The sequence below is a fragment of the Dicentrarchus labrax genome, unplaced genomic scaffold (genome assembly GCF_905237075.1).
Source record: "Dicentrarchus labrax unplaced genomic scaffold, dlabrax2021, whole genome shotgun sequence".
NCBI lineage: Eukaryota > Metazoa > Chordata > Actinopteri > Moronidae > Dicentrarchus > Dicentrarchus labrax.
Genome location: NW_026136702.1, coordinates 21797580 through 21941758, shown reverse-complemented (window position 1 = coordinate 21941758; position 144179 = coordinate 21797580). Strand labels below are relative to the sequence as shown.

General features: G+C 39.6%; 3 protein-coding genes across 5 annotated transcripts; 2 read left to right on the top strand and 1 right to left on the bottom strand.

The window, feature by feature from the left end:
- The first annotated feature begins 30951 nt into the window (after positions 1 to 30951).
- si:ch1073-126c3.2 (uncharacterized protein LOC555816 homolog) lies at positions 30952 to 36027 on the top strand. The gene is made up of 8 exons (XM_051380820.1): positions 30952 to 31237; positions 31366 to 31406; positions 31578 to 31680; positions 33431 to 33453; positions 33602 to 33710; positions 35220 to 35332; positions 35458 to 35572; positions 35733 to 36027. The coding sequence occupies exons 1-8, from the start codon at positions 31195 to 31197 to the stop codon at positions 35900 to 35902; spliced, it is 717 nt and encodes a 238-aa protein (XP_051236780.1). The 5' UTR covers positions 30952 to 31194; the 3' UTR covers positions 35903 to 36027.
- A 2697-nt stretch (positions 36028 to 38724) lies between these two features.
- On the bottom strand, positions 38725 to 49421 carry ccdc172 (coiled-coil domain containing 172). Its single transcript, XM_051380809.1, has 8 exons — positions 49248 to 49421; positions 48882 to 48967; positions 47114 to 47230; positions 46340 to 46505; positions 44977 to 45078; positions 44063 to 44165; positions 39148 to 39235; positions 38725 to 38863 (listed from the first exon to the last, which is right to left on the bottom strand). The coding sequence occupies exons 1-8, from the start codon at positions 49324 to 49326 to the stop codon at positions 38828 to 38830; spliced, it is 777 nt and encodes a 258-aa protein (XP_051236769.1). The 5' UTR covers positions 49327 to 49421; the 3' UTR covers positions 38725 to 38827.
- Positions 49422 to 51849: 2428 nt separating this feature from the next.
- On the top strand, positions 51850 to 143609 carry gfra1a (gdnf family receptor alpha 1a). 3 transcript variants are annotated; one of them, XM_051380420.1, is made up of 11 exons: positions 51850 to 52390; positions 52977 to 53282; positions 54273 to 54353; positions 65741 to 65911; positions 117416 to 117594; positions 118652 to 118824; positions 121318 to 121427; positions 123447 to 123581; positions 130657 to 130838; positions 138143 to 138190; positions 140033 to 143609. In XM_051380420.1, the coding sequence occupies exons 1-11, from the start codon at positions 52327 to 52329 to the stop codon at positions 140183 to 140185; spliced, it is 1602 nt and encodes a 533-aa protein (XP_051236380.1). In that variant the 5' UTR covers positions 51850 to 52326; the 3' UTR covers positions 140186 to 143609. The 3 variants fall into 3 exon arrangements, with proteins under 3 accessions (XP_051236380.1, XP_051236400.1, XP_051236390.1); XM_051380430.1 differs by lacking the exon at positions 51850 to 52390 and adding an exon at positions 52688 to 52814; XM_051380440.1 differs by lacking the exon at positions 65741 to 65911 and having other exon boundaries at positions 51871 to 52390.
- The last annotated feature ends 570 nt before the right edge of the window (positions 143610 to 144179 follow it).

Here is a 144179-nt window from a genome sequence, read left to right as displayed (position 1 = left end):
ACTGTAATAACACAATATATCACACCAATGAAAATGGTAGAACATTTGGGTGTCAAAGCATCCAGCTTTGGCACTGTAGACAGAAGTTCACATCTTCCCCCTACCCCTACCAACATACAATGATTGTTTCTTTTAACCTTGAAGGCCATCTTTGTCTAGCCTGAACCATGTAATATTTGTTTCCTGAACCCACCCTATGCCATACATTAACCACAGAGGTGGCATATCAGATAATGTTCATTTTAAAAGGCATGAACATAAGAACTATTTTTTCATTTAGGTATGAGCAGTAGAAAGCTGCATTGATTGTTTTTTTTACTTAATTGTACCTGTACTTGTGTAAAAGACCCAACCATCCATTCTGACTTTCCCCATCAGAGGTTTGCACCAGTAAAAGAACATCATGCCTCTCCCTTTTTTGCCATGCAAGCAGTAGGGCTGAAGGTGTAGCAATGTCAGTCTGTATACCACTTTAGTCCAGACTGAAATATCTCCACATCATGCGATGAATTTCAACAAACATTTGTACAGACATTAATGGTCCCCCGGACAATGAATCCCCTTGCACCACCCGCAGGTCAACATTTAATTTTAAATTTTAATTTTAAATTTTAATTTGTTCAATACTTTGGTTTTTGAATAAATACCTGCAAAACTAATAACATTCCCATCAGCCTCAGGTGTGCTTTGTGTTTTGTGTTAATTAGCAAATTTAACACGCTACAATTCTCAACGAAGATGGTAAACGTTATACCTGCTAACATCATCGTTAGTGCTGTCACTGTGAGCATGTTAGCAAAACTGATTGTAGGATTTTGTTTAAAGTACCACTGTGTCTCACAGAGCTGCTAGCATGTCTGATTCCTGGTTTTGTTTAAACCGCTGCTGATATTTAAAATGTAGAACAACTTATTTTTAAACAGTGTGTAATTAACAATTTTTGCTCTTGCATATCCCTCCAAGAGGTCCCATGAGGTCGGTCAGGCAGGGACAAGAGAGTTCAGCACTGTACTCAAGGACACGCCAACACAAATTAATACCTACTGTGACCTGACAGTTCACGTCAGCAGTCTAATGCTGCCAGTACTGTATGTTTGCTCTTCTGTTTTGTTGTACAACATCTCCCCATCGCCATCCCATAGGCACAACCCTTAGTGAGCGTCTGTTCCAGCTGGGCACATCAAGGACGCGCACACACACTGGACAATGACTTGTGTTTACATCAAACCTAAAATTATTCCAAAAGCGGGAATATCATTTGAATAAATGAATAAAGTTACTCACTTCTGTTCAGCATGTCAGTACAGGCACGTAAAACTAAATATTATATTCATATTTCATGTGTTTGTGCATGTGCTTAGCTACCATATTGCAGATTTTAGGGCTTTTAGCAAATCAAAATTGTAAGAGTGCAAACCGAAAAAATATCTTGACCTACTGAGGTAATCCGTCCGCACATAATGCAGTGCAACTGTTAAAATAGTAGACACCACAAAAATTGTGGGTTTACAGAATATGTGTGCAGGGGTGTGGCACAAGTGGGGCACTGACCTATGCAGGGGTGGCATAAGCCAGTCATTCCCAAACTGTGGTCCGCGGACCACTAGTGGTCCGTGAGGGTACTGCAGGTGGTCCGTGGAAAAGCAAAATAAAATATAAAATAATAGTTTTTTTAACCTTAATTTTAATAAATGTGATAATAGCTTTCCCCTTGAACTAAGCCTACTAGGCTTATAGGCCCACTGGGCCTACTTTGAACTTATTCTCTTTCTCTGTCTCTCTCTCTCGCTCTCAGGCAGACAGACAGAGAATGTTATAACGTTATAGATTTAATAATACTACATTGTTACGGAAATAAGTTGTTCAAATTAACCTGATTATGTCATCGGGCGCTTGAGCCCTATTTTCGCCTTTTTACGAGTATGCGTCACTTAATATTCATTTCTATACAAACCAAGACGGTGGATTCCTAAGGAAATGCAAGCACCCACCCCATAAATGTCTAAATTAGCTTCGTACAGTGACTCGAAGAGCTGTATACAGTGTTGTAAGGCTGCGTGTACAAAACCGCTTGGAGTTCCAGTGGAATTTTTATTTCACGGCGAGAATTCTCGGTCTAACCGGAGTGATTGGGCGGAAATAGGGCACCCACCAGCCCAGCACCAAATTCCGAGCACGGTAAACAAAATCCGTTTTTTCAGGCAGTAAAAGCTCCCGTTAAGAACCAACCCAGATTTTGTTCAAATAAAAATGAAAAATGTAAGGTTCATTTATCAAATGTTATTTTGAAGTATTAAAAAACATTTTTGTTTTAGAATTTTCGAACGAAAGGGGCGGATATTGGTGTTTTTACGATACTGATGTGATGACCAGTTATAGTTTTAGTGCTAGTAGGCCTATTAAGCGGATTAATTCAGGTAGGACTGTGTGTAGACATTTTATTATGTGTATTATGAGGTGGTCCACGAAAATTCTTGATTACAAATAGTGGTCCACACAGACAAAAAGTTTGAAAACGTCTCAAATGTCTCAGCTTTCCAGTCATTCTTAATTTATGCAATTCCAATACTAAAAAAACAGGAATATTTAAATACACTAGGTGAAAATAATACATTTATACTTCTAGCAAAAATTATCATGGATTTTGCACAAAGTTTAAGGGATTAGCATAACCTTTGTATTGCTGCAAAGTGGAGACTCATGGGTACCCATAGAACCCATTTTCATTCAGATGTCTTGAGGTCAGAGGTCAACGGACCACTTTGAAAATGGCCATAAACATTTAGCCCCCTTCCTGAGATGCTAGCATGGAAGGCCTCCCTTCTAAACACGTCCCTGTGTGTGTGAAGCAAGGGATGCAAGCCAGATGTGTTATGTTTCACTGTTCATTTATTGCACACAAAAAAGTATCTGAAAAGGTGTCATGGGTCACTTGAGATCCCAATATGTGTCCTGAATTTTTTTTCCTAATTGAGCCATCATTTAGTTTTCCTTGTGATGTAGTTTTGAATAAAGGCAGCAAAGGAACCCATCTGTCGTGCACCTGTGTGATTGTTGATGTTATGCATTATGAAGTGAATTAATATTGCATATAAGCTTGTTCCACAGCTCCTCGTTGTCTAATAAATTGCCAGACCTGTTGTGCATTCACAATTGTGGTTTGTTTGATGAATAATCAGGATAGGATTGGCAGGACAGGAGACAGCTGAAGAGTGGCTGCAAAAAGAGAAAAAGAAGTATGGGTTGCATGTGAGTGTGTCTTTGTCACTTGTTGGTGCTGTACATTTAAATTCAAAGTGATTGAAGTGTTCCTTTCAAGATCTAATGTGTAAAATTTAGGAGGATCTAATGGCAGAAATTAAATCTAATATTCATAGGTATGTTTTCATTAGTGTATAATTACCTTAAAATAAGAATTGCTGTGTTTCCTTTACCTTTTTATTCACTGTGTTGAACCGCCATTTTAGTCCACCAAACACTGGCTTTAGATCGGGCCTTTTGCGTTTTTCGGGAGTTTTGGACCTCCCTCTTGGAATGGAAGGGTGATGTAAGCAAACTGAACAACTTTTCCATGTCAGAAAACTATAGACAAAATATTCTAAACAACTGAGGAGCAGTCAGAACTTTTATGATTTCATTAGATGTACAGTGCATTTCTAGAAAAATGTCAGCTTTTTGTATAGTGAATTTAATGCATGGACCTACAGTACATACATTACAAAATTCTCAAGATTTAAAAAAAAAGAGATTACAGCTAACATGTTACCAATTTTCCCTTCAACAGTCTTTCAGTTTCACACCCTAATAACAAGAGTCTACGGTTTACCATGTTCATCATTATGTGTCAGCATGCAAACATTTTCTGATTGGCACAAATCTTAATCTGATGGGAACGTCATTCCTTTTGCAAGTATTTTTATTAAGTTAGTACAATTCATCTTGATGGGGCCATGTTCATGTTGAACCAAAAATCTAGGCAATCCATCTAATGGTTGCTGAGACATTTCTCAAAAAAAAAACATGAAAAAGAAATGTGAACCTCATGTTAGCACTAGAGAAAAAGTCAGGCGATTTGCAGTATGAGTCTTCCTCTGGGTACCATTAATCAGTGTATGTAATTTCATGGCCGTCCATCAAGTTGTCAAGATATCTGAGTTTGGACCATCCCTAGAGCCATGCCGCTAGCATGGCTAAATTTAGTTTTCCATGTTTAAAAAAAAAGAAATCAATTTAACTCAGTCTTGTCATATTTCCTTCACTTCTGGGGGCCTGATAGTTTCTGTATGTTTACTCAGTTGGTGGCTATTTGTATGTATTTGTGTTTTCCCTCCATGTATTATCTTGCTATTGCTAGGTGCATGGAAAACGACATGAAAAATATTATTAATCAAATTTCAATTTAATGTTGTGACATACACAGTCATTGGGTACAAACATGTAGTTAATTGCTTAAAAACGTAACTTTTTTACTGAAGACAAGGCTTCAGAGTTAGGTAGACCTCAGTGAGTTTTAATCTTGCAATAACTGGAGTTTATGTTCTACAAATTAGATGTAGATAACCCTATAACCCAATAGATGGCTGCAGACAAGGCTGTGAATGACAGGCAAACGTGTGAACAGCACAGAATTGGATTCCTGCTAAATTAAAATGGCTATTGACAAAGACACCTGTAAGTGCAAGTAGGATGGAAAGCTGGATTACAAAAATAGTCTTTAAGTACTCTCACTTTGCCGATACTGTCTTCCAGCACCTCTCTCTCCTTCATCCACCTTCCTTTCACCTCCACTTGTGACTGTCTTTCCATGTGCCCTCATATCTTTTAGCAGAAATTACTCATCCAGAGCAGCCACCTACATTGAGAAAGGAAAGCATTATGAAATTATTGTCCTCTTTGAATAGCACCGTTTCTCGTCACAGTAAAGAATCCTGGTGTTTTCATTGATTTAGCCAGGTTTCAGGTGGTTCATTTGACAGTGTATTTGATTGCCGTTTTCCATCCTCATTCAACTATCGGCAATTTCCCTTTAATTATGATATACCAACTGCTAACTTTGACTGCCCTGAGAGGAGAGTGAGGTGTAAAAATTACACAAGATTGCTGCCGAAAATCGAACTGACTCACTTTCCTGTCTTGTGTAAGATGGCGCCATCAATAAAATTAGCTGTGAGACAGGCAGGGGACAGGAAAGCCAGTTGGTGGGAAGATGTGATGAGCTGAAGTTACTGGTAGGCTGCCAATCAGTGGGGGAACTGGGTCGTCCTCTCCATTACGGAGACTTGAGTTATGTTTAACATTATAATTTAGCAGCTCAAATAAAGATAAATGGCTGGCACCATACTGAAGACAGGAAAAAACAGGAAAAGGAGAGAGAGACAGTGAAATAAATTTATGCTATATACCCTTCAAAAAAAACGTGAGGGCAAAGCAGATAGTGTTTGCAGTCAGTCAGTTTAACCTGCTTGTGACAGTAGGTATGATGTCATCCTAAGAAAAGAAGAATTTTAAAGGAGTAGTTCAAGATTTTGGAAAACAGAATAATTCTAACTTGTTTGGTCAACCTACACACACAGAAATGTAAAAATGATAGTTTTAGGGAAGCTGTGTGCTGCTAATTTTCAGGTGAACAACAGATGGAGGGAGAGAAGGAGCAGTGACTTGCAGATTCCCGGGGTCTTGTCTTCATGGTGAGGATGCATGTTTGGTACTATGGTGCCTATACAGAGACCAAAATCAAAACATATCTTTGCTGACCATATATCTGGTAACCTGCACTGTAGACGAAGATGCTGCTCAGAAGTGGAAAGTGTGGAAAGACAAAAGTGTTGTATCTCCAACTCCCTCTACAAATCACAAACAGATCTTACATTTCTGTTTCTGTGTGGGTAAAACAAACAAGACACATTGTGTGAGCTTTAGATGTGTTGGTAGATGCATTTTTTGACTTTGGACAAAGACATGCTCGCTGTTACCCATCCGGCCTCCGGTGTTTATGCTACATTAGGCTAGCCACATCCTGACTCCAACTCTGATGTGTACACATTTTTCTTTTATCTCATTCTGTGAAAGAAAGCAAAATGTTGCTTGTGCAAAATGTTGAACTATTCTTACTTACTTACTTTACTTTAAAGCCCATACAACTTGGTTCCACATTTTAGACATTTATCTTTAAAATTAAATATTAATGACCTTAAGCAATCCAATTTGAGGATAAAAAAAACCAAAACATCCACGGTTATTATTTATGACGATCTTAAAGATCAAAAACTCAGCTAAGCTGCTTAATCAGGCCTGTGTGGTTTGATTAGATTTGATTGACAGTGACCCTTATAACAGGTAAGACATGCAAACAACCCCACAACTGTCATTATATTTTGATTAAAATATTGCAAAATCCTGATTGTACGCAGAGGTACTGTACATGACATCACCTTTTTCCAACTGAGCCCCACCTACTTCAAAACAGTAACAAGGAAGAAAATGCTCAACCACAAACCCAAAAAAACTGTGTGTTCATATAGGACCCCATCGCTAATAATAGGGGCTGACAGTGGAAAAAATGTTTCAGGATCTTTAAGCACAAACAAGATTTACATTACAGACCCTGCCATTCCTCACCTGTCCACTAGTTGTCCTCAGTGTGTTTCCCATCTCCTGACCAGTCTCCTCCCAGTACACCTGCTCCTCATTAGTCACCAGCCCCTAGTATATATACTCACAGGCGATAACAAACTGTGGGTGGTAATAATTAATTTGTCATGTGGGTTGTCTGTGTACCAATCATATGGTACTGTTATCAAAACTGCTTTTTTTTTTACTTTTTGCCAAAGTTTGCCTTTGAGCCTGGGCAACACATAGACAAAACAAATCACATTTATCTGATTTACCTGAGCACAAAGCCTAATTTAAGAGATTATATTTAATAGGTCATCATCCAACATCTTTATTGCACCTTTAAATTTGCTCATTTGCAGTGTTTTGTTTCTAAAGTGGCTTATTTGATACATTACATTTTCTCCTGCCTAAGATGTGTGAAATTTGATATAATATTTCTGTGTTAGGAAGACGGGAGAGATTCACTCTGTAATACAGTGGGAAATTGACTTTTACTCATCATTAGTAACATTTACACTTATCTGCTGTTCATTATATAGGTACCAGATGTGTGACATCCAGATATGGACTCTGCTTAAACTACTACAATGTATGCAAGTGTCATTGAACCAAAATAGGTAGATGGTTGGTGATGGTGGGAGATCTAAGCAGAATGTTCATTGTCAACAGCAGCGTGAAGCACTTTTTATCAGCATCTGATTAATTTGTGTGTAAAAGTACTGAATTGAACTTTGCTGACAAAGAAAAAGCCTCTTTTAGTCACATTTTTTTCCCCCACTAGTCCCAATCTACTGGCCAAATTTCATGTATTTTTAATGGTCATTCAGGACTCCCAGGTGTCTATTCTTGATAATCTTCATTTTGTGTAGAAACGGAGGTTAGTAGAACTTACTTAAATCGTATTAGTTAAGGTGATTTTGTGGTTTGTGATGCAGGAAGAAAATCTAAATTGCCAACTGAAAATAGAAATTGGGAAATGTCATCTCAGAAGCACATTGTTCTTTCAGTGGTTTCAAGCAGGCCTAGCTTACCTGCAGAGTCACATTAAATCCCCAGTGGATCGTGGAGTCAAGGTTACATGCACGTAAATACCTTTTATCAACCTCTCCAAATCTGAAATAGGGTTTGCACAGATTCACAGGGGCATTCATGCAGACTCTCTCTGACTTTTTCTCATGTAGAATGTGGGATTGTTCTCCACAACGATCATGCAATAAGTCCTCACACCTGAAAGATGCAATAGGTTGGTTGTTCGTGCCTTCCAAAACAACCCATTTGGCCATTACAGTGGTCATCTCGGATCCTTTTTGATCCACCACCTTTAAGATAAGATGTGCATAGCAGTCTCCAGTGTTAGTCGAACAATTTGTATCCTGAGTAGTATCCCTCTGAGATTTAGCAGCACTTCCCTAATCAGACAAGTTCCCTAAACAGAAAATAATCTGCTCAAAATTCATCCAAATCACTCCTTTTACACAAACTTCTTGCAGATACTGAGTTCACTATGTGGGTTCATTGTACAGTTTTGAATACAATATGAAAGGGGTCAGGGGTTGTCAGTTTACTAAATGATAGAAAAGGGGTCCCTTAAGCCAATGGTTGGGAACCACTGCACTCAAGCATATGAATAAACAAACAGCACTTTTGTTCAGGTGAGGACTGTCTTGCATCATGGTGTCTTCATGTGAGCACAGAGCAGTCATTAAGCCACCACCCAGAGGCGGATTTAGAGAAATTTTCATGGAGTGGCATGGAGACTTTAAGGGGTGACAGAAATATATGCTGATTTAATTGCAAACAATGCTTGGAAAAGCCCCCAAGATATTTGAAATGAAAAACATATCTAAAGGTAGCATTAGAAATCAATAAATTCCAAACCCATCACTTCATCTAAAATGTAGCTATAGCCTGGGATAAGACAATATTATTGCTTATTTGCAATAAAAAACACAAAAAATGCATTGTTGTGATTTTCCATTATTGTGATAATCATGAATATCCTCACATGGCTTGACTTGAAAAAGCTGTCTAGCTTGCCAGCATACAGTCCTATATTGATTTTCTGATTTATTTGAACAATGGGACAAGGAGGACCCCGCATCTTTCCAGTCATTCCAAAATTCTAATCCTGTCACCACGGCTGAAGGCTTGGCTTGCCCATTGTATCCTACTCAAAAGAAAAGTTAAACCCAATGTGTAGAAATAGTATAGATTCCAAAATAAAGAACAGGGAGATGATGTGTCTATCTCTTATGCAATATATATGTGTTTACCATGCCTAGCCTAACTTAGACCCTAGAACATTAAAATCATTTTCATTTTTTAAAACTTCACTATTTTTAAAATCATTCTAATTTTATTTGAAAAATCAAAATTTGACAACATTCGACACTGAACTGGGCTACCAGCTTGGGTGGTAAGGCATTTTTATGCCTCCCCTCCAGACCCGCCCCTGCCACCACCCACTTAAGCTGAGCAGAGATAAAAACAAATACATGACAGAATGCAAAAGCATTAACTGGTGGACGGACTTAATTCATTAGAGGTAAACATTACAGTTGTTTTATCCTCCACCAGGATTTGAGGGTGCTTTTTAAAACTCAAAGCCCCTTTAATGTCTGTGGTGTTATTTCTCCATGGGTTGTACCTTGACCTGAACCTGCCTCTTTTCCATCTGAAGCAGCAGACCGGACAATGATGACCAACACTTTCAGCTCAAACTGGCTATCCCACACTGCCATCTGTGGGTCAGTGAGTGAACACCAGGCAGGGGGGCGGGGGGACACAAGACTGCCCTTACATAAGTGATCTATAAACCAACAGTGTGACTGGCTGCCTTACAATAAGCAAGCTGAGAAGATGCTCAGCTGGGGGATCCCACCGGGGAGGCAATGCCAGCTCGACCCGCCACACTGATTTACATGTGACCCACATTGATGCACTAGTTTTGTGCTTCTGACAGATCGAGAGGGAGTGAAGGAGATAGAAAGAAAAGAGAGACAGAGAGGCTGCCATTTTATGCAGCCTCCAATCCCTTTTCTGCCTCAAAACAAGCACACACGCATACACATACACACACACACACACACACACACACACACACACACACACACACACACACACACACACATACAGTAATGCTGCCTCTCTCTGATGCAGTGAACCCAATCCCATCTGTTCAAGGAGGATAAATTCTGGCAGAGGGAATTTATCTGCAGCCAAGATTTATTTACTGGAAACAACTTTGGGTTTTCTTTCTCTAGCAGTCTGTCTCTTTCTTCTCTTTTTCACTCCTCCCTCCCGCTGTTTCTGCCTCCCGCTGTGTGTGTTGTCCTGCAGGTTCTCTGCTAGCTCGGCCAGGTCGATAGCCGCTAATGAAAGGCGCCTTTATGAAGGTGTCAGCTGCTTTCCCTCACAGGAGCAAGCAGCTCTAATTTGAAGTAATGGTTATTGGCTGGGCCATTGATTTATTGAGCTGGTGATTAGTGCACTGTATCAGCACCCGCAGAGGAGGGGTGGGAGGGAGAGAAAGTGCAAAAGATGGAAGGCAGCAGTAGAGGCGGGTGGCCGTAGGTGTGTGTCTGCGTGTCTGTGTGTTTGATGTGGGTGGTAAGGAGGGAGATAGAGGGAGGAGTATGTGCAGTTGCAGACAGAGAAAGATGAAGACCACATGCTGTTTCAGTGTCAACTTTTATCATCATTGTCCCGGTTCTTCTCTTGTGATCCTGCTTTTGTGCTCTGAAGTGAACCTAACCTAAGGAAGTAAATAAATGTATTCCTGCTAACTACAATGGTTCTCAATCAAAAGCCTCTATATGTAATGGTTTATATATATTATATTTATTTGCTGTATTCTCTTGACAGTGAACCCAAGAGCAAAATGGCCGACTGATGTGTTTGATTGATGAGCATCGTTAGTTTTTCTTCGCTGTCAAAAATCTCTCCATCTTGTACTTTACATGTTGTTTTACTGCCTGAATAAATCCTGCTAACCTGAGTCTTCATAGTCTCGACAGAGCAGTCTTGTTTATTATTCCCCTATGAATCAAGTCAGTTTTATTTATACAGCCCAAAATCACCCAAAACATTCAAATTTGCTTAGCTTTACAATCTGTCCAACATTTGATAAGACCTTAAATTTTGATGAATAAAAGTGCCAGAGCTCTCTCTTCCTGGATGGACAGGCATGCAGCATAGGCATGACTTACCCCTAGGAATTACATGCCTATTGGATGATTATACACCTCATAAATGACATCTGATACCTTCATTTAGTGTCCGTGCAGGACATTACAAGGACGTGGATGTCAGGGTGGTGGATGGGCCTGCAAAATGTCTGGCTTTCAAACAGGAGACAGGAGTTTGTGTCCTCTATACGGATCCCCACAGGCCTATAATTAATGTTCTTTTTACTAACAGTAACAGCCTAACCTTACATTAACTGCAGTTATAGCCATTGCTACAGCATTTCCTTGACCTTATCATAGTTCTTTGTTTGGAATTTAATTCAGGGTAAAGGTATACAAGGGTTGCATATATAAATGGAAAGTACACAATTTGGAAATTAGAAAACCTCCAGGTGCCATTAAGCACAGATAGGTCCTAAACCACAAAACCTCTACTGTGCCACAAAGACCTGGAAGGAGAATGGAGGACTACACATCCACAACATGGAAGACGAGACAAGAGATGTTAAAAGGGGATGAAGCAATAAATTACAGTCAACACATCATGTAAGAACAGTGTATGAACAAAGACAAAGCAAACACTGGTTGAGACAGACCAAGATCAGAGACGTCTGGATGAAGCTCCAACAGGAGCCAACTGACACAAACCCTTGGTACAGGAAGGGGAGACAGGAGGAGAGGAAAACTGAGGGAGAGAGAGAGTAGAAGTGGAACCCCAGTACTGACAAAGAAATTCATTCAACTTTAACCACTATTCTCTCCTGTGAGATGCCCTTCATCGGCTCTAGAGACGCACCCAAGCTGTCCACCCCAAAGTTTAAGAACCACTGGTTTAGTTTGTGTCCACAGTAATGCAGTTATATTTTTTCTCCTTCAGTCCACATTATGTTAGCACTTTCCAACTACACAAAAAGGTTCTTTTGATACTTCTGTCCACAGTGGCATTCTCATATTATCATGGATGGAGACCCGGAATTAGAGCCTTTGTGCAAAGTGACTGTTTCAGATTTCCCACTGCAGAGTATTGGGGTAAAAGTTTCTTCTGAAAAACTAAAGGATTAGCATAAACTTCAGGAGATAACCACTTTCCCATAAGCAATTCCCAAAAGTGCCTTTGACTTAAATCGAAACATTTGTTAGAATAACTGCTGTTCCTTTAAATGGTGGTTTGGACACGTTTGTAATAAAGTTGTGTGGTTGAAACCTCAGCTCCAGAGCAGCACTTAGAAGAATAGTTTGTCATTAATTATTGAAGTCCTCACGATTATAGCTCCAAAGGAACAAGGAAGTAATGATACAGCTGGGGGGACAGGTTTCAAGCAAATAAATGATTTTACAGACTTCATAAGACTAGAGCCCATACTGAATAGGAATTTGGAAAATGAAAACAACCATGACTGCATATTTGATACATTTTTAATAAAGATACACACTTGAATTCCAGTAATAAGGTTATTCATATCCAAATGTCAATGATACTTTCATCCTGATGTTTGATTTACTGTCTAATGTCTCTGCATGGATTAAAATATTCATAGGCATGTTTTCATTAATGTATAATCACCTGAAAATATGAATGGTGTGTTTTGTTACCTTAGAATGTGAGTCCGCCATGTTGCTACCAGAATCCTGCACAGGTTCAGTTTTGCAAACCCGCACCCGCATCTGCTCAGCTCAGAACTGGAGCCAACCTGTTACCTGCAATTATCTTCAAGTCAAATCCGGACCCAACTAAACCTGTTAATATGAGACCCACGATCCAACCCATGACCCATGCTGCACACAGAGTCGTATTTTTACTTTAATTAACCGTTTGCCTGAATCAATCACTGTTGCTACTCACTACGCTGCTGCTGCGTCCACACGACCAGCTGGGCGCCAATGTCAATTAAGCCCTGTGTCAGTTTGCTAGATCCATCTCCACACACAGGTTTAAAGGATCTGATGTCCCAGCATACTTACTCTAAGGCTAACTGGGTGATAGCATCCTTGTCCTCCTGTTCAGGTTTGAGAGTTGTGTTACTGGAAAAGTTTCTGTTAACTTGTGCAGCACCTGTGCTCTGCAGCAGCTGTATGTTTCCTCAGAGAGGATGTGCGAGCTTGAGGCTTTCAAAATAAAAGAAAATCCTAGCTAGCAATTAGGCTGGATGATATTTAACTGATTTAAATGTTAAAAAGTCTGCGCAGTCATTTTCATTAATGATTTCTCCCAAAAAAAAGTTTTAAAAAATGTGTATTCTGCTGCCCACTCGCACTTAATTTATTTTTACCCGTACCTCTGAATTTATATATATATTTTTTACCTGTTCCTCTAAATTTATATATATATTTTTTACCTGTTCCTCTAAATTTATATATATATATTTTTTACCTGTTACACAATGTTTTTGCAGGTTACCAGCAAGTACCCATGTGTACCCAACCAAGTGCAGGACTATAATTGCTACAGTAGCCCAGAACGGACAAACCAAACTTTTTTATGGCCACCATAAATTCTGTAGAGGCCACCATAAATTCTCCTACTTGTTGAAAGACTGAGCTGTATTCAAGTGCTTGCAATCTGCAACTTCACCACTAGATGCCACTAAATCCTACACACTGGTACTTTCATTAGTTGTGAAAGAACAACATGTGTATGACAGTTGGCACTGCTGGGCTTTTACACTGTCATCTGTTTTTTTAATGTTATCACCAGTAATGAAATCAATAACAGAACCAACAGGCATCAGACTACCCCTGAAGCCAAAATCATATTATTACTGTGTATATAGCAGGCAGTTTGCACTAGTGCCGCTTCTGCCCAGAGGAGTTCCCAAAACATGTTTTTGTTTCTCAAAGATCCTCTAACCAGGATATGATGTTGACATGTGCTAACATGCGGAAACTGGGTTATATGTAAGTGTACTTTCCTTACCACATTTCAATTTCATGGAAAAACTTTATGTGTGTACAGAGTTTGACTTTGATAACACTTAAACTTTCGAGAGCTGCAGTATGTGCAAAATAGCTAAACGGTGCACACTATAATGGTGCTGGCAGGGAGCGGTTGTGAATTGGCAGTAAAACTGGCTTTGCAAAGATACTAGATAATTCTTATAAAGCAACAACCTATAATAATTCATTTGCCATTTGGAGTGTAACTACAGACCTCTGCTTCTGGAGAATCATACTCTAATGTTGGCAACAAATTTAACCAACAAATCTTTTCTACAAATGCTTCTTTGAAATCAGTATGAATTTGGTCTGCACTGCTTCCAGGAAGTAATCATAGGCCTGCCCTGTTCAATATGACAGCCCTTACATAGCTTTTATTCACCAAACTAGCTGCCAGAGATCAAAATTGAAGCTTTGCAACATTCAATAATTTTACAGATTAACTTGGAACTGTGTGACAAAATAGAACTTTAAAGAATAAATTGCTTTTCTTCCATTTAAATACCAACATATCCTGTAAGCGTGTAATGTAGTCTTGTGGCATTAAAGAAGACACTCTAAATTTAAAAAAATCTCAAAAGTTAGCTATATCAGGGGTCTCCATTCAGTAACTGTACCACTACTGGAGCTTTGCAGCATTATCTCACCCTGACCAAACCCATTTCTGAAAGTTTAAATGTCTTTTTAATGGGTCAAATACTTTTTTAAGAAAGTGAGAATGCTTGCATTTGCAATACATATTCCCTAACTATCCATCTACTCATACATCCACTTCACCAGTGGAGTAACAGCTGTTCAGATCAAACTCTGCAGGCCTCCTCTGCATGTTGTGTTGAGCCCGTACTACAACCCCACCATGTGGAAGAAACTCCAAGAAAATATCACAAATGCAAGCTCAAAGAAACAAAGCAGCAAAACAACCTAATGGTTCATGCTTCAGTCACTATTTCCAGCATTGGTTCTGTGTGAGCCTCCGAGGACCCATAACAGCTAATATCAAATTGAATAAGGACAAGAAGTGACATTTTCCATCACCTTGCCATTGTGATGTCTAGAGCTTTGGATGGGCCGAGAGGGAGACAGAGGAAGGGCTGCAGATAGGGGTCATGCTTTCGTTAAAAAGGCTAATGGCGTCCAGAGTAAAGGAGCCGATATTAGCCACGGGGAAACCTATTAAGACTGGGCTAGAGAAAGTCGTGATGAAGAGCTGATTACAAAATCACTGAAAGGAAAATTACTTGGGAGATAAGTAGAACTGGACTCAGAAGCTGTAAAAGACACTGCAGTAGGCTGAGCACAGGTCAGACAACTGAGAGAAGGCCAGTTTGCACAGAGAGTTGTGAGGCTCACTAATGTACATAAAATTGTTCTTCTTGCTGTTCAGGCTGTTGAAACGTTGTTTTTTTCATTACGACAATATTCAGGCATTCTATTTTTGTGTCACACATTTCAGTGTTATTTAAAAAAGTAAAGATTCTTTTATTCACGGCAGGTAAAGCGGAAGATTGACAATCTACTTCAGAGATAACATTTGGATTATACATGCAGTACAGTACACACATTCTTTGACTGGAAAATATACGTAACAACTAATAATAGGTTTAGGCTGTGTACTTCAAATTAAATATGTATACTTAACATAACCCAAACAGTTTCCCTTAGCCTTCTTGGACATCACTGGTCCCCACTGGTTGGATATAATTGTAACTGTAAAGCAAGTGCAGACTTAAAGAAATCTCAAATCTTTGAATTGCTCCTCACAATATTTTCCTTTGTCCAGAATCATTGTCATGTTGACATGGCAGAGCACAAACTATACAATCAGTGTATTGATTCCAAGATTATTCAGTTGAAGGGATCTGTGATTGGGATGAATGATCGCAGTCCTCAACGAAAAACAGATGAGAAGTCAATATGTGTTGGGCGAATGTTAGCAGCCTCTATAATACTTGCCTTGTTGGATAGTGGCAATGCAGCAACATGGTCCTGCTTTAGAGAATAGTTTTGAGGAGATGCACCAGGTGACCTGTCAAACCATGACAAGGGCCAGTGGTTACGTTTTCATCATGGTCAGTGACAACTTCGGTCCTACTCCGGTTAGCTGAGTAGGACCTAATGCTGCTAAGCTTGTTTTCACAACCTGTTTGGTTTGGTTTAAAGGAAATCTTTAGTGTGTTTGCCTGTTCGGTTCATTTTGGCTAATGTGAAAACTGTCAATCAAACTGTGGCATTAACAACCAGACCCAATCCTGCCTGAAAAGATGGGACTTGGTCTACCTAAGGGGCATCAATGTGTTATTTTTGTCCCTGTTTGTCACCTACACTAACAATAAACAAATCATTTACATGTATTTCCTCTAAAAAAAAAAAAAGTGCAATATAATTCAGTCTACAAACAGCCATGCACGTTTGTATAACATAGAGCACACACACAGTTCCAGCTGTGGTTTTTGTAAGATATTCTCTTTGCTGCTGTCTCGTTTCAACCATTTATTTCAGATGATATTAATTTCTGTGTGGTCAGAGAATCACATTTCATTCTGTGTGTGTTTATTTTGTGTGCACATCTGTGACAGAGAGAGTCTGTTTATGTGTGTTTATTTTGCAGGAGGCTGATGTGGAAAGCCTCCAGTTTTCCTCTCGGTCTGTCTGTCGGTGGGGCCCCGGGGCCAGTAAATATGTTAGACCATCTGGCCATCTTCCTGTCTGTCTGGACAGATGGTCCACCTGAGGGCCAAATCGCAGACTAACCGCTGGATCTACAACATGATTCAATCATAGGACTCCATGCTATTTATTTCCAATTAAATAGAAATTCCTCCATTCTGTCCTCAACTAAGAATATAAGTTATTAAAAGTGACAGTTTGAAACCCTCCCACGACTACAATGAAAACAAAATCCCAAGAATCTACTTCAAATGTGTGTATATAACCCCACTGTTAGTTCCAACCAAAATCCAACCTTGACTCTACCACATAGAATACTAGAATACATAGAATACTTGACTACGTGTTTTCGTTTTAGCGAGGTATTTAGTTGTACTGATGACATGGTGCCTCTTGTACACTTATGTAGAACAACCACAGTAAAGTGTAACTTTGTTGTTACTGAGATTGTAACAGTGGTTGAAGAAACCAATAAACACATTTCAGAACTGCAATTATATACTCTCCTTTCCACAAGATGGAACATTTGTACCTTCTGAAAAAAGAAGTAACACATCCTCCTCTTACAAATGAATACATAAGCAATAAAATGCACCCCTGTGCTGAATCTAATTTGGTCTGGTAGACCAGTAGATCATGGTGGCTAATGTTAGTTAACTTTGGCTACATCTTGCTTTGTAAATGGCATTGCCAAGTCCTCTCTACTTGTGCTAATGTCACACTATATTTTAGCACTTAGAATTATCATTTAAGTTTCCACTGACAAAGTCAAATCCTTTTAAGTGTTTTTTTATTTTTTGTTTCTATTCTGTCTTCCCTGATTGTGCTGCCCAAAAAGACATTTTGCATTAATCCAAACATGCAGTTTTTACCTCAGTTGCTTTTCTGACATTTTGCCAGCCTTAAAGTAAATGGACAAACACAAACTACAGTCTAAGGAAAAGTTGCAAATCTCGGCCAAACTTCAGTTTCTGATCTCTACGAGTAACTTTTACACTTTTTCACTTAAACGTTTTAAATGGCTGACAGCCCACTGATATTAAGCTGAGTATCAGCTATCCACACAGATGACAAGTAAAGGGCTGAACCTGTCCGAGTAAATGAGCTCTGCTGCCATAGAAGGAGTCGTCAGTGAGAACTGTGCAGAACTAAATGGTGCATAAAACAAGCAGCTCTGGTGTGAAATAATACCTTTAAAAACAGGGAAGTGGCTATTTACCAGCAACCATCACAACTTGCTGCATCATTTCACTGCAATAACCTTAAAGCTGTTAACTGTTCACTCTTAATTGTGAACAATTTGAAGAGAGACTCATCAGACCATTAGAGCTGCATATAATTGAGGACGAATAAGTGCACCTTGAAGCACAAGGTGTGGCAAATCCAAAGTGAAACTGATACTTTGAGTTGAGATAATCCAAAAAGAGGATGGAAAGCTGCACACACATAACTTCTTTGCATTAATTCAACTTCTGTTATTATAACAATTTTAAACCATTTGTCAGTTTTTGGAATAAATGTACAATTTAAACACCTCCCAAATGTATTACTACATATTACTACTACTGCCTTTGAATAAAATCCAAATTGCTCCACCTCATTTCAGTCTGAAGAGGAAAAATAATAATTTGAAACTCAGTTTTGTAAATGCACTGGGAAAGACTCCTTCACAGACCTTTCCCATGAAGTAATAAAATTGCCCCACATGGCATAGTAGCCTAAGAAGCATGTAGACACCAGCGTATGATTTATGTTTCATGTCATCAAGCCTCTCATGCTCATCTCACCGGTTCTCTATGAAGTCGAATAATGCAGGGAAGCCATAGAAATGATCCAAAAACGGTCCCAAAAACTTCTGTTTTCCTGGAAACATTAATTTAAAAATCCAAGTCAATGTATAGAGTCCATGTTTGAGGTTGCTTCCGCATTGGATTCTCTTAATTTTCCTTATCCAAATCGAGGGTCTAAGGAAAACCCTTTTGAGGAAAATGATATTTCATATATATATAACAAAGTATTAGGCAAATTTAAAATTAAATAACAAAATTAACAAAACATATTGCAATTCATCTGGGGGAGGACATCAGTGAAAAGTCAGGGGATCACCAAAGTCATGAGGATTCAGTCTCTGGAGACCAACAATGACAAATGTACATGTTATGGCAATTCATCCACAGTTGTTGGGATATTTAACAATACTGTATATCCATGTATTCTTTAAGTAGATTAACAGTGTGAGTGAAACATGGGAATCATATTGGTTAAGTGTTATGTTATTTATTCATGTTCTGTGCTAAAATGTGCAAATTTACTGTTACGCTGACCTCGGTGTAAACACTCATGTCCTCGTTTTTGTATGGGAGGTCTAATGACCCTATTATAATTTCTCTCATGCAATTGAAATGTTATGATTGTTCTCAGCAGGAATGTTGCTGATCCCTGCAGTCATATCTAATGGAGAAACTTATTCCAAACCCTGATAGGGCAACACAACACAGATTTAAATTTGCATTTGCAGTAAACCTGATGCTTTTTGGTGTCTACATTAAAATTTGAGCATTTACAATCTGAAATGAGGCTATATGAATAAATCAGCATTTAATTGTTACACTATAAGTGCTCAGCGGACTTAATGTTGAGTCGTTTTAAGGCATTTCCTTACAAAAAGGTTCAATTTCTGGTTTTATAATCACCTGTGCTTGAGAAAAAATGTGTCTATAATTGTCAAGCAGCGGGGGTCTTTCCAAAATGGATATATCATTTTAGAATGAGCCCCTGGTATTTCTCCACCCCCCACAATAGCCAATAGCTTTTTGGTTGATAGATCATTTAAAACACAACATCAAATGTAGGCATTTTGTAACAGGCAATTGCTTAAACATGAACTTTTTAAATGCAGAAACAGAACACTTAAAATAAAGTTTGGGATTCAGTCTAAACGTTAATCATTACCTGATTGGCAGAGGTTATATTTTTGGTCTTTTTTGTTTTATTGTTATATAAAATGTGCTTCCTGGCATTTTTAAAACAACTAGTTTCTAACCAGAATGAGGGGCACATATATCCATGACAGGATTTTGATTGCACCTTGGACTCGATAGCAGCTGCTCTTGCTTGCAGACAAACAATCAATCAGTCACAAAGCTTCAGGTGGTGCAATCATCTGTGCGTGAGGTGAGCTCACATGATCCAGATTTACTCATTGGACACATTTACCCTGAAGAGGTTATAATAACTGCTACACAACATGCTCTTATATAAACAGACTGCTGTGCATGGTACACACACACATACACTCCAGTGACTGGCAAGAGACACAAAGGGCTACTGTCTGTCAAAAACATCCGGTGTATGGGAACCAAAGAAAAACAACTTAAAGTGCAAAAAGTTTACAAGCACAAAGTTCAATTTGTCAAGTTTAATGACATTACTTTTTAATTGGCTATGATTTATTCATAACTTACCTTTTTATACAGAGGAGTTTGATTGAGGATGAATGCTTGCTTTAGCAACAGCACACATCACATTCACATGGTTAAACAGCTGTGAGCGGCTCAGTTCATTCGCAGGCTTCTGTCGGCTTACTGGCTTAGTGGCTTGAGTTCCTCACCTTAACAGTACCTGCTGAGCCTGGATTGTGTAGGTATTGATTTGTGTGTTAAAATCAAATACAATGAAAGGAATAACAGGAAACAGACACTAAGGCTGTGGCATTTGCGGTGGACAGGGTTGAGTATGGAGAAATACGACGACAACAGTGACATTTAAAAATAATGAAGGAATGAGCAGCTCTCTGATGTGTTTAGTGAAGCATCTGCTTGGGTCCTGTGGTGTTAAAACTCAGACACACATACTTCACCCAGCACCCACATATCCACCCGCACACTCACACAGACCGGGTTTTGAGGTAGATAACACCTGACGAGTAAGTCAGCCGTCTTTTGCTGCTCTGCACATTGTGCATGGAGACTAAACGTCGAATCATGCGTCGCCCTCTGGTGCTATGACTCATATGCTAATGCTGCTGTGCTGGTAGAGGAAAGTTAGAGGGCGAGAAGGTAAAAATAGCAGATAACCAAGAGACACTTGATGAAATCACTGAGATGGGGAAAAAGCAAAGGATCTGGGCTTGTAAACTAGTTATCATTTTAATCACATCTTGACATTATGTTTTAAAAATGTCATAAACACAAGGAATCCTGTATTGGATTGGTCAGTTTAGCGCAGAGGAATACAGTTCAATACTGCATTGATTGTTCATGGTTAACATTTTAACAGGTGGTGTTTCAACTTTCAGCTGGTGTTAACTTATTCTTTAAAGATTTCTGGCCAGTAGGGGTTTTTTTTTTTTTAATAATTTCTTTTTGATGCTGCTTTCCTGTTGAACTTCAAAACAGTCCAAACTTCTACCTGATAAAGTCCTTTTTTTTTTAAAGATTTCTCTAGATATTGGGCAGTAAGATGTTTTAGTTTCTAACGGGCTTTAGAACGCTTAGAGATTTTAGGAAATATTTTTATATCTGTCTTTTACCACATTTCTTAGGCAAAAAAACCCCTACCCATAATAATCCAGTTCATCCAAACTTTTCTTATATTAGTGGAGACGCTAAAGAAGTTACTCATTCTGAGATATTCCAACCGACCCCACTGTTGTGCTTCGCCTCAAAGAATCTAACAACTACTGTATGTTTGGAGATAACAGTCCCAAATCCTCAGACTGGCTCTGTAACTCCCACAAATCATCATCGTTACAACTGAGTTTATATTTGATTGGGGAGGAATATGCTCAGACAATTATTACAAGCAGTTATAATTACTGTGAATCTTTAGTAATTTCATATGACAAACGCCAAATACAGAAAACTTGTTTTGTATTAAGAAAAATGGTTCATAGCTCTTTAGCATGGTAGGAGTATGGTGTGGATCAACAGTGTGGCTGAAACATGGAAATCAGGTAGGTGAAGTGAAGTGCACAGCAAACACTTTCATGTTATTTATTCAAGCTCTGTGCTAAACTGTGTGAATTTACTGTTACACTGATCTCAAAGTAAACACTTATTTCTGTATGGGAGGTCTCATGACCCTATTATCATTTCTCTCATGCAATTAAAATGTTATGACTGTTTTAAGCATACATGTTGCTGATCCCTGCAGACTGCAGTCCTATCTGATGGAGAATTTTGTGTGTTTAACACAACACGGGTTTAAATATACCGGACACGTGCTGCTTTGTCTTGTCTACCCTGAAAATTTACGACACATTTATGATCCAAAATGAGGCTATATGAATAAATCAACACTTAACTCCTACATGAAAGGTGCACAAAAGACGTAATGAGTCATTTTAAAAGATTTCCTTAGAAATTGGTTCAATTTCTGGTTTTATAATCACCTGTGTTTGAGGAAAAATTGGCTTATGAATGTCAAGCAGCAAGTCTTTCCAAAATAGATATATCGTTTTGGAATGAGTCTCTATTATATCTTTTTTTTCCCCACAATAGTCTGAAAAAGAAATCAAATGAGTAATAGGAATAAATTTGCAGCAGGGCTGGCTGCAGTGGAAATGCGGATGAGTGTGGTTGACTGGGCCTCCACCCACGTTATGCTTTGACTTCATGTTCCTCTTTCCAATCTTTCAGGTCAGTTTTAAGTGTGATGTCACAAAAAAAGCCCAGAAGGTATATAATCGACAGTGTGAATCAGACTTTAAAGATATCACAAATGATGGAGAGGAGTGGAAGAACTTTCTTTGCAGTCCCTGTCTCTGTTGGTGCCCATCAGCTCGCTGCACTTCCTATGTTAGACGGAACTTAACTAGACCCACTATCTCAACACAGGCACTTTTATGAGCCTCAGTAGCTTTATTCAAATAGCATTCATTTACAGTCACATAAAGGGGAAAATTAAACCAGTTACTCACTCACAGACATACTTGCACACTGTCTAATATGGAAATCAACACACATAAATATATACACTACAACACATTAACCACACACTTCCTATACTGGCACACACGTCATGGCAAACATGACGTAATTCAACTTTCCAAAGTTGTCTTCATACAAACTTGAGTTTGAACTTGAACCAAATGTTTTGTAGAACCAAACTCCCCAACAAGGGAGGGTCCCACAGCTGGGACTGGAAAGAATCCTAAAGCTGCTTTTGGAGCGCTAATCTGAAAAGCCTTTTACCATCCTAGGGCCCATTAGCAGAATCAGTGTCTCTGGGAAACAGCAAATGATTGAGTGAGAGAGAGAAAAAACACAGCTGAAGAAAAATGTTACCAGTTGTCTTTTTTTCCGTTTCTTTGACATGTTTTTACACAGATGTTTGGTAGAACTCCTATAGGAGTCTATAGACTGGCTGGGAAATCTATTTGATGTCTTTGGCACTCACAAGTTTTACTTACCTGAAAGAACACAGTGTGTTTCCTATAATAACATGACATCAAAAATTTCAGGTGTGAAATATGGAGTACCTCTGGGGTCTGTTCTTGGCCCTCCCATCAGCCCCCATGGGACCGCTCTTTCTCCCCGCCAGCTGTCATACCTCCTTCCAGATGTTCGGGATCTGGAGCTTTGTCCTCCAGGAGATTCTGCCTCTCCTCTTGTCTCTCACCGTCCCCCAATGTGCTCGTTTCCTATCTCGAATGTGTGTGAATGTTGTGCTTTAGCTTTGCCTCTTGCATGTGTGTGTGTAGTCTGTCCTCTTACCAGGTCTCCATGGTGGAGAGGAGGTTTGAAGGAAGTTTCTTGACACCCTCCCGGATCCATATTCTTCACATTGGTTTAAAAACTCTAATTTTATCATCCTGTCCATACAGGGATTTTACATTGGTCGATTCTGCACACACAGCCTCTACTATCTGTCCACCCTGGGAGAGGGATTCCTTCTTCCTGAGGTTTCTTCCATTTTTGTCCATGTTTTTTTGGGGGGGGAGTTTTTCCTCATCAGAACTGCGGGTCTAAGCATAAAGAGTGTTGTATGCGTTACATGTTGTAAAGCCCCTTGAGGAAAATTTGTGATTCGTAATTTTGGGCTATATAAATAAAATCAACTTGATTTGTGGGTCATTTCTCTGTTCTTGCAGTTGAGATCCAGATCGGAAAGTGCCAAACATCCCCAGCAGGAGACAGCCTGGACATTCTCTATTTGTTATCAACGTCCATAAGAAGTCATGTGAAATCCAGTCGGCAAGAGCCTCAGTAGGATAAAAGCTGAATTTTTTTTTTCCAGGAGCTGAAAACCGAAAAGTCCTCTTGGCTGTCCAGTTTAAAAAGGCTCTAAGCTCTTCCATCAAACATGACTATTTTGGCTGTGGCTTTTTCTTAAATCATTATATGTATCCTGTCTCTATGTGTATTTTTAGATAATCATTTCATTTGTGATCAACAGTATGCGTTGTTCTCTATCTTTTTGCAAAGCAATTTGTAAATTGTTTCTGAACACATGCTATACAAATGTATTATTTGTAGCCTAATGAATTATTTCCAATGAGAACAGTAAAGAAAGAGATTAATATCATGAATACACGATTCTTACAGCCTTTGATGATGTTAGGATATGTAAGAATATGAATGTGTCAAGGCTCTCACTGCATCAAAGGTTTCTAATCTCTAAACGTTAGCCTGTATATCCAACATAGAATAAAACGATCCCCATGCACAAGTATTAGTCAGGAACATTTTGAAAAAGTTCTGGGATCTTTAGTAAACACTATCGATTGCTAACAAAGCCTCCTCTCGCACCAGCTTTCATGCTGCTGCTTTTTGTTCTTGAAACAAAGGAAAAAAGAAACTGGCACCAGGTTTTTGGCCTCCTGTCAGCTTTTGGCAGCAGTGCTAACCTTTTAAAGACATGAACAATGAACTCTTGCTCTTTCTATGTGCCCCTCTGTCATGAAGCTACAGAGCGTATCCTCACTACACAGATCCCCTCTGGATGATACAGCAGACTGTCTTTTATGTTGTATCGGTTCCTGCTTTGAATTGTTCACATTCAGTAAGAATGGACAACCATTTATAGATGTTCACATGCACTCATTTTGAGCATTTTTTTTGTTTGTTGTTGTTTTACTTGTTGGTATCAGACTGAGCTCTCATTATGTTTCTATAAAACCATGTGTTCACTGGCAAGTTTTTCAGTTGGTTTTTCCTACATTATCTACACATTGATGTCCCCCTCCACTCAAACATGCTTTTCTTCTTGTTCCTACAATGTTTGAGCTTCACTGTGTAGAAAGATGAAGATTGATGCTTTCACATTCATCTTCTCAAAGGGATTCAGGATTTTTAAAAAAGCGAGAAGGGGTAGATGCCTTTTCAGGGATTTGAAAATGTTTTTGCAAAAAACAACAACATATCAGACACATTATTGTTGTTCTAAGCAGACTATTTCTATATATGTTTTATGGGGATCGTTAAGAAACATTAACATATGTCTATGGAGTTTATCAGAAAACCAAATAATAGGACATCTAGAGTTACTAGGTCAAATGCAACTGGATTAAATTCTTGATTCCTTAAAGAATAAAATAAGAGGTAATAGAACGTGGGTAGAGATAGGAAAACTATGATCAGGTTTAAATATCAGCGTCAAGCCATATGGACAAGGCGTCATAATACCAGAACGACATATTACCATGCACATGTGCAGTGCACGCATTTTATGGCACTTCATGAGTCTCACACCACCACTCTGGTCTTGAGTGAAACATAGCTAATCTTACTGTTGGCAATTCATTAAAATGGTCTCTAGTGAAAAAAATGCTTTCACTGGATGGAAATTCCACCATTATTTTGACTGTAAAGCAGAAAAGGCGAACAACAGCACAGTACAGTGCAAGTTCTGCCTTCCAGCTGCCTGAATGTGGTTAATGAGAGGCAAGTATTTCTTTAAATATACACCGAGCAGAGGACACATTTTTGATGCCAAAAGTCTCGATTTACATTTTCTTTTCTACGGTTACATTGTTCTGTTGTTATAGAATATCCTAAAAAGTCCTCTTATTGATATTTCTGTTCTCTTTTCTTTGTTTTACATATTTGGTGTTTTTCATTTTTGGTGGTTTAGGTAATCCAAAAGTAACGGACAGTAACTAACTTACGCTACTTTAATACAGTGATACTTGGATTAGGTCACAGGACTACATTTTTACACAGGTAATTAGTAATTATATGAAATTACATATTCAAAGTAACCCACACAGCCCTGTTTGTGAGTTCCTTCCAACGATGAGCATTTCCAAAACAACTTTTCAGTCTGTAGCCTCCATGTATCTAAAGGAACAATACCTATTCCTGGTTAAATATTACAAAAAACAAAGTTGACAGATTGTATGAGTAAGGATGTGGTCTGTCTCCTCCAAACTTATTTTATGATTCAGAAAGTTGTTGATTCTAATTTATGTTGGAGGCTGTAGTTTGTGGTGCTGTTGAATTCAACTCTAATACTCAATATAAATGGGGCACTGCAACAAACAATATAAGGCAGCACAATATGATAATATCAGTACCACAACTTCAGTGTAGGTATATGTCGGTATATGAACATGACACTACTTCCTGCATTGGTCCAGAAAGTAGCGATAATGACCTTAAATCACTCATGCAGAAAAGTTTGAACATTGTAGAAAACTGGACTGGAATAGAAGGAAAATCAAATGGTGAGCAGTTCCTCATTCTGGCATTAAGATCAGGTGACATCCAGGCATGCAACAGTAAACAAGTAGCTTTTGTGCACAGGCATTCATTAGCATACTAACAGCCAATTAGGTCATAACATTTGATATTAGCAGAATCCAGGTAAGAAATCAGGAGGTAAACAAAGAGGCAGCAAGGAGCAGGGAGGTAAATACAGTGGCCTCAGTGACTGGCAGAAAGGAATGCAGACAGAAAGGCAAAGAATAAACAGGTGTGTTTACAGGAAAATAAGTGTGTAGTGCATAAGAAAGCTAGCCAACAAGCTGTAGAAGCAGTTAGCAGTGAGACACGGGGTAAACATACAGACCTGCTGGTGTTCAGGACGGGGGAAAGTGTGTGAGAAGACAGGTGGTAAACAAGAGCTCGGTAAGCCGGCAGGGAAACAGGTGTTTGGGGACAGCACCATCATTTTTTATTCACATTTGCATCTTATAAATATTTGATAAATTAATAGTTTCCTCCATCTGGTGTGTGTTCTGTGCCGTTGCTGCGGTACGTGGATGTTCTCTTCGTTCCTGTAGGTGTTGAGCAATCTGCATGCTCATTTGACTGATCGGCGTACTGAGTGACTAAGTGACTGTGTGAACCAGTCGCACAGGCTCACTCAGTGGGATCTACTGAAAGAGCAAGGAGAGCGAACACGGTCTTTAATTTAAAATGTTCTTTCCTCCTGCACTTTCCCCGTAAGTGGCGCCTCTCTGACATTCGGCTAATCTGTGTACACTAAACAATAGAGGGAGAGAGAGAGAAGAGTAGGAGATGAAGGATGAGTGGAGCTGTCAACTATTATATTCACCCTTTTCATAGAATGTTCTCATCCCACCAGCAGACATTTCTGTCGCTACGGTTTGTCAATTACTGTACGAGGTTAGACGAGACAGGGAGAAGAAAGCTTCGTTTTGGAGCTTCCTGCTGTGCTTCAAATGTTTGATAGTGCACAGCTGGAGTTATCGGGCCTACTTCCACTGTCCTGCTTGTCTCTCCATTCCCTTCACAAGCCTTTTTCAACTGACAAGATCAGTCTGGCTTTATTTTTAAGAGCTCAAGAGTTGAATATCAGTGTTAAACCCTTGTTTCCAAATCACTTGCACATCAGTCATATACTTAAAATACTTGGCTGTGTGCTGTATCTTTAAAATGATCTGCAACTGCTGCAGCCTCTGTGTGTTAAGAAAATAAGTCAGCCTCATGGTAAAAGCAAAGGGGTAATTAAAATGAGCTAATAGACGTTATTAGCTATTCATCAGCTGCGATTGCATTCAAACTTTCCCTGGAGGCGCAGTGATCCTCCCAAACAGGAAAAGTGTTTGAAACAGGTAGCGCGGTGTCTTCCTGAATACCAATTAGCTCTGACTGCTCGGCTTTCTGCGGCTCAACCATGTGAATCATTTGACAACAGAGTAGCCGTTTTCCACGGCTGGCTAATTCAGCACAAAGCCTGTGAGGGAGGTACTAGACAAGGAGCGCCGCGGGGAGAATGTCACGAATATTTGAGAAAGGTTAGACAGAGAGGAGAGTGTGTTGCTATCATACATGCCATTCATCACTTTTATACCACACAGTTACAAAGGGCCTCTGTAGGTGTGTCTGGCTCTGTAGTAATGTGCACTGTGTGTAAGGATGTGTGCAGGTATTATTGTAGATTGGCCCACTGTTCAAATGTATTTATGTGTGACTAGTGAGTGTGTGCCTTTGTACTGTACACTGTCCTCTTCAGAAAACCACAGCATTGGGCACTGGTTCTAACAAACAGCTTATGCATAGTTTTTGCAGCACAGACTGTGGTATGTGTGCTGTCTCCTAGCAGGGGCAGTTTGTTGTTTAAAGCTGCAGTAGGTAACTTTTATAAAAAATAACTTTTTGTTATTATTGCTGAAATGTTCAATTCAACTTCAATTCAATTCAATTCAATTTTATTTGTATAGCCCAATTTATAAAGAAGTTATCTCAGGACACTTTTCAAATAGAACATGTTACACTGATGTTAAAAAAAACGAAAGGAGAGCCTGTTAAAACGAACACATTATCCCCCCCCTGGTTTTTGGTGGTTTTTTTCTCCCACAGGAGGGGGGAGAGAGAGAGAGAGAGCGACAGACAGACACACAGATGAAATGTTCATCTGTGTTCTGACATTATACACAAGATAAATCATCTGTGGAAATAATAAAAAAGCCTCTAGCTTACTCTAGCACTCCTAAAGACATTTGCAAGAATCCACTGGGCCTGGATGAAAAACACCAATCAGAGCCAAGAAAGATATAAAGATGCTTTGGGTTGGAAGCTTGATTGTTGAGTCTCATTCCCAGGGTCCCAAAGTGTCTGTATTTGACACCCTAGAAATTAGATTCAACAGACAACTATCTTTCTTGGCTCTGATTGGTTGTTTTTATTCAGGCCCTGTGGATTCTTCCAAATGCCATAAGGAGCACAAGGACGAGCCAGGGGAACCTGATTTTTTTTTCATAGATTATGTGTCTCATGTACTGCTGTCAGGATAAAGGGAAAGTTTGGCAAATATGACAAAAAAATATTTTCTTTATAAAAATGACTTACTGCAGCTTTAACTGTGACTATGACCATGACCATCATTCCTTAACCTTAGCCAACCAACCCTCCTGGGAAGGGTCAAAGTCATCAAACAGGAGTCAGTGGGCGGTTGGAGAAAGATGGGAGGCCGCCAAGTCAGACGTTCCAGACCATCTGCATCATGGTCTGCAAATCTGCATGTCACAAATTTAATTTAAATCTGTAATGAAGCGCAGGCACAGCAGTGTTTGTTGTTATTGGGGCAGGTCCATTTGTTATTGTTTTTCCTTTTGAGAATATTTTGGACAAGTATGATATTTGGATGCTGTTAAAGTCAGACTAAATCTAATCCTTTTGTCTCTCTATACAAAGTAGTTTTAGTTCCCAAAAACTGAATTAAGGCCCTTCTGCTCTAATGGAAGTGCAAAATCAACTTAAGCTTAACTCATATGTTGTTTAGGAATGTAATGTAGCCTACTATTTAGGTAAGGGAACTTTTGTATATAATATTTTATAATATTTTAAACCGAACCAAACCTTCAGGGGCTGATCTAAAGAAATATTCATAGGTTGGCATAAAGACTTTAAGGCGTGGCAGGAATATATGCTGATTTAATCGCTAACAATCACATATAGCAATATTTGTTTAGAAAAGACCCAAATGAAGATATCTTAACTCAAAAACATTACATGAGACACTGAATAGAAATTTCTAAATGAAATCAGATTTTTCAAAATACATGTCTTAATCTGACTTGAAGTGGCCATAACAGATCAATAAATTATACGTGTTCATTTCCATTTAACACATAATGTTTACTATAAATGAATGTGTTATATTTGACAACATTTGGCACAAAACTGTCACCCCTCAAGAGCCGCTTCTACAAACCTTAAAAACTCTACTTCACCAACTCAGCATTGCACTCCTATAACACTGTAAGACTTATAATCAACATTGATGCACCAGAACCAGAGACAAATCCTGTTCCTTCCAATCACTCTTCTTCCTTGTCAAAACCTGAAACCCGTATTACATAGAATGCCTCAAGTGATGTTACTTGAGGCATTCACACAGCTTGCTCTGGAGCCACAACAAAGTTATACAACTTTAGTATGTTCAGACTGTGTAAAATTGATGGAGTTCTACTTTAAAGGACCAGTGTGTAGTGTAGTGTGTATAGAGTGGCCATCTGAATACAGCTCAGCCTTCCAAGCTCGTTCAGTTACATTCAACATGGCAACCTCCGTGGAAGAGGACCCACTCCTACTGTTTTAATGATAAAAACAATTCTTATTTTCAGGTGATTAAACACTAATGAAAACAAACCTATAATATTAGATGCCATTCCTGCAAAATTTTATAAAGGCTGATGCAAATAAACAGTAGGCTTCTACACAAGCTTCCACAACAACTCTGCCATCTATTCATTTTTTATTTTTTTTTAATTCATTGAATAAATGTAATCATCAACTGAATTTTGTATGCTGCATGGATCTGTGGATAACATATCATCACCACATTAAAGAAAACGCCACTTATAATTATTTCTTTGATCACAAGGGGAAAATTCTACACAGAAAGGCAAAGAAAGGCATGTGAGAGGAAATGTTGGTAAGATGATAATGACAGCTCTCGAGGTCGATTTCTAGGACTAATCTTTGTTCCTCAAATCAAACATAAAAAGGCAATTCTCTGTGTTAATGAGCTCAATCAGTCTTCCTAAAAGCTTCAATAATTCATTTTCTCCCAGATTGTCAGACATCCATAATGAATAACATCCACAGTGAATTATTTACGCAGTCATCCTTCGTAGCACAACTTACTGACTGACACTGAGTCATCCAGTGTGTCTGAAGGACTGTTGTGTGTGTGTGTGTGTGTGTGTGTGTGTGTGTGTGTAGATTTCATACTGACATTTGGCTCCATAATGGGCTCACAACTAAGAAATAGTGGTGGCATCCTGTGTGAAGGCGAACAGTACAATGGGTAATACAATTGGTTAGCATGTACTACCAGCTCCCCCATCAGTACAAAGCAGGGACATACAGTATAGAGCACAATGAAAAAATATTAATTATTAGAAAACCATTATAAGAAACCAGAACAACAACTCCTGGAAATATTGTAATTTGTATGTCAGTTGCAGAAAAACTTCACAAATATAAAATGAAATTGTACTCAAAACCTAAAGACATCTACTTCTGCACAGCCAAAGTTCATATTACATCATAGTTTGCATGCACTACCAGCTCCCCCATAGGCACACATTATGAGATGAAACCAGAAACTGAAAGACAACAACTCCGGGAAATGTTGTCATTTGTATGTCCGTTGAGAAACTGCACAAACAAATGTAAAAAGGAACAGTACTCAAAACGTATCTACCTCTGCACAGGCAAGTTCATGTTCCATCATTGGATAGAAGTGGGAGTTTTTAACTGGAAGTTTGTAAAATGTTGAACCGGTGACTCCAATATTGGCTGCAGACCACAATAAATTCTCCTGTCACAGCTTTCTGCCTCCAGTTCTGGGTCAGAAAAATTCAAATTCAGTGGCCATGGCTTTAAAGGGAGCACTTATTTGGCTTTGCTCACTTGCAGGTAAACTCACAGTTTTATATGTTTTGCTTGATCATGAGTTACACAGTACATGTATACTGCATATGGCTAAAAAGTCATGGAAAGATAAAAAGTTGGAGATAATAGGCTGTGTGTTTGTTTGCTTGCAGTCTTGTCCGCCGCAGATGAAACTTTGATTCATAATCTCAAGGTAAACTGTTACTGTTGGTCCTACCAGAAAAGCTGTTGTGACATGCCCATAAATGTAGCACACGTTGTGTTTGTTCGAAGGTGTGTGTGATTTTTTTTTTATTTTAGTTCTCATATCATACCACATTGTCAGGGGAACAAAACAGCTTTACTGTCTGATACTAACCAACAGGCGGCGGTAGAGTGTGGTGAAAACGTGTCATGGAGTGCAGAGCAGACAGATGCACTACTGCTCTCTGTGAGGAATCTGACGGATTCTCTGCACAAACTGAAAGGTCAGAGACATGTGTGTTTGTGTATGTTGTTTTATCTGTATGAAGTTTTAGACTTTGAGTGTGAAGACATTTTGTCCAGTTATGCCTTCTTCCTCTTGTTCACTCTTGATTTTGGGGTTAAGGTGGGGTTAGGTTGGGAAGTTGAAATGTTTAAGGCTGATGAGGTGGTACAGAGAAGAGTTTCAGAGTAGGGAATACATTTGACATACTTTAATTAATCTCAACAGACTATATTTCTGTATTTGTGTTTGACACGATCTGTTCATTTCTGCATATTTTTGATTGCCAGACATTAGGACCAACCGACCAAATGCTACATTGAGAACAACAAATTTGTGTTGGAAATAGCTGTTAGTAGCCTGAGTGCAGCAGAATGAATGTATAAATGTAAATAAGGAGGTGTATCATGTGACCCCCACCCAGAATGTAATGCACCATAATGTGGTAATGCTGATAGTAGCATTGTCAATGTGTGTGTAGGTTCACAGGAAATAATAATAAATGGCTAAATTTGAGTATTTAATTATTTTGGGATAACATTTTTATTTTTTAGTGTTACTCTGTTTATTAAAAAGACGTAAATGCTTTTAGAAATGGGTTTGCCTAAGTGAATCAAAATCACATTTTTTAACTCTAACTCTTTAACTTTATACCCTGGCATGTGGCCTTTGGGCCCTCTAACAAAATGCTCCACTGAAGGCCAAGTGGCCTTTCCCACTAAAATTACGAAATTCTAGGCCCTGCTACCAAGGCTCCTATATCTGCCATATTCAGTCTGGTTCGGATGAGCCAGGGTTAGGATTGCTGTTGTGCCTGAATTGTACATGCACTGAGAAGTTGGGCGGACAGCTGATACTGTTTACTATTGAATTAAATATGAGACTGTATTGTACTTTAATTATTATTATTTTTTAAAGTCAGTAGGGCTTAGGCCTTTAGGATAAATAGCAAGACTGTGCTAGATTTCATACCAACATTTAGCTCTATAATGGGCTAAAGTTGCAGTGTCATCCAGTGTGATGACGAACAGTACAAATCCAATCCAATCCAATCCAACTTTATTTGTTAAGCACTTTAAAACAACCAAAGTTGACCAAAGTGCTGTACAGGAGAATAAATAAGACATCATAAATAAAAGACATAACGGCTCACATGAGGTGCAAAATTACATATAAAATACAACAATAAAATGAAAAGACATAAAACATGAGTAAAAATAATAACCACGCAATAAAAAGCAATCAAAATAAGAAATTAAATCAAGTAAATAAAGTCGACATCTTACTAGGTGTCAAAGGCCACAGAGGCTAATAACATCAGTTTGCATGTACTACATAGGTACACATTATGAGACGAAACCAGAAACTGAACGACAACAACTCCCGGAAATGTTCTCATTTGTATGTCAGTTGAAAGACTGCACAAACAAATATAAAATGGAACAGCACTCAAAACGTATCTACCTCTGCACAGCCAAAGTTCATGTTTCATCATTGGATAGAAGTGGGAGTTTGTGAAATGTTGGAAATCCAGTAACTCCAATCTTGGCCAATTCAGTAAACTTTGCCCCCAGAGACTGAGTCAATAAATTCCCCTGTTACAGTTTATGACAAAGATTCACAGTTCGACATGTTTGTAAGAAGTGGAGATGAGAGAGGCAGAGTACATATACACAGAGTAAAAAATATAAAAAAGACTGATAAAAAGTTGGATATAACAGGCATGGTATTTGTGTGTTTTTCCTCTGCAGTTCGAAATGAAACTCATCTCCAGGTAACATACACACAAATGCACATTGTGTTTATTGTAAACAACGAACTAAGAGTTATTAATCCAGCATGTGATATTTTTCATTCATTTTCATATCATACCACATTGTCAGGGGAACAAAACAGCTGTACTGTCTGATACTAACCAACAGGTGGCAGTAGAGTGTGGTGAAAACCTGCAATTGAGTGCAGAGCAGACAGCTGTACTTTTGCTCTCTGTGAGGAATCTGGCTGATTCTCTGCACAAACACCATCTGAAAGGTAGGAGGATGAGCCAGAGACGTGTGTTTGTGTGTGTTCTTGTTGTTTAATCTGTGTGAAGTTTTATACCCCGAGTGTGAAGACATTTTGTCCAGTTCTCTCTCCTTCAAAAGCTGATTTTAGGCTTAAAGGTCAGGTGTGTAACATTCCGGATCTATTGGCAGAAATGGAATATAATATCCATTACTATGTTTTCATAAGTGTATAATCACTTGAATATAAGGAATTATGTTTTTGTTACCTTACAATGAGCTCCTGTATCTACAGACGTAGAATGGAGGGTGAAGCAAGGGAGTTGAGAACTGCAGCTACACTGCTAGATGCCACTAAATCCAAAGTCACAAAATGGTAACATAAGTATTTTTCAACCTTACTTTCCCACGTTTTTGTGTCAGTGACTGTTGGGGACAACAAGTTTTGAATTTGGTCTAGTAGTGAGTGAGAGGGCTGCCGCCTGCAGCTGCAAAACAGGCTACAACGCAGTCCTTAGGTGCGACTGCGTACCACCAAAATACGTTTATTAAAAGTGCTTGTTTTTGCTACTGACCGGCTCAGATCGTTATTTTAAGTGTGTGACAACACAACTGAGAAATGAAATGTTTCACTGTGTGTGTCTAAGCAACTTTTACTGAGGGAGAGGTTACTGAAGTCCCACAACAGGTACCTGCCAAAAAGTCTGCCATATTCAGTCTGTTTCCAATAAATCATACAAGCCATGATGACTTGAGAGACAGCTGATACTTTTTACTTAGTCAATTAAAGATGAGACTGCACTCAGTGCTCATGGAGAGTAGTGCGGTTTACCAAATTTATCACATTGGTCAAAGAACTTAAAGTCTAACACTGAATTAAGTGAACTCTACCTAGCAGGTAGAGTATTACTATACTCTCTGTAGATGCTCTGATCACTGATTAAATTAAATGTTGAGAGGTCATTTCTGCTGATGAAAGTGTTCATCAGTAATTGCAGAGGTGTCTTTTGTGCTCCTTGTGCAAGCAGTTCCAGATTTCCTCAAATTTAAATCACTAGTGTGTAGAATTTAGTGGCATCTAGCGAGGTAGTTTCCGACCCCCTCGCTTCACCCCACCCCACAACCTTACAGGTGTGAAGGACAAATTACGGTGGCTGTGAAATGCACAAAACATATTGACAGCCCTATCTAGAACCAATGTTTGGTTTCATTCATTCTGGATTACTGTAGAACCATGGCAGTTCAGCATGGTGGACTCCATGGAAGGTGTAGATATAAAAGGCTCATTCTAAGGTAACAGAAACATGACCACCTTATTTTTAGGTGATTATACACTAATAAAAACATAGTTATATAGCTATATCCAGTTACACACTGGACCCTGAATGTGGAATTCTTTGGACCTTAATAAAAGAGCCGGTGCAGTGTAGGTCTTAGGTCTGAAGGATAAACAGAAGGGCTGCAGATGACAATAGAAATGATATATAGACTCAAAATGTTTTATATTTTTCATAAATTAAATAAAATTGATTTGTAGAATGCCAAGGTGCTGAGCCAAAGGAATGCCCTGAACCCGAAGTTCCCGAAAATGGAGCGCTGGCATGCGTCACGGTTTCCAATAAGCGCTACTGCAAACCTCTGTGCAACAATGTAAGTGGTACATACAATTTTAAATTTGTTGATAAAAACCTGTAATAACTAGAAGCTAACTTTCTGAATAGATCTGTGCAAAAAGGAAAAAAGGACGAGTAATATATTAGAATTTTCTGTCACAGGGTTACGATTTTGCTTGGTTGAGGACGGGTCGTTTGTATGAGGAATGCGGTAATCATACAGGAAATAAATGGATCAGCCAGTACATAGGAGGGAACAAGCTGGCTGAGTGCAAAGGTAAGGCTAACCAACTTTAAGCTGATTCCATTTCCAGTGTACTTTTCATTTCTTCTGTTCAGTTTGATTACTTTTCTTTGTGTTAAACTTCTTATATATTTATACAGTGGCACTTTATGTGGGACGTTAAGTTGTGAACTTTCCTACTCTCCATTTCCAGAAGCATCTATTCAAGTTTCAGGAGCAAAGACAGCGTATTTTCCTCAAGACTGCTTAACAACCAAGAGCAGCAGCCAACTGCAGGGCACAATCATTGAGGTTTTTACCACTGAGCTGAAGAATCAAGGCGTACAGGGAGAGCCACAGTATGCCTGTCTTGTATGTGGATGAATGTTGTGGTGAGAAAGTCCTAATTTTCACTGAAAAATGAAGCTTGACAAGTACCGCTAATAGTAGTAAACTGTATGTTAAACTTGACTTCAAGTTTAAAGAATAAAAGTGTTCCTTAACCTGAATGTTTTCCTTTGTTGACATTTGTGTTAGTACATGCAATTTAAAAATGTTCCAGCCCTTATCAGATAAGGTAAGCAGTGCCTTTTCAGCAGTGTCTACCTTTGACTGTTACCTACTGATACAGATATTGTAGTCCCACTTTTTACGTCATGCAATAGCCAATAGCAGCTCTGTGAGGTACACTGAACCACTACTGTGGAAAAGAAATATAAAGTTTGGCCTGACGGTGGTGCCAGAGGAAAGGTCATTCTGTTATCTATAGCAAGTATTGAGTTGCGTCCCCTGAGGACAGTTTAGGACACTGATAACAGGAAGTGTTTTAAGATTTTGATCTCTCCTGTAATGACAGGAGCAAGTATTTTAAAGTAAAGTTAAAGGAACACAGTTCTTAGGTTTCATGAATGAGCTCTTTAGCTAACAAAGAAAAACACTTTTATAAGAAACTCTCAAGAGTAGCTTTTTTAGTATCCTGGGGAATTCCCTATGGTCCTCTCTTTGATTGGAAATAAGGAAATTAGAAACACAACTGTATCACTTCAGCAGCCACTGAAGTTTATATACAGGTGGCAATGGTACTCTGCATCGCTGCATTGACATTAACAAGAGGATGGATGCATCTGCAAGTGTCTGTCTGCTGTCTTCACTGCTTTCTGTTTGACTTCATTTCACTAATAGTCACTCACTATTTATGTGCTTGGTGGCCTGGACTGGACCAGAGCAGCAGTTAATATGAGGTTAACCACTCTGCCAAATGGACTGCTTTGTCTGCTGTTCTGTCTGCTCTCCGTTTTTGCTACAGTAACACATCCAGACGTAGCTCACTGAGGTCAAGGTTAAAAAGTCACAATGAGATTGCAGGATCTCATTAGGTAGCCACTGACATTCCACATCATTCTATTAGGAATCACTCTAATCAGAGAGAGAACGACCTGCACAATGACCCTCTGGTGTAGGCCGACAGACTGTCTAATCATCAATTACAGAATATCTGTGGGCTGAGGGATAAACAGTGGTTGACTGTAATGTCACACCTATCCCATTGGGTGGCAACAGACAAAAAAAATGTATTTTCTGTATGTTTCTTGTGGGTATCTGACTCACATTTCACCAGAACAAGTGTGAGTACTGTATGTGCTGAACCTTCCCTTGCACATGTATCTTTTTAGCATCTGAATCATCTCTGACAACCCTATCCACAAATGTTTGGTCGTTTGCTGTCTCTCATCAATCGAGCTCCGTAGCTCTTTGGAAGAATAAGCATATTATATTTTTTAAATTAGAGTGATTCTTTGTTTGTGGCAGCAGTTTGCGGAAACCCCCTTTCCTGTTTAAACAGGACTATGCCGGGATCATAAAGAAATGTCCAGTCTGGTGTGGTAGAACTTGACTGGCCTGCACAGAGCCCTGACCTCAACCCCCATCCAACACCTGAATCCCTGCAGCCAGGTTCCAATATGTAGTGGTAAGCTTTCCCAGAACACACTGTTACATGCTGCTCATGAGGTGCATAAACTCTGGACTAATGTTTCATCTAGAGGGGGAACCAATAAGGAGGGGGGCAGGGATTCTGGCTCAGTCTCTGTTCCACTTTCCAGCCCTGAGCATGCAGCATTTGTCCTTGTGAAGTAGACTTTTGTTTGATTTGTTTGTTATGATGTTTCTTGATCTTCTGACAGGACCCGTAGTTCAGTTTTTGTTTCTCTTAGTTAGTTTTGGTTCCTTTAAGGTTTTTAGGTTTAAGGTAGAAGGAAAAACCCAGATACTACGGCCCTGTCCGGGCTGGTCTGGGTGTTTTCTCTCTTTTGATTTTGGCCGGCCCATCAGACCTTATTTATCACTTGTTTTGATATTTTGTATTTTGGTCTCTTCATTGTTTATTACAAAATGCATTGATTGATTGTTTGGTAACTCTTGACTGTTGACTATGTCAGACCTCACTTTGAGCCATTCTGGGGGAAGGTTGAAACAATCATACACAACAGCATATTAAAAACCATGCTTTTGGAATGACATATGTGAATCACATATGGGTGCCCACATACTTTTGGCCGTTGTGTTAATTTTTCTGGCAAAAATATATGCCACTTCACCAGTGACAATGAGTTTTTGCTTTTAGTCTAAAACATCATTTCCAGTCCAATGTCAGTGATTGAACTATTATACAATATTGAAGAAAAACATGACATTACATGCTGTTTAATGCTAATTCAGTGTGTAACATTCAGTTTTGACTCAACACTCCTATTATAGCCATGCTACTCTTTGTACACTAGAGGGCAGTATTAAATCACTTATTTGAAGGCCTCCTTTCTTTGTCAGCAATGAAACACTGTGTATGAGCATGTGTTTAGGTTTTAGTCTTGTGCTAATACATTAAATGTAAAAAGCAATCTGTCTCATTAAAAACAACTGGTTGAAGGTAGAAACAGAACAAAATTGTCAGTATAGTCTGGGCTTTAGAATGAAAGAGGAAAAAAGAAAACAAATGTGTCACTTTAAACATTTATCAGTTTAATAAGTATCTCTTGTTTTGTTTCAGCTCCTCCACTAACAGTGTGTAAGTGTCATCACTTACATCTTTTAAAGACAGGCTGTGTACTGACTAAAGGTTATATGCAAAGAGCAAATTCCATACTGACTAACCTCAAAGTAAATATTAAAGAACAGTTTATAATCTCACTCCATTTGTTCTTTCTTCTCTTTCTCTCTCTATTCTATTCTATTCACCAGCATGCACGTTTTATAACAGAAGAGACAATCAGTGAACCAATGAAACCTTCCTGTATTATCATTGTGCCAAACCTAATGCTGCTCACTTCCCTGGCTGCTGTCCAGCTTCTGCAAATAGAAAAAGAAAGAAAAATTGAATGAAAGCCTACAAAGAACCCACTAAAGAATGAGCATGAATATGAATGAGTTTTGAACTTCCTTTTCCCATGATAACATTTAGAAAATAAATGACAATGTACTCCACATTAGTTGTATTTAAAATAGATTATTTTTCTGCCCTGGTTTGACATGCAAATAGTCCTGTCTTATTCTCGTAGGATATGAATAACTTTGTCCATAACTCTGTTTTTATAAGCTCAAATAAAAGCCTTGTTCATAACACAGAAACTTACTGACTTCAGGAGCTGTATCTCCGAGCTGAGCGCCTCTCTCAGAAGCTCCAGCTCTCCTTCTTTATGCATCTCCAGCTCCTTCCTCAGCCTGGTAAACAAATGAAACCCATGTCAGTAACTAAATGAGTGGTGGAATAAAAGGAAGAAAGAAAGAAACATGTAAAGAAAAGCTTCAGCATTTTTGGTTTGATAAATTGAGTTTAAACCTATTGATGTTTTTTCTTTTCATCACTATACTTGATGTTGCCTTGTTTTTGGGGAAAATAGACCAAACCAAATGAACTACCTGAAACTAAAACATTAGTATTCATTCTGATAGTGACACAGAATATAGCCAAACTCTTAGAAACAACTAGATTAAGAAAATTGTTGGTTTCTATTTAAACCGGTTTGATATGTTCAGACATGTTCCTGACGTCAGTATGTTTACATGCACAAAAACAACTTGATTCCTAGCAATACTCTGGATGAGGCTTTTACAGTTTAACTAAGACGTTTACAGTTTTAACAGGCAATATTTAGGAGTGGTTTGACAGTTGAGTTAATATCTAGGATGATTTGTTGTAAGCTACTGCAAGCTAACAGGAAATAGGGACTTCTTGATGTTTAGTGAAAACTTGAAATGTGGACCTTTTTTCAAACATGCTGCATCATTATGTGGTGCACCTGATGACTCCAAACAGCAAAAGAAACCAGACTCAGGCAACTACAGTAATCCTGCTCGGTTAAAGCTGCAGTAGGTAACTTTTATAAAAATAACTTTTTGTCATATTTGCTGAAACTTTTCACTATGACCGTAGTCTGTAAGAAAAAACTGGGCCCCTTTGGCTCCTCCTAGTGATTCTAATGGCATTTGCAAGAATCCACCAAGTAAGAACGAAAACAACCAATCAGAGCCAAGAAAGATGGAAAGATGCTTTGGGCTGCTGGCTTGAATATAGTTGATTGCTGAGTCTGTATTTGATTACATGGGAATGAGATTTCTTTCTTTCTTGGCTCTGGTTGTTTTTGTGCAAATGCCACTAGGAGCACTAGAACAAGCCTGATTTTTTTTTTTTTTTACAGATTATCTGTCTCGTGTACTACTGTCAGGATATAGTGAAAGTTTAAATAATTATGAGTTATTTTTATAAAAGTTACCTACTTTAATGATGTAAAAAGTTTTAAAATGTTGTTTCTGAAACAACAATTGAAACGATGTTCAGTAGACTGGTGGACCTGCAGTCCTGCTCTAACAAGCTGCAGTGAGTATTGTCAGGTCCTATGTTATTGTATGTTGTCCCTAAGGGGCTTTTTGTACAGGGGTGAAGGAATACGGAAGGACCCAAGGGACAAATTACTAAGCACAGAGTGAACTGACAGCAATAAATCAAGTTTATAAATTTCCCTCACATTGAAATCCCCCAATTTGAGCAAATCTCAAGGCTGGTTGGAAGCTTCCAGGTATGTGGCTTCAGTTTCAGGATTATCCTTAGTCCAATGTCTGTTTGAATATGACCATGATTACCATACTCCAGTGTTTACACTACTGTTACAACTATAATAATCTGAAATGATAGAATACTGTATACGCAGACTGTGACTTCTGTTACCTTGGTAAAGCTACTTGAGACAACATTATCATTATTATATGCTGCAGTAAAATTGCAAGAAAGCAAGAAAGAATTAAAGATATCGCCTCTGCCAAGAAGGTGATGTTTTTATGTGTTGTGTGTTTGTCTCTCAGTAGGTTTACAGAAAAACTACTGGCTTGATTTTCATGAAACTTGGTCGAAGGGTGTAGCATGGGCCAAGGAAGAATCCATTACATTATAGAGCGGATCCAAATCCCCGGGTGGTTACACACATTTTCACTTTCGTTAACATTTTGAGGTCAATTCTACCAGCGGTGTCTGTATCTAAGGAACTGAATAGAAATGCACAGACGCCACCTCAAACATCACTGTACAATGAAAACACCTTGGTCTCTGATCTCTGAGTGCCGTTCTTGTTATCTTTAAGTACAGTCTTAACATTCTGTCAGCACTTCTGTAACAATCTCTCTTCAGAAAATTTAATAATTATAATGTATTTCAACAAGGAAATTACATACATTACATCAGACATTGCCATAAAAAGAAAACAGGATGGTTCCAAAGTACACAGAGGTAAGCAGATACATAAACTTTATGGCAACACCACAGGAATGCATCAATTGCTTCTGTTTTTTTTTAAAAAAGTCTACTTCTATGGTAGCAAAGTAAATATTTCACACTATAATGTCATAGACATACATAAAATTGTATTACTCAGTTCAGCTTGCATCTGGTAAAAGCATTAGACTTGGGTCCATGGTAGTTGATGCCTTGGCTGTGATTTAACTATTATGGCAGGTGTTTGGAGGTTCTCTTCTGAACTACACATGAATCTGAGACAAGCCTCTATCTTTCTTTTATTGGAAGTTAATGAAACAATAAAACAACTGAGGTAAAATTGGATTTTCGCAGTCTCAAAACCAACAGCGGTGTTTTACCCTTTACACTTCTATATGGAACTTACAAATCAGATTTTTAAGGCGAGCATACTGTTTTTCAAACAGTAGAACAACAGCAAGACGCTCGAGATGGCAGTTTGGATATCGGTGGTTTCTGCAGTCTAATATGAGATTTCTGCAGTGCGATGACATCTTCAAATGAGCCTTCACAAATAATGTAGCAGTAATATATCAATGAAGAAAATTCTACACATCAAAAAATACATACAACTCCTAAATCATCAATCCTAAGCACAGACTGAATATATCAGGTATCTTTCCATTGCGTGACAGTGAACAATCTACACCAGCAGCCACCCTGTTTTGCACACTGAACACTTTTTAAATGACTGTAGCTCTCATTCAAATTGACATGCATTCAATTTCCAACAATCAATGAGCTGAGAGTTAAATATGCGTTTTAAAGAGACGGTGCAGTGGATGAAGACAGGATTGATGGTTTCAGTTCAGGATGGATGATCATAAGAATGACTAAGAGGAGGCCTCCCCCTTCCGAAGCCACATCCTCAGCACTTCCTGAGGCTAATAAGCCTGGGGGTAATGAAGGCCCTAGTATGTTTAATGAGGCTGATGGATGAACAGGACATGCAACCCACACGCATGATTTAAGGCAACTCTGGGAGAGGGAGTGTGGCTCAGAAAAAGGCAAAAGCAGAACACGAAGAATAAGTAATGGACAGAGAAAAATAAGGATGGGCAAAACAAACAGATGGAAGGGAAGGAAAGGATTATTACGTGTACCTATTTTGTACCTCAGCCTAATAACAGGCACTTTAAGAACACTTCTGGAAAAGATGTGATTTGAAAGTAGTTACAATAAATAAATACATATTAAAAATTGGATTTCAAAATTTGAGATCATCATCTAGATAGGTTTGGCGGATTTGTTAATCACTTCACATCCATAGTATTGCAAAGCAGACATTATCTAAAGTAGTGGCATCAGCAATAACAATGACCCTTCTTTCCTGGAACACTATTGATCTCCAGTCTTTAATTAAATAAAGGAAGTCTCTTTGTGCGGAAACAAGGTGGACCGGTGCTCTCCTACCAGCCATGTTTCAATAGAGGAGGTCCTCAATTCATATTCTGCAACTAGTTCATATTGCATTTTGATGAGCAAACGCTTGCCTGAGATTCCCATTTGTGTCCATTGTTCTATGTTTAGATGCCTCAATCTAAGATACCGATGTGTGACAATTCAGAAAAGTGGAATAAATTAGTGGACAAACATTAATGCAGATGCTTTTCTATAGGGCACAAGGGGTCACTGAATGGTTTGACGAGACACTACGGTTAAACAGTAAAATGAACAATACCAGTAATTGTAAGAACTAAAGAAAAAAAACATTGAGGCAGGTATCTAATGTGTATAGACACAGCTGAAGCATATAGTTCATTCTACGGTTTAAATATGGAAGAGGCACCTGAATAAAACTTCCCCACATACAGTATATTTAATTCAATACAGTACAACTGTATTGTAATGTATGTATCATATCAAATATTCAACTCAGTTAAAAGTGTGGATGTTTACATATAAAAGTTAGATTTTTCCAGTTAAAACATGACGTATGATGCCAATAAACCAAACTGTATTTATTTGTTGGTAAGACGCTGGATAAGCATTCAGTGTAAATGCTTAACTCTCAACTCCTATTCATTTTCCCTTACAAACCTCCCCGCATCAATCACATTAGCCTCCTTTTCTTTTTTTCCCACTTGTTGACTGAATGAAATACACTGCAGATCAAAGCCTTAATTAAGCCAAATGGTCTTAATGCTCTGTTATTTACACTTCTAGATTTGGACTCCAGCCAGCAGGATAGAGAGGGAGAAACACAGACGGGAGCTGGGCTTACTGGTCTATTCAGCACTTCTCACAGTATGATTCAGTTCTGCTCTTTGTAAATAACACCTATCTAATGGGCCTGCAGAATCCTGTTTTGTATCGTGCTGTTAACAGTGTGATTCTCTTCTTGTCCATTTCTAAATGCATTTAGCATCACAAGAGTGACCGCAGCTATTAGTGCTACTACTGAGATGAATTTTTATCAGTTATAGTGTAGAAAACCACAGAGCACTTTTGTACCCCAAGCCCTCTGACAGTTCTCAAAAGACAGAGAATGCTCAACTAATCACAGCTGCTCAGCAAGGAATATTTAACATATCTGGAAGCTTCTTAAAGGAACATTGTTTTTTTTCTTCTTCTCCTCCTGTTTTATTTCGCTGCAGCATTTGTTGTTTACTCTTGTCTCATAAGAATTATACTCTGTGCGATGTTATTGCAAGTACTGTAAATCAGGTACTGTTTACTGAGTCTGTGTGTCCAAATATATATATATACCCTCCCTCAACATCCAGACAGTTGATGAAACTCACCTCAGACAGGTGCTGTCAGTGAAAGGTTTCTGACTGACAAACCGGCTCTCCACTCTCAGAGATTCTGTCATTGCCTCAGCCTCATTCAGCTGCCGATCCAGGTCTGTAGTCAAGAGTAATAAATCAAACACAAAAGTCTTTCCTCAAACAAAACAGACACATGCTGTTGGTGCAATGTTTATACATTTGCTGAGGTGGCTGAGGCAATGGCACAAAGTTTGGATTTTACAGGTCCCCCAACACCACCATAACCTTGAGATTTTCTCACTGTTAGGCACTTGAACTCGCCAAGTCTACAGGGGATGCTCTGTGACTGACAGTTAGAGCTGGCTTCAGACCAACGTTAGCACCGAGTTGTCAAATCTTGTCTCATAGTATTATAAATTGCTGTGCAGTGTTTTGGTCTCTGATAAGACTTTAAACTCATGGATCTATTATTCAAACTGGACTTCCTGGAGAGTATTTCATCTTCAAACGAGTACTTGTAGCAACACATCCACAGCAATGCTGTGTTTTCCGTTTTTTAATGCAGTGCTATTTTTATTCTGAACACGCCTAAACCTGTATTTTTACTGGGTAGCTTCCAGGTGAGAATGCATATTGTATACTGTATGTGTGAGTAAAGCCCCTTTAACACAGATCAAAAACACATTTTTCACGTCAGGAAACCAGAAACTAAGCTAAACTCAAGCTTGTCAAACTACTCATGATACAACCACCTACCGAAATTTTGCCGACTTTGCCACAGTTAAAGAATTTAGTTGACTTTCAAACAGCAGATGTTAAAAATGCTGTTGCCAGTGTGAATGAAACAACAAAGGGGCCTGCAAAGTGTGTTGAGAGTGCTGCATATGGGGTGTGAAAAGTGTACCGATAACACATCATCTAACATAAAATGAACTTTTGGTATTAACCTTTCTGGATAGTATCCAGGCCCTGTAGTTGGAGCTGGAGCTCTCTCTTCTCATCCTGCATGGAGCTCATGTGATTGTTCGCGCGGCTCATCAGCTCCATCTCTGATTGTAGAGGAAGAAAAGACGTATCCTACTTAGTCCTCCAGAATGACAGCGTAAAACCCACCAGGAGGGCTGAGCTTAATATTGAATTTGTACTGCTCAACGAAAGAAAACCTTTTATTTTCAAAAGACTGCAATGTGGGCATTTTTATAAATTCACTTTAACTGTACAAACAATCAGAAAATACTGTTCCCTTGAGCCCAGAAAATGGTTCAAACCACATCAAAGTATAATTTGTCATTAAAAGTTTAAGGCTTTAAAAAATACAATATACTGGGCTTCCATAAACCATTGCCACTGCAATTTCTGTACAAGTAATCAATACACTAAGCAAGTGTAAATTCACTCTATGCATTGCTTTCCTACCTTTCTTCAGTCTTCAAAAAACTACATTCACCCAACTAACTCAACTTTGCTTTGGTGAGACACGTGTCTCCAACTTTTATACTTCCAATACATACTTTTATTGCGAATTAATTTACCACACACATGAATGGTAGTATGTTCACAACTAGAGTTTTATTAGTGCTTCAGAGGCCAAGTGCGAACTGCAAAGAATTTAAATATCATCATGAAATGAGGGTTAGTTGCTGGTTAGTTTGTGAAGACATAAAGCAAACCAGGTCGTGGAAAAATGTAACCCTATTCATTTTAATCCAGGACTGAGTTTAAGTTTTTTTCTGTGTTTAATCAAGTAGTTCTTTCATTCTTTCTTTCTCTTTGTATATTTCTGTAGATACTATGATACAGAGATAGAGTTTAGATACTGTCGTTTCCATGACAGTATACCAGGTACCTACTAAATCTTAGCACATACAATACACATGCATTCAACCGTAGAGACCATATGGACACATTTCCAAAACATAATATTTTTAAAAAATTCTTTTTTTTTAAACATTTCCTTTATGATAAACTGTTCCAAACTCTTCCCAAAACATTCCAGCTTCTCTTAAGATTGTTTGATTAATGCAAGGATGTTGTTTAGATCACAGAATAATGAATAATATTCATTTTCACTCCATTTAGTTATGAATCTAATTACTGATTTCTGATATCAGTTTCATTCTCTCTCCTCCATCTATAAATTTAAACCAGACTCTTCCTGAAATCACACTGACATATTATTATTATTATTATTATTATGACTTATCTACTTATAGTAAATAACCAAGAAAGAAATTATTTTAAAATGAGCAGCTGCATCTGGAATGTATAACCTGTGTCTACTGTGTAACAGAATAATTAAAAGTTTATGACCTCTGTACAATGATTCCACTTCCCTCTGCAGATCCAAGGTCTCAGTGTGTGTTTGACCCTGGTACAGTATCTCTCTGTTCACTCGAAGACTGAAGTCACTGTTGAACCTTGAGATCTCCTGAAGGAAGTTTTCCTCTTCTTCTTTAGACTGCCTCTTTATCTTGGCCTGGTATGAAAAGAAATCTTTATTTGAAGGTCTTACCGTAGCCAATACTTTTTCACTTTTGTGAAATATTTTTTACTTTTTTTACTCTCTTTTACACTTGTGCTCCCTTCCACTTCCCTTTCTATGTGCCCATTGTGCTTTTCCATGTAGTTGTGCTTCAAAACATAAAAAAAAACCCACAGATTTACAACAGTGTGTACCTGGGACCAGCTAAAAACAGTTTTTGACAACTATAACAGCCCTTTGAAGAATTGTGGTAAATATTCACACTCCATTGGGTCAGGAGCTGAAACAATTGGCTTATTATTAGTTGGTTGCCAGAAAAATTATTTTACACATGGTTTGTTTACAGTGGACACTACATAATTAATCTGAATCATTTTTAAAAAACTCTGTAATAGAGTAAATAAGGCACAGCTGGAGTGAAAACCACTCCAAAAAGCTGCTGTTTTGAGATACGATGGTTAACTGATTAGAGAGCTTACATTCCAAATAGGGGTGCAAGTCAATTTGTATGTCTACATAGTTTAGACTATAAGCTGACCAGGTATTCATGCACATAACCACTATGATTTGAGATGTAAATATTGATTCAGGCTTCAACCCACTAGACGTTCCCTGAGGCAGCTCTTCTGGCACAGCAGCTCCTCAATTTGCTTCAACATCTGGTCTTCACATTTCTTTATCAGATCACACTGCAGCCGTATAGCAGACAATTGCTGAGCCTAGAGCACAAATAGTTGAGTGGGCAGTTAAGACACACAATATGACAGACAGATGTACAGAGAAGGACATACCTCACTTTAAATATGAGGGATATGTTAGCGATCCCACAGGAGGAGAGATTTGATTAAATGAAAGTTCTAGGATGGGCAACTGGCACAATTATTATGTGCTCTATACTGACATGTTAGTCACCCTTACTGGGGGTTTCTTTGATTACTTGATGTGGGTGTCTAGGTTTCTGCCATTCACTTTCAAACTTTTCTTGTTTAATCCCTCTTTTGTCACCATTCTATGTAATTATACAGTGCGGCAAAAAAAGAAAATTGCCAAATTATGTAGGAAGGTAAATTCATGGGGGGGGGGGTGCTTTTTAAAAGATGCCTCAGGCATGACTTTCAGTACAGTTTTCAGTGTGTTATTTGAGCTGTCAAGGAGGAAGTGAGTTTATTGTTTCTTATATGGTAGTGGAGGAGCACAGTACATTTTCAGTGAGCACAATCAGCTTCCAAGTTTTCTAAACACTGTAATTATCTTAAGACAGCTCTCATAAACTGTAAGAAGTTACATCATGAGGGCTGTAAACACACTATGCTGTAAACACACCCTGCATATCTCTATGATGTAAACAGTTTCAATATTCTGTTCTAAAGGGCCAGAAAAGGTATCTGTGTTGTGTATTCTCGGGCAGATAATACTCAGACAATGGTGTTAATTTGCTCTTTTGATCGGATGCCCACTTTGACAAGCACAGGAAGAAGTTAGCAATATTTCTGAGAGGTCAACGAGCTGCCTTTGACATCATATCTCACACATGCTAAAAGGTTTCACTAATGTTATCCGGTGGAAATTAGCCATTGATTTTACAGTGGCACTTGCAATTTGCACAGCTGATGAAATGAATGGGAGAGATTAAGTGTTTTCAATCATAAAGCAGATCAGCTGATCAATATGCCAATACACACTTCTTCACCACATGTGTCAATACCATGAATACCATATGCTGCCTTAAGGTAAAGCAAATATTGCTATTATTCTTATTTTACAACAAAGTATACTTAATACATTTACAATACAAAAAACAATAACAATTTATCTGCTTTATAAAGGTATTCTATTGTATGCACAGCAAAAATATTTATTTCCCTCCTGACACCACAGACAAAAATAAAATATAAAACAATATTTCATACAGTATATGATATTAGTGTTCCTTGTGCAAGATCCCCAGACGAACACTTACTGTATCTAAAGGCACAAAGTCAAACAACATATATGCCACCATGCAAATGAGTATCAGGATGTTCCCATATCAGACTGTACTACCATAAATCACCAGTACCATCAAACATCTGACACTCACATTCACCACTTAAGTAAACTGGCTCACTCTGACCTGGATTGAAATTGGTGAAACCCTACCAGAACCCTCCAACGTCAATAACAATGGGCCTGTTAATATTTGGTAAAAACCTGTTCAAACCAAGTAAATAATAAACCTGTTAAAATGACACTATTGAACTGTATTAAGTACTCAGACAACCAATTAATTTACACTTTTTTCAGGGTTTTCTCCTCTAGACACAAAATGTATTAATAATTCATACAATAGCAACATATAAAGAAGAAACACACACTGTAATGCAGCCTCACCTTTTCATCAAGTTCCTCTTTGGTCTTTTCGTAGTTTTCAGTGGTGCTCTTGATCTTCTCTTTGCTTTTGAGGATGGCTATTTTAACTGAGATAAAGATCAGTGATTAACTAATAAGCTGCAAAAGAAGACTGCCACACTGAGCAACTTGTCACAAATTAGTACATTAATAAAAGAAATACATCTAATAAAATATATCATGAAATGTGAGTGGATAAAGATGGAAGGGTCCCTTCAGTTTTTATATGACTGAGCAGGCTAGGTAGCATTGTACTGTAACTAACTTAGTATGTTAGCTGATAGCTGTGATAGCTTTAGCTTATTTTGCCAGCTGAAATGTCAGTAGCATTAAGCAAGCATAACTCACCTTCTTTTAATTTGTGTGTCTGTTCGGTTAACTGTTGCTCAGATAGAAGGATTTCTTTAAAGAGTGTGTCTAAACTCATTTTAAGTCAATAGCTGGCTTAATAACCAAAACTGAATTGAATTAGATCCTTCTATAAACGGTTCACTAACGTTAGCTTTAGCTAACTTAGCCAGGTGCGTTAGCTAGCTAAGGTAATGCCAATGACGCAGATTTAAAGATGAAGCCCCTCGCCCACCTGGCAGCCAGCTGACACCGGTTAGTCTGGTCTTTGTGGAAAACAAGACTATTACTGTTACTAACCTCGGTATTTTATTTTATATAACGTTAGATATAACTGTGAAAGAGTCGAAATGTTAACATGTACAGTTTTATAAAACGGGTAACTAAAATAAAAAATAAAAACGTAACGTGAAACATCAAAAAGGAGGCACGTAGCATTAACTTAGCTAAAACCCTGGATGTTTCTAACGTTAGTACTGGCGGTGTTAGTTTCAGGCTCGTTAGATGCAGTTGCCTACAGGGACACGGTGTGAATTGTGATGTGCGTTATCAGATAAACATTAGCCTGTTTGGAGTCACCATTCCTGTCCTGTGTCTGCTGTTGACAACGCACAGCCTTGGTCGCTAACTGTGGTCACTAGCAGTCACGTTACACTCTGAATGATCAGTCCCCAGTCACTTGAGTGCTGAGCATTATCAAGCGCTGTCTCAGTCAGCCTTCTCCACCGTAATCCACTGAGACCCGCCGCCGTACTTACATTTGTCACACAATTCCTCACTTTGACCAATTTCCTTGTTTCACCAGTGGGACAGAAAGCGCTTCTGATCCGGTGCCATGAACCACATTATAGTGTGAAACGTTAAACGGTCCGAGGACTACATCATTCTGGCATTCATTTGCAAAATGAATATCACATATTGATTGAGGCTTTTCATAAATCACCAGACTGAGCCGTCCCCTGACTGGCAAGGCTCCCTTTGGAGACTTTAGAACAGCAGAGTCATCAAATTGTAAGCAGACAATTAGCCCAGATAGTAGCCTGAGCCTGTCATTCATTTGTTCCCATTTTCTGTCTCTTTCCAGTCATGCCCTGCGAGTAGCCGCGGACACTGGCCTGTGGCATATCTATTTAACCAAATTGAAAGTCGTTTTGAAAAGTGACTGTTCCGGATTGCGGGATTCACTCATCCTACCTACCTAATGGCTTCCTTTTCAAGAAAGGATTATTCACTGACGTTCAAATAAGATATTTCATCCCATCTCTGAATGAACCCACTCGCTCTCTCTCTCTCTCTCTCTTTCTCTGCATATGTGTGTGTGTGTGTGTGTGTGTGTGTGTGTGTGTGTGTGTGTGTGTGTGGTTGATTTACTGCCGTGGATGATCAGCCTCCTTGATTGATTGGGCCCAGTCTTTAATGCGGAAGAGAGGGACATTGACATAGTCTGGTCCCATGTATTTAGCCAAGTGGATTAGCCTCTGAATAGACCTTATAGGCAATCAATGAGCTATAGGAAGAGTTACACGTCGCATGATGCATCAACCCTGTTATTATAATCGTGCTCTGCTGGTTAGGTTTCTACTCATTTGATTGTAAATTGATCAAACATGTTTAAAATGCTCCTATTTTCTTTGAATCCCAGCATAAACATATCGATCTTCAAACATGTAGCATTGTTTGAAAGTATCATAAATGGTTTCATATGAGTTTGAACAGTAATCTTTATTTGAAACCACCAACAGATGGCGACAGTCGCACAGTGTCCAGTCTGGTCTGTGTGGGCTGAGGGCAGGTTTCCCTCAGCGCAGCGCTGTCAGCCTGCTGTAGTTGACAAGTATCAGAAACATATTTTGTAGAAGCTATATTTTACATCGGAACCCCTGATGAGTGAGTGCCATCCTCAAATACAAAGCATACTGTCCTCACAGTTATCAGCTACTGTTACATAACAATTTTCGTCGTTTGCAAATGGGATTAACATTATAGCAGACTGGGAGGAGCCATACACATGCTGGATATATCATACACAGGCTATATGTGCACTGAGTGGTGTGCAGCTGAAAGTCATCCATTCATTTCGTCACTCAAGTGGCACTGCGGGGGGATTCAGATCCAACACACTGTGCCTTATAAGATCCTCCACATGTTGCTATATTAATCATGTCATAAAAATGCACTTGTGAGTTACTTGAGTCATGCTCTTTGCCCTCTCCCTGTCGGCACAGTTACACTGAAACGTAAAACCAGCCCACACACATTAGGGGTTGATAGTGCAGGCTTCATATTATTACATCTTTAATGCATTTTTCTTTTTTTTTTTTTACTTTTGTGGGTATGTGAGCTGAAAAGTTTATTAAAAGTAAACACCATTAAAAGACTATAATAACCCTGAAGAGATTTGTTGTGAGTGTGCAACTAAGCAGTGACGGTAACCATTCAAAATGACCACGCTATTGTGCACCCATTGGGACTTATGTCTCCGGTGCTCATTAGTGAGTTAAGTGAGTTTAAAGCTTATTTTTTCTGTGCTTCCATTGTAATATCGCCATAATAAGGGAGTGTGTTTGCTGTGATAGGAAGGCCTATCTTTGTAAATGTATGATAAGATTACTGTACTTTAGTGCGAGGGAGAAGCTGGCACTCTCCTCCTGCTGAATGCGCCAGACAGCAGTGGGGCTCCAGTTGGCTGTGTGCGCTCAGACGCACAGACGCAAGCATCCCACTGGCTGGAGTTGGAGGACACTCGCCCGTTTCGCTTCCACCGCTGCTCTGATCCCTTGTCTTTGTCTCCCTGCGGTGAGAAGACCACCCGCACGGGAGGGAAAGAAAGAGAGAAAGAAAGAAGCACTTCTTTTTTGTTGTGTAGACTATTAAGAGTCAGAGAAACTGTGCAGAATCGGGACTGGACACTTTTTGGAGGGGGAATTATTTCTCGCATGAGGCGAGCTGGATCTGTTCTGTACAGCGGAGCGCGCACTGCTACGTCTTTTCAATGGATTTCAATACAGTGGAAGTACCCTGGGAATTAAACTACTGTTAAGTCGCTTTTAGTTCGCAAATTTCGTTCCAACAAGGGTTTATGTTTTACATGGAGAGGAAGACGATGATCCTCACAGTATTATATGTCCTTCTGCCTCTTTTAGGTAAGTTTAACTTGAGTTATAACCACCAACAGCTGTCGCTTAGACACTAATTCATCCCATAGGTGCGTATGATATATGTCGAGGCTGTGTGTTTATAATATTTAGTGAGCGTTATCAGTGAGAGGCAGCCTGGCAGTGGCAGCGGCTGCTGGCTGAGCGGCAGGGTAACGTGGTGGGGCTACTGTAGTCCAAACTGCTCCAAAAAGGCAAAGTCCACGGTGAACTGTCGCTGCCTCATCAAACAATAGTGTCTGTGAAAGCAAACTGCGTTTTCGTCGGCACTGGATGAAACTGTCGGGAAACTAGCTGCGTGGATCACGAAGTTGTCAAGTAGTGTGGAACTGATTTCCATCAGTGGTGATATGCAGTGTGACCTATAGATCCTTTAGTGGCGACACCAATGTGTTTTTCATGTCACTGAAGAGTAAACGCTCATCTTTAATATTTTAATCCCTGAAAGCAGCTTGCAAAGTGCTTAAGCTGTGAATGTACTGTGAAAAAATACGCAAACAACTGCCAGAGGGCTATTATTGTGCTTTACTTTTATTATTATTATTATTATTATTAATGCCGCTTCTGTTTCCAGATGTGTTGTCTTATGCCGAGGAGAACCTGCGTGCTGGGGCCACCCGGCTGGACTGTGTGAGGGCCAGTGAGCAGTGCCTGAGGGAGCAGGCGTGCAGCACCAAGTACCGCACCATGAGGCAGTGCGTGGCCGGCGGCAAGGAGAGCAACTTCAGTATGGTGGCCGGCCAGGAGGCCAAGGACGAGTGCCGGAGCGCCATGGACGCACTCAAACAGAGCCCGCTCTACAACTGCCGGTGTAAAAGGGGCATGAAGAAAGAGAAGAACTGCCTGCGCATTTATTGGGGCATCTATCAGACGCTACAAGGTTGGTTTGGAGGAACTTTTTGGGAAATTTCTTGTCCAGAACCCCTTAAGAAGATACTGATTTAGAATTGTGTAATGCTGCTTCTTCTGATCAGAGTATAGGCTTCGATGTGTTGTTTCTGTGTAGAAGTCTAGTCTAGAGAATGAAACAATACCACAATATTAGTTTTTTTTCCCGGGGATGCAATAAAATCTCTACAAAGTCCCTGAGGGGTCTTTGTTTGGGCAGGACTGCTACAGTTAGAAAACAGCCTGCAGCTACAGTTAATGTGAAATGGACATTCCCCATAGGTTTTCTAATCTGGTTGGTAAAGGGGTGAGAAGATTAGTTGCCCCAGCTCCTCCCACTGCTGTCTAGAGGGTGCACCATCATCCTCACCCACCCTCCCTCCCCTTTCAGCTATATGACCCTCCCTATCCCTGTTACCACAAACACAAAAACTCAAAGAGTAGCACACAGCGATGTATCTGATAACAGTCCAACGTGATCATGCACAATCACTCAATTTTCATTCAAATCTGGCCTCTGACTCAGTTCACAGCCACAGTCCAGCAGAGCCGAGATACTTTTGACCTCCTAAATCATTTCCTTAAAGGTAATGGAGCGTGAAGCCCCTCAGCGCTCGCAGTGCCATCTTAAAGTGTTGATCATAGCAGGGGGGGCTTTTAGTCCCTAAACTCCATCCAGCCCATTGCCAGTGAGGCGACTTCCAGTTGTGGAATACAGCTGACCAAACTACCTAATCAAGCGTGTGGCTGTGTGCCAGCTTTGATATTGACTGACCCAAATAACCCATGTCACATGCAGGCCAATGTGAGGGGTGAACAATGATAAACAAAACAGGAAGGGGTTCAAAACAAAACGATCTATCTATCTATCTATCTATCTATCTATCTATCTATCTATCTATCTATCTATCTATCCATCCATCCATCTATCTATCTATCTATCTATCTATCTATCTATAACATCTGGTAATCTTCCTCACAGGTAATGATTTCTTGGAGGATTCTCCGTATGAACCCGTGAACAGCCGTCTATCTGACATTTTCCGCCTGGCTCCCATCATAGGTAAGAATTAAAAAAATCTGCTCTGCGGAGCCTTTCACTCCATCCCTTAGTATTTATGTTTTTCATTGTTTCACTGGTCACCCGTCTCAGTTGAGATACGGTTAAGCTCCAAGCTGTGCATGCTCTCACCGAAGGTTATCTGTGTGTCAAGTATTTATCCTCCCTCATCCTCTCCACTATCTGTCTTTCTCTCCGCTCGTTCTCGCCCCAGCAATATTGCATGCTGGCTGGAAGTGACCTTGCATGGGGAGCTATAGTTCTGAGTCTCATCAAGCAGTGGATAAATGCTTCAGATGTGCGGTAGGAGGAGGGCTCTGTTGTTGCTGGTGTATTTCACTGTGGCTGTGGACAGCTTCCTCTTGTGGCTGTTTGAATCCACTTGTTGAAGAGACTGAGTGAGTAGCTCTGTGAGTAACGTGGGAGAGCATGACAGGCATTTTTCTGTTCAGTTCTGTGTGTGTGAGCAATGCTGACTCAAGCCTCTAGATGGCGATGTTATTCCCTTCTTCACAGCCACTCAGTTACTTTGTGGTCCCACAGTTGAGTCTGTTGTTTGGTATTTGAGAGCCTAATCTATGAATGTGGCGCAATCATGTAGCTGCTTACATTTTCATTATTCCACTGCAGGTGATGAGCTCCATGTCAAATCAAACAGACACGCTCTGCCTCCACATCTTCAAAGAACTAGGCTGATATTTTGACCCCTTTTGATATAAAGAAGCCCTTTCTTTCTGTTTCCTCTGTCATTTTATCTCACAATAGGCTGATTTGCCCTAAACCAATGCTTCTCCTACAGTGGGGTGAGATCATAATGTGGGCGGTAAGATAGAGATACACAAAATCTTGGACTGGGTGCCATCTTTATGACCAATTTGCTTATGAGAATCACAGTCTGAGAAGCCAGCTTGCTTTTGTAAAGCGTATTCTCTACATTCTCCTGCTACTTTCTATAGAAAAAGAGGAGAATTTACAATGGGGAAACCTACCATGTTATACTATGTATGTCTCTGGCCCTTAATACGCCAGGCAGCCCACGGAGACAAGGACAAGACACCCACAGGCCAGCAGTGCTGAAGCACGTGTAGCACAGGATCATAGTTTACATCACAGGCTGGTGACATCTCTCGACAGTCTGATCTGTAGGTTCCAGGAGTGGGGACAGACAGATTTATAGTGTCATTCTTATAGAGAAGGCACGCACTCCTTATTTGATGTCCAAATGCGTCTGTTGATTGATGGCTTTGCAGTATACATCTCTTTGTAAGCGGCAGAGCTCAGACATCATATCAGCCTGAATCTGTCAGTATGGTTGCAACTAGTGATTAACCTCATTAATGACTAATCTGTTGGTCATTTTTTCTATAACTCGATTAATTCTTTAGCACATGAATGCATCTCACAATTCCCCAGAGCCCAAGATTAAGTCTTTAGAATGCTTGTTTGGTCCAAATAACAAAAAACCCAAAGGAGGAGTTCCCAATCATGGCTTGTGACCCCTTAAAATGGAACACATATTTTCTCATCACAAGCTCTTTTATAGGCTGAAGTGGTAAAAGTGTTCAGTATTTAACAAGAAAAAAACATTAAGAAAAGGCAGGAAAAAATATTTTGTGTAACCTATTTATTTATTTATTTTTTTCTCTTTTCTTAATCATCTGGTGACGCCTCAGATTAATCTAAGGAGATCCTGACTCCAGGTTGGGAATCACTGGAGAAATTGTCTAGACGTTTAAGTGCTATTTAAAATGCTTCTTTATGTTGATTTACAGCTTTGCAAATAATCCTTCTTTTGACGTAACATCAGATCAGCCTGGATCTGTCATCAAAGTGCCGTTGTGGAGAGCGTGACTTCTTATGGGTCTGTCTGTAGTTTCCCTTTGTGGATGAAGAGCGATATGTTATAAACGGACAAGTGAAATGGTGATGCATGTAAGACTGAGCAGAGAAGTAGAAGAATTGCTTCTGATTATTAAGAGTCGTAGAGCAAGAGCAGGGGATGGAGGGGTGAGAGGAGAAGGTTGCAGGGGTGAGGGTTAATCAGTGAATAGCAGGGTAAGGAGAGAGGAGGAGAGCACAGAAACAAAGCATGAGATCACTCTGCTTCAGCTGCTCTTTCTGTGGAAATTAAAGGGCAAGGTGACAGGAGAAGGATCGAGGCAGAAATGATTAGAGCTTACAGCTTGTTTTTCATCAGACAGCCTTGTACGTTTCAGTTCTACGTGTAGCGCAACAAATTGAGCAAAGAAAGACTTGATACACAAAAGCCATAAAAACATACATAGTTTGAAAGGGGACCAATATGAAAAGTACACTCTGGGGATTCTCGTTTTTAAATTATGCAGATTTGGGTCTGGTTTTGCACAGAACTTTATATTGCAGGAGGTAGGAGTGAGATTAGAGTACAGTACAATACCCAGTTTGATTGTTTTTCTGATTGTCTTTCTATAGGAAGTCTCAGTTAATGTTCTATTATCTTACATCTGCTACATCACCAGCACACTCTGTTTTCAGTCTTTTACACATGTTAAATTACAAACTGAAATATAAAATATTAATGATAACTCCAGTCCATTGTGCAAATTAGTAAAGGAAAATTTTACTTTATCAAAGTATTTCAGGTCTTCAGACACCAGTCTGTGAACGATGTATGATCCAAGTCCGCGGTCTGTGGTCAGCCCCCTATTTCAGAAGGGCTCTCTCGAACGTGTCCCATGTTTGTCTCAGTAAGGCAGTAGGACTCAGTGATCCCAGGCTATAGGAACAATAGGCAGCCACAATGATCCTGTAATTCCATAATCGACCCCATGTCTCCGACTGAAGCGACTAATCTCCTGTGACACCCATACATACAGTGCACAGATGCGCAGACACTCAAGCACACACATGCACACACACACACACACACACAAAACACACTGCTGTACTCTGAACACCTGTTCCCAATGAAACGCCCTTAAGCGTCAGTCTGATTTCATTAGAGAGACACATAGGGTGTCATCTTGGCCACAAAAATGTACTGTTTGTACAACTGAAGTGGATATATACATTATCTTTGCTATTTTACATAAAATCATTACAGAATAGTTAACAGGGATTCATATTTAAACTGCCAGATATTACATGTTTAAGTTTGTGAACAGAATTTGTATAAATAATAAAACATGTATTGAATACAAGATGTATAAAACATAAACACTGACATAATATAAACCTTAAATAATTATAAACTGTGTGTGTGTGTGTAAAATATATAACATTCTAGTTGATAGATGTGCACACAAGCAGACAACACACAGCAGTGGGTTACATTTGCTAATTATTTTCAGATCTTTTTACCGGGGGCAGAGTGCCTTTACCTCTGGTCCTCTGAGTCAGAGGCAAGTTTGAGCAACTCACTTCTCTGCACCAAAAAATAAGCATCTACTGCAGTAGTTGCGGTTAATTAGTCAGTAGTGTTTTTAGAGAAAATATGCACAAGTTCTAGAGTTTCATCACTGAAACTAAAAATCTGCCTCTGCAAATGTGTTATTTTTATGGTCATGAATGTCTAGAAAGAATAATGTTGGTGTCTGAGGCCTACTTCTGGACATGTCGTCAGCACTTTTAAGGACTTGAGATTGCCGTAGGTTTTCAATGGACTTCAGAAGCAATACAGATTGAATGCCATCTTGTCGGTTTTTGTAGTCCACCATGTCTGTCCTGATCAGCACTTCTTTACGACCCTATTTTAACAGTGTTAGTTTTCGTTATACAGACACAGTGTAACTCTGTTTGAAAGTTGCCATCTCCATCATTCATGTGATGAAGTGATGATAGCTGTAAATCTGGAACCTGTGAATGTGAAGTGCTCATATTCAGAACTCCTTTAACACATCAGTCTCTGGATGTAAACAATTCTCACTGCCTGTGAGGATGTAACGAAGCATGTGCGCCTGTGTTTTTTCGTGATTTCTACTTTTAATTCAAGCTGTTGTTTGCTCTCCTCCTTTCCCAACAAAATATCCCTGTGTTAAGTCCCTTTATCTTTTCTCTCTGTCTCTCCATAGCAGCTCTACCTGTTTTGATGTCTCTGTTTCAGTTCATTAAAGGGCTCAGTGAGTTTTTCTGCTGCCCTGAGGAACCTTTGAGACCACCGCTTTCCAATTTGTAGAAAATTGTGTTGTTTTCACTTTATATTGAGCACATACAATACACATGACATACATACAGCACATAAAAGTATGCCTGTGTAAAAAAGCTAAATCTGCACGTTTTAACTGCGTACATATACTTCAATACATTTTGGTGTGTGACCTTTCTTTGCACTTAGAGAGATGCTAGCTTTGTAAATCAGTAAAGAAAAAGGTAGCCATCACGCTGTATAAGTTAATACAAGCTTAGAGGAAGGAAAGAGCAGAGTTTAGATGAAATGGCTGCCCTTCTCTTCACCGGTTGCCCATGTTTATGAGTCACTGATCCATGCAGGAGGGAGCAACACAGAAACAGAGAGCATTATTCTGAGATTAAAGTGGACTTGGAATTACTACCACACCATTTGGCCCAGGCCACTGGAAAATCAAAGCGGCATAGGAAATGGATGAATACCCAGCCTGGGTAGTTTCGTATTACTGTATTCATGAACACTCGCTGTTCCAGGTACTTTTTGTATCCCTTTCAAAACATTTCCTCTCTTCATCTGTGGTTTCTTCTTCTTGTCCGTATGGTGCATCATCTTGTTTTTTGAGACTCTGAGTCTAAAAGGATATTGAATGCCTAGCTCTTGCCATCATCATGACTCATCACTCATCATTTTTTATTCCTATAGAGTGCCAAAGCACAACTAAGGTATACTTGACTTAAAACACATTTCTACATCTGGGAAATGGGTGATTTGAACTACTTTCAAAACATTTTGGCATATGGCCACAAAGATTACGGTGCATGATGATGCACTGTTTACAGATAAGAGACCATTTTATTGTGTGAGCCAAACGTCATTTCGCAAAAGTACGATGAGAGAGGTGAGAGAAATGTAACACGGGGCAAAAAGTGACACGGACCATAATCGACAGTCTGGGCAGCAGCCAAAAGTGACTTAACGTAAATACAGCAGCTGTGGTTAAATGATGGGGTGGCAGTGGGTGAAAACGGATAAGAACATCACAGATTCCAGGAGGTGCGACCTATGAATAAAGATGAGTTTATACAACTATCATTTTCACTCTGGCCTGCGGACTGACCTTTTACGGTTGTTTGGCAGTTTTGAAGTGATAATATAGCATTTAGGTTGGCAGCACTTATCTTAAACCACTGTTTGTACTTCGAAACTTTATAGTAAACAGGGAAGTGTTTGAGATTTATAGCATAGTGCAATGTAGTTCACAGGATTTTTAAATTTGTCTAAACCCTTTCTCCTCCAAGTCTTTCCCTGTCCTTACATGTGAAGGGCATCAGGAATTGTTTCCTAATTCAACTAAATCTTGACAGATTTTAGAGTGTAGGAGCTATTTATCTCCAACCTGTAGAAATGTTCTACCAGCGGCTATGCAGTAATCAGAAACTGTGTTCTCTGGCTTGTAATTAATTTTTTCCCCCCTTCGTTGTGTATTGATGTCTGTTTGGCATAAACTCTCTCCTTAAGCTCCGTCCTCTTCCCAGTTGGCTGGTAAAGCAGATCTCAGTATATCACCCACTCACCACTCATAAGCCCCAATACACCAAAGCTCAATATTGTGTCTCTTCCATGTGTCAAGACTTCAAACACATCTTGTCCTCCTCCCTCCTACTACTGAAGACAACCTTGAAGCGCAGTTGCAGCGATGTGTGCATATATACGTATGTGTGTGTGTGTGTGTTGTGAGTGTGAAAACATCTGTAAGTGCGTGGCCCGGCTGTCAAGACCAAGGCAGCGCTTCAAATCCCCCTGTGCTGACACGCAGGGCTGAGAGGCTGTCAGCACCACTCAACTACTGGCTGCAGAGGAAGTCACTCTCATTATGAGCTGCCAATGTTTAGAGATAAGAGTGTCTACTGCTATCTCTTTCCCTGCTCGTGTTTGTGTGTATGCCTGCATCTGTGTATGTGTGTTTATGTGGGTGCGAGATAGAGTCAGGAAGGGAACGCAGAGGAGTTACAGAGGTAGAAACATCATTTATTGTGCTGTATCTTTTGGAGAGAGAGAGAGTATCTGGCCTGTTCTCTTAACTTTATTTTCTGCCTTTATTTATCCGGAGTTGGTTGACTGAGCACACTTGCTCTTTTTTTCTGCCATTCCCTGCTTCACGCTTATTCAGTCAAACATATTTGTAGCTGGGAGTTGCTCTGGATATAAACAGTCCCACACTGTTTGCCACCAAGCAGATTTAGTGTTTACTTTATAGAAGTTGTCGCAGGAGTGGGTGTTTCCTCACTTTTTTTTGCCTTCAGCCTAGTGATACACCAACTGGATCAGGACTGGGGCCGATCCTGACCTTATTAAACGGATCAGGTGTTGGCCAGACATGATCGGTCTTTCCAGACCTTAAGACTGTTAAAACATCGTAAGACACCCTGCACAGCTGATGGTTAAACACAGATGTTTTGAGCTTTACAGTCAGAAAACAGCATAAATTGAAAGGCTGAGTAAAATGCAGCGGACTACAATTATTTAAGACGTTTTCAGACAAGAACACAAAATGTTAATCTCAATTAGAAAATAACTCTTCACAGCACAGCAGACAATTTTCCCATTTGCTTCGATGAAGTCACGAGTTCCCTGGTTTGGTTTGGGGGTCATACATAGCCGTGCACTTCTGACCTCATCAACGTACTTATAAACTCTTTTGCATCATTTACCAAAAAGCTACTCCTTCAGCTTTGTAAACTAAATGACTCAGTTCCCTGAAGCAGATTTAATTTAATCTTCATCATCAAAAGAGATGCTTTCTTTTTCTGCATGTCAGTCACTGACCATGTGCAGCTCTCAGTCTGGTCTGACTCATCACTTTAATTTTGAATTTAAATTGGAGGCCTTTCCAGACAGTTTTATCCAGGGTACTTTCCTCCTCTTAAGCTGGCGAATAGTCAAACCGGTTTACGGCTTAACTTAATTCAACTGCACCCACATTCTGTTTTTTTTCTCAATCCTCACACCTGGAGCTGGCAGAGATGCAGTGTCCATGGAATATCTGCAGCACATGTACTTGGTGCCATGCATGTTTATTCCTCACTTGGTGTTCTTCCTTTCAGCCCAGCTTGAGCTAGTTTCAACAACCATCTTACTTGAAGTATGGTCCTCTTGTTGTGATTTTTGCATGCATTGTCTATTTAAAGGGCCAGTGTGTAGGATTTAGTGGCTTATAACAGTGTATTTATGTGACATGTGCCAACAAGTTTTAGTAATACTGAGGCTGATAAAGTACAACTAATGTGATTTTGATCTGGCACCACCGTAAGGATAAACATGTAACATGTATTTAATTCGGGGAGCTATATGGGGTTCAACTGGTGTGTAATGTTAACCTTGCAAGATCACGTGGTCCAGACCAATCTGCGTCTTACTGGCAGCTACGGCACAAGCTACAGGCATAGTTTAATGTCACAGATTAGTGCCTGCCCTTTTCCAAATTGTTACCAACAACATCTTCCCAGATGGTTCTGTGTAACAAACTATCTGGTGCAGACAGGTTAATGTAATGCTCGTGTGGCTGTAGACTTTTTACCCTTTAAAGTCTCTGTAGTACACTGTCATGACATATTTCTGGTACGCATCCTACAATGCATCCATTCATCTACCATGCAAGTCCTAATCTATAGGATGTCATCTGTTTGCAATGCATTTGAAAAAAGAACTGCCCCTATAGGTCTCTTCATCCTGTCCCCTGCATGGGAGTTTGTTTTGTTAAAGACTCCCAAATCCACTGCCGACATTACTGTCCCTGTGCCTTGTCTCATATGAAACCTAATCAATACAGCGCTGTGTTAGATTGGAAACTTGAGGCTGTGTCTACAAGAATCTATTGATTTCTTTCTTTTTCCCTGTTCCCTCCTTCTTTTCTGCCCAAACTCTTCCGCACAGACCGGGATCAAAGGCTTTATCCTTCAGCAAGGTTTGTGGTGTACAATTCCACACTGAGCTCCGCTCTTGTGTTCTGAGAGAAGGACACAGTCTGTTGGGGATTTGTGTTTTCACTGACCTTGTCTCCTCTCTGTACACTGGATTTTTAGCATAAAGTGTACAGTAATGTAACCTATTCATAGATTCTTAGAGATGCATGAGTGTATTTTTAGTTAAATATAGATGGATTGAAGTTGTTGGTGGTTGGGGAGAAAAGGCAAGGCTTAAGGAAAATTCCTCTGTTTATTGGAAGAAAGATTATTCTGATTCAGTGGTACCTGTCAGCTTGCATTGTAAAATGTACTATATTATGCAGCAGGGATTGAACGTATTTCAGATTTAATCCAAAGGCAAGGTCAAGAGGACACCTTTATATTCCATGTCTCATGTAGAACTCTATTTTTATATTTCCTCATTCCAACCAGGCCTTTTAAAATTCTCTCTCCCCACGCAGCTACATGTCAGCTGGCCACTTATTTCGCCGCACTGTTTCAAAAATGACCGATCCAGCTGTGGGCCATTGGCAGAATAATTCTAACAGCAGCCACATCACCAGGTTGCCAGTTCAATCGCTGGCTGGCACACCATGGGCCAAGAAAATCATTTAGTTAAAGGTGACCAGATTTGAGTCCCTCTGAGAGGCCTTTGATTGGATGTGAAGTGGAGGGGTGATTCATCATAGTTAATAAATTCGGTTGACAGCTCAAATCAGCATGAGGGAGCATGTGCCAGGTCTGCACCCCCCCTCGCGTCTTTATACTGCATGCAAATACAGACAATTAACTTTTCACATACACAGTTGCAGACACCTACACTGATTTATACATGATTATGTGTGCGCGTGTAATCAGGCATGACTCAAGGATTGATTGCACAAATGTATACAACTTCGTGTTGAAGAAATAACAGTCAAATTCTTAAGTGAAATATTTGATTTAGATATAACTATGTTGTTATAAAAAAAAATGCAGTGTGAAAATGCTGCATTAGAAACTTCAAGAGGCCTAGGGGCCTATGTAGTTTTACATCATGCCTCAGTTTGTTTACTCCTAGGAAGGTTTTGACCTGAAAATCACCAAATTAATTATTACATGCTTGCCTGCGCCTACATAAATGTAAATCATGGCTCATTCTGTTTTGTACACTTTACAGACTTATCTCTTTCAAATGCATTTAAACGTTGCAAATAACTACATTTTAATCAGCAACGATGAGAAGATTGTTTTAGTACAGAGTAGTTAATTACAGTGTCTTATAATCATGTTGTGTTTTGCTTGGCTGGCTGAGGCATGACTGACCACTGGCAGGTGTGCCAAAGCCACGGCCTTCCGTTAAGCTGGTGCTCTAAGCCCTCAGCTGCACCCAGTCAACTTGTAGGATTAACTTGCCTCGGCTCCGGCCGTTAGGGCTTTCACTTGTGTCGCTGTGTCTTAATAGAATTTCATACTCCACCAACGTAAACTGGACTGCACTGAGCTATACTGTTTCCTTCTTTTATAGAAGTGGATTTGTAAAGTTATGCCTCTTCCACTGCTTGAAATTTCACTGACCTCTTTTTGCCGCCTTCGTGTTGTACCATCGATATTACATGACCGTTGAGACGTCAACGAGAACAATACTAGCATAGTAGTAATAGTAATCATAGTCCGTAGTGAGATTTATTGTTTCTTCTTTGTTTATCTGTAAGAAGGGAGTGTAACATCACACTCTACTGTACAAGCCAATACTTTTAATCAGTACATATCGTAAACTTATGCATTCTGTTCAAAAACTGTCCAATAATGCAGTGTCATAGTTGTTAAGCCAATATAGTATATTGTTTTTGTCACCACCTGTGGTTGTTTCTGTCATATTGTAAAACACTGCCTTTGCAGCTAAGGCTGAGAGCCTTTTGCTTTTACAAAATATTTTTATCTTGATGCTATTTTATATACTATACTCCGTTTTATATATATATATATATATATATATATATATATATATATGATAACATACCTTTGCACTGCTTGCAGCAGTATAAATGATCTGTTCCTGCTTAACACACTTTGAAGGTCCCTACTAGTTGATTGGAATTTATACTCCCTGTCCCCTGTGATCATGATTGTCAACAGCCATAGTGAGTCTGATTAAAGCAGTGTCTCTATCGAACAAACGCCTCTCTTTGGAGAATAATAGCTTCACCCCTTTTCTCGCCCTTCTCCCTTTGTGCCGCTTCTTTTGATCACGGAACAGCAGCATCCCTGAAAAGCAAACATGGCTTTAAACAGACGCACAGACACACACAACCAAAAAGTCAAGAGTGTACACGCACCCATACACACGCAATGCAAGAATGCATGCACCCGCTGGCACACACAAACACGCACACACAGCATCCAGCTGAGCTCTTGTTCTGTGCCATCCTTTGCTCTCAGAGATGTTAAATGAGGGCATTGATACATAAATTTGCATTTGTTTCATCCACAACCATCCTCCTAACTAAAAATCTATAACTGCATGCCCCCAATTTGCCATGCAGCTTCAGATGCTTCTATTCTGGGCTTGTTTCATGTGAGGGTAGCGTGACTGTTCAATCGATTCCGTTGTGTGTACACTCTCTTCACACATAAGTGGGCTAAACAGCGATCTTTCACTGCACCGACTGTGCTGTTTGTCAATGGGTAATCTAGATAAACACCACCCAAATTGTTGTTTTTTGTTGCAGTTGGGCTCTTTATTTGTACTTAAAGCACTTGCAGCTTTGATTCTCATGTTGGAGTTTGTAAGAAAAATAAGGAAAAGATAAGTGACCGCTGATGTGAAAAGATGTTAGTTGTAGGGGTTGCGCAGTCTCATCCAGCAGGTATAGAAGCTAGATATAAAGATCTGGACCAGATGTGATTTGCCTGATTCACACTAACAATAAATTAAAGAGCTCAGAGCTTCTTCTCACTGTATCTGCTGCAGATAAGAACTATACTCCCTCAGCGATGTTGCAGGCAACAATTCCTTTTTCATCATTCTCTTCCGTAGCATACTTAACTTGTGTTTCAATTCTTCCTTTTATTAAACTCAGGAATCATTCAAATCTTGCTCCTGTGTGCCCCTTCTGCCTTTACCTTTGCCTACCTGGAAAGCACCCAAAATGTGACTTTTGCCCGTCAGCTGAATGATCTGAATGCTCTCTTTCCGGTTCTTGTTTGACCTTTCCCCTTTGACCTGTGAGTATCCCCTTTTATCATTTGGAGTCTTGACCTCCCTGTGACCTTTGTGAACCCTGATGACCCCCGATGGCTGTTGGTTGGTGGTCCTGAATGAAGCGCATCTCTTACAGAGGGTGGGGAACCTTGGAGCAGCTTCGTCACTTCGGCTCCAGGCAGGGGGGGCGCCCAGGGCAGGGTATCTCAGGGCAGAGAGCCCGCTCTGGGCAGAGGGAGCCCCTCTTCCACGGAACTGCAGGATCCCAGTAGAAACAGGAGAGCTCATCCCAATTGGGCCATACTGGGTAACATAATAATAACATAATAATAGAGTTGTGTTTGTGTGTGTTTTTGATTGTGCATGATTGTTTTCTTGAGATAAAGTCAGACACAGAATACATATTCCATATCAGATTGTGAACAGTGTCAGCAGTTGAACTTGTACTGTGCCATTCAGTTGTTTTCTTTGCTGTGGACAAGGGTAGATAGATAGTTTTGTCATTTTGTACAAAAGCACAATTATTGTACCCATTTCTCAAAAAGCTGGTTGCTGATTTGTCATTTTTTAAGGTTACATAACAGTTGATCCTAGTTCTTGTTGCCTCAGAGAGGCATAACAAATGTACTGTCTGTGTGCTCTTTTTCAGAATTAATGTTATTTGGCTGACTAGTATACAACACATGTAGAAATAACTGAATTTGAGTGCACATTGCTGTTTGCTCTAGGTTCATTTTGTTAATGCAGGACTTTCCAAGCATGAAGAACTGCTGGTTATCAGATATCATCTGTTTTTTTATACCCAGAAAACTACATTTTCAGGTTGACTCATGCAGTTGGTGTAGATGAAGCAGACCACATCTGAACTAGACCAACACCAAATTATTCAGGTGGTCTGGTAGTTTATAAAAATAAAAGTGTAATAGATCAGGAGTTTAACATGTCTGCTCCAAAGATGCGTGGGGTTGAGATATGAGACATGTAATGTCAGTTTGCCTTGGATCTGTTGATCTGTTCACACTGATTTTGGCTTCCTTGGTATCAGATTAAGCCAGTTATAGATTGTGGTTCCTTTGGGACCATCTGAGGGAGGTGTCAGACCACTGGCCTGTCTGTCTGTCCGTCTGTCTGCTTAGTCAGCTGTGTCAGGGAGGGTTGACATGTCCTTCAGAAGAATTTCTACAGCAGATGTGCTCTCTGTTGAAAAACCCGGGAGAAGCGAGGGAGGGATGGAATGGGGAGGCAGCAAGAGACAGTGAGAAATGTGTGTGTGTCGGGGGGGGAATAGAAGAAGTAGAGGATACAGTATGTCATATTTTGATATTCCCACTGTGCCATTTTGGCTTATGAATTTCCATTTTAGAGGGCAGTCAATGTCTGTGACTGCTACATTAGTTTTATAGCCAAAAACAGCTTATTGCAGGCTGTGATAGTGCAAGGGAAATATTTCATTTTGCATGCCGCCCTGCTAAAAAGTTAACTTGCTATGTCTTTGTGAATGAATTTGGTCATTATTTTGCAATACACTGCATTATTTAAATTTTAGTGTACATATGCGCCTAGAGTGTGCACACATACTGACACAGACACTGCCATAATAATAGATTATTTTGCCAGACTGCACAGGCATGAGCATTCCTCACTGACAAATAAATATGTACACATACATACAAAGATATACATCACTGCATATATGTGTGCACATCTTTTTGCATGCACAGCTGACCAAAGAAGCAAACACAGATCTGCACCCTCACTGGAAAACACACATTTTCTGCTGCGAGTCTTGCTCAAGGGAGGATTACATCAATAGGGTTGTGAGGTTGAATCATGCTGAATTGTGTGTTCTGACTAAAACCTGAGGGGCACCACACTCTCCCTGCCTTTTTCTCTCTCGATTTCACTAGGAGCATTTCCATCCACCTGTTTTAATGTATATTTTCAGTTTAAGCATTAAACATTTGAGTGGAAATATGAAAAAATAGTTAAAAGTGCAAAACGGTTTAACATTTGTCTGAGGTGAAAAAGTTATTGATTAAAAGAAGACACGATAAAGGCTAATGGGATATTTGAATTAACAATGATGTACCTATTATTACCTCTTTTACAGTAGACAAAGCTTCCCATATCATACTGCAAGGAAGTCCCCAAGAAAATGGGTTGTAATTTAATTTCACTATTATTGTATCGACTAAAAGTTAGTCCAATGAGAGAATGCATAAAAATGACCATTGTGTTCTGGTTTCACAGTCTTCGCTGTTAATCTACAATATAAACAGTTGGAATAACTGAATCTTATCAGACGGGGATCCCTGAGACCACATCTTATCAAAAATGGGTCTGCAGCCTGATGTTCATAAATCTGGGCGTCTTTGATATCAAAATGGTTGAGAACCAATGCTCTAGCACACTAATACATGAAATCAATATCCCTATGTAGTGCCTGGCAGGTAACCCTTTTTACATTAAAGCATGCAAATGATGTCATGAGAGGCAGCAATGAAATACCACAATGGACCAGAGTGTAATCTTGTTAAGACATGTTGAGTATATTCACATCATGGCAGTTGATGGAAACACACTGATTTGCATTTTATTTGACTTTTTTTTAAATGTTTAAATAGAAAAATATTTTTTTCATTCAGCTCTCAATTTCTGTCTCTGTCTAACTGTTTAACTCTTTCTGTTTCGTCTTACAAAACATCACCGGGATTAGAATCCAAATCAACTTCATTGGTCAAGTTTCATGACACTAGAAGGAAGTTTACTCTGGTAGTAAATAGCTGTCGGTATACTTGTATACAATATCAAGAACACATTTACAGGGAGACCCACACCTACAGTATAAATGAAGAAACAAAGCTAAACAAAGATGTGAAAGAAGAGAAGTTGAGTAAATCTGCAGTTACAATAACCATGCTCTGCTGAGACAGATGCACGCTGAAGCAATCTGTAGCAGCACTGACATGAAGACATGCTCAAAAGCTGCAGTATTATGTGTACAGATAATCTCGTGCTTTTTATCAAGTCACTGGTGCATGAGAAGGGCAGCTGGTGTTTAGGATGATGTAGATCTATGGTCCTTCACTGTGTAGTACTTTGTGATGGGCACAGAAACTCCATCCCCCTCTTCAGATACTTTTAGTTTGACGAAGTGTCTCAGAGAGACGTTTATGCAAAGGTTGATATGTCGCTCTGCCACTTTCCGCCTGTCATGCCTAAATGCTCCTGCTACTGTCTGCATTGTGTGGGTTAGTGCCTGGGTGGGGGTGTCGGTGTGTAGAAGAGAGTGTGCGTGTTTCCTCGGGGATGCTAGCGGATTAATTAAAAACTTCAATCCCTCTGTTCTCTGACAGGAATATGGATGTCGCCGAGGGCTTAACTGTAAATACTTTTTCTCCAAAATTGTCATTTAAAAAGATTCTTCGTCTCAGGTAATAATTGTTGTATAAGGTGCTGCAGTGAAGATTTGAAAAAGAGTAAATAATTGGACTTGATTTGCCTTTTCCATATTTTGGAGTATCACTAGTTTCAAGTTAACATTGAAACATATCTCTAAGATCAAATTTCACCTCATTCTTCTTATTGTTCTTATACTGCCCAAACATTCTCCATTTACTTAAACAGGAAAAAAAACTGCTATGGCCTGCCTGCCAAACTGTGTAAATTGACCTTCCATAAACAAACACATTATCAAAGTCTTAACTTTTTGATAGATGCTTCTTTTAGTACTTCACTCAAAACCATAGATCGATGGGTAAAAAATGCATCTCCAAAAAGGAAAATGAAACATCAGAGTAGTTAATTTTCGTAGACATAAACATTGCCACAGAAAACCAGCTGGGAATGTTACCCAAGGGAGAGCAACAGCTCTGCCATAAAACATCAAATATTATGATAGAAGAGGATGGTGCATACAGCATGACACTGTTGTCTTTAGTATCATGATGAAGCCTGTGTTGTCTGATGGCTCAGAAGTGTCTGTCATCTCAGTGAAGACCCTCTAACAAAGAGCCCAGATGGCCTTTTAAAATGTAACAGAAAAGATGGTTAAATGGTGCCATCCTTAAACTGAATATTAACAGTCTTGATATTATATTGATTATATTGAATTGGCCACCAAAATTCCTTTTTTTTACAAAGACATTGCATTACCAAAGTCTATCATGTGGAGGACGGCTCCATGTCAGATTAAGCAGCTTCACCCTGCTTTTGCTTTTCATGTAAATCGAAATGCTTCCTTAAAGGACCAGTGTGTTGGATTCAGTCGCATCTTGCAGTGTAGTCGCAAATAACAACTATTTAAATACTTCAAAGCGTGTAGGGGAAAGCACAGTGGTGTGCAAAAAAATGCAAAAGGCCGTATCGGCAGCAGGTGTTTGGTTTGTCCGTTACGGGCTGCTGTAGAAACATGGCCGTTCAAGACAACAACCAGAACGAAAAGAAAGAGAGGAAGAAAAGTTGGTTTCATGCTACTCATAAAGAATCAGTATAGAGCATGATGTCTCTGATTTTTTATGATCTTTTAATCAGTGGTGGGAACTAACATTTACTTAGTACTAAACACAATTTGCACTTTAATTTAAGATATGTATATATATATGTCAATTTTGGAAAAGTATGTCATTTGACTGGAACACCCCATGTGACTAGGAATACGTGTCATATGTCTATCTTTTTCAAATTTTGAACTTGAAGAGTGTAAGGACACTTTTGACTGTGGTTGCTGTTTCAGGGATCAAACCTGTGGTATTCCTCATGATTCTCTCTGCCACCCTGAACACACTGTCATCATCTTGTAGCCTTGTCATCTCAGGAGATTTGGCCACCGGCCCGCTGTCTTTTGGATGAAGCATTATCATTAAATGAGGAAGACGAAAATCTCCTCCCGAACCAAATGAGTCATGACTGTCTGAAAGAGAGAGCTTATTTTAAATCAGCATTCTTAGTCAAAGGAGCTTATTAAGGGCCACGCCCAGGGCGTTTATCCTCTCATTCCATTCTTGGAAACTTTGCACAATTCTCACAGCCTTAATATAAAATACTGATGATTAATTAGAAACAGAGCTGTAAGGTGAATCTATTATTTAGCTCTGTAACAGTGTTAAATGCTTGAAATTTGCATTTTAAGAGGAAACTTAATGCACCTCATGAGGCAGATATAACAAATCTGCATAAAATAAGCAAGAAATACAGGGATGGGAAAGGTGGGAAGAAATGAGAGATGTGGTGGTGAAATAGCAGAGAGATATAAGAAATATTTCAGTTTGTTAAACATCTGCTGTACGCAAATGCCATTGAGCATCAATCAAGCAGTGACAGTCACACAGGAATATTTATTTTCCTGGTATAAATCATCCAAAACTGGTCACTGGTTGTGAGTCATGAAGTACAGAATCATTTGACTATAGTGATCTACATAATTCATGACAGTGTCATATGTCCTTCCACTGAGGAGGTACTGCAAGTTTACCTGAAGCTGCTAACAAATAGTTTATTTTACAGTTATGTAATTTAGAAATTTTATTCTGGTGTGATTGCTAAAAATGTAATTAGTTCATTAAAAATAGTTATTAGTGAAATAGAGACACAGTTCTGGGACAGACGTCCCTTAAGAGTGCTAATTAAAGAATTATAACCATCATATGTACTGGGCTGGACAGTTCTCACTATGGACAAACTATGTATGGTGAGTTTTTATAAAAAACATATCTTTGGCATTTCACTAGGATTTCTTGTTACTCTTGTTAGCCAACATATACACATATCATATGTGCCAAACGAAAGCATTCATAGTTTTCTTGAAATTATTAATTGGGAAAACAAAATTTTGTAAAACGCAACACATACTATCATTATAATCAAAATATGATTCTCTGAATTATAGTAATATAGCACAAAATCACAAGTCACAAATTTGTCTCAAAGGACTTTCAAATCTATAAACATAAACATATCTGTACAACATAATTATTATCATATTCCGATCTTGTCCTGCAACATGAGCACTTTGCTTATATTGTTTTAAATGTGCTATAGAAATAAACTTGACGTGATTAGTACCCGAGTGTCGGCCTATTTTGAGTAAAGCAAAGAAAGCCATTTCATTTAATTGCTGCAAAGTGTAGTTGATGTGAAAATTAATAAAAAACAATAAAGAGCAATTCATCAGGCAGGATCCAGAGCCACAGGAAGTTAAATAACACTAATGAACTATTGCAAGAATACATATTTAAAGAGGTTAAGAAAACCAACAAACCCAGAAACTTAATTAGGGAAATTTACAGGACAGGGTGAATAACATGACATTATAATTTTTATTTACTCAAGACTCTCCTCAGCTCCTCCGCTCGCTCACCTCTTCCTGTTTTATTTGTTCGAGCAGTGCGGCACAGGTCCCTGAGCGTGGAGGGAGCCCTGAAGGAAACCTGTGGCAGTCAACTAACCAGGCGGGGGCACAGTTTCCATTGCTACCCCCACAGGTTACTGGCACTGGGCCGCAGACACCTCGCAAAATATCACATCGGCTGTTCGCCCGTTTGCATTCACACTGACGTACGCACGTGTACTTTGTGCACATTCTTGCTAAAACAAATGATAATGACAGACCATTCCAGAGCATTCCAAGAGAGCTTGAAATAACACATAGAAAGAGTATTATGAGAATCGGAACTGGCATGATGCGTGCCACCTTAAGGGGATGGAGAGCGATGTGTGTGTGTGTGTGCTGGGGCTGCTATTATTCATAGATTGAGACAGATATGGTGTGAGTGGTTTTAAGGTCAAAGAAGACAATAAACAGTGAAGTTGGCCGACCCAGGGTCAAATCACTTGAGGCTGTAAGACAGGACAACTTGCTGAGTGAAATTAGTTTTTCAGAAGTTTGAATCATGTTATTTTGAAATAAAAAGATGAGTATTATCCTGCTGATTTGTTATGATAGAGAAGGAGATAGAGAAAGAGCCAAACAGTAACAGAGATGCCTGCTGTCCCTGCCATGTCTCTCTTTGTGTCTGTGTCCATCATGTGCGTGCTCTGCCGTGGTCGCTCACAACTTGTACTTCATCCATTATTCACAGCTTCGCATTGACTGAGAGCAGGGGACTTATCACCGTCCAGCCAGAGGGAGGGAGAGGTGAAAGGGACGTAATGTGCAATTGGACCAGCGAGAGGGCTGCATGGCCAAACGCACTAATGTGCATCATGGGCGTGTGTGTGTGCGTGTGTGTGTGTGTGTGTGTGTGTGTGTGTGTGTGTGCGTGCGTGTGTGTGTGCTGCGTGCGTGCGTGCGTGCGTGCGTGTGTGTGTGTGCAGGCAGGTGTTTATGTGTGCGAACATGAAGTTGGCCTTGTTGTGCTTGCTGCTGCAGAGAGCCAGGTGTCCTGATGTGTGATTCACAATGCTCTGCTGTCGTGCCTGTGGAGCCATATCCGTTTAAATCACTGATGTTGACACACACACACACACACACACACCCTCCTGCCAGAGTGCTGCCTCTGCTCCATTCTGTAGAAAAATGAGCAGGGGCATTTCCTTCCCACTGCTCCCAGTGTGCAGGGATAGTGGAAAGCCTGTGGTCGCTCAGACCCTGGCGGGCAGTTTGACGTGGCACCGCAGAGCTGTTTTGACTCGGCGCATTACACTCCTGAGGACAAGCTGGAGGACTTGGCAAAGAACTGAGTACTTTTGGCGGGAAGTAACAATTAGGAGTGTTTAAGGGTTTAAGACATCAAATATACAGTTACAGTGGTGGGTCCATATTCTTCATACATGTTTACAATGTATGTATAATTGTGTCATCCTGATTGTTCATGCTTTCATTTAACTATGTTGGTCTATTCTGCACACATGACGTATTGCATTGTCTGTCCAACCTGAGAGAGGGAACCCTCCTCTTTTGCTCTTCCTGGGTTTTCTGCCTTTTGTTTCCAAGTCAAAGGGTTTTCTCCTGATCCGAATTGATGCTCTAAGGATAATGGGCATTGTATGCTATAAATTTGTAAAGCCTTTTGAGGCAAATTTGTGATTCATGATATTGGGCTATATAGATAAAATTGACTTGACTCGACTACTTCCAGTCAGAAGTCAGCTGAGATGTCATTTTACTCATTTCACTATAATTCATATCCCTTAAATCATCATATAATGTGCAATAAAACATAAAATAGATATAGTTTCATTTATAAAACATTACAAACAAAACCTTTCCTCCTCAGGGAGACTATTAAAGCTACCCATTCCTAATGGTAGCATACCTGAACATAACTACGCATGGTGATCATCGACTTTTGGTTAAATACTGCTTCACACAGGTTTCTCGACTGTAATTGGTTTTAATGAGATAATATGTTCCCAATTTAAGCGTGGCCCATACATCAACTGAAATTCCTTCTTTATATATAAGAAGGGCTGAGTGTTATTAATATTACGCTGTAGCCTGGTTTGAAAAGTAATAAAAAATGATTTAATCTCAGATGTCCCAGTCATAAACCTCACTAGTCCACACTATATACTATATGGTAATTGGAATAGTACACTGTGCATTTCATTGTAGGACGATAGTGTCCATCAAAACCAAGTATTTAAACTGAAAGTACTTTTCTTGTACACCACATACACAAACCTGCTTTGAATGTAGTATGGAATTGGTACATATCTAAAGTCAAGTCATAATTTGAGACACCTTCAAGTCAAGTCATGGCCATGTCAACGTAAAAGTTGTAAAGACAAATCAAAGGCTGTGTAAAAAAAATAGAAATGGAATATAATATTCATAGAATTGCTGTATTATTGTTTCCTTAGAAGGAGCCATTTTTATCTATCTATTTATCTTAGCCGGTCCTCTTTTGGATACCGCCATGTTGAACTGCCATGTTTCTACAGTAGCCCAGAACGGACAAACCAATGGCCCTAGATAGGGCCTTTCGCATTTTTCGCGAGTTTCACCGTAGATTTTCTTTCAGGCTTGTGAGGCGAACAGTAATCAGTTCTGCAACTTCACCACTATGTGCCACTAAATTTAAAGCATATATTTCAGATTTGAGTGCTGAACATTGCAATGACACAGCATTTTTACATTTTTCTTTTAAAATGTTGTTTTTTATCAAATCATGTCAGTGTGCAGGCCCAATCATTAAATATGGAAGGACTCCCTGTCACTGTCCTTCCAGGATTTTACCAAGTCCAAATGTAATTCTTGTTGTGTCTCAATACTACCCCTCAAGTCTCAAGCTCTGCTACTTTAGAAAGCGGTTGGCATATGCGTCGAAGCCGTAGCAGTAGCTGAATGCAAATGTTTTCATTAACAGCTTTCCTTCATGTCAGTCAAATCACCAGTGAAGTTTGTATGTTAGCAACAAACACACAGTGAGTTGTTTGGTGCAGCTTTGTTTCAGCCGTTCTGAAAACAATGGAAGGTTTTAGGACTTAAGAGCACTTACGAGTTTCAAAAACAGCAAAAATATAACCATAAAATGACTAATCAAGAGTTTTTACTTATCAAGAAACACACAGCGGCGGCAGGACTCTGGTGCCAGATTGCTATAGGGCAGATTAAGCTTTGTGAGCGGGGAAAATGGAGGAGATAATGGTGTAAATAGTGGACATTTGGACCCACAGTGTGGTTGTTCGGCTGCAGAACACTTGAAATATGCTGCGTATGGTGTTTGGAGTAATTTTCTGGTTTGGTTTGGAACTCAAGATCTGACTGTGTATTGACAGTATATGCTTTCATTGGCTGCATGTGGTGTGTGTGGTCCTGTAATGCAAATCAAATCCAGGTATTTATGTTGTCAGACCTGACAACCGGGGCATTTACAAAAGAGTAGTTGATTTGCATCGGTCAAAATCACAGGCCAAGATAGTAATTTGTGGCTTTTATGCAGTGGTGAGGTTTCACTAGTGAGATTCCAACAGAACCACATTAAAACAAAAAAGTCACTTTGGAGCAGACGGTTCCTTCATCGATCAGAAATACGTGTGGGGGAGGACTTAGACTTTTCAGTTTCAAATTAGTCTTCACTCGAGCATGTCAAGATTTATTTATTTATTTTTCATTTTTGGACTTCATGATTAACCCACAATCCAAAGTGCTTACTGTACCGTAATATGTTATCTGGAAAAGTAAGTAAACACTTCTCTGTTTCTCCCTGCTTTTGCATGACAGACATGATGTTTAGTCAGAAGAGGAAAAGAAAAGAAAAGAAAAGATGCCACATTTTCTGATTTAGATGACGAGAGAAAACTGATTTGTGCGTGTAGGTGTGTGTGTGTGTGTGTGTGTGTGTACTTGCCAGATCTTAGGCTTGCAGTTGTGTTAATGATTGCATGTGCAAGCTGTGTGTGTCTGGCTGTGCGTACACTTGAGTTTGCATCTTTGCCAGTCACACGTTTTGGAATTGCCCTACAGTGTATTTCACAGGAAATACAAGTTATAGAGTTTTAGAGAGTTAAAGTCAGACTTGGATTTGCTGTGCAGCTTTGTGTGTGGGGGTGAGAGAGAGAGACAGTGTGTGTATGTGTGTTACAGAAAGAAAGAAACAGACAGAGCAAGCCAGAGAGCGTAGGCTGTGTGCTTAAACTTGAGAGATTTACATGCAAAGCGCTGGTGCTCCTGCATCTTAACTTGGGGAAGTGAAGGTTGAAATGTACTCAGTGCAAATGCGCTTACGACTGGCGAGGAAACCAATTTCATTTACAAGTGGGAACTCAAAGTAATGTATTCCTACACTCAACCACACTCCATCGTAAGATGTTTGACTTGTTTTCCTGACTAGAGATTTACACCCCAGAATAACAAGGCCACGATATGATAAGTTAATTCATCCGCAGCTGTTTGGCTGATGCACTTTCAGACAGAATTAGCTGCCTGCGTGCCTACTTGCCAATGAATTAAACAGTGAAGTCAATCTGTGATGATTTAGCTGACAAAACGATGTATTTCGAATATTTCCATTAAGGTTAATCACTTTAGTTTGACGTGTATCAGAGGTCTTCAGGGTACGAAGTATTCTTGTCCTTAGGGTTGCAATGGAGTTATGGAGATAAGAGGAGTGCTCCTGAAGTGAGTAAATGAATGTGAAAGTATATATTAATGCACCAGTTAATTTGTTGGACAAGAGCAAATTTGATCCCAATAGAGTCTGAGGTCATTTTTGCAATTTGGCTACACAAGGGAACTTCAATTTTATAACTTTCAAGCCCCGTAAACTTTTCAGATTAAGGTGAAATGTGCATGGAAGTATGAACTTTAAGGGGTAGAACAAGTGGATTTGAAACTTAAAATAGGAAAGTGTGGTGTATATATATATGTGTTATGCTCCTCAGCCAGCTCTTACATTATTGTATTAAGTAGTTTAATAACTCAATTTTCAAGAGATTTAAGTAGCCTGCTGCCTATTATTGCAAGTTAGGGGAATAAGAGGCATTAAATTCAGATATTTTAGGGAGGCTGAGTTGATATTTAAGAGACTATAGTATGATAAAAAGATCCTTAAATGCATTGTTATCCATCACAAATTCATTTATATTTCTATTAATTTTCCCCGAAGCTCTGCAGCCGTGTCTGCTACTATAAATATATTGTATACTTGTGCGTTGTATTTACACGGTTATATTCTGATCTTGGGGCAGGTTCTGTCAACTTCTGGCACATGTTATGTGTGACGTTGAATACGTGATATGAATATGTTATAGCTGTGCAGAATTTACAACATGTAAGATGCAGTTTTAATATATTTCAGTTTTACAGCTGTTGTAATATTGCTTGTATGAGGATTGTATTTTATCTTTGTTAAAATCCTAAACACACACTTTTATTTCAATCAAGATCAATTATACACCCCCAAAAACACCCCTATTCTGTCACCTCTAAATCATCTGTCCTCCCACTTTTGTTACTGTCTTCTTTTCTCCTCTCACCTCTGCTGCCTCTCCTTCCTTTTATCCCCTTTTCTCTTTTTCTTCCTCTTTCCCCTCAATCCCCCTCTCTCCTCCTCTCTGCTTTGTGCCATGTTGTAGTTGGGATTATGTGCTCAGGCTGCCAGTTATGCTGGGCTTGCTCGCGCTCCGCTCCCTGGCCTACGGTGTATTTACTCGAGGAATTGAATAAGTTGGAGGAAGGTCTGAAACTATTTCTTATTACCATTAGGCTCCGGAAGGGTAACGAATATGGGGATTTGGTTGTCAAATAGGTGTCAGCGGGGCCTGTTTTGATTCATGATGTGCAAACTTGGTTAAGAGGAAATACATTTTCTTATAAATCACATATTTTAAAACATCAAACCACGCATGTTTAAATTCCAGCAGAGGAATTTTTTATTCAAGTTGACTTTGGTGAGACCGGTTTTACTTTCAGCTTTACTTTATGTTTTTCATTTATTCTAGTTTACTAAATGTTTTTTTTTCTTCATGCTAAATTTTATTCAAAGCCTGAGTCAACTGTAATAAGAAACCAGTTGATAAAGCTGTATCCAGGCTCAACTGTATTCTACTGAGGGAAATAGATCCTGGAACTGTCCCTAGTGTGTCTTTAGGGGCTTAGTATGGAAAGGTTTAATTTCTGAACCATAAATCTGGATGTGGAGAACAGATGTGCGTGGCCTGGCCTTGCTGTGACTGCAGCTAATCTAATTGTCTACACACGAGATAATGTAGCAGCTCGAGTAGCACACACACATAGGTGAAGTTAATTGCAGAAAGCCAGCGTGAAGTCTCACAGGAGCAATTCATTTGGGCTGCCCTGACTTTGTCTGAGCACCATGGGACCATGCCCTTCGACTTGGAGAGAGGTTTTTAAAATTTTGTGATGGTGTGTATTGTCTTTGCATCAGCTTTTGAGTATGATGATGATTATGTTTTTCTGCCCATGTTAGTGAGAGATGTCACTGCTGATTTACAGAGCACACCGTCCTGTTCAAAATTGAACTGCTCTCTGAAAATCCTTGTGCATGCACCGCAGTAATGTGACACTATTTATGATGAATGAAAAGTGATATCCACAATATTAGTAGCAGCTGCAAGTTATAGGGATTGATTTAACATTACCTGATATGTGGAGTGGGAGGTGTTAAGATTACTGAATTTTGTTGCCAAAACAAAATGCTATTGCACCATTGCAATGGCACTGTGTGTTCAGAATAAAGCCAGTAATCCATCAGCATTCCAATAATGTGCTCAGACTGAGCTTGAGCAGAGTATTGTAGCTGAACACAGAGGAGGCAAGTTGTGAGGAAATTGAGGAGGACTTGGCAGACGACAGGTGGACATGACTCCTAATGTGACAACAGCTTAATGTGGGATGTAAATGCTCAGAGAGGGAAAGAGAAAGAGTGGCAGACAGAGAGAGAGAGAGAGAGAGAGAGAGAGAGAGAGAGAGAGGGAGAGACCACAAGTTGACAAAGTGAATTAGAGAACAATCCCATGAAGCAAAGCACTGTCCGCCATGACCTCCCTCCCCACCCCCTGCTGGTCCAATTATCAACAGTTTTGATTTGTCTTGGAGAGAGGGAAGCCAATTAGAGACGCTCTCTGCAGGGAGGCTTTGGCACCATAAGTGAGTCTTCATGCCTGTGTTTTAAACCCTATTTTTTAATTTGCACAAAAAAACACCTTAGTGGTAAAAACAGAAGTATTACAAAAATGTTTTTTTTATTTCAGCTGAAGTGTAAAGATTGAAGGTATATTGAAGAATAGAAAATGTGATAGGGAGTGATAGAAAAAAAACCGAGACTGACATAATGAGAAACTAAATTAGCTTCTGCTCCTTCCCCTTCTTCTGTTACTGTTTGCAGGTGTCTGTAGATGTAGCGTCAGTGTATTGCTGGAAAGCAACTGTTCCATGTTCCACTGTTCCATGTGTTCATTTCATGAGAAAGGAAGAAATGGCAGTGGTCCCAGAGCCGTATACTGTATGGTGCTATATATGTGGGCAGCAGGGGAAACAAATGAATTCAGGAAACTAACTCAAGCACCATAGTGAATAGGAAGCAGCAACACATTCTATGGCATACAGCATAGTTTTTTGCCCTCTTCAAAATCCAGATGTTTTTCTACTTTTTTTAGAGGCCTTTTATCACGTTGAATGACCTCTGTATTTGTATATGACGTGTTGATTGCACTGTGAGCTCATTGATTTAAATTACCTGTTCCATCCTACATATACTGTAGCATGTCAGTCATATGATTAGTGACAGGGAAAACATAAACATTCGATATTTTGTTAAATATTCTTCTGTATCCCGCTGAGAGTTGGAGGGAGTGAGCTATTGCAGGACATTCCTCCAATGTAAACTCTTGTTGCTTTTAGCTGAATTGTGATGCTGGTGTAGATATTGAAAGTGAGAGGAGTCTGTTTGTGAAATGAAGTTAAAAGCAACAGATTGAGGCTGGGAGTGTGTTATTGCTTTGTTGCTTGCCTTTTGCCAGAGTAATCTGTTTAGGCGCTGACACTAGATCTAATCAGCTGCCTGATAGACGGACGGAGAGCAACACATTTACGTCTGTGTAGAGAAAGCAGTGTGAATCAAGGAAAAAAATACGCAATCCGAAAGGGAGATTAAAACACATAAAACACACAAACATGGATTTGCAGACACATAAATGTCCACACAGTCACAATTCAATGTCAATTTCAGTTGGAATTGCTGTGGATCCCCCCACAGGCACAGTGGCGTGAATCATTTGTGTACATTATATCTGCTGCTCACAGGTAAGGCGGTGTTTGTTTAGCACCATTTGTCCTCTCCTGTCAGGAAAAATACTTCACAGTCATTTCAATGTGGGTGACTCTTTCCTTTAAGGAAAGAGAAGAAGGAATACGTCTGGGATGTGATTGCCATGGTAACACAGCTAAGCTCCAGATTTCATTAGCATATACATATACGTGTGCGAGGTAGAGCAGAGTGACGTGGCACTCTGAAACAAGTTGGAACTAAGTGTCCAGGCCCGCAGGAAGGATTTTACTGGGACACAGGAAGTTTGCATACCGATCTGCTAAGCCTTCAGGGAGCAGATAATAACTATGGCAACCTCTCCAATATAAAGGTACACTGCTGGAAGTTACATAATTTCATCTGGTGCAATTATTTGACTCAGTGTTTGAGTCACTGTGACTCATAGAGAATTACAGTATAATGGCTTTTCTAAGAGCCCGCATTACATTTAAGTCATGATAAAAGCTGGCTTATCTAAACAAGTCATGCCAGACACCATTAGCACTGGAACGTAATCATAGGTCTACATGATATGTAGGGTATTGACTAGTTTTATCTGGAGTGTCATATATGTCTCGTAGAATAAGAGATGTCGTAAAGCTGCACTAGATTATTCTACGAAAATCTAGCTGCATACATCAACACTTTCAAAAAGTGTGGTAAGTCCTGGACAAGAAGAATATTTTTAATTCAGACGCTAATCTGAACTCTTCACTGGCAAGACATTAGTTTAAATCTGATTTGTATTCCTGTATTCCTTGTCACCACCAACATGCCCTCGTCATTGTGCTCCTAAACAGCAGTGTTGACAAGTATTTTGTGTGCAGCTTGCTTCCATTACTTTCACATGGTTTCTGTATATTGCTATGAAGCCAATTTCTACTAGTAGTTTTTCCATTTTGAGATGCTAGTGTGTTAAGTTTCCCAGTAAGCATTATTTTGGTTATTTGCATGTACAAAGATGTTACAGTTGGTTTAAATCATGTTATTGTTTTAGAGAGCTAGGATATATTACTGTTGAACCTTTCATTATTAACCTTGACTATAGTGTTTGATAAAGCCTCCTCTTCAGCTCTGCTAACTTGCTTGTTCCAGTGCATTTGGCCTTAAGAGCCCAGTCTTCATCAGCAGATGGAACTTTCCATTATTCTAAGCACTTTTATGACCATTACATGTTGGCTTAAAGGTTGAGCCTGACAGTTCATTTTTCACCTTGGAAAAAACAGTAGACCCCTTTAACTTCCACTTACTTGATTATCCCTGACTTTTTGACCAAATTCCAACAATCACACTATTGTTGTTTCAACAGCATTAGCTGTTTTTCAACACGTGGTTAGAACCTGCTCCTCCGCAGTATAGTCATTTAAATGCTGTTTAAACAAATAAGCTGAAGTGTATCTAAAAAACACTGACAGATATATTCTTCTTCAAGGTGAATGTATATTCCAAAGAGGGATTACAGTGGGATACAAGTCACCCAGTAAGCACTGATTTGGTGATTTGGTGTCAAAAGAAATCTTGATGTTCTTACACATTCAGTTAGGACCCCTTTCACTTTTAAGTGTTGTGTTTTGCTCTTGTAAAACCTCTAAAAAAACTTCACTTTTAAACCAAATACAGTACTGCCCAGTTTTGTTATAGATATTTTCATGTGCAAATTAAATTCTTTTAAATTCCCGTTGGAATTCTGGTTACATTTGCTAGCCTAGTGAGATCTTAATTGTTGTCATTCAGGCAACAGTATAGGGGACCACCACTCTCTTGAAGGATTCAGCTTGCCAATATCCTTTTAATAACTGATCGGCCTTGACATTGATTAATTACTAATCATTAAGTTCAGTGGGACAGTTCCTCTGTATGAAAATGGTATTCCTATATTCTCCAGTGATAGGGAATCCAGAGTCATTAATCATTCATTGATAATGTAGTGAAATCCTGCCAGAATTAGCATTTGTCCTTCTTCCTGTAGAGCAGAGCTTTATCGCTCCTGCAAATAAGACTGACATCCTCATGTCAGCACTTCTGGATGTTGCCTCGATGGAAAAATGAAATGCAGCTTTATACATTTGATATTCTGTCTGCTACCAATTTTATTGTGGAATATAGTTTTACATCTTCTTTGTCATTGAGTTGTAACTTTGCACATGTTTAGTGCAGAAAAGAAAGAATATCATGAACTGAATGGTACCTTTTCAGGTGGACAGTCACATAAGAAAGGTGGCTTCTGTGTGAGAAGAGTTTTTTTTTTAAATGTTTTCTATGGATATCATTACAATTTTCATTTAAGTCAGTGAGTGGACACCCCTAGCTGACACATTTAGTGTACATGCTCACACAAAGCTCATTTCACTTCTCAGTACAGACTCCTGTGAGCACTCACAAAGGCTGACATCCACTTCTTCAGAACATCTTTATTTGTAATTTGGATATGTTAATTAATTGAAATGTATTTCCATATAAATCAATCTCTACATCAATCGAAACATTTAGCATAATTTGTGTCAGAATGTTAACTGATTGTGGGACAACCCGTTAATATTCTGAAATAAATTGTTTGGGTTTTTGGATACCTGTAGTCTGACTGCAAATCTTCTCCAGCGTGGTGCCCCAGTGGCAAAACAACATTACCAGTTTGGTCTGGGCAGCTTAGCCACTCCCTATCTCTTACTTCTATCTGAACTGTCATCTCTTCAAGAAATACTTCACGTCCCTCACTCCCCCCGAATTACATCCCCATCTCCCATATCTGCCCCCCTCAACTTGCTGCACTTGGCTCTTATCGTTAAGTAGAAATAAATCATTTCTACCTCTCCCCTCAGCTCTTATTTCCACTGCTGGCACTTGTCTGTCATACAAGATCATTTTAAGGGTCAGAGCAGTACTTTTGTCACTTTTAATATCACAGCTCTTTGGGTCTGAGGAGTAGTAACGCTGTCTCTTTACTCTTTAAATAAATGACACTATTTAAGTTACTTTAATAACCCATATATTAAAGTGGAGAGTATGGATTAAAAAAACATCTCCAAACCCTGGTTAGAAATGACTTATTATTGGTATAATATCGGTTGATATTTGAAACTCTCGCTAATCAGAGAGTCTAAGTTGCTGACTGAATCTGTATCACATCAAGTCGCTAACAGGATTACATGTTATTCAGAGAGACTGGTACCTTCTAAAAAGTGGTAAAGGTGGGAGTTCATTTGAATTGAATGGCTGCAGAGACCCAGGCACTTGGTATTATAAGGGCCTGGTCACAGCAGCACATATTCTGTTTTATCCTTTTATTTACTGTTTTCTTCTTTTGCTTCCCTAACATCTTTATTCCTCTCCCCTCCTGTCTGTCTCTCCTCACTACCTTTTCTTTCAAAACTTCACTTAGCCCATACCTCCCCCACCCCCACCCCCTTTCACCCTCGGGCTCTGATTCAGTCCTATCTGAGCATTGATTTTCCAAAGAGCTATCGAAGTTGTCAAGGCCAGGCAGAAGTGCTCTTGCCAGGCACAAGTTATGAACGTTATTAAGAAGATGCTTCTGGAAGGAGGATGCCAAGAATAAGACGGATGATACACTAGGAACACTATACAGTACATATGTATTTATGGGTTTTGCTTGTAGCTTTGTATGCATAATCTGTGTTACAGCTGCACCTTAACTTTCATTATTAATTAATTTTCTATAAAATGAGAAAAAAAACGTTGCCGTTGACTGATTGATTGATCGTTTCAGGACTCATTTGTGTGTTCTCATATGCGGTAACTCTCTTCGTGTAAGGTTGTGGATGTTTGGTCGGGTCTCTCTGGTCTTGTCTCTGTTTTTGTGTGCGTGAACACTTTCCTCTGGAGGCCGGGGCAGGGTTGATGGATTTAATATCATTGCTGCTAGCGATCAGCTTTGGGCGTCTATATGCATTCATGAGTGCAGGTCTGAGCAGAATTGAACTTCATCTTTCTCAAGATGGAGAGCTTCGGTCACAGGAATGGTGGCAGTTATTTGTGATGTGTGTGATGTACTGTCTGTGATGTGATGTGATGTGTGTGTGTGTGTGTGTGTGTGTAGGTATGTTGATGGAGGCCGTAGCTAAGCTGTGCAGTCATTCATCCTTCCAGCCAGGCTGCCTGCTAAGCCCCTGTATTCATCTGAAGCTGTTTACATCCAGCTAGGTCAGGCCTTCCCTGCTCAGCACCACCAACGACAATCTCGCTCAACAACAGGCCAGATAAACTGCTGCGGAGACCTCAACATACACGCATATGTACACAAGGAGAGCACAGCACAGATGCACAGAGAAGAGCTGTGTGACAAATGCTGTACCATAACAGTGTTTAGGCCAGGGCTGGAAAGAGGGAAAATGTGAAATGTTAGGCATGCCAAGCGAGGCAAAAGTCAGGTTTCATATCTGGCAAGAAATCAAAGAAAATTGCAAGATGAGGCAACACCACCATGGGTAGAGTCAACACGATCTCCAACCTAAATGACAAAATAAGTCATTTTATGACCTGCCACAGCTAGGGTTACAGCTCAGTTAGAGTTAGGCACAAAAAGATCACTGTCACGCTTAAAGGAAACCGAAGATGACTGTTTGAAGGAGACAAGATGCAAACAGCTGTCCCCTGTGTTCAAGCTGGATATTTTGTACACCCAGCTGCCCACCCTCACCCTCCTCCCTACAAGGTCTTGCTTGTGTTTGGTCGACCAACAGTCTCAAACTCAATGTTATTTAATTCATAAGACATAAAATGTAGATATTCACAAATCCTTACATTTAGATAGCTGGGATGAGCTAATGATTTGCATTTTGGCTTTATAAGTGACTTAGATTAATAACATCAGCACTAAATGAAATATGTCCTATGGGAATGCTTATTCTTCTCAGATGAAAATGGACTTTAGTGTCATACAAATTTAGAAATATCATATCATGTTTTCAAACACTTGCTACAAATTGTTCTCATGCTCAGGGTTTGCACTCAAAAACCTAACAACTACTCATAGATAGCACTTTGTGGGTAAAATAGAGGAAGTTATCTGCCCTTAAAGCCAAAGAAAAAGATCTGAAATCCTTAAAGTAGTCATTTTACCTGTCAGAAGGTTGTCTTTATTCCTGAAGGCAAACAGAAGTCACACTTTCATCACACCAGTGGGAAATGTACTAGGCAGCATTCAAAAAGACAAATCTTCATGAAAAGTTCAGTTTTCTGTACACCAGTCAATGCTGAATCCATTTAAGAGAAACAACAAAAGTTAAAGCCGGAGTGAAAAGCTTGCTAAAAACAATATAATCTTCTTTTGTTTGTCTTCTTGCAGAGTTGGCATATTTCATTTGGTTGTAAAAATCAAAGTCTAGAATAGAAGCTCCTTTGAGCTCGTACTGGGACGTTTGTAGAATACAGCTAAAAGGAAAAAAGAGAAGGAAGAAGCACCTTTTGAAGTGGCTGTGTGGTCTTTGTTCTTGCTTGAATGAAGACTACTGGTATGATAATGCTAAATAGCAGAGTATTTTGTGAAATGCGTTAATATCTAAGTGGCTCGGGTATTAGGATTTATTTCAAAGTGGCATGCAGACTTCATATTTAAAGAGTACATGGTAGAATTAGCTGGCACGCTCCTGCTGCTGATGAGTGATAGCTTTCTCTTTCCTCCTTTGCACGAGTACACATACGCTCTCTCACATTCACACACTGAAACACAATGTCAAAACTTGAGCTGTACTACTACAAAAAGCTCTCATACACCTTTAGTAGCAAAAGGAGCTGTTCCTTCTCTTCCACTTAGCTTGAGTATTCAGTATCAGCTGAAACTTTAGCCTGTTCCTGTGTTTTTTCTAAGTGCTAATGCAGGCATATTTATAGCCTAATGCCCAGGGGAAGCAGACGCAGCCTCTGGCAATGGTAGAACAGCAAATGTACATTTTCATAGGTTATTAGGCATTGATTTTCCCCCGGATTAAGAGGCGTCGTAATGCTAAGCAGTAGAAATTGGAAATGTGTCCCGATATGCTGTTATCAGCTGGCTGGAGAAAGCTGGAGAGAATCAAGGCAATGCCCCGGACATATATAAGCACACAATAAGGCACACAAACACACACACACACACACACACACACACACACACACACACACACACACACACACACACACACACACCCTAAGCTGACATACACACACTTTGCTGCAGTATATATACTGCCGTAGAGGCACACATTCCCAAAAACTTGGGAACAGGCATGTGTAAAAACAAAAAAGAGACAGAGAGGAATATATATAGAGAGAGAGAGAAAGAAAGAGGCAGATGCTTCTTAAAAAAATTACATCTAATCAGCATATGAGCAGCCTCTCCAATTAGCTCTCCTTATTATTCCAATCTGTCAGATGGAAGGGAGCACAGCAGAGAGAAATCAAACATCCCCAGGCCAAGCACATTTAACATATCCTCACAGGATGGCAGGCAGGCAGGCAGGCGGGCGGGCGGACTGGGAAATTAAACAGGAAGATTTCCAGAGAGAAACACGCTGGCTGTGTTCTACACCTGCAGCTATCATACAGCGTGATGGAAATTTGACGGAAACAGTTTGGTGTGTGCTTGTTTTATCTTCCCTCGCTAAATGCTGAAAAATATCCACACACTGGAAGACAGCCAAGAAAATAATGGAGTCTGAGAGGCTGTTTTTTTTCTTTATAACAGTCCACTCGGAGTGCACTTGGGTGGGATGACTTGCATTTGTCTGCAGGAAACTATCAAAAATGATAAGGATTGCACTTTACTTATAGCCAATGCTGAGATCCACTTTTTACACTCTGCTCCAAGTGTTCCTTTACCTCAGAGAAAAACTTTGATTTAAGCCTTTTCAGCCATTAAAAGGTGCAAGAAACGTTCTGTCAGGTTCTTCTGTAGCTTGAAAGATTACCATTTTCTGTAACAATATATGAATTCAGCTCTATCAGAAAAATGAAAAATGGCTTGCAGGGGCTGTTTCAGTACTAGTGGAGGATAATTGCACCTTAGATGCAGGATGGGGAATTTTTTTTAATAGTACCACTGTGATTATACAGGTCCGTCAAAACCAGAGGACTTTGTGCTTTTGAAAGCCCTTTTAAAGCATTTTCTGTAAATTAGAGGTAATTTGTGCATGAAAAACTGATATGAAAATAAGAGCCATTTGTGACCTTCAGAATATACTTACTCAGTATTATAATATGGGCCAAATGGATAGTACATGTGGGTCTTATATTTGATTAGCATGGAAAAATAGCTTACATTGTCTTTATTATGGTTGGGTACCAAACTTGGTATTTTTAAGGGTACCGACTGAATAACGTCGGTGCTACTGAGAGAGAGTACAATGCCTGATGTTGTGTTTAAAGTGGATAAGGTGGGCCTGATGAGGGAATAAGTAGTTACGTACATCTTTTGGTTTACCCCAGAACACAGCATTGTTGAGGTGGCAAGCCGCCCAGATACTGACGAATCTCACCTTGCGATTTATTTACTGTGATTAGTAGATAAATGCCTAAATAATAGACACACTCATCAAATATAGGGCATGGTTTGAGTAAAACCTACTCTTTTCCCCTATTGTTGAATGTTTGTGTCATTACAGTGTTTTATTTTTTAGGCGGTCTTTGTTTCAGGCGTGGTAGACCACCTCCACTATAAAACACTGCAGTAAACTCTTCTATAGGGAGTACAAGTGGAAGTAGTTGTTTTATAGATTAGTCAATCTGGCCGTTACCATGCATGGTCGTCACTACACATTCACACACTATACTGCAAACATGTAGGACAACAACTCTGGCTGTGACTTAATTGTTGTTTGACAAGCCATCATTTATTTGAGTATGCTTGTGATTCCCCCACATTTACTTGTATTTCACAAGAGGGTTTGTTTTTACATGGGATTATTCCTCTGTATTAATGGTGCATTAAGTGTTTCTAAGTACACAATAATACCCTGTGAGAAAAGAAAACCTCCATATTGACAGATGGACTTAGTGTGGTGTTGTCATCTTGTACATTAGCTCATCTTTGCTTATGATTCAGAAGGAGCCACAGAATGAAGACGCTTGAGTTGCGTGATGTTTACCAACTAGAGAGGAGGATGGCTTTGTTTTTGGGGGCCTGTACTACTGTGTGTATGTGTGTATGTTGCATGTGTGTAAGCATGTAGAGCTGTTTGACCCCAATCTGTATGTGTCTTTCAAGGTCAAACCATGTCCACCAAATTAGACAGTCAATACCTTGTGAAAGTGGGCTGGTCAGTTTTAGCCTGAAGGCTGAAAATCACATTACTGTTAGAAATGTTTGCTGGCATCCCGCAGAGACGAAAAATCTGATTTGTTGTAAGAAGCTATGAATCAGTAAATCCAGCACTTTTCCACTTTTTCTTTTTTATATCTTGCATAGTTCTCTCTCCTTCTGTCTTCCCCACCATCTCGCTCTTTTAAGCCGGGATTTATTTCACATTTGTCTCGAATAAATATTGTTTCCGAGTGTCGGCACCGCAATATCAACCTTATTGAATAATAAATTACCCTCTCTGTGAAATGCCTTCAGGTTAATAGACATTCAATGAATAAATAACAGGAAAACTCAACACTGAGTTAGGGAACAGGATATGCGGCTTTTTAATGATTATTTTAGGCCAAATGAATGAATTCTTTTGTGTGCTCAAATTGCAGTTGAGTGCACTGGTTGCTTCAGATTTTAATTAATGCACTGGGGTCTTTAATATGGATGTTGGTTGAGCCATATTGTGCTGGCAGCAGTTAAAAGAGAATTAATTCTCCACTCCGACATTGTCTCTTTTAATTGAATAAATAAAGCCGTTTCTTGCTCAAATAGATTTTTTTCTAAGAGTAATTATTTAAACCAACCTCGATAATAAAAGGTAAGTTTGATCAGCATTCTTGTATAAATAGCTTGAAGATAAATGTCATAGAGTACTGTGTTTCCATTGATATTCTGCATTTTCTTATCCAGAGTCACAATGAATCTGCTTTGTCTTTTGTTCTGTCCATAAGGAAACAGAACAGATTGATTTTCTTGTATATTTATTTGTCTATATTTTATGCGTAATGCCTTTCTTGTTTCGCAAATCTCCTTGTTCCTTCCTGTGACGTTCACTGTGGCCCACTCGCAGGTGAAAAAACCTTTACCTGTTCTTTAATCGCCAGCCCCAGTCTGCCTCCACCTCTACCAAAGTTCACCAGAGTGCACCTCCATTGTTCCCCTCAGCCTTCACGTTCACACGGCCACTCAAACACATCAAAAGCCCAGTGGGTGATCTTGAAACTGTCAGCCGCTACCTCCTTTTCCTCTGCTTCCATCACCAGCCCCCCCTGACACTGCCATCTGTCTCTGAGGCAAGGTATACAGAGAGAGAGAGAGAGAGAGAGAGAGAGAGGAGGGAAAGTAGATACAGTTCTACCATTTGGATAGATTGAAATCATATTTCATTGCTGGAAACCATGTCAGGAAATGTTATGTCTTAGAAACAAGAGCAACCCTCACTTTACCAATGGTCAGGGGAAACATATTGTTTAAGTGTTACCCAGTGCTGCAGAAGTGCCGTGATAAGTCGGGGTGTTGTAGCAACGTTCAAGAGCAGCTTGTCAGATTTCATTTAGCCCATCATTTGTGATGACATTTTCTGTCTCATGCATCAATGTGGTGCCTTGACATTTTGAATCCAAGTCTGCAGGTTTTCTTTCCTTCAGCTGCACTAGTTTGTCAAAAACACCAAAGGCTGTAACATGTGTCTCTAACTGCACACAGGTGAACGGTTGCACATGCTTGTTGAGATTTACCCATAACCCTCCCATAACATCCAGAGTTAGTAGTAGTAGTAGTAGTAGAGACGTGTACCTGTATCTGTGCAGTAGTATATTTCCAGTTTAAGGCTTGTTTGCATTTTTGCAAACAAATGTTTGCAAACGGTCTTTTTCAGGAACGCACAGGTCATAGATAGTTCTAAGCATTTAAGCCATACATTATTTTTTCTGGTGAGGACAGTTACTCATTGCACAGACAAGCTGCCCGATGCTTAGCAGGAATAAAAACCTGAGCTAAATCAACAATTGTTTGGCTAATCCAGTCCTGTTTTCGGAAAGGCCTTGGGTTTGTTAGGATCCTATCTAAGCCTCCCACTAAAGAAAATAAATCTGGTTCCCCTGAGGAAACAGACAGCCAGCCCATTTCCTTTGCCCACAGGTCTGCCAGGCCATAGCTCAACGACATGGCTAAAAGGATTGAGAAATAGATTGCCCAACAACTTGAACACCTGATGAATGGCCGCTCAAGCAAAACAACAGGGGACCCGACTCGCTCCTGCTGGATGCCTTGTTCCCCCCATGTTGTTTATCTTCTCCATCATCTTTACAACCTGGGAACATCCACACTTTCTCACTGGGGTGGAGAGAATCTGACATCTGGACTGTGTCCAGAAGATGGAGGGGTCAGGCCTAAGCGCTGAAAGAGGGAGTGGATGCTCCACTGATAATTTGAATCACAAGTAAAAGTAAACATCTCATGTGGGAAGCAGTATTTTTAGTTGAATCCTGGACTCTGGAATGGTAGCATGCAGTTGAAAATTGGAAACATACTTTCCACAAATACGGTTTATATTTATTGGAAAAGGCTCAAGCTGTTAGAGCTTCAATGAGGCAGTGTGTGGTTATCCATTCATTACTGTTTATTTAAGCAAGTACGACTCTATTACTCATGCTCAATTTCACTCATCCTCCTCATTGTTCTACTTTATTCAGGCCAGAACATTCAAATGTAGGGAGCAGCAGTGGTTTAAATTACTTCCTTTATGACATCTAGCCAGATGTAAGAGAGGCAAGTTAGGTAGTCATCTTCAATTCCCCAAAGTCATATTGTTTACCAGGGTTTGAAGTTTACTGAGATTCCTGAATAACAACAAAGGGCACACGTACAAATAATATCTATACCGCAGTACACAAAGAATGGATTTGACTCTTTGCTGTTGACAAAAAGATGCATTCCACAGGGGCAGTCACTGTTATGTGGAGTGTTTCTGGGAGGTCAAAGGTCACAGGAGGGTTCACTGTGCGGTCGCTCTTCCATCGTCACACATTTGTTCAGACAGTGTTATTCAAACACTGTCAGAGGTGAGGCTCTGTTACCGTGGCTGATAGATGAGATAGCAGGTTTTACAAGTTAGGCTACAAGTGTGTGTGTGTGTGTGTGTGTGTGTGTGTGTGTGTGTGTGTGTGTGTGCGCGCTCATGCTCCCTGGTTTGTGTGTGTGTTGCATCGTCTTATAAACAGATAAGGATCTATAGTGTGACAGTGTCCGGGCGTACGCCGACAGCTAGATCTGTGGAGCATCACTTGCTTCTCTATGGCCTCCTACATCATAACAGAAGTCTGTTTAGTGGACAGGAGACGTTTTTTACTCAGTGACAAGAAACTAATGAGGAGAGTTTGTGGTGAGTACAGGTGACTGTTCTCACATGGTCTGTATGCAAGGACAGAGAAAACCACATTTATTTATTTTTCCCTCCCTTTAAAGGGTTATTTTATTACAACCTGGTTTATTTTTGTAGTTTTGACCATCACTCCTATCTGTAATAAAACTGTACTCTCTGGGAACTTGAAAAAAAAAAGTCAGGTCAAGAAATACAAGCAGTGAGCTATGGCGTTATATATTTATGCCTTGTTCTTGAGCAAGCAATGGGAGATTTGGAGCAAAGAAAAATATATTTGCCATACACTCATCTCCAGTTAAAGCATCCTGGAAGCATTATGAAACAAATGATAACTGACCAGTCATAAAGTATTATTGACAGAAACGTTGATTTGATTCCCTCATGTCTGGCTTTTGTCCACGTGGTGACCGGAGATGAAACAGCAAATCAGAATTTACCTTCTGCAATTCTCCGGTTTATTTTGTGGTTCATTGTAACACTGTTCCAGGTTGACTGAGTGTGTACTTTTTACATGAAGTGAAGGGTTATTAACATGTCAGGTATATTTTCACCTTTCAAATGAAATAATATAGTTACTCTGGCTAACCTTAATGGCTAGATTACAACTTTCTTTCTCCATCAGACTTTCTTGTGTTTCTTGCTCCTATATCTCAGCAATATCCTTGGTGAGTTCAATGTCACCAGAACTGATAGAAATTGAAACTATGGACATTTTAATAAACCTGAATTACTAATGAAATCAAGAAGTAGTTATTAGCAATGTCACATTTATTTTTGTAATTACAAATCATAATTGACTGGGGAAGGTGTGTAATAATAAGAAATAACAACACATGTTAAACCAGTTTGCCCTCTTCGGAGTTCTCAGCCAAAGCTTCCAGTCAGACTCACTGATCAGAGCTCTTTCTCTCATCTCACTCAATAAACATCACTCACAGTTACAAAAAGTAATCTTTCTGCTTTTGTCATATCATCAGGTATGTGTTGGAATGGAGTAGAGGGGGCAGGTAGGAGAAGTGTTTTGCTCTGATGGAATTTTGTACCAAAGGAAATGCAACTGCAGAAACTAAATCAGCTTGGCATTGCTTTGTGGTTAAGTCAGCTACTTTAAATATACAAATGTGGCTTATTATGCTTTTGTTGTTTTTTGTTTTGTCTTTTTCTTAATTTTTTCAAAATTAAATATACAGTATATGCCTTTGTAAAAGTGTCAAAGTGAGCTTTACATGTAGCGTAAGGTTGGTAACACACAATATTTGATAGTGTTAGTGTGACAAGTCTAATCCTGACAGTGCTTAGGCCATTCCCTAACTGCTGACCAAAAAATAACATCATGAAGGAGACTAGAATCTGCCATCTTTTACAGTGTGGATTGCTGTCGTTATATATCACAGCCTAAACTGCTTGCTTGCAGCTTTACATTTTATTATATGCAAGAACCAAAACTTTACAACATTGGTAAGATTAAAAGCTTCTGTGGCGGCTGCATGATTAACACTGGACAGATGCAGTATACCAGGGTTGCTACAGGATTACAGCAATGCTGAGCTGCTCCCTACTCAAAGTCTTGTAGTTATTGATGTCTTTTCATCAAGATCCTTTCAATTTTTATGGACTTGGTTCATGTGATTGTGTTTAGTGATCACCTGAGGGGTCATATGTGAAAACTCTTCTAACAGCAGAGTCAGTTAAAAGCATGTGGTTGCTCACTCATCCAAACACACTTACACACAAACACACATGCACACATACTCCCAGATCTGACATTTTGAAGCTGTTGAGCTGTTCAAGGAGTTTGAGAGAATCAGATATGAGGCTCTTCATCACCTCCACTACCCACTGAGGGTTTGTGAAGCTCCAACCATCTGGAATGGTCAGTCTCTCAATCCCTCCCTCGTTTTCTTCCTGCAGTCTGGTCTCCTGGAGGTTTTTTTAAATGAGCGAAAAACATCTTAAAATGCAAATAACAAAGTGCTTAGAACAAGGTGTGCATAAAAAGTAAGACAAAATATTCATAAAAGGGCTACACAGAGCAGACAGAACCAGAAAAAACTAAATTGTAATTTGTCAGTGAAATAATACAGTGGAAAGGAAGGGTGTTGTGTCAGAGTGGTGGGTGGGTGTCTGTACATCTGTCTTCAGTTCTGCTGACACAAGTTCAGTTTGAAGTCATGCAAAGAAGCTTTAATTGTTTCAAGTTTGTCTCATTTAGTTGTTCTTATTTATTCATAGACTAAAACTGTATTTAAATAGTTACCTAGCCTCAAACAAAGTTTTAGTTACACAAATCTCAAACTTTTTTACATAACATTCAACATTTAGCACTACATAGCACTATAAATGTATCATTGTGTTCTGTAGCTCTGCAGAAGCTCTAATCAAACCTAGGAAAATGATCTTGATGGTGTCATGATGAGATGGACAGCCTACGTTCCAAACTAGGGGGTGTGGAGTGTGAAAGACAGGGGCAGTACCCCGTATGACTAGTACTGTAAGTACCAGACAGAAGATGCCAGACAGACAAATTCTGAAGTTCATCAAAAGTTCCACAGAGTGCAGTTCACATCTCCTGTCTATGGTGCTGCTATTGTGCAAAGTTGTCACATAGAGCTTCCACTCTTCGTATGGTAAACAGCTGAAAATGTGGTAATTTTAAGGAATTTTATGTTTGGTAGTTTTCTGGTTGTTTATATGTACACCTGACAGCTCCTCATCGAATCAATGACTAAGATGTACTGCAGTGCTGACAAGGTTTGACATTCGCACTTTATCTGTGGCTGTACTAGCTTGTGTCTGTGTGTGCGCATGAGCTTATGTGTGTCTGAGTAACTCGATCAATTATTAATCGTTTCAGTAATGGGCCCAGAGCCTCTGGAATGGCTCCATGTGTCCCTCATTAATACAGCCACAGCACTCGATACGGTTTCTCTCATCAACATACGGGTACAAGAGAGAGACGGGCAGGGGGAAATGAAGAGAATCAGCTTTAAAAAAAAATGCAGAGAAACGGGGGGTGGGGGGGGAGTTCATGAGAAACGAAATTGGCAAGAGCCAGTCGCTGAGGAGCAGTTTGCAAGAGAGAGACAGGAAGACGAACAGAAAGAGAGACTTACAGAGAGACAGGGAGCGACAGCGTGAAAAAGAGTGAATTAACAACCGGCAGAGGTGATGGCTCCATCGGTGCCTCTCCAGGCGTGCTTTCGGAAATGGAGTGGGCTCCACTGTGTTGAGTCCTACTTAATAGTCTCCAGTGCTGTTCTGAAGGTCCTGATTAGCGCACACCGTGGAGAGTGACTCTGGGTAAAGTGTGCGTTGATGAATACAAATCTGCGACGTGGCCTCGGCCTCAGCGGGATTTGTTGAGTGAGTGAATCTAGTGGGCAGATAATCAGGCGGTTGCAGGTTATCAGAAGACTCTCGGCCCGCTGCGTGATGCATGCGCAGATGCTCAGGCATTACCTTTACTTCCACTCACATGTGATCTGCAGCACTGTCGCATGTTTAATGCACAGTGACATTTATACATGTGCACACAAATACACATGCTCTGGTCCAAACAAACCTAGATTTATTAAACTCCTCAGAGGTGGTGGAAAGCACATGACTTTAAATATAGAGTTAGCTCCAAGTACAAATCAAAGATCTGTCTTTGTCCTGCGGGAAAAACCCTAAAAAAGAAAGATCCCCCCCTCACACACCATCTTTCTCTGTTTTCATCTGTCTTGTCACTGTCTCACTCTCCCTGTCCCTCTCTGTGTCTCTGTCATGCTGTCACTCTCTGTCTCAGTCTTGTTGTCACTGTCTCCAGTACGAGACTGAGGCTAATGCTTCAGTGTCAGCAGCTGTCTTTTGAAGTAGATGCCCTTTAACAATAAAACAGAGACAGACATAAGCCACCACTTTCCAACCTTTTAGCCCAGTGACCCCTTCAAATGAAGCAATTGCTACTTGGGACCCTTGTCACTTGTTCTTTGTTGTGTTTGTGAGTTGTGAGCAGTTGTACCAGAGACTGATTTTTCCTTCCAGCCTTCTCTGATTGTTATATTTAAAGAATTGTCAGCGGTTAGCAGTCAGTCTTACAACCACTGGGCTAGAAACTACTGTCACAAAGGAATGTAAGTTCTTGTTATTACGGCTTGATATCTCTGGAAATGTACTACTGCAAAAGCCACGTACTGCAATTTCCCAGCTTGGGATCAATAAAGTATATCGATCTATCTATCGATCTATCTATCGATCTATCTATCTATCTATCGATCTTTAGGACAAAGCAGGACCGTTGTTGATGCCTTACTCTGAAGATAACATGTAGGTAAACCAAATAACACAATTTTCTCAAATTCATCAATTAACAAAAACTGCTGCTCAGCTGCTTTACCCTCATATAATATAAGTAACCCTCTTTTTTGTGTGTTTTCTATAAACTTTCACCAAAGAGTACACAGATGTTTTAAAGGAGAGGATCAGTTTAAACTTATTTTCAACCGGATTTTATGTCCCTGAATGCAAAAGTTGTTTTCTCACAACTCTCGCTGATTGCTGTATAGTTTATGGCAAATCGTAATAAAAATATAGACCCCAAAATACAGTGTACATTATTATTACTATTCACATTAGTAACTATCTGAGCAGAGAATAAGTCAAGAGACTCTGATTGAGCATTAAAGCACTCCAGCTTTCGGCTCCATTTTTCATACACGGTTAAGACCATTTTCAGTCAGTATTAAAGTCCCCCTCCACTCAAAAATGTTTTTCTTCTTGTTCCTGCAGTTGGATGTTTGACACTAGAAGGATGTTTTCACATTCATCTGCTGAAAGTGGAAAGTTTCTCTGCGCTCACTGAAAATCTAATTTTAATCACAAATAGTTTGGAAGTCAGTCCTGGTCCAGTATGCAACCTGTACAGTGTGATGTAGAAACCTGAAGCCACCAGTGCACATCCACTGAGAATGGACTTCACAGTGAAGTAGGAGACATCTTGTGTCCAGCAGGAAAACTTCAGAAATGAACAACATTTGCATATTAAGAGGTTTTAATATTCTGGAAGTTTTAATGAGGTAGAAGGAGGAGATGAGTTTTTCACGGTTTTAATGCGGAAATAATATTTTTTAGGAGAGAAAACATATCAGACACACATTAATGTTCCCAGCAGACTATTTTTATATGTTGTTATACGTGTCTGAAGGGGATCTTTAAGTATAGGGGTTAGACCCGCAGCCCTACTTTGTATCCAGCTTCATTGTTCTTTCAATAACTTGGCCACAGGGTTTTAACTTTTACCTGAAGAGTTTCATTTTCAAAGTGAGTGTTGAGCTATTGTCAAGGTTAGGTTGGAAAAATGTGATACTACTCAGAAGAGCTTTTTCTAAAACAAAAAAAGAGTAATAATTCACAGAATATTTTGTGCTGATTATAATCCAGTGCCCTTGCTCAGGGTTAACTTTTAGTCTTTCTTTTTTTTTCTTTCTGTCCTTCCCTTCTTCTAATCTTTTCTTTTAATTCAAGCCCAGTGTCTATGCATAGCTCAAACAAAAGAGGAAGTGACCAACACTGTAAATGCTCTGGGTGTAATGAGTGAATGTGTGCTGTCTATTAGAGCAGATTAGTTCATGTAGCCCCTGAGGCTCATCCAGCCTGGAGCTAATGTCCTGTATTTATCTCCTGAACATGACCAGAGGCACACAGGGAGCTCACTTTCTCTTCTCTAGCATACCCTCTGCACTCAAACAACCCTCAGCCTCATTTGTAATAAGTTCCAAACAAAGAGTACAAAAAAAGGGAACGTACTAAACAACACTCGAAGCTCAGCAAGAATGAGAAAACTCAAATATTTTTTATTTGAAAGACCTACTTTTCAAGAAACTGTGTCTCTGTACCCATAATTAATGTGCTCTGCTTGTTTGGGCTTTAACTAACATCCATGTTGTGTTTTTTGTTTTGGTTTTTTATGCCATCTGTGGCAGTGTTGGACAGCTATAAGACTTTTGGAAGAGCGTTTGAGATTCTACATTATTCATTTCCTGACACAATTTTATCACTGTTTTTAAAGAAACCATGCTAAGAGAATGATTTCCTTTAGAAACTGTATCTGCTCTTCATTGAATTTCCATTTAGATACTGATTTAAGTGGCTTCTTAATTGAAGGTGTAATATCTCATCATATTGATATTCCCATAACTGCTATAACGTGTTTTCAAGGTTTCCAATGATCACCAACAAAGCTGAACGATGCGCATTTTGATTCTGTTCTATTTTAATGGGGTAAGTAGTAAATAAAAACCCCATTGTTTCAACTGACAGCGCCTCAGGCAGGGCATCAGCCAGCAGTTACCGTCACATCATGCAATCAGCTATTTTGATCAATTCTATTGATCAGGTGAGGAATATGGAATTGATCCTGCATCAGGGGGAACCAAGTGAAATGGCTGTTGAATGTAATGAAAGTGTGCCTCATGTAAACTCAGTAAACTCAAAACAGCGACTGCGATCTATTCACTGTTGACACACTCCCATTTTAATAAAGCTCAATTACAAGTGAGTCTTCTTTACTAATGGCGTGCCTGTGAGGCTGTGATTTGCCACTGCGACTTCCAGTGATTCAATTGTCCGGGAAGTAGCAGATAGGAATGTGTTTGGGTGATTTGTTTCTCATCATCTCACTACACAGCGCCGCCGATGCTCAGGTCGATCCGCCATGCAGGATGATGGATGCTTTCATTCCTGAGATGTCAAGAGATATGGACGTGTGTGCGTATGTGTGTGCGTATGTGTATGTGTATGTGTGTGTGTGTGTGTGTGAGAGAGATTGTGTGTATGATTGTGTTTTATGCATTAGCAGATAAAACATCCCCCCCGTCCCGTGTAACCTCTGCTGTAATGGTTCTGTAATGAATATCCATAAACCACAGGCAGGCATCTGGACAACACTCAGCAACCACATGCAGACACACACACTCACACACACATAGGTACACACATTTATGTTACTGCAGTAAGTCACGCACAGGTGGGCAAACATGCACATCATAAACACACACAGGTGCACACGCAGACGCACTCAGAAGAACATATACACAAAGCTACATGTACAAATTTACATCCTACTATAAATAAAACTCACAGTGGATTTAGATTATAAACACTGGATTTAGCAAAGAGAATAAACAATGTACTGTCACTCAAAACAGACAAGGATTCATGACCAAGCCAACTAATCCAAAGGTATTACATGATGTTAAAAAGATACAAATGTCAGTAAGAAAATGAAATGCTGCGGCTGTGGCCCCAGACGTAGAGCGGGCCATCCACTGGTCACAGGATTTATGGTTTGAGACACATATCAAAGTGATTTTGGGAAAGACACTGAACCCCAAATTACTCCGGATGGTCAGGCCTGCATAGTAGCTCGCCGCGTATCAGTGCGTGAGTGGGTGAATGAGAGGCACATTTTAAACCACTTGGCATAAAAGCTCCATATGAATGCAGCAATTTACCATTATAAAACAAAAACCCCTCTCTAAAAAGTTTACTTTTGCAGGTCTGAGCCAAAAAGCAGCAAACTTACCCAGTCAACCAACTTTAAACTTTAAACTAGAAGATAACAAAATGGGTTTAAAGGAAACATAAAAAATCACATCTCTAGACGTCTAGACGTCCTGCAGCAATTTAGAAAAGGCCAAATAACTGTATCAGCACGATCTGAGTAAAAAGCAACGCACCCTCAGCACAGAGCCTTTGCTCTTCTCTATCTGTCAGTTTTACTCTCACCTTGTTGTGATGGATAGAAAAAGCTCACAGATCCTGATTCACTCACTAGGCTGCCTTACTGTATAAAATAACTGGAGGCACTGTGTTTTAGCTGCCGCAGTGAGGCCAAATGGATGGCCAAGGCGCTGGAGGCCACTGTTTATTTCCTTTGAGTGCTTTCCATTTGGTTTTATTTTATTGAAAGGTACAGGATGGAGTCGTTGAGTGAAATGTGGACAGTAAGAGAAACTGAGAGAGAGATGCTGAGAGACTAAAAGTAAAAGAGAGGAAAAAAGGACAAGGAGATGCAGTCAAATGTAGAGTTCGATATCAGCTTGAAACTGCAAAATCTCCAAATGATCAAACGGCTTTTTTCAAACGTGATTATCAAAACTTGCAAAACAAAACAAGCTGTGGAAAAAAACACACCTTTTTCATTCTTTACTTATTTCCTTTCTTTTGGTGACTCTTTTTGGAGACAGCATCCACAGTCAATGCAATTAGACCGCATCTGAGAACACTGACCTCTTGTTCTCATGTTGCCAAATAATGAGCATGCAGGGGAAGTCATTGGTCAGTAAATAAGCCTGGGGTCGCCTGTCAAGTCATTAAGTAATCATTAACTAATCTCATTTAATCATGACCTCATCACCCACCCCCTTCCATCCCCCAACCCCCATACACCACCAGAACCAATGTGGTGTAGAGAGAGTTATACTGACATTACAAACACAGATAATCACTGCCCATGTGCGGTGGGGGAAATATAGCTGTGTCTGCTGTTGCTATCATGAATCATACAGTTTCATATAGCAACAGCTGTTGAAATGTTATGATTCCTGTATTGATTTTGCCAGTAAAAATAGTTTAGTCACAAAGATGACACGCAGCAGTTGATATAATTTGATTCTAATATTTTTTTCTATATGGTTTTCTGTGTGGGTTGCACAAAGAGGAATTTGTTTCAATAAGAGAAGTGCAGACAGTATTTTTATCATCAAATAATCTGTTGATTGAACAGAAAAACAATTTCATTTTCTTGACTTGACTATCAAAATATAATATCAAAATAGTCATGGTTGAATTTTCTATACTTGACAAATACATTAGTTAAGGGATCATATCATCAAAGTTATTTTTTGTTGTGTTATAACAAATTTGAAATCACTGATTGACACAGTGTATCACTGCAGAGTAATAACGAGACATGACGTTACCATGACGGACACCTATCTTCGGCTTTCTACATGTTGCTTTCAGTGTTTTCTTAAATGAATGAATGAATTAAATGTGGGTGAAAGGAAAAAAATTACATTTACACATAGAAAAAGAACTACAGAGTGCTTTGTAAAATGATCAGTAATGCTGTTAATAGTAAAATGGTAGATATATTTTAGATTTAGGCATTTAGGAGGATCTATTGGCAGAAAGGGAATACAATATTCATCATGTAGGTATGCTTTCAGTAGTGCATAATCACATGATTAAGAATTTTTGTTACCTTAGAATGAGTCATTTTTATTTACAGATGTAGGGGGTCCTCTACCATGGAGGCTGCCATCTTGAACCGCCTACAGTTCTACAGTACCCCAGAACAGACAAATTAAACCTTGGCTCTAGATAGGGCCTTTCACATTTTTCGAGAGTTCCGCAGCCACTGTAGTTTCTCCTTGCATCTGGTTAAGTCGAGGGGTTTCAGTTTGTTGCAATCTGCAGTCTCACCGCTAGATGCCACTAAATCCTTCACACTGGTGTTTTAAGTATGTGTTTAAATTGAACCCAATACGATGTCGTTTCAAAAAAAATCTCCGTAAACACGGCGTCGTTTCCAGAAATATCTTACAAACAAGTAGTAGTAGTCCGCCATTGTTGTTGTTATGACGCATCTAGCGGCGGCGGCTGAGGTTAAAGGCTAGAGAGGCGGGGCTAATATGTCATCGTTTCAGAAAAAATCCGTTTCGCCGTCCAGACGACTCAGGGCAATCCGGCGTTTTCTGATTTTCCCACTCTGGGTCCCGTTTCCAAAAAATACCGTTATCACACCCCGAAAACGCTGTATCCGTCTGGACGCGAGGCCGATACGATAAAGTATTTATCCAGAATCGAGAAAAACGTATTCGTGAGGACAGGCCTTAAGATTCACTGTGAGAGAAAGATAATGGCTCTTCCTCTCTCCTGTCTATCTCTCTTTGTTTCCACTTTTATGATCACATTGTTCTCCCATCTCCCACTTTGCTTTTCTTCCCCAAATGCCACTTTTGCTTTTGTCTCTCTCTTTCAGTTCTTCCTCACTCTCCCTCTTGAACTTTCTTTCCTCTTTCTCCTTTCCTCTCATCCCATCTGCCTTTGTTAGCAGTCTGGACGGTGCCTGCACCACTCACTTCTCTTTCTTTTTTTCCTTATAAGGCTGCTTTCATACACTCTCTATCTTGCTCTCCACCCCACCCCCCGATACACACACACCTCGACCCCTCCCACCGTGTTTTCCGCTTTCAACCTGCCAGCAGAGGTAGAGGAGTTCTCATCCATCTTCAAGCCAGACTTTGACACGCCTAGATGTTAAATTAAAAACATATAGTCCAAAAGAAGTGGGTCGTATGCACCTAAAGTGTCCAAGACACAGCTTAGAAAATGAACATCATCCATCAAAAGCTTCCTGCATCTCCACAAAAGCTTGTAGAGGAGAGAGCGTAGTCTGACATCGGCCAATAGCCAATTGTGGGGAGGTGGGGAGAGAAGAAGGGCTGGGGAGGATCGGGGAGTTGTTTTCTTCTTAGAACATAAACTTGCAGGTGTACATACATGCATATGCATGAATAGACAAGAAAAAAGACACAAAAACAGTCAAAGAAACACAGACAAAGACATGTCGACAGAACTGTGTGGCTTTCAGATTGTCTAAGTGACAGGCCATGTCTCTGTCCTTTTCTCTTGAGATAAACCATCGAAGAAGTGATGACATTCCCAGGCTTCTAGAGCAAGGCTTGGTGTGTGTGAAAGACAACGCTCGCATGTTGCCCATCCATTAGTCAACACAGACCCTGGATGGACCCAGGGAGCAGTATTTGTTCAAGCTTGTAGTTCAAAGCAATATCATTACCAGCTCATTGATGTAATGGGCAGACATTTGGATTTTTTTTTCTCTGCATCATAGTGGTGTTCAAGACTGTGCAATTGTTTCCTCTTGCTTAGTCTTGTTAGGAGAAATTAAATGCATTTGTCTGCTATCAGAGATTTTGTCATTCCTTTTATCCCGAAGGTATATCCACCCCTTTATTATCTTTGGGTGTATTAGGCCAGTGGTTTCCACATTTTTGACTTAAATGACACCACAGTTTTTTTTAAACTGTACTTCTACTCTTTACTTGTGTATGTTTTTGTGCCAGTTATCTACTTTTTACTTCGCCAATTTGCATTTATTCCTTTGTTACAACTACTCTTACAACTAAATGCGGGGATTAAGTGTAAGGAGAAGGAGCACCTATACTGCAGATGCCAAGTTGCATCTGCCTGGAACACAAGCAATGATGGAGCAAGAGGCAGCTTCCAGTGACATCCCAAAATCTGAAAATTAACTTGTACTAGATTTATTAACTGGGTCCTTTTTTACTTTTACCTGAGTAGGTGTCTCAAATAGTTTTACTTGAGTCATTTTTATGGGAGTAGTTGTACTTTTACTTGAGTATAGATTTTAAGTAATCTACCCGCCCCTGGTGGTCAGACCAAAGTAGGTGTTTTTCTTCTATTTAAATATCTAACAACCTTGAATAGATTTAATTATCCAATAATTCAGCTTCTTCTGGGCTGTAGAAGCTCTTGTTCTTGCAGAGGAACGTTATTTTCGAGAGGGAAGGGCTTATACTCCTTTCCATCAGTGCAATGCTTCACACCATCACACCTTGCATGCCAGGTGCAAACTCTGTCTTTTACTGGTGACAGTTTATCCGCTGAGTAGTTGTCAGCCTCACTTCCTGACCAGAATTTTGCTGCTTGTTTAACCAGGAGTTTTTATTGATTGCCTTTCTTGGTGAGTTTTTGACAAGATTCTTGATATATATATATATAAATGTACATCCCTTTCCTTCCATGTGTATTTATGCTTCTCAAAGAGTAAACCTGAATAATAGGGTGACCGGATAGTTCACCTGGTTAGAGCTGGTGCCCCATGTACCAAGACTGAGTTCGATTCTGACCTGTGGCCCTTTGCTGCATGTCATCCCCTCTCTCTCTTCACAATACACAATGTGAACACCCACTTAAAATGCTATTAATATGCTCGGAACAGAACGATGACCCAGCAAGGAGCTCAGTGTTTAGAACTGTGCTGTGTGTCTGCTCTGACGTACCCTTTGAACCAGCCACAACAACCCAACAATCACATGCAACTTCATGCAACATGCAAAGTACTCTGGGCGATAAGGCTCCTGAGGTCAACATGCTTTTATTACTAAAAATCAGGCAATTTCTGTTTGTATTTATTCCAGATGGATCAGCACACTGATGCTACACAGCTATCTTATGTAAATGCTTGATACTTAATTAGATATTAATTAGATATTAGAGCACAGGTTTAACTGTGTGCCTGTAGAGCTCATTCGGTGCCTTGCTCCAGGGCACTTAAGCAGGAAAAGTTAAAGAATTAGATTTAAAGTCCTCTGGTTGTCTCTATAACCACTCAGCCGTCCTGTCATTGAAGAAAATGTTATCTTTGAGTGTATCATCTGTGTCGGACTCTAATATCTGTCTGGATCCTCTGAGACAGATCCATAAATTATTACCTATTTTTCATTCAGGTTGAGATAGTTCTGTCAGGGTGGAAGATTAAAAAGAGTATGCTGTTAGTTGTCAAATCTGACTGCTGGTAATCCCGGTGATCTATTCATTCACTCTCAACACTGACAGTCTCTCTCTCTTTCCTCTCTCTCTGCTGCCGGAGTGCTACGCTAGCTGACTGTGCTGCCGTCCTTCAGTATCGATCTGAAAGTCCTGGGCCGCCAGATTGCTTTCAGCAGCCATCACCTCCTCCTGTCATAAAGGAAAAGCTGCACAGATTTGACCTGTTTTAGTGGTCAAAAAAAGAAGAAAAATGACTAATGAAAGCAAGCCTGTGTGTTGTCGCTCTGAAACTGAGAGTGCGTGATTTGGATTGATGGGGAATGTGTTGATGTTTTTATTGATGAACTTTTCAGACTGGTCTCTTTATCTGTCTTTTCTCAAGTTTTTGTGGTCAACTTAAGTCCTGACAGTGTCAACAGTTAACTTAATGGGAGCTATGTCCCCTTTCTGTCTCTCCTGATGTTTGTTCCTCTCGCTATCTGTTTCTCTTTTTCTATCTTTTCTTCACTCTCTCTCTCCACACACACACACACACACACACACACACACACACACACACACACACACCTGAAAGGGCACCAGCAGGACTAATTATGGACCAACAATAACTCCCCCCCCAGCACCACTCCGCTCCCAGCTGCGTTACAAATTCATTGGCACATCGCTGCCACTATTGTAAATCAATCTGACAGACTCGGAGGTGAGCTGCTGAATACAATTATGCGCCATGTGCTTGTGCCGCAACTTGTACTCACACAGGAGTAAACAGGCTATCCAGTTGTTAGATGTCCACATCCATCTCCACAGTGGACTGTTTGATGTTCACAGGGGGACCGCAGGTGGGGGACGGTAAAGGCAGAAGGGCTGGGAGATATTGGAGGCTTGGGAACAGGGACAGGCGATTTGAGCTGGGGACCACTGGTAGGAGATGGTGTAGACAGAATGGCTGGATATATTAAACAGGTGGAAATGGCTACTAAGGGTATTGTCCAGATATGAGGGTGGCAGCTGGTGGTGAGAAGACGCATTGGCTAGGAGCCTGAGAGTGTGACATCAAGATAGTGGTTTGGATCTGAGGTATTGAGGATAAAAGTGTTACTAGTAGAGTTTGTTGTATAACTTTAAGGTTACATTCAGTAGCAGCAGTAGTCTGATTGGTAACAGCACTTACAGTTGGGGTAAGGACTATATTGCAGAGACCCAACAGGTGTAGGGAGTTGGGAATGAAGAGGGGCATCAGGAGCAAAAATTGTGAGTTTATCCCGTGTAGAGTGTTATTGTGAAAGGAAACTGACGTAGCATCAGTAATGCCTCGCATTCTTCAAACAAACACTACTGTGTCAGATTTTTTGCCTTCTTTCATCTAAGAACTTGGTGGCATTGAGAAATTGGTTCAAAAAGCACCGTTAACATGGCAAAGCAAAAGGGGAATGGTGTTGTCGGTGGTGCTGCCAGGTGAACAATGAATTTGTTCCCTGGCACCTTGGCAAGACAGCAAGCTATGATTAGTCAGGGTCCAACATGTCTCATGTCTCTAAGTGAAGTCACAGCAAGAATTTATGATTCTGTGGTAGTTTATATTTTAACTGGTGATCTAAGTATATAAAATGGTTGCTTTGGATAATCCAAAGAGCTCATCATAAATAGTTACCATCTGTTATCAGTGAAATCTGGTAATATCTGAAAAGAGACATTGCTGTTAGAAAGAATTGTTTTATTTGATTTATTGTAATCCTTGTGACTGAAGTAGTACTGATGATAGAATAAAGGCTAAAGAGCAATTAAGATACAGGTCAGATATATGGTGAAGAAATATTAACTAATAACAGAAAGATAACCCAGCAATGAGCTCAATGCTCAAAATAATGATGTGTCTTCGCTCTGACATAACCTTTAACCCTGCCAGCTATAATCACATCCTGTCTGCACACGGAGAGTGACAGAAGCTGGGGAGAGATGATTGACAGGCAAATGAAAAAAAACCTCCCAACAACCACATGCAGCTTGTCAAAGTACTCTGGACAACAGATAAAGCTCCTGAGGGCAGCATTTCAAAATCCTGCATTATTTTGTAGTTTATTCAAGAAACATCAGCACAATGGGTTGTGCTATGTTAACTAAAATCCTTGATACTTCAATGATTCATGATTAGTGAAATACTGGTACGCAGGTTTAACTACGTGCCTATAGTGATCTTAGGGACTCTATATCTTGCTCCACCGAAGCAGGTCTGGTTGTCTTTATAACCACTCAGCTGTCCTGTCATTCAAGCACATTTTATATATAGTATATCAGCTGTGTCGAACAGATCTGTCTGGATCCTCCGAAACAGATCCAAAAACGTAGAACCTCTTTCTTATTCAGGTTAAGATAGTTCTGTCAGGGTGGAAGTTTAAAAAGAGTTTTCTGCTTGTTGTGAAATCTGACTGCTGGTAATCCCAGTGATCTATTCATCCAGACTCGACAGTGACAGTCTCTCTCTCCGCTGCCGGAGTGCTGCACTACATGACTGCTCTGCCATCCTTCAGTATCGATCAGAATTCTTTTTCTTTCTACTCCTTGTGACTGAAGCGGCAGATGAGCAATTAGGATACAATTCCGATATATAGAGGAGGATGTATGGGTGGAGTATAAAACAGATAACAGTGGAGGAAGTTTCCAGGAGGCAGTCAAACAGGGCAGATAAGATACAGCTCCCATGTGTTTGTTCCCCAAATTCTACATTAGAATTGTGGCGGGCTGCTATAGCCTAGGTATTTAATGGGAAACAGTGTGTTGTGATTCCTTAATGTTGTAATGTAATATGTTTTACTGTATTTTCTAGTAAGTGTTTAAATGTCCTTAATATTCAATGACATAATGATGACGCTTAATCCAGACCTTACAGAACAGTGGCAGCGTTTGTCCACAGGTAAAGCAACGGGTTTTGCCTCCTCTTTTCTTTGTTGCTGGTGTCGGCCGAAATGCAGCTGCATGTTGGTAATTTGACAAGTTTGAGCGCGCTGCATCAATTAGGTTCAGCTGAGCACTTTCAGCAGGAAATACTAGACACTGGAGTTTTCCTAGTGATATACAATTTTCCAATTAAAAAAAGTCTTTCTGTGGTATATACTATATTTGGATCTTAAATTGGAAGGAATTAGTTCTACCTCAAAAGAAATGTGTTTGCTGTGGGTGACTTGTTGTCACAGACTTGAAGTCAGTTGACCTGATGTAGGAGTATAGATAGTGTGCAGGGACCGGGCCCGGGATGGCCAGGGAGCAGTGTGGGGGTGGTGTACTGTACAGTTCTCTACTGGAATGTGTTTGTGGAGATTATTAAAGAGCCATATATTTCTGCTGCAGCCCCACAGGGCCTGCTCTTACCGGCTGATCTCCACACTGGCAGACGGGTAATGAAACAGGCCTCGCTGGAGATTCATCACTGCGGAGAGCCAAGGCGATTCTCTTCCTCTCTTCCTCCCACTCTTATCTTCTTTTTCTTTCTCTGTTTTTTTTTTCCCTTTTTCTGTCTCGGTTTTGGTCTGTTGAATGTGCTACAGTACATCTGGTTCAAACACGCATACATGAACTCACATCTTGTCAAACTTCTGTCCTAACATCATGAATCTCTGTTGAACTCTTTGCTGTCCATTTCTGCTCCTCTGTCACAGCCTGACAGCTTTAAAGGACCAGTGTGTATCATTTAGGAAGATCTATTGGCAGAAATTAAATATAATATTCATACACATGTTAGTTAGTGTATATATTTAATAATAAAATAAAAAATTGATAGTAAAAATACTTTTACGTTTTTGTTACCTTAGAACGAGCTGTTTTTATTGCTGAGGGAGAGGGTCCTCTTCTAAGGAGGCCGACAGGTTGGCCCACCATGTTTCTACAGTAGCCCAAACACTGGCTGTAGAAAGGCCTTTTTGTGACTTTCACAGCCACCATTGTTTGCTTCACGCTTGGAATGGGAAGGTAAGGTGAGGGCGTTGCAATGAACAACTACACCACTTGATTCCACTCAATGTTACAACAATTTGAAGTCATCTGGTTTCTCACAATACCCAGTGCCTAACCCACTGCTAACTGTTAACTAGCTATTGAGCAAGCAATCTAAGTTTACTTTCATTCTCCTAAGCTCGTCGCAGAGTAAACTATTTGCTGAAAACCACTTGCTAGTCACTAGCTAACTCTCTAGCAGGTTAGGTCACTTGTTTGCTACCCAGCCCACTTATTACCTGTTCACCCACAGTTTAGCTCACTAGCTATAGTTTGCTATAGCTACATAGTTTATAGTGATTGGTAGTTTAGTACTTAAGTTCAGTTGGCCTTGTCAACTGAACTTAACTACTTACTGGGGGATGGTTCTGGGTGTTTTGAGCAAAACCAAATGATGTCAACTGACATTAACAAAGTTTTTAAGAGAAGCACTTTAAAAAACAAGGGCATGTAGCATTTTAGCATTCGCTTTTTAGCATTCAGTTGCAGTTTAGTTAGTTTCAGTCTGCTTCGGACAGATTCAGAAGTAACTCAGCTGGGATCCAAGCCCACCGGGGTACATCTATCTCCAGAGGTGTTGAAGGTAACTACTCAACTATGAGAGGCACACAGCTACTGGCTTGTTGATATTACAAGGAAGACTGGAGGGGTTCAAAAGCGAATGAGTTTGGAATGGGATAGAGGGGCAACATAAAGCTGAGAGGAGGGAAACTTTTTTGCCAACACACAGGATTTGCCTAGGGGTTGTATTTCTGCTCCTCCATCAGTTCCAGCACGTATAATCCCAGGTTTGAGGATGAGCAATTTGGACCAAAAATGAAATTTCAAGCAAGAAAATAAGTTTCATGTATGAAATTGGAAGAGCTGATGAGGTACCGAAAGCATTTTATGTATTCAGGTACTGTATGCACTTCTGTCGAGACCTGGCTTGAAATGTTAGTGAAACAGGATGGATGGAATGAGGTGAAGGGATTTGTTGGTGGAGGGAAAAGTATAACACTGCTATGGGATGTAATGTCAGGAGACTGAAAAAAGCAGCTAATGGGAGACACAGAAGTAATTGTCTTTGGCAGATTTTTATTGGACTGTGTGCCAATATAGCTCAATAAATTCAATGGAATTGGAGGGAAAATGTTGGTAGAGACGGCAAGAGGTGATGGAAGAGGAAGAGATATAGATGGAAGAGTGGAAAGGGAAGGGAAAGAGAGAAAGAGACTGTTGCACTACAGGGATCAATTACTAGGAACTGTGAGTTATGGTATTTGCTGCACCAAGTGCCATGTGGCTTTATTGCACTGGGACAGTGTTTGGAGGAAGAGGGAGATTATTAACCACACAGAAACTGCGGGAAGGAAAGCCAACAGAGAATCAGAAAAGCATCGAAAGATAGAACGGGGTGGATAGTTTAGAAAGAAAAGAGAGGCAAAGAAAGATGAGTAAACCTTGAGGCCCTCTCTTCACTTCTGCTCTTGCAGCCTTCCACTCTCTCCATTTCTGCTTGTCTTGCACTTTCAAGCGTGGAGCCCATTAAAGTGGATGACAGTGTAACTCACCACTGATAATCAACAGAGAGAGAAAGAGAGCAGATTCGCAGAGAAGAGACCCCAGGCCTCGTTTATTATGTTAGATTTTTCTATTGAATCTGACTGTGCTGTAATTTCTCAAAGTAGGAAGGAGGTGCAAGCAAGGTAATTCACACAATGAGTAATCAAGATGTGTGTAGACAAGGACAGGACAAATGTAGTTTACAATTTATAAAAGTTCTAAGGGGAAATAAGAAGTTAATGCCACATTTTCAAATCAACCCCTATGACAGCTTAGACAATAAGCTTACTTATGCTGTGGCGTTTACACAAATATGAGTAAAATGAACTAATAGCTTTTGGGTTTCCAAATTAAATCATGCTATACAATGACAATTGTACAGTACAAATCAGATTTGAAATTTGTGCTACAAGCAAACAACCTAGGCAGCAAACGCCTCTCTTTCCAAATGAGACAATCACTGTTAAAACAAGAAACACATTGCATACATGCTGCTGATGTACATTGTTGGGTTGTAGAGCATTCAAACAAATAGTAATAATAAAAATAATAGTTTTGTATTTGGAATCAGGTAGAAAGACTGAATAATTATTTCTGACAATTATAGTTTTCTCAAATGTAAGTCATTTTATCGTAGGCCTAAAAGATATGCTAAAAATATCATATTGCCATTACTTTGACAGATATTACGATTGGTATATGATTCACAATTAGTAGGAATGAAAAAACTGAAAAAACTGTATGGTATTTTTAGGCGAGCTCATCTCTCCAGTGCGACAGTACTTCATTATAATGCTAATTTCTAAAACATTGGAACTTTATCAAAACACTGCAGCTTCTGCGACATGTACATAGCACATGGCCATTTGGCCATTTTGTTAATATTGTGATTAATTGTGCAGCCCTATTTTATTGAGGGAAACCCATTTAACATATTTTATTTAAAATATATAATATAATGGTAACATGTACAGTATGTTGTCTTTGTAGACGTCGGGTTGAGTTTTTTTAGGGCTCCAACTAGTAAAATTCCCATCACAAGTTCCCAGAATTTAAGTGTATTTCAATTTAACTTACAATTATATGAAACAAAGACTGGAGTAAACGGCTGCTGATTATTATATTTGAGAAGCTGAAACCACTGTAGTTGCCCTAGGGTGTCTATGTTTATTCTGTAATCCCCTGCAGCCAGGCCACCAAGACAAATCTCTGCACATTTATTGTACTTAGCAAACAAAGAGGCTGTGAATTATAGTCAGTCACCCAGTGGCACAGCATGCAGCTACCGACTGTTTCCACTGCTGCACAGCTATGAGTAGTGGAAACAAACGCACCTGTCAAGTGCTCCCAGCCCAGCCCCCGTTAACCCCAACCCCACTGACCCTCTATTGGCTGGATAAAGTGCAGTAATGTGTTCTGCCAGCCCGGTGTTAAAAAGACAATGGCAAAGTGGTGGGACAGCGGTATGACATTATATTTAAAATAGCAAGAACAAGGACAGTTAGCAAGGCTCATGGCAAGGACAATAGCATGGTCACTTTAATGACATGAACATAGCGACTGTGATAACATATACAGTAGGTTTTATAGGGACTGTCATGTACATTTTGAAGTTTTGTTCAATATTTTTTTTATATTTTGCATGTTTCTTTGCTAAAGCATAGCCAAACTATTTTAAATCTAGCTGTGCATGAAGCTTTAGAATGATGGTAGCAGTAGGTCAGTCAGTTGGTATTCATTGTTACCTCATCCATCCAACAGTTGGGTCCAAAACAAGATATCTCAAAAAAGTAGAGGCCTTATTTGCTGTGCTGTAAGGTTTGGATATTCATGGTCCCCGGAGTATGACCCCCCTAATGATCTTTTTGCCATCCTGGCCTTTTCTTTAACTTATCCATCGGATCACGAGTTTACTTTATATATATATGTATGTATATATATATTTTTGGAGGGGGTGGGGGGCGAAGCAAAGAAATATGACTATATGAATATTCACACATAAGAATTGGGAGTTAATGGGAGTTTTGAACAGGCATCGGAAGGCCACTGAAGACCATTAAATGACTCCACTTTGCTCCAAAGACAAAATAAAGGACAGATGGCAGAGGATAGGAAAGACACAGGAAGAAACAAGAGAGATGGGAGCCACTAGAGAGAAGTTGAGATGGATAATGATGATAGAGAAAGAGGAAGGGAGGTAATGATTGGAATACATCCAGAACTGTATGGATAAAGATATGAAAGAGGAACAGAGAGAAGAAAAGAGAAAAGGGGGAACTTGTAAGACGGAGGAAGGGAAGTACCGAGGAGTCAGAGAAAGAAAGGAAAGGAAAGACGAGAGAAGATTAGGAGATGGACTTAAAGAGTGGTGCAGGGGGGTACAGAGGTGGGTGAGGTCAGGATTCGACCCCATGGCGTCCCATGGTAATTGAAATTAGGTGGGGGTGGTGAGGGGTAGGGGGGCAGCGGGACTGGAGGAAACAGGCGACATGATAATCAATTTGAGGCTGAATCGGAAACATGAGCCACTGGGGGGGCCTCGTTCCCCCTACCAGGCCTCCAGATGGCCCCGGCCCCAACGCTGTGTGGGCCCTGTCAGAGCACGCAGTGTGTATGTGTGTGTGTGTGTGTGTGTGTGTGTGTGTGTTTGAGAGACAATACCATCTGCCAGGAGTGCAAGGGGAGTTCAGCAGATGTATTTGCTGACACTAGGGGCGCAGTAGGGTATAGGCATCATACTGTATGCATGGATGTGAGTGTAGGGACTCCCGCCATGCTGTTGTTGGAGAAGAGAGATAGCTAAAGTAACACACACAGACACACACACACACACACACACACACACACACACACACACACACACACACACACATTAACAGACTCAAGGATACGTGCAGGTAACATTCACAACACACACTCACACACCCCACACACTGAGCTGTGTTTATATAAAATATACAACATCACAATTATTGTGACTACACATTTGTGACTACATCAGTGTGTCCCTGTTGAACCCTTTTATGTGAGGTGTTCCTCTCCAAAGTGCCAGATATATCTATTTATATCACTCATTGTCACTTTTTTAGGTGAGCTCGGTTTCATGGATGACATGGTTTGCCGCAACTTGAAACTAATCTTGTCAATAAACAACTAAACAAGATTTTACAGATGTAAAACAATGACTGATTCTGTAAGAGCATGACCTATTTCTTGCCTCAGATATATTCAAAAACTAATGTGTGGGAATAGTTTGGGAGAAATATGATGTTTTCATAACAGGTGCCATATTTTTACAGTTTGAAAATCAGATGGCAGTTCAGCAAGTGGTGCGTTCATCCAGTCAGGTGAAGGAAGGTTTCGTGTTGTTTTATGAGTGGAGGAGACTGTCAATCACCCTTTTTAAAGATTTATTGATATGTTGAGCTGGTGGTGGCTTGGATGAGAGAGTGCATATGAGAGCAAAGCTCTTGAAAGAAATAAAAGAAAAAAACAATAATGCAGAGGCCAAGTGCTCAATCAGCTTCACATACATCAAGTCCAGGAATCATTAAAGCCTTCTTGAAGATGAAAAAAGAACATCCACAGAAAAGAAAATGCTCCTCAAGCACTCAGGCAGGGTAAGGATAAAGTTATGTTAAAAGCCTTTATGTAGTCAGGCATAATGGTTTAAAATGTCGACCAGCTTTGACCTCAAAGGGTCTTCAAATCTCTTTCTATGTACTAATCCTACAACACAAGCTCAAGCACAAACTTGGTGCCTTTTAAGTTTTCCTCCTTTCTTTTATCCTTCCTCCTCTTCCTACATTAATGTACTTTAATATAGTAGAAGTGTGAATCTTCACTGGCCTCGCGATTCGATCCGATTACAATTCACCTGTCAGTGATTAAAATGCACAACAATTCTCAATGTATCAATTTTCTGTATGACTGCACATGGCTACTTTCACTGCATCAATGCAGAATCTTCCATGTTCACATCGCAATGCATCTTAGAATCAATACATTTCCTTTATAATGTAGCTGGATAAAGATTTTAAAAGACTATACTAGATTTTTTAAATAGATTTTGCACACATTTAAAAATTAATTCACAGTAAAAGAACAATAACTTGAACTGCATCCAGCCTTCTGCATGATAACAGGTTTAGGGTGTGCCTCCCAAGCTTTGTAACCCAAAGGCCTGCCAACATAAAACATGGATGCACTATTGATCAAGTCCTTTCAAACGAGGCAAATGATAGTAAGAGAGTCAAACATTAACAGACGCAAACACAAACCTCGCTCAGCTGCCCAGGGGACAACAGCAAGAAAAAGAAAAAAAGAAATAAAAGTATGTGTCTGCACACTGATCGGAAGAGAAGAGACAGATGGAGGAAAGGAGGAAACTGAAGGCGAACATGAGGGCTGGAAAGCAGCAGAGTGGAGGTGTCTGTGAATGTTTTAAAGTGATGGAGGAGAGAGAAAAGTTTTAGAGGGTAGTGGGACACAATGCTGCCAGCTGGTTGAGGAAAACAGACCGTAACAAAAGGTGTATTTATGCAAAAGTGCTTCCTCTGATATCATTTTAAAATGTACTCCAGTAAAAAAAACAAATCCAGTATTTGTTGTTCCTTCTCTTTATTTCGTGAATGAAAATGAAGCTGTTTTGTTTAATGCTGGTTTAATTCATGTTTTTTCAGAGGGGTTGTTGTATGGATTATGTTGAAGCAATCCTTTTCCTCAGTGTGTTTCAGCTCACCTAATTTCTGTGGTCAGTTATCTATCAACCAGCTATGTACATATTATGCTTGTGTGATACTTGTTTATATATCTACTAAAGGCCAAAACAGGTGGATTTTTTTTTCTTTTTTTTTTTTTGCTGCCTTCCACATTCAGGTGTGTAAAGATAACTTATATTTCTCCTCATTATTATTTGAACTACATTTAAAACCAGAAATTGTGATCCTACCAGTACTATAGGTACTATGTATTAAACATACGTACGATAGAAAGGCCTTCCCCAAACCTCATTAACACTACCATGCAGCTGTCATTACGTTCTTTTCAAAAGTCTCATCATCTCCTCCTTTTTATACGGTAATGTAAGTGGCTTAACTTTTCAGCAGCAGCAGCAGTCAGATGTCACCAGGACAATAGAAGAACAATAGTCACTCCAAAATGGTTGCATGTGACAGGTTTCCCTTCCCTCCACTGCACACAGTAATAACCTCAGGTCAGCCCGATAAAGATGATCATATGCTCTAAAATAACCATTCAGATATAATGTATCTAAACTGGGCTGAGGGTATGCTGAAAATAAGAGGATCAAACCCAAAAGTTATGCTGCTACTAAAGATATTGCCACATTACCTTTTAAATATGAAAGAATAGAAGGCCACCAGTACTGTATGTTTCAATACGCAGGAGTTGTGTTTATGTATGTAATAATATTAATAATAATAGTAATGGAAAGCCAAAAATCTTAAAAATTATATATTTGTAATTGGACATAGTAGCATCTGTTGTTTTTGCAAATACATTTTTCAAGCATAGTAACATTAGATTTAATTTAGCACAGAGGGAGCCCCTGTCTTTTGAGTGCACATTACCAAACTGTGTGCTCAAGTGATGGAGTGCCAAATAAGTCTCGAAAATCCGAGAGGAGAGAGTGGGCAAGTGAAAGGAAGGAGGGGCAGTTGGAAGGAAAAGGTGAAAGTAAGGTGAAACAGATTGAGGACAACAAAGGGAAGTAATGGAAGGAATCGGCAATGAGTGAGCCAGCAGTGGCTTTCCTCAGAGGATGCTGGAGGTTTTGGAAAGAATTCATCTTATCTAACAAACACCATCCTCCCTGTCAACAATTAATACATCACCGGGCCATCAACTCATTCCCCCCCATCAGGTTTCTATGTCCCTTTTAATCTCCCTCCCTCTTTACTCTCCTCCCTCCCCTTGATGTGTTGAATCTTATTAATACCCTTTGCCATCCCAACACAACACACGCTCTATCAGCAGGCCGGTTTGTTGACTTGCTTACATTGCTCCTGCTGTTTGCCTTTGCTTCCTGCACCCCCCCACCCCCCCACTGCTTCTGTACGTTTGTCACGCCGGCCTTCACCCGTTTTAATTGGTGCTCGTTAGAGAAAATAAAATGCTGTTTTTGCTGCGTAGTTCAGGGTGACGGATGAGCAAGGCACTGCTCTGGAGACTTTGATGACTACAGATAAATGTCCGGGACTCCGGGTAGCCAGCAGGGCCATGTAGACGAGGGCCACAGTTTGATTCAGACCAAGCAGGAAGTAAGACTGCTAATTGGGTCTTCTTAGTTAGTATAAACACACACATGCACATACACTTGCACAGATGCAGAATAGACATAAACAAACATTTATATAAGCCGACACACACACACACACACACACACACAGATACAGGCATAAAAATGTAGCTGGGTTTATCTACTAGTTTTAGAAATATATGATTATGCTGCTGTCTCTCTCTCTCTCTCTCTCTCTCTGACTCTGTCACTCTCTCTTTCTGTCTCTTTATTTCTGTACACTGTCGTGGAAACGCTGCAGCATGGGGAGTTGAACTGCTTTTGTTTAGTGACGATATGATCTGTACATGTATTCTCAGTGTGCTGTGTAGAACCTGAACAATGCTGGATTTTTGATGCCGATACAGTTATTGATATTTGAGAGTAAAAATGAACAGATTTCACACTTAACATAAACAAGTATCTTTAGTAAGGGTTGGCTTGGAAGGATTATCAACTTGGCAAGCCATGCAACTGTCACAGCAACCCAGACCTTAAGGGGCCTCAAAAGCCTCTGGTCAGTTGTTATCAATTGAATGTGAAGTGTTTTGATTAATTGCACATTTGTAAGCGAATTTGTGCCACAAAAGGACAATACCAACTTATGCAGGGTCTGCATTATGGGCCAGTTTTATGAAGGGCCATATGTGAAAAACTATTTTGACTATATTTTAGTTTTTACCATGCTCACATGGTACTATTACTACGAACAGTTACCCTGGGACCCCTAAAAGCTTTATCACGCCACTGGTGGACTAGGTAGAGAGGGTGATCACCCTCCTGGTGCCCCAGTGTTAGAAAAAAACACTGCAAAAGTGCCCTCTTGGATGCCCCTGTGGTAGATAAAACGTGATAAAGTACCCTCCAGGGTGTCCTTCCAGTGGAGAAAATGCAATGCACCGCATTCAGCGAGTCCACCATTGGATCAAGCCATGGTTGGACCATTGTGTCAGTCTTTGTCTGTTCATTCGCTCATCAGTTTTCAACAGATTTCAATGAAATTTGATTTGATGGAAAGACCTGAGGAACACTTGATTAGTTTGTCAAAAAATTCTACTGGCGAGGTCTACTTGCTGAAGCTTTCAGCCACTTCTCATGGCATTGATGAAACTCTAAATAAGTAGTCATTAGCGTCATACTCAAGCATTATTATCAATTCTCACACTTTGTTCTCTTTTTTTTCCTCTGCATCCCCATTTCTTGTCCCTGTGCCTCCTCCTCTCCTCTCTTGTCTTTAGGTGAGCCTGCAGTGGCCAGAGAGAATAACTGTCTGAATGCTGCCAAGGCCTGCAACCTGAATGACACATGTAAGAAGTACCGCTCGGCCTACATCAGCCCCTGCACCAGCCGCGTCTCCACCGCTGAAGTCTGCAACAAGAGGAAGTGCCACAAGGCCCTGAGGCAGTTCTTTGACAAGGCAAGGCACTTCTGACACAAGCTTATCAAAAAAAGAAGAAAGAGAAAAAAAACACTGAAAAGCACACACACTGGAGGTTTTCCAAACGACTGATATCTGATAAAAGCCGAATGTCCACCACAAAGGACCTGCTTCAAAAGGAAGAATGATTTTGAAGTGGATAAGTTAGAGGGGTTGTCACAATCACAGTAAATAATCATGTGGGCCTTTTTGTTCAGGGTTTGCTTTTCCAGTGCCGAGTTTTGACATTGATTCAGTCATCAAACGCAAAAGATGTTTTTGCTGTCTGTGCCATATTGTAAAAACTGATGTGAAACATTGTAATTACAACCCAGCTCCAATGATGTCCCTTTAGAATAACTTAACAGGGATCGCAACAATATGAATAAATAGAAGACTACAAAGAATGCATGACATTGTTAATCTTATTGTGATGTATAATTTTGTTTTCTTTTTCCACAGCAGAGAATTCTTTGTGCGAACAGCCTTAAGCTTCACATTTTCTTTGTGTTGCAGATAAAACTATGATGACATTCTTCCATTGTAGCCCGACTGTGTCGTTACAGCCATCTTCTGTTACAATCTACAGAGTCACTCAACACTAACATCAGAATTAATTGATGTTACAATGTTAAATAGAGAAAATGTTTGCATTTTGTGCATAATAATCTGCAGTATTCTCTGTAAAATACATGTCTTTACCTCAATATTTGGTGATTGCTTGTTTTACTGGATCATCAGTGTTGAAGATGATGAAGAGGTTGACAAAAGGTGGTTTGAACTTAAAAAATCCTCCAGCCCACAGGAAGTGATACATTTATATTTCCAACAACTTCAGGATTCTTTTATTTGGAATAAAGAAAGGAAATTGGTAGTTAGTAGAACAAGATGGAACATGATCAACAAAGAAAAGAACATCCAAAATCCAAGGGAAAGAAGTACCTCAAAGGGCAGAACGTGCACAGAAAATATGACCAAAATAAGAATAAAAAGGAAAGTCTTGCAGGTGACTTCACTTCTACACCTAATGATGTGTTTTGATTCTTGTGCCTCACAGGTTCCTCCGAAACACAGCTATGGCATGCTGTTCTGCTCATGCCCACTTAGTGACCAGACAGCATGTTCTGAACGCAGGCGTCAGACCATTGTCCCTGTCTGTTCGTACGAAGAAAAACAGAAACCCAACTGTCTGGAACTGCAGGCCTCCTGCAAGACCAACTACATCTGCAGGTAGGAAACAGTAGGCCTTAAAAATGCGTTCATTTCTGTTTTTTTATATGTTAAGGGCCTTTATTAGACAGCTTATAGTAAAGAGAGTAAAGAGACAACTGGAAATAAGGGTACAGAGAGATGGGGAATGGAACGCAACCAAGGTCCCCCGTCAGATGCGAACCTGGTTACAATTGTTACAATTAACACAGATTTCTGATCTCTTGCCTTGCAAGGTTAACAGGTTCAGTGTATAATTGTAATAAAGAGCTTTGTATCTGACAGTGCACAGAGCACATACTGAAACTTCCTCTGGTCACTTACATGTTGGGGGACGTTACATTGACTTACATTAATTCCCTGGAGACTAGCCTGAACCTTACTCGAAGGCTAATCTTAACCAGGAACCAAGTTATAAACCCTAAAATGTAATTGTTTACCTGGTGGGGACTAGCGTTTTTTTCCCAAATGTGAGGTAAGTCCCCACAGTGTGATTAAGTACACACAGGCACAGTTAACAAACATGGCCAACATGCTCTTTACATTGTAGTCACTGTAGTTCCACTGTAGTGTATGCCTCACGTCTCAGATTCACACACACACACAACTACACACACATGGAAAAGAGTAGTTCAGTGATGGACATCTGACATCACCCTCATTGGAGTGTGTGTGTGTGTGTGTGTGTGTGTGTGTGTGTGTGTGTGTGTGTGTGTGTGTGTGTTATGCAGTCTATGAGCCTGCAGCCAGCAGTCGTGTGGCTGTCTGGGATTAAATGGAAGCATTAGGCATCATAAATGAGCTCCATTTGGACTGTGGCCTCAGGTCTCCCCCCTCACCCTCTTCACCCTTTGTCTCTACTTAACAGCAAGCAGCATGACAACAGTAAATTCATACTACAAGTTTCTGTCCATCCTTCCGTCTCTCTCTCTTTTTTCTTTCTGTGGTTCTCTCTATCCGTCAGACATACGCTCAGGGCTGAACAACAGGTCTCACTGCAGCGCGGCTTCCTCCCAGTCCATTTGTCAGTTAGCACAGATAGATTAAAGCCATGCATTTCCACAAGCTCCCTCACCATATGTCAGGTGTAGTATACTGGCTGCTGTTGACAACTCTCACTACGCACTGCTCTGCTCTGCACCAGATTGGTGTGATTAGATAGATCACACTGTGAGTGCATATATGAGAGTGTGTGTGTTTCGGTACATGTTTGCAACTATTTCCTAGTAGCAGATTGTAGCTGTGTCATTCAGATAAACATAGGAATCTGTTCTCCTGTTTCTGAATTGAAAAATCCTAAATTTAAGTTAAAGTTTGTTTGTGGAGTTTTTAACCTTATGTTGTGGAATAATGAGCCTCCTGGTTCCCGGCGACAGTTTCACACTGTTCCAAGAAATATAGCAATGTGCCCCTAAAAGACAGCGAAGATAAATATAAACAATGCAGGAATGCATTTTAAAGAGTTTTAAAAACTGGGTTTTACAAATGTTTTATTCAGCAATAGTTAAGACTCTTAGGGAAGAAACACAGAATGTAGATATACATTTGTTACTTCCAGATACTTTTAAGTTATATTGTCTTCCTGATTTAAAGGTTTTTTTCTGTCAAGGAAAAATCATTCTTTATTTCTGCGTACAATTTTTTTAAAATTATTTAATGTTAATAATTGTAGTTATTATTAATAAACATTTTTATTTTATTTTATTTTATTAATTTATCAATCAGAGACAATGCACATTAATCAATATTGCAGTTTACACTTCAATGTAAATGTGCAGGAGTTAGCTAATAAGCTCATTTTCATCTGTAGTGACGTGAGCAGGTTATAACATACATTATTTGGGGGTTTTTATTCTTTCATTATAATTATGTAACTTTTATTGTACTACCATGTTCTTAATTTTTGTAGCTTTGGCTGTCACTCCTCAGGACTAAACTAGGGATTTGTTTGACCTTTGATGCTCCTGCTCTGTTAGAAAAAATCTCAACAATTATTATAAAAAAAAGTAAAGTATTACCAAAAGGAATGACTGAGAAGAAAAAATCCTTTTCTATAAAGATGTTACAGTCACGGTGACATTAGAAGGTTTTGCTTTGTGTCAGAGTGCTATTATATCACACACAGTCTAACTTCAAATGGTGAATTCCTTGGGAATCCAAACTCCATTTCAATTTCACATGCCACTGCACCTGTGGCAAAAGTGTAAACAAACATTTATGAAGGCAGTAAATGAAACAGAACAGACTTGGTGGAGAATTGCCTTTAGCCTCATTCATTCCAGGATATAAACCAGCCACGGCATACGTAAGAGGGTCATCTTACTCCACTGAAGGCAGCCATTAAGCAGGCTAATTGCATTGAGAGAAATGACTTCCAGCGTTCTCTCATTTGGTCCGGGCATTTTGCCGCACATTCCAGTCACATTGGCCTCATATAGAATTTCTCATATAAAATCTATTGTAGGTATAATCATGTTTGGCGCTGAAATATTTTTGGGTGTGTGTGTGTTGCAGGTCACGACTGGCTGACTTTTTTGTCAACTGCCAGCCGGAGCCTCGCTCGCTGTCAGGCTGTCTGAAGGAGAACTACGCAGACTGCCTCCTCTCATACTCGGGTCTGATTGGTGAGTTCACATGTACACTTGACTGTTATTGGTCAGCCCTGTCTCCGCATTTACTCCAGGTCTCTGTGAATTGTTAATTTTCTTAAATAATGCCTTTAAAGGATGACCCTGCGTTTTTTAAGATGTTGATCTTCTTTTCATTCTTTTGTTTCTATTGCTTATGATATTATTACACTAACGCAAGTGAGTGCTGAAAAAAGTTTGAGGGGAAAAACATGAGCATTCAGGTGATCAGACAAGTTGAAAACACACGTGCAGTTTAGTCAGATCATCTAAACCCCTTTAGTACGGGTTAAACCTGAAGTGAGCACATCTGAATAAAAGTATATTACATAAATGCTTGAAAACTCTGATGTTTTCCCTTCTAAGTATCCCTATTTCTTACTGCATACCAGCACCTTCTGGTGAACACTGGTGCACACAAGTAATAATAAAAACAGTGGTGAAAATGTCCTTGTTGAAATTCATTAAGATAAAAAACAGCAACAGCAAAAACAGAGGACTGAGACTGAGCCATAAGGAAGGTTTGATAGAGATTTATCAGCTTGGAATAATCGAAATTAGCTCCTGCCAAGACTCCCTCTTTGCTAACTTCAGCAGAGCTACAATGCAGATATCACCAAGGCTATGCTGAAATTGACAGCAAAGGAATTGCTGAGATTTGGAAACACTGCAACATCCCTACAGGTCTGACAAGATGAAAAACATGAGCAGATGATAAGGCAAGTTGTAACACTTTCTACAGATTATTTAAAGGTCAAGTGTGTAGGATTTAGTGGCATCTAGCAGTGTAGTCGCTACACTCCTCACCCTCCTGTTCCAAGCGTGTAGGAGAAACTATGGTGGCTGAGAAACGGAAAAGGCTGTATCTAGAGCCAATGTTTGGTTTGTCCTTTCTGGGCTACTGTAGAAACATGGCAGTTCAACATGGAGGTAGAAAAAAATGGCTCATTCTAAACAATTCCTATGTTCAATTGATTATACTCTAATAAAAATGTACCTTTGAATATTATATTCTGCCAATAGATCATTCTAAATGTTACACACTGGACCTTTAAAGTACGTTATTTGTGGATAAAATTGAAAGTGAGTTTTCTTTGAAAAGGAGGTAGTAATTCTTTATGGACCATAAAAACTGTATGTGTAAAACTACTGCAAGTACAGTAGGTCAAAGCTGAAGCAGAAAGTGGGTCTGTAGACTGTGATGGATGTTTATTGCCTTCGTTTTCTCTTCCAAATAAGTTTGTGTAACCTGGTTAGAATATGAGCTACCTGTCTGACTGCTTGTGTTTCTTCTTAAATGCAACCTTGTTTCCAGGTCTCAGCAGTTGACTTAGTGAGTACAAAGTTACAACCAATACAAACAATGGACAAAACTATGAAATTAAGACCCAATTTATATTTCCATTAATGGAACTCCTGGTGTAACCGCAGTCTCAATCACTATGTGCACCAGCCAAAACGTCCTCACGTCCCATTATGTCCTCACCCCTGCGGTGAGCTGTCAAGAATCGGTCCTCGCAAGTGACTAAACCTTACCACACATGCACACTTGTCCACACAGTGCCAATTCATTCTGCCTACCGCAAAACAAAAAGGCCTGTTTTGGAGCGCAGCCAGCACAAGGGAACAATCCATTGGGGGAGTGAGAAATCACTGACTGAAGCTATTTACTTTCCTTCACAGAGAGAAAGCCTATTCTTCACTCCAGCTTCTCTGCATTCTGCTTCCTGCAGAAACTCCACCACACTGCGTTACCCCTTTACATGTGGAGGAGAGAAATAAATGTAACAATGATTTAACTTTGTTATTGCGGCATTCCTCATTTAAACCGGAAGGAGGATGATAATGAGTTGTAATGGGTTTAAATATGCTTTTTTTCCCCTTGACAGTCAGCAGCATATTGGGGTTCTTGTCAATAACAATTCACAGAGAATCCTTGTTCATGGATCAGTTTAGTTACAAAAATAAAGACAGATGAATGCATGAATGAAAAATCGTTCTATCCACTTGCTGCAGGTACCGTGATGACAGCCAACTATCTGCGCTCACCCAAAATCAGCGTCTCTCCCTACTGCGACTGCAGCAACAGCGGCAACAACAAGGATGAGTGTGACAAGTTCACCGAGTTTTTCACAGAGAACACCTGCCTCCGTAAGTTATCCCTCTGTCCAGCTGCTGTCTGACCAGCTGTTTACTGTTTTCTTCTTCTCTTCGCTATTGTACTTTAGTCTTATCTGCTCTTCTGAATTCTGGTCTATTTTCATCCACTCTGCTCTGCTAGACTCTTTCCTGTTTTGCTCTTTTATCCGCTCTTTTCTTTTCCTGCCTCTCCTTCTCTCGGTCTTTCCCTCTAACCAAATATATCCCATTGCCATGCTTGCATTGTTATCCCTCTGCATTATAGAGAAACCAGTCATATTGCACCGTGGTGCCTGAATGTGTGTACGTCTGTGTTCGTTTGTGTGTGTGTGTGCCTAAAAGCCCTAGCAGAACTCCTGCTCCAGATCTTTGACAGAAAGCGGCTTTTTCATCCAGCCCTACACAGCGACTTTAATTAACAAGCCTCTTCAAACACACACACACACTGTCTGTCTCTGTCCCACACACACACACACACACACACACACACACACACACACACACACACACACACACAATATAAACACATCTATTACCCGGCCAAGATTAATAAGTTGTGGAACATTCCTACGGAGCTGTAGCGATAAGAGCCAGATTCATTGTGTGTTTCTGTGTAATCAGAGCTAATTCTGCTCCTTTTGTTTTGATAGTCCACTCAGTGTCAGTCAGCCTGCTGCTTTCCTCCACAACACTGTTTAAGTGTAATGTGATTCTTCATTGATTCCTGAACAGAGGTCAGAACACAGGGTCAGATAGAGAGTATTTTGCTCAAGGACACCTAAGCTGGATGAATTTCTGTAATCACGTACACTTGAAGGATGGTTGCTGAAATCTGGTAGACTTGATTGGATACAAACAGATTTAGTATAAGATCTCTGGACCTCTGTTACAATTAAATCCTCCACAAATTACAAAATGTGTCTTCATCCAAACTGGTAACAATAGGGATTGAAAGGGATGAATAAATTGTCAAAACAGTGAATTGACTATAATTGCATCTGGTGTGGCAGTCAGAGTTGGGTCTTAATGGCCAGTTCCATTTTTGGATCTGGTTACAAGTTGATGAAATAGCAGGATGAGCTAAGCAGTGAGGCAACCAGATCTCTTATTGAATCTTTTATTTAGGATGCAGGCCTTTTATTTTTAGCCAGCGCTTAATTAACACTTCCGTTGATGTAAATGCTGTTGCCAAGCGGCAGATCAGATGTCACTAATTTTCAGTTGTGTAAATACTCTAAATAAGCCCGGTTATTGTCTGGTTAATGTGCTTCCTGTTAGCCTGTGTCTGTGCTCTGTGATCATATGTGAGAAAAAGTATTGCTATCAAACCAGAGCCAACTGCTTCACGTCGGTTTCGCAATCTCCCAGTTCAACCTTTCAAGTTACTAACTTTAGTGAGTTACAGTGTTGAAAGTTAAACCTAAATAGATTAAATAAAGGATTTGAAGGGATTTTGGTTATATAAGGGGATTTGATATTGGATTCATGTTTGATAAAATGATTGAACCCCAATCCCAGTGTACAAGGGAATCTTAAATTTACTCTAGATACTTGAATTAAATGCTAATGGTAGAGACACCACCTTTCGCATGTAAATGGAAACTTAAAGATGGAATCCAAACTGTAGTGTGAGAACAAACACACACTACATGATGTTTTGTCTGAGGACATCTTATTAGTCAGTTGTAAGTGTGCCTTGATGTAAAAGTTGGCCAGAGAGATGAATTACTTTGTTCTAGCGAGTTGTTGGTCAATGTGTAATGTGTTAAATAGGTGTATAATCTAGAGAATGGTGTGCATTCAAAATAATGAGCCATAGTCACATTGAAGAGGATGAGATGCTGCTGGTGGTTCAGCCCTACATGAGCAAAGTGGGCAGTTTGATTTTCCTCTGTCAGAATGACAGTTACCAGATGGGAAAACACCAACAAGATGCAGCCTAATTTTCACCAACTTTCCCCTCCCTCCTCTTGTTTTCTCTGCTCTGTTGTCTTTTTACCAGTCAGGGTTAACAAGGTTGGTCTGCCGTAAATAATAAGGGCTGCCACAGTCAGCGTGTGTGTCTGTGTGTGTGTTTGAGCCAGCATGTGTGCGTCTTACAAGTATGTAAATGAGACATGCAACGTACATGTCTTTGCTTCTTGTTCGCATGATTTTATATGTGTGTTCAAGTGTGTCAATGTGAGATTCGTAAGATCGAAAGGGGTTAATGTGGGTTAAAGCCAGCTCTCTCTCTCTCTATATATATGTTATTTTCTTATATTGACTGCAGGGAGCCAAGCCATTATTAGTCTCAATTCTCTACTGTCTCACTCCTCCTTTACTGCTTACTTATTTGACCATTACAACCCCATCCTTTTACTTGTTCTCCTGCTCGTGCTCACTTCTTTCTTCTCATCCCATTTCCCTGTCTCCATCTCCCTCCTTTCATGCCCTCCCCCATTCTGCTCTCATTAAGTTTGCTCAGCAGTAACTGGAACTGACAACTCTGAAGATCCTGACACACGCCGGCTACAGGGTCATGACTAGAGAGAAACTACAAGAGCAAACGAAAGAGGAAAGACAGAAAGAGAGAATATGGAAAGACTGAGAGAGATAACTTTTTGTTCTCACACTACACTTTAGATGTTTTATTGTTCAGAGATGGAAGAGAGTTGCCTGGGATAAATGCCTGGCTCTTCTTTATTTACATGTCATACAGTGACAGACAGGTATTTAGATATATATTCTCAGCTCTCAAAATGAAGAACGTTCTACCTCATAAAATGCAATACCATATGTCATATATATATTGGTCAAGCAAAAGGAGTTTTTTAAATCAGTTTTTAAATCAGTAGTTCTTAAGGCCTCATCCAGTAATTCAAATAAAGGAATGCCAGAAGAAAAAATTTAGCAATACCTTTTTTCTTTTTTCTTATCCTATAGCCTAATGCTTCTCACAACTCCTGAGAGTTATCTTTCGATCCCTTAGAGGGAGAAAAACACTAGAGCTTTAATGTATTCAAAGCCTTTCCAGTGTGATGCCTCCCCATTTCCGGAATATGTACTGAATATGCAAAGGTCACACTATCCAACATGATCATAATTCTAGTATTACAGCTAAGCTTGTACATGTAAAGTGAGATAAAGTGGTTATGTAGACATCTGCGAGACGCAAACTCATACTGCTCACACTAATATCTGCTGCAGTGGGAAGATGATATCACGTTTGTTTAAATGCACAGGGATGTTTGCATTAGTGAAGGTTAAATGAATATTTGGTTTAGTGCTTTGAAAATGTGTGTGTACTTTTTGTATTTTTTTATCTTTTTGAACCAGTTGGACTTTAAGACCTTGGAAGTGAAGATGTTTTTGGAAATCATTTGGTCTGGTCGTCACTTATTAGAAAGGGTTGTCTGAAGGTTAAGACTTGCTTTTAGGGTTTAGAATAAGGACAATAAGAGCAACAGTGAATTGATGTTACAAGGTGATGCTCTCCTAATCTGCTTTTAGGATAAATGTGTTGATGTCATTCAGTCCCGGAATAGGTGATTGGTTTTAGAAGCAGCAACTCCCAGGAGACCATCAAGTCTGCACTTTGTGGGTTCAGTAACCATCAATGAGACACTTATATACCATCTTGTGACTTTTAACTTGCTCCTTGCCTTCAATTTTGTAGCTTGTTTGCCTTTAAATGCTCTCTGTTTTATATTATAAAGCCCAGGTGGGCCTAAATAAATTGTCCGTCATGGGGTTAAGGTTAGTGTTAGTGAGGGAGCTCTATGTCTTTGGGTTTATTATCCAAATACACTCAAAGATCAGAGCTCGGCCTTTAAAGTAACAGAGAGTATACAGAGTAAAAATAAAAATGCAATTGCCATATAATTGGATTTACAAGTTTGCATGTTTTTAAGCATACAGTTTTTAGAGAGGATTTGTTTGTAATTTTTTTGTAATTTTAATCTCCAGAGAAAGCTTAGTGCTATTTAGAACGTTTCTGTTATAGCTGACTGGAACCTTACTGTAAGCCTTCACTACTACCTTACATAAGGGAATAAAGTGGATCAGGAATAAGAGGACATTGTAAAGTATAAACAGAGATGGCAGACAGGTAGCAAACAGAAACATAGACAGTATTTTATATTGGTATTTTATATATACAAACAGGAATCAACTAAGTACACGTGCATGTCAGAAATCCTGAGCCTTAATTTGAGATGCTAACTGTTTTTCACACACGGTCACTGTGCTGTGTAATTAGGCCTTAGGTGAGGAGACAGAGTAGCCAGGAAAGAGCCCATCAACACTTACAATATGCTCATCAGCCATCTGCTGTCTCGACACAAAGCTACCAGCTACACAAGCACATGCTCGCACACATAAGCAAAAATTAAATATGCACATGCACACTCATGAGCAAAGTTGCACATATCAGAGCTGCAGGATATTGACAAAAATGACTTTTTTGTGCTGATTATTGCATCTTAGATGTGAATGCCTGCACGTGTCGACAGCCTTTTGTACATCATTTTTCTTTTTTTAAGAAAATTAAAGATTTGTTTAAATTCCAGTTTTTTCAGAGCCAGAGCTTGTTCCATTATATGTGCTGCCCCTCCTCCAGATACACATACACATATACAGATGAAAACAAAAATACATGAATTGAACTGATTAACTAATCATAAATAAAATATAAACATACCCAATTCTCTTTTGTAATCTCTTTTAATTGTTTGTCTGTTTGTCATTGTAAGAGACAGAAACCTAGAGAAAGCCAATCCATCTTTTGGGATGTCGGGTGTTACCAGAGGTCAGTTCAGCAAAGTGGAGGAGTCTCCGGCTCTGCTTAGTTCAAGATTAATAGTCACGTTTATTAAATGTGCAGAGTGGAACAAACTCAAAGATTCTTTCTAGGTCAGGTTGAGTTTAAGCAGAAGTCACTTCCACAGGGGGAAGGAAGAGTAAGAGTAGAGCAGGGTGAGCCCATGCTGCGTACAGTACACTCTGACCAAGATGTGTTTAAGTCCGTCAAATCACAAGAAAGTCCAGTGCAGTGAATATCTTTACATGCACACTAGTATCCAGATGTCTTGTCTTGTCTTGACATCTGGGCAACTGAGCAGACTCAGTGCAGTAGGGCACTCCTCTGCTTGCAACCCGGACTCATGTCTACATGGTAAATTTGCATCATATCGCGAGCTTAATTTACCTCTCCAAGAAATCCACAGTATTTTAATGTCTGTCTGTCATAGCTGCAACCAGATGATAAACTGTTGAGGACACTGAGGGTAATTCTGATCTGCTGAGATGCCAAGAACATCCTGAGAATCCCCTGGTTCCTTTTTGCTCAAGAAAATATCTAGAACTAGGTCAGCAGGAATTAGGGAACGCTGCCATGGGCACTTTTAGAAAAGACCGTAAGGAGAGAAATACCCTCTATCAATCATCCTTCCCAGTTTTCAACATCTGGAGGATGAGTGTTGCCAGGACTGCAGCAGGTATTCCCTTGGCTCTGCAGTGTAACTTCAGGGCTTTAGGATGTCACAATGTGGAGGTGTGGACTTGAGTCATCACATTTGCTGACATCAGACTTACTCTACAAGTCCTTATACCAAAACATTATAAAGAAAGAATGACTCCAGAATGACTCATGAGTGTTTTTTCGATCGGCTGTCTCTGTGGTAGTTTGGGAACTAAATCTTCTTAGTTGAGTTTAGAAGAAATGTTGCACTTATTGAATTAAAGAAACCAACCTTGAAGGTTTACTTGAAAGATTTCTTACCTTCTGAAAGCTGAACAGTTCTGGCTGGTGCCAACATTATATTCAGAGACAGAACATTTATTCAGGCAAGTGTTCAAATTATACATAAAAGCCAACATCAGTTGTTTTGATACACCTTTGGATGAATGCTTATTATTCAATAGAAGGAGTTGTTTGATGTGTGTAGAGTATCTGTACAGAGAGAGGAATAGAAAGAAAACACCAAAGTTACTGTGTTAATGGAAGCAGGCATTGATAAACTGCATGAAAAGATGTTTTATTTTAAATGGACACAGAAAATTACAGCTTGTGTTTGGTTTTTGTTGGACACAAAAGCATCTCTGAAAGGTTGTCCATGTGTGCAGTCATGGTTTTTATAACACACAGGTCTTTTTGTTAAAGCAATGCAAATATTTTTCCAGTGGTGTTTTTTTTATATTTGACCTGATCCAACAATATGAATATAGGCTGAACATCATGAAGACATGCTCATGTTTTTGCACATGTATGCATGAATATTTCAGTGGGGTTAAAGAGCCGTTATGCAGATCAGTTCTCACTTTCTTTGCCACAGTATCAGGGTCATAATTCACTGTTGGAGGGGAGAATATCATTATGTTCAAAAAGCAGCTCAGCTTTCCTCTGATGTGTGTGTGTGTGTGTGTGTGTGTGTGTGTGTGTGTGTGTGTGTGTGTGTGTGTGTGTGTGTGTGTGTGTGTATGTGTATGTGTGTGTGTGTCTTTTACATCAAAGCCATAGAACGCTATTAATAGGGCCACTAATGGACTCTAATGGTAAATAGCCACATCAGCACTCAGGTTTTTGACTGTGCGGTGAATTTATAATGGAGGGAAGTGATAACAAAACTTAAGTACCTTCTAACTCACCTTTAATTGTGGTTTGGGCCGCTGCAATATAAAGCTTTATTTTAACATGGGGACTAACAAGCATGTGATTCATGATGAAATCCAGCTTGGTGCTAAAGTGACCTGCGTGGGAATACAATGTAGTATTTCTAATGGAGCAAACTAATTATTTACCAGCTCAGCGTGTCTCAAAGTCAGACTCATCAAGAGATGTGTTCAGAGGTAAAGGTCTTAGTCAGAATAAACTTAATTATTTTGACAGACATTTCAGTCTGTGTCACCTGGTTGGTTTAAATCACGGCAGATGACACACAAAGTGAGTTCACCTGCAATCAATTATTGCTCGCCAAGCATCAGTTGTTTATGTTTTCTTCATTTATTTCTTTACTGACTTTACTACTTTATGTCTACCACTGACCTCCCCCCAAAAAAGTATTTGTTGTTCACAGCTAATTAGTTCTGTCTCACTTTTCCTCTGTAGGTAATGCCATCCAGGCCTTTGGGAATGGGACAGATGTGGGAGTGTGGCAGCCGATGTCCCCTGTCCAGACCACCACTTCCACCACCACCCCCTACCAAAGGAACCGCGAACGCAACCCCAACACCCTTGACAACCACATCAACACAGACCCTGGCATCTACCACTTCTGTGGCAGCTTACAGGTTAGACTAGTTTTGGATTCAGAGGACAAGTGTGTGTGGAGGCTCAACAGTTCCAGCCAGTCTGGGACAAATCTAATCTAATGGAATGAAAACATTTCCAAAACTTTTTTTCTGTGTAGAAATAAGGTTGGCAGATGGATCAAGTTTCTGAGCTACCAATGCTCTTCATCTGACCTGTTGATCTTTCTCTCCTTTTCAATCAGTCTCCCTATCCATATATCTACAGTCTCTGTTCATCTATAGCTGTGTTACTGCCTGTCTGTTTCTGTTGAATACCTCACTGCGTCTACATCCTCTGGCTCACTTTCTATCTCTTTTTACTCTCAGGCTAGCACCATTTGTTCAGTTAAGACAATGAATCAATACTACAGATAAAGTGAGGGTTGTTCATGTTGCAAGTAAGTCTTATGCATAAAACCATACAAAAGTGCAGACAGCAGTTTACAGCAAACAACCTCAGACAAGCCCTGGTTAACAAGCGGCTGGTGGAGGAATTGAAACATTTAGCAGCTAAAGAGCCAGATATTTATCTCAGGTGTTGGTGGAGACCAAACCAGAGCTAAAAGAAGAATGAACATTACCCTTGCTACAAGATGATAATGTTATTCTGTGTCTGCTTGATGTGCAAGTAGACATTTTGCTATGACAGTAGTATAGCAAGGCTTTGTTAGCTTAATTTTCTACCCTCTGATGGTCAAAAACAGCCAAAATGCGGCTTTAATACAGTGATCTTGAAATTTGAACCTGTAATAATAAAACATAAGATTTAACTCAGTAGTCTCAGGAGTGTCTCCCTGTATCAAATCATTTAGTGAAATTAGTGGTACATAAAATACTAGATTGAACATTGTGCTATCTCTTCAGAATGTTAGTTTCTCTGGTTTTATCCTCAGTCATCATCCAATTCATCCTCCACTTCGTCTTTTTCCCTTATTTGTCCTGATCTGGATTTGCCAGTGTGTCAGTTTGGCTGGTGACACACCTGTGTGTGTAGATCCATCTGTGTATCTGTATGTGCCAGCCACGTTGTGCCCGATAAGACTCTGAAACTATATTTCTCAGTTGGAGCAGCCACTCTCTCTACAGGAACAACAGTTATCTGGCTGATGAAACAGAGGGATCACAAGCAGCAATCCTGAACACCGGTGATGGGCTCCTCCTGGGTCAGGGAGGAAGTGGGGATAAAACTGTCATTACCAGCAGAGCGATGACAGGGACTCAGAGAGCCATTTCACATATAATTATACTGCAACTCGATGAAGCATCGTAAAATTACAAAACTTACTGTGTACCCACGTTTAGAGAAAATCCCTCAGGAATTTCAAACTGAAAGCTTGTTACTGTTTATGATGCTCCCCACTGTTGTAGTGATCATGTATTACAATGCAGGGTTTCTAAATGGTTTTTGTTACTGCATGGGAGAGTGTTGTCTCTGCTTCAGCTTTAAAGCCCCTATCCAATATTTAAACATATAACCAAGCGCTGTGTATTTCTGAACTGAACATTGTTTAATTAATTGTTTTGCCACTTGGGGGGCAGTACAACTAGCGGTAAACACATTATTTACACATTATCACCTCATTATATTGTAATGGCAAATATTTCAATAGAGAGTTGCAAAGCATCATTAGCATTCTGGGTGTTTCTGGCTACCTGACAATACCGAGTTTAAATTCTTTCTTCTTTTAGTTCTGTTTTGGTCTCCACCATCGTCTGAAGGTAATGCCTGGCTCTTTAGCTGCTAAAGGCACTACTATGTTCACTAGTTAGTTCTTTTTCTATCTGCACTTTGGTGCTGGGTTTATCAGAATGTAGCTGGTCGCATTCTGTCAGTGTGGAGAGCAAAAGAGGCAGGACACATTGGCTGAAATGCAATCTTGGAACCCATCAGCTATTGCTGGATGACAATTTAGTTGTTTCTTTTATCTTTAGCTTTCATATGCAGATTTCAAGTAAGCAATGACTGGCACACGGGAGAGGAAGGCTTGGCCAGATAACCATTATCCAGATATCCACTGGTCACACTGGAAGACATTGAAGAGGCCGTTGCCCTTCAGGGGCTAATAGTGGACGATAGCGGATGGGTTCAGAGATTTATGTATATTTGATTTACTCTTTGTTTTATATTGGTGTATATTGATTTATGTATAGTAAATTTATATTTGATATTCTGTAACTTTAGAATGCATGCAATTAGCATATTGTTTGTAACACACAGAAACAAGTGTTTTTAATCCTAACTTTAATTTATCCTCCTACACTCTCAGTCACTCCTCAGTCAATTTGAAAGTGGTAGCAGGCTACAGTTGTGTGTTTTGAATGTTTATCATAGGTCAACCTATCTACCTACCTAAAAAACAAGACTATAGTTTAATAGTACTGCCCCACAGACACTCACATGTATGCAGGAATATAGTCTTGCAAGTTTAGTTCACACAGACAGATATTGTAGATAGATGCAATTACCAACTCACATGCCTGTACACAGAAATACACACAAATGTAAGTGCACTCACTTGCTGACAAACACACACACACACGCACACACATTCACTGTCTGTACTGATAATGAGCTTTGGTGGTGTACTGGTGCGTGTGTGCTGTTGGCACTGCTCTGATAGCACGTCAAGTACAAGTTAATGAGAGAGTTGTGTTAAACCACTTTTCCAGTGTGTATGTCTGTGTGTACAGTTCCTCAGTATATTGGAGTGTGGTTGCATGCATCTATGTGTGTATGAGATCTTGTGTGTGTATGTAGGCATCAAGGCAGGCTATGGTGTTGTAATGACACACTCGGGGGACAGGCCTGTGAGAAGATTCACTCCACTGTCCTCATTGATCTTTCTCTTTCTCACAAACACGCACATGCAGAATAATAACCATTAACCAGTGACTCAGAACCTCTCCACTTCCAGCAAATGACAGCCCAACAACACTTACAGGGTTGCGTTTACCTCAGCTTTAAAGAAAAGAATCAGAGTGGAGAAAAAAAATGGAAGGTGTAACCAGCTGAAAGCTCCTCAGCTTGAACTGAGACTTTGTGCTACTTCCACCTTCTCTTTTGTCAAAGTTCTCAAATCGAGTTTGACTCCTTTGCGAAATGTTCAGAGAACACAAGGAAAGTGCTTTTGACCGTAAGCTTCAAACTAAATTAGAGGAGATCCAGTTTTCTTTTTTTTTGTCTTCCATTCCTGTACTAAAGACTGTTGTTCTTACTCTTTTCAGTTGTGCTAGCACCATAGCTGTTGGGTTGGCACTGTCGGACATTTATGTCTAATGTTCTTGGTGTGGACAGCCTTTTGGTCTTGTTTATTTTTTCTCTGCATTGCCTTTATGTGATGTGAACATATAGCGAGTGAGAAGGGGCTTTCTTTTTCTTCTTCCTCTTGGGTTTTTAGAGGAAATTAAAACCCTAGAAGAACTGTTTTTCCCTTTTTATCACACAACAGAGCTAGCTGGGCCCACAGCAAACCCACCACAGATAAAACAACATATACACACAAATGCAAGAACAGAGAGGCATACATACAAACACACACACCCAGACACACAGTTTGCCAGCCCTGGGGCTCCATCAGTCTGTTCTTATGAATATAGTTGACTCCAAAGCAGGCAGGAAGTGCCCTGGACAAATATGGAAATCTACCACATGCTAATGTGACTTTTCAGAACAGGCAGGTATTAGGCAAATCCAAAACACATGGACACAAGGCAGGAATATATATTTGAATTTGTTGATGTCCAATTTTTTTTTTGAATTGGTAATACGTATTGGGTTTTTTAATATTACAGAATACTTCCAAGGTATGCAAAGGTTTATCTGTTTTTCATATGCATTAAAGGCAAAGTTATCACGGTATATGTGATCTAATTTAAGGGTTAGTTCAACAAAATTACCAAAAAAAGCAGTGTTATCTACCCATGCAGATAGTCTTTGCTCTTTTTTTTGCATGGCTAGCTAGACAGGTGAGTGAGAAAACATTAAATTGTTGCATATTTTGAATCAGAATGGATACAAACAAAACTTTTATAGCATCAGAATAAACCAATGATAATTTGACACGACACAACTTCTAAAAATCATCTTCCAGACTGCTGAATTTGTTAGTTTTGAGTCATAGTAGAGACATTATGACATTATAAATGTGCAGTGGCAGATGGAGCCCTACTTCTAAATGGAATTTACATTTTGAAATTCACATTCATATAATTTAAATTTCCCAATGTTTTGTTGTGAAACACTCAAAGTGCCCTCAGGATTTCAGACTTAAGCACCAAGCAGTGAAGGTTTATTATCATTATTATCTTTTCGTGTTTGTGTCTGAGATGTGAGAAAAGTTTAAACTTTGAATACATCAAAAGAATGACTGGAAACACAGATGGGACCTAATCATGAAACACAAGCTTGTGTTTAGTCATTGTGTTCCCTACAGTGACTATATACAAGCACTTATATTTTCTGATACCACGCTTGGAATTCTTGGCTTGTTCTTTTGTTTGGGTCTTTATGCAGAGGCCCGCAAATACACCATGATTTATAGCCATCATTCCACCCGAGCTTTGGCTTTTTTTTTTCATTTAGTGCTGAAGCAAAGGTGTAATAACAGAATACAGTTTCTCACATTCTGTATTACCATGCACGCTACATCCTGTACATCCCTATTTTTGGTCTGAATTCACGATACTGTATACTGGAGCCATTTATTATTCTGTCACACCTAAAGCCTGAGCACACACACACATACACACACATAAATACCCAGAAGCCACAACTGGAGTTACATTCACTTACAGCATCCATCCTGAATACAGAAATGCAGTATGCAGGTCATTAGAAGCAAAGGAGAAATTCTTCTCTTAAGCCACAAACTGCTGCAGAAAGTATCAAACTCACAATCAGATGCCTAATTTACCACATACAGAACAAAAATATGAGATGTTTCGATGCTGATTACAAGGCCTGGGCCGCAAATCAACTCATCGTGTGCTTGCAATCAACACGTTGTAATCAGTGATATGTTGATATATGAAGAGTAAAGACACACATTAGATGATGACAATTACCAATGTGATGCTTCAGCACTGAACAAATGTCATATTTATTTTGGCATTCATTTTTTTTTTCTGTTTATGACTAGATTGTATTCATTTTTCCATATACAATCATTTTAACAAGGTCATGGTTATAGTTTGAGCTTTTTGAAAGGGTGCATAAAGCATGCCTTCCTTAGAGTGAACTCTGAGGTTGACATGCTTTATGTCGAAACGTTTGTTGCTGCACCTTACTAACAAGCTATTAACTATAACCATGTGCTCCAGACCTTAGCGCTTCAGATCTTTTCTCAGTGTGCCAGCTGTTGAGGCACCAGTTTGAGCTCCAAGTTGGTTGATGTTTGGAGATTCCCTCATCCTTACGATGGTTTTGATGTAACAAAAAAATGGATTGGATTAATGAAGTTAACGTTACTTGGATAAAGTAGCATTTTTCAATTTCGTTTTCAAATGTTTTTATGGGAAATATTTGTATTTATTGTGCTGTGGAAACTGTTGGGTCTCTGTAAATAATTTTATAAGGAGTACAGTCTAGACCTGCTCTATTTGAAAAGTGTCCTGAGATAACTTGTGTTATGAATTGGCGCTATACAAATACAATTGAATTGAATTGAATTGAATTGAATTGAGACTGAATAAGAATAATAAAACAACAAAACTAAACCAACATGGAACCATTCATATCCTTCATACTTTTTTTTTTGCCAGTAGAGACATGAAATAGGTTTTAAATTGCATTCATAATGGTCCTAAAATGGTCTTAAAAATTCTTCAATTTAACCTGTTGAAACCTGCAGAAACCCTGTGTAACATGTACTGATGTGATTACATTTTTAGATCCAGTGAATCTCAAAGGTTCCACCTCAACCTTTGTGGTAATTTCAGTCATCTCAGACGATTCTGCAGCGCATGATTTTTGTCCAACCCCATTCCTCAGTGTCAGTGCAGAAAGTAGTGTTGCCTTTTCCAGCCAAAAGTATCTGTTTAGAGTTTGGGTTGGTGGATACAGGTGTAGAAAGATTTGCAATTGGCTCATTTTCTACCAGTCAAGTGTTTTAGTTGCTTTACCTTCCACCAAAAGGAAAGAAATAAGTTTTCTTCTCTTGGTTATGTGGATAACTATTGTCCTTACTTAGCAGCAAAGATATACATGGTGTGATGTTGTACACCAACAAAAAAGCTCTTATGTAGGAGGTCCAGGTGGATGGTTGGGTGTATAATACCATATGACTTAAAGACAGAATTCATTTGCCGTCTTCTACAGTCAGTGTTAGCTTCTTTTTACCACAGCCTGTTATCCATAGGAATTGCGTCTCTATCTGACAATTCAGTATGTCGAGGTAGAACCTGCAGTACTGATGCTAGAAGCAGTGTGCAATCCACCAAAGGAATTAACCTTTTTATTAATCATATTTATAATCTTTCTCTAATTCTAACCAAGTGTTTTAGTTGCATTAAGCTAACTATACCTTAACCATAATGGATTTGCTGCAACCACAATCTTTCTGTATCGAAACCAATCCACAGCTGCCATGTGCAGATATTGTAAAATTCTAAAACATTGGCACTGGATGTAAAACATGTCATTAAGTTACATGAAAAATGCAGTCAAGCAATCAAAGCATCAGTCATTGCTGTCATCACAGAGCAGCCTCTAACCTTCATTTACACACAAGAAAAACATGTTTGTGGGTGTGTGAAAGAGAGAGAGAGAGAGAGAGAAATCAAAGACAGCGGTTGGGCGTGCAACAGCCGATGAATGATAAATCTGAGATGAAATCAGAGTCTGGGTTTGACTGTCCCTCTGCTCTCAGCCACGCACTTCCTCTCCTCAACGTGAAAATATCAGAGGCTTTAAAAGTTTAACAGGCTCTCAGGGTAAACTCCAAGGTTATTGTAGTTTTTTTTCCAATTAAGCTTTAGTTTCCAATCTGTTTTTATGATCAGATCAGCACCGAGCTTTCATAAAGGTGCAGACTGGATGCGATGGTTATTTGAAGTTTAGTCACAGTGTTTGAAAACTGATGTTTGTTTGTACCTGGCGTGTAAACGCATTCACAGAATATTTTTTATATTTTATAATATAATTTTACCATTGATTGGTGAACATAGCAAATTAATTACTGCAGATAACCTGTCGACTTTCAGTGTGACAATGCAACATGCAAACCTTTTCATTAACAAAAGCGCTCTCTACGAACATGATTTTGTTTGTAACACAGATTGTAATTCTTTGTATCTCTCTGTTGCAGGCTCAGAAATTAAAGTCAAACTCAACTGTTGATGGTGTCTTCTGTGTGGTAAGTTTGTTGTTATTTTTATAAAGAAAAGTAAATCATTTTGTGAAATTCATAATTAAATCATGAGACGACCTTTAAACAAAAATGTAGAACAGTCCACTTTCAATTAACCTTGTGGTATTATTGAGAGGGACTGGATAAAATACTTAATAACACTAAAAATTAACTCAAGGTTAGGCAGAACAAAGGATGAGTTTCAACCATCTTGGCAGAGAATGTAATCAGTTGATTTTACTGTTCCCTCAAAACAGATCAGAGTAAACCTTCCCCCACCTTTTAACTTCTTTGTTACAATTATGTTGCAGTCTGTAAGGCAGCCAAAACAGAAGTTTCTGAGCAACCTTGAAATACACTACACAAATACACATTGTAACCAAATAACAAAAAACTTTGACGAAAAATAAAGATGCCAAAATAATTGCAGTATCAAACTGCCTGTTTTAAATACGTTTCAAGAGCCTGCAAGCAGGTAGTTGCTAGGTCAAAAGTGCTATCAGACAATCATGTCTTTAATTTGTTCGAAAAATGCCACAGCCTGTTACAACCTGCACACAACTTGTTCATTTCACTATTTTATCTCTAAAACCATTTTATTTATAACCAGAAGGTAATTGCTTGTTACCAAATAATCATTAACTCTAATCCGACCTCGCTGTTAGAAGTCTCTGACCTGCCACTGTGACAGTGATTGCTGCCTTCTTTGTAAACTCCTGTTCTTTGTAGTTTCTTTGAGGCTGAAATGGGAATGTTGCTTATCTGGTGGCTTTTAAAGTTCACTGTAAATGTCATTGTACAATAATAAGGCACTGTTATGCACCGGACTGACATTTAATAGAGGCAGGGACAGGTCTGGGGGAGATGACCCAGTCGTTAGCTTGCAGCTTTATTAGCAAGCCACAGACTGGTGCTGAAGCTCTATATACACATACTCACGCACGCTGGCCCATGCAAATGCACACACACACACACACACACGCAAAAATACTTTTCCCCTTTCTGCTGTGGCATTTTAGTTCTAAAAACAACCTTTTGATTTTTTACTATGTCATACCAGATGAATATATTTAAGTGTTTTTATAGGTGATATTATTGAATTAAACAGCCTAAGGTCTTGAAGTATGCCACATCTTGCATACATGAATTAAACTGCAAGTCCACTTTATGTCCTAGTGGCTGGTACTGGAAAACAAATCAGCAGAATCACCAGGAAAATGAAGTGGCTTTCTCTAGTGTGTGATGCATAGATACATAAAGCTCTAGATACCTAGAGTAAAAGTGACAATGGCACTTGATTTATGAAAGGTTTGGCAGATTTTTGTGTTATTGTTGTTGGTTTTTGGTCATCATTTATCAAGCTGTCATGAAAAAGATCCCAGAATCTGCTGTGGATAAGATCCAGTGGCACCTGCCACAGCTGATTCATGAAACTTTCTTATTCCACAATCTGGTCATACCGACCAGGCGACAATTGTTTGGAAACCAGTTGTCTGTGAAAATCCTCTTAATCTTACGTAAATCGTATAATCACCTTGAGAAAGAGGAACCTTTGTATACTAACCAGATTGAACATACGATCAGGATTTAGCACACTGGCTCACTATTTTTACCTAGAAACTATTTATTGAATATACTGGTGTGTATTTTCAGTATTAGAAAGTGTTTCTTCTGTTCACTGGGAACTTCAGGGAACTGTGAACATGTGGCAAAATTACCTTAAACCAATCTTCTCCTTTAAGAAAAAAAAAATTATTTTCATCTAATCGTAAAAAAGTCACAAAGCTTGATGAGACAGTTTTTCTACTGTATTTACGCCCTTCTGTCCTGTCCCTCTGTCCCTCTCAGGACCCTCAGATAGACGGCCCAAGTACATCCAACGCCATCCTGAGAAACTCGGCTGTCTCCAGACGGCCTGCAGGCCTGGCCTCTCTGCTGCCCCCGCTGCTGTGGCTGTGGTACTGCAGCCTGCCGGGGCTCTCGTCACCGGGCGTCTTGTAGCCTCACAGCTTCACAGCAACAAACTACAACGGACTGACAAACACACATTTGTATAAAAGAAAAAGCAAAACAAGAAATTATATCCTTTCTTCTCTGTAATACCTGTTGTACTTTTATTTCCCTCTGAATTCTATCTCTCTTTCGAATCCTACTTTGTTTTTTTTAATGAATTTTTAGGACGCTTTGTTGTTTTATTGTTTATTTTTGCATTGCAGCTGTGTGCTAAAACGGTGATTTACTGTACGTGTTAACTCAGTTTGGCCGTGTGTTCCCTTTGAGTTAGCTTCCGTGTTGCTCACTTGGGCAGAAATGAGAAAATACTCGAGGACTACTTCCAATCTTGGAAAAGTACACACAATGTAAATTAGCATCAATTTTCAGTCGTCAAATCTGTTCTCACCCACGTCTGTTTGTGTGTTGAGGCTATAGGTGGGATCTTTCGCTTAAAAGTCACAGTCAGTTCAGTAACGGCTACATTTTATCACTTGGGCAGCCTTTTAGGTGTTATTCAGTCTCCTCCTCCGTGGTTTGTGTATGTTTTGATAATGATGTGATCTGGTATTTTACATTTTTATGAAAAAGTCAAAACAGATATTTACCTGACAGAACAATGTCACTTTAAAGCCTTTTTTTTTCAGGTTGAACACCAATAACTTAAAACAATCAGAGAAGTTAGAACATCTGTGCCCAAACCCTCTTTACTGTAGCTCATACTGAACACACATCGCCGCTGGCGGAAGCACACAGGCAAAGACCCACAAACACATACTGCACATTTTCACACATTCAGACAAAAACACACAAACACACACAGCGCCAGGCGTTCTGCTCCCTTTTTTTACTCCTGGTTTTTGCCCATCAGTGATACTCAGAGATCACAGGACAGTAGGTAATGCTGCTGTGGATGGCTGAATCCACTCCACTCATTAGTGATTGTACATACTTGTAATTGTTAGCAGTCCAAGCCATGTTCAGTGTTTCTCTGTGGAAGGTGACAGAGAAGCTGCTGCAGTTTCACCTGAACTCTTTTTTTCCCCTTCTTTTTAGTTTTGATGTGCTTTGCTGCACTGCGTCCACAAAAACAAGAGCTGAGGAAAAAAAACTAGGCTTATTGTTGTAGAGTATATTCAATGGTGACTAACACGTCCATCGCTCTAAAAACTCAAAGCATCCTTTTCTGTAAGTTCAGTGACTTATTGCCTCAATTGTGAAACTGTCAACACGTGTTTGGGGAGGGGGCGATGACTTGAAATTGACCATTTGCTAAGCCCCACCACCCTCAGTTACTGCCACTACCACTATATTTTATTCTGGCATAGCATATACGCAGTTTACCATAATAACTGTGGCAGAGATGCTTCTCGAAATAGTTTCTAGAAAAATCGGCATTTGATTTCAGATAGTAGACAAAAGCACGCTTCTAAATTTCAACTAGTGACCATCAACTGTCACTGCCATCAACTATAGCTAGCTAATAAATAGGTTTTTGTCAATTGGAAACCTTCTCCAGCTGTTTTTTTTTTATATATGGCTTACATTTAATGATAACCCTAAATTTAGTTTTTTGTTACGCATTTGATGGCTGCATCAAATTTATTCTTCCTAACTCTGGACCGCAATATAAACACTGATAAGGCTTATAATGTATGTAAAGAGCAATCAATCAGCATTTGATGATGAAGGAGTTGCATTGTTGTATTAAAGAATACAGCTACAGCACTACAGCATTATAAGGGAAAATATAACTGATTGTTATTTTATGATAATGTAACTCCAAACCCTTTCTCTCACATTTTTGGTTGAAAAACAACACCATCATTCAAGCTAGTTGGATACAGCCAACGTCTCTTTAGTTAGCCCCGTGAACACAACTTCAGCATTTTGGTTGGACTCCAAAGATTGACGCTCCAAAGCTGCTCTGTTTAAACTGAAGTGAATCATTTTGGGGGAGGGGTTTAGCAAACGGTCAGATCTGTCTTTTTATGAAACCGACTCCAGCAAACACGTGACACGTGACCTATGTATGTAAATCATCAAAGCATTTTGTATGTCTGCTCCCGAGGACTGCTGGGAAAAAAAAAAAAGGCACAGCATCGCGATCATGGTCAATTCTCAGTTGTAGACGCATCTGTTTTCATCAGCTTTTCAGATGGAGGCGTATGTATCCTTCCCACAGGAAATGCAAACTTTTCATTCTGACAGACTTCCCTCCGATGCAGACGTTTACATACATCACTGCGGCATGTTCAGCAAGTTACTTTAGCCCTTTGGACACTGACGGGAGCATTTATGACACGCTGCTTGGGTTTATGTATTCTCAAAACATGATTAATGTATAGTAGAACTTAAATGTTATTTACCAAGCATAAACATGGTATATGCACTGTATGTACTTGGCTGAAACTATAAATTGGACAAATAAATGTCTGATGATATTCTATTCCAGAGCATTGTGAGCTATTTTGACATTCAGATACAACATAGAGTACATTGAATAAGCCAGAATATTGTTTTTATAACAACTTGTGTGTATATTTCTCCCAGTATGTACATGATTACGGAGTATTATTGCATCTGAGAAAGAGGATATCAATGTAACTCTCCTTCTGTAGTTAAATAGTCCCATTTATGACGTTGCTTAAATATGGTATTGATTTTTTTGGCTAAGATTTGAACTTATTTTTCTATCTTTTACACATTTTTGCTGTTCCGATGAGTTGAAGTAAACGAGACTGACCAGCCACAGATAACTCATATTTAAATTGTCTAACTTTGATGATTTTTCAGTGCCGTTACCATTATTATTTTGGTTTTACTGCTGAAATAGTTATGGTGACAATAACTAAAAGTTCTCATTGCATGGTGAAAGAGAAAGAAATAAATCAATGCTGAATGACAAATATATTCTATACCATACCACTGAAGGCTTTGTTATGGTATATTTGACCAGAGGTGGGCAAGTGGGAAGATTCCCACAGATTGTGAAATTTGGATGGAAAGTTAAAGAGAAATGTTATGAGTTGCTAAACGACAAAAAGCTGGGCCCGACTACATTTCTAAGAACTGTGTCTTACAGTTTGTCTGATCATTTTGTATTTGAATCCCAGTGTCATATCTTCATTGGCCCTGGAATGTGGGATAAAGTTTATAGAGTTTGTTCAGCTTTCTTTGAAGAGTTCCTCTGAGCTCAGAAGCCCTCAAAACTGGGGTCAACTCCTCCTGATGTAAGGATCCCACTTTTGGACAAAAAAAGTTAAAGATGTTAAAAATGTTTGCTGTCCATCTCCATTCCATCTGTTGTTACCAAAAATGGCTTTTTGGAGATGCAGACTCCCTCAGATATCTGGCATCATTAACTTCTTAGCTTGTGAAAATGTAAAATCTATTGTACAAAAGTTATGATTAAAAACTGTTAAATCATCCAGACTGTTTGTACGTGGCATTATTTCACTGGACATAGATGAGAGGACACCATCAGACGAACAGGCAGGCACATGGAAAAGACAGATCGGGGTCATGAAGGATTAAGGAAAGTTTGAGGTCATCGCAGGTGATGCCGAGAGCCTGATAAGACCTTACGAGTTAATGACCTCGGGTTACCCAGCCAGAGGAAACGTAAAGAGCAAAGAGATGAAACCAGACAAAGAAAGAGTCATCTGAGGTTTCAGCTTTGGCATGATGGGGTGGGGTCACATCATGCCGGTTGAGCACTCATTGATACTGTATTATCCGCCGCTGCATGAGGAGAAACAAAAGATAAACCAGAAACAAAGACACGAGGTAATCCTGTACACACTCCCCAAATGGAAGTGGATGTCATGCCAGCAACTTGTCTAATGTGTCAGTTTATGTTCAATTATTACCCACAGTATATTCCCCTCTGCTACCTAATATTTACAAACTGAAAAATTAGAAAAGCTTGTGAACCTTGTATATGACATCACATTGTTTTGCGGAGTCATTGCAGTTAAATAGCTGATGCTATTCATTTAAA

Bases quoted from the DNA above. Each gene is read 5' to 3' on its own strand.
- gfra1a (XM_051380420.1), top strand. From the start codon at position 52,327: ATGTTTTACATGGAGAGGAAGACGATGATCCTCACAGTATTATATGTC. The intron at 53,283-54,272 runs GTTGGTTTGGAG...TCTTCCTCACAG, and splicing joins CATCTATCAGACGCTACAAG to GTAATGATTTCTTGGAGGAT. The intron at 117,595-118,651 runs GCAAGGCACTTC...TGTGCCTCACAG, and splicing joins TGAGGCAGTTCTTTGACAAG to GTTCCTCCGAAACACAGCTA.
- ccdc172 (XM_051380809.1), bottom strand. From the start codon at position 49,326: ATGAGTTTAGACACACTCTTTAAAGAAATCCTTCTATCTGAGCAACAG. The intron at 48,968-49,247 runs GTGAGTTATGCT...TCTTTATCTCAG, and splicing joins GACACACAAATTAAAAGAAG to TTAAAATAGCCATCCTCAAA. The intron at 44,166-44,976 runs GTTAATACCAAA...TCTTGACTACAG, and splicing joins CCTGGATACTATCCAGAAAG to ACCTGGATCGGCAGCTGAAT.
- si:ch1073-126c3.2 (XM_051380820.1), top strand. From the start codon at position 31,195: ATGGCTTTAAAGGGAGCACTTATTTGGCTTTGCTCACTTGCAG. The intron at 33,454-33,601 runs GTAACATACACA...ACTAACCAACAG, and splicing joins GAAATGAAACTCATCTCCAG to GTGGCAGTAGAGTGTGGTGA. The intron at 33,711-35,219 runs GTAGGAGGATGA...ATTGATTTGTAG, and splicing joins GCACAAACACCATCTGAAAG to AATGCCAAGGTGCTGAGCCA.